The following is a 138,159-nucleotide window of genomic DNA, read 5'->3' as shown; positions in this document are numbered from 1 at the left end:
ATAAAATTATAAGGCCACACTGAGTCTCCCTATTATAAGTTCTACAGTAATCCCTCGCTATATCGCGCTTTGACTTTCGCGGCTTCACTCTATCGCGGATTTTATATGTAAGCATATTTAAATATATATCGCAGATTTTTTGCTGGTTCGCAGATTTCTGTGGACAATGGATCTTTTAATTTCTGGTACATGCTTCCTCAGTTGGTTTGCCCAGTTAATTTCCTACAAGGGACGCTATTGGTAGATGGCTGAGAAGCTACCCAACCAGAGTGCGTATTACGTATTAAATAAAACTCCTCAAATATATTGTGAGCACGGGGGCTGTTCGCACCCCTAGAGGATATGGCCGCTCCTCAAAAAACGCTGAAAGATTACCTTCACATTGCTCTCTTCCTTGCTGGGCTTAAATGTGGCTGCTTTGTCAAGCGATATGCTTCCCGCACTGTGCTTCGTATATTTAAAAGATCAAACAGCATGTATTGATTTTTGATTCTTTGCTTTTCTCTCTCTCTCTTGCTCTGACATTCTCTGCTCCTGACGGAGGGGGTGTGAGCAGGGGGGCTGTTTGCACCCCTAGACGATACCGACGCTCGTCTAAAAATGCTGATTACCTTTACGTTGCTCCCTTCTGTGCAGCTGCTTTATCAAGTGACATGCTTCCTGCACGGTGCTTTGTATACTTAAAAGCTCAAAGGGCACGTATTGATTTTTGATTGTTTGTTTTTCTCTGTCTCTCTCACTCTCTCTGACATTCTCTGCTCCTGACGGAGGGGGTGTGAGCAGAGGGGCTGTTCGCACACTGGCCTAGAGGATACGGATGCTCCTCTAAAAAATGCTGAAAGACTACCTTCACATTGCTCCCTTCCTTGCAGCTGCTTTGTCCGGCGGTGCTTCGCATACTTAAAAGCCAAACAGCCCTATTGATTTTTGTTTGTTTTTCTCTCTCTCTCTGACATTCTCTGCTCCTGACGCGCACTCCTTTGAAGAGGAAGATATGTTTGCATTCTTTTAATTGTGAGACGGAACTGTCATCTCTGTCTTGTCATGGAGCACAGTTTAAACTTTTGAACAAGAGACAAATGTTTGTTTGCAGTGTTTGAATAACGTTCCTGTCTCTCTACAACCTCCTGTGTTTCTGCGCAAATCTGTGACCCAAGCATGACAATATAAAAATAACCATATAAACATATGGTTTCTACTTCGCGGTTTTTCACCTTTCGCGGGGGGGTTCTGGAACGCAACCCCCACGATAGAGGAGGGATTACTGTATTCCTTATCTGTCTTGTTGGGTGGCCTGTACACCTGTCTACCTTAGGAGACCTATTTTAGATGTTCTCTTGCTCATTTTACCTCCCACCCAATCATTGCATGCACGCCCACATCTCTCTTCCTAACTTTACAATTTACACACTACTATGTAAATATTTTTCAACATCAGATTTTAAGCCCCTAACTAAAAACTAATTCAAGAAACAATACCATATTCACATTTTGGACCGGAAATGGCTTTTGGAATTCCTGGGTACATCATCTTACAACTGTATAAATTGGGCCAAGTTGCTACTACAATCCACAGCTCCAGTTCCTGGTTTAGGGGACTCACAATTCCCCCATTTAGCCTGCTAATTTAAGTGTGTACCAAGGAGCTGTCATCTATCAGATTGGGTTAACTTCAACACTGTTCACCTTCCTTCACTGTTCTTTCTCTAAACGTAAGACCCTGGTGTATTTATCTTTTCTGGGTTGTTCCTATCTTTTTTATTGTTCTCTGCTACTTTTGATGCTGGCATCTTCTAATACTTTTTGTATGTATTATAACATGCTTTGTAAGTTGCCTTGGATAGAGGCATGTGCTAAAAAAAATCAAATAAAGGAATGAATGAACGAATGAATTAATAACATCCCAGATCCTCCCTGCATGGAGTTTGTATGTTGTCCACATGTCTGCGTAGGTTTTCTCCCACAGTTCAAAGACATGCAGTTTAGGTTTATTACTGTCACTAAATTGACAGTAGTGTGTGTGTGAGTGAGAGAGAGAGAGTGAGTTCAGCCTGTGGTTCAGCCAGGGATTGATCCTGCCTTTTGCCTTATGCTTGCTAAGATAGGCTCCAGCCTCCTGCAATGCTGCTCAGGATTAAGTGGGCTTAGACAATGGTATGGTAATTAATAACCATCCATCCATCCATTATCCACCGCTTATCCGAGGTCGGGTCGCGGGGGCAGCAGCCTAAGCAGGGAAGTCCAGACCTCCCTCTCCCCGGCCACCTCCTCCAGCTCCTCTGGGAGGACCCTGAGGCGTTCCAAGGCCAGCTGGGAGATATAATCTCTCCAGCGTGTCCTGGGTCTGCCCCGTGGCCTTCTCCCAGTGGGGCATGTCCGGAACACCCCCCCAGAGAGGCGTCCAGGGGGCATCCTAACCAGATGCCCGATCCACCTCAACTGACTCCTCTCAATGCGGAGAGGAGCAGCAACTCTACTCCGAGTCTCTCCCGGATAACTGAACTCCTCACCCTTACTGTAATTAATAACAGTAATAATAATGCCTCCTCATGGTTACATATGCTTCCTTCTAGACCCCTGTGCAAACATAACACTTAACCACCCAAGACACACTCCTGCCTTTCTCTTAACTGTGTCTCGGCTTCTAGCCCTTCTGGGACATCTGGGACATGACAGTATGAATTCCTGTTACCATTTTATACTCGAAAATTTCCCTTGTGTGGCTCTGCTCCTATCCTGCACCAAGAAAACATGGTTGCAGCCACCTGTCTGTCTATCTATCTAAATACTTTCCCTAAGTATCCAACTGTTTGCTATGACATACCCAAAAAGGTTTTGGTCCAAATAGAAGGAAAATTTTGTTTAATAGAGTTTGCCAGTGTTCAATTAATGTCTATGATAAGCCCCAGATTTTAATGAAAACTGCCAGTAAAAAACAACATCATGAAAATGAATTAATATTCGCTGCAAATCTGAAATAAGATTACTGAAAACCACAAATCAGAGAAAGGTAATCAGAAAATTACAAAGGCAATTAAACCTCCCAAAGCACAGTGAAAATACTAAAGTTATTATACAACTGTATGTATGCTTATAAAAGAATGTCCCCCAAAACTGAACATTTAGGCAGAAAGGGCATTAGTGAAGTTTAACATGAAAAGACCTAAGGCAACTTGAAAGGAACAAGACTTTTACAAAGTCTGGATATGCAAAGCTCCTGGAGACTGAAATAAAAGACCCATGAACACAATTTCTGTGCTTCAACCACATACTGAAGGAAAAAGGGTAAATAAGTTTTCAATATACATTTTCTTCATCTGCTTAGAACTATTTTATTGTATAAGGACTTTGACACAATACATAATCAGTAGAAGAAAAAATCTGTCTTCTGAATAAAATGTGAAAATGATCAAGGGGTCAAAACAGTTAATTCCCACCATAAATAGTAGATAGTATTTAATATTGTTCAGCCCAAACAGAATGAGAAATAACTTGCCTTAATGCCTGTATTGTTATGTGCCTTTCATTAGAGCTTCTTGCTTACAAGTACTGTATTCAAATTGTCACTAAGGGGACTATGGTGTCTATGGCACTAGAGATTTTATATATTATTGTCTTCTTTCTCTGCGGAGGGCTGGTGCCCTGCCTGGGATTTGTTTCCTGCCTTGCGCCCTGTGTTGGCTGGGATTGGCTCCAGCAGACCCCCGTGACCATGTAGTTAGGATATAGTGGGTTGGATAATGGATAGATGGATGGATGGATATCTTCTTTCTTATCTTGATGCATTCTGGCTATCATTTCCATAAAATAAAAGGCCTCAGCAAAAAATAAAAATAGCCAAAAGCATAAGTGAGGAAGATGCTGGATATTATCCACACCATTCATATCCTGTCTACTGTACGTGAGGAAGTAAAATGCCACAAATCATCCATTAACCTCTTTTTTGAATCTGCTTACCCCAATTTATGGTTACAGGCAGATGATGCTTATCATTTCATCACAGGGCACATGGCAGGGACCCATTCTAGACAGGGCACAAGTATGAAATAATTTATAGAAAGGATAAACCACTAGGGGATGAGGGCTTTGTATAACAGGAATATGTAATTAAGATCATAGTAATGAGTGATAATTAGTTTTGATCATCAAAATTTGCTGAGGCATTATTCACCAGAAATATGCTGTGTTTGCCAGTGACCTTGTTCACTAAATATTTTCCTAGACATTCACTGTGTAGCTGGCTTAGATTAATGTTTTTCAAAGTATCCCATGATATTTTGTGAGGCCAACATGACATTACAAAGCTGTAACAGTCAATGTTGGAAGGGATATCCCCCCATACCCCTCCAAGTATACAACGCTGATCCCAGTAGTGGACTGAAAATTAGCAGAAAACATTCAAGCACAAAACACACATGCAGAAGTAAAATGGGAATGTGTTGGTGTATGTATATCTTAAAGGTAATGACTTTTTGTATGGAGTTGTATGTGTCTGGTATTGATACTGAGCCTATCCCTTTATTAGTGTTACATAGAGTGCTGTGTAAATGATGCAGACAGAAACCTACATGTTTTAATGTTTAACGGCAGGAAATGAGAAAAAGTGTCAATAGAAGCTTGGTTTGAGAGAGGATATCAAATCTGTCGGGGGCAAGCGCTAGTGAATTCATTCTTTCTGTCTGCCACAGCCAGCAAGAAATGTTTTATTGTTCTGCTATCTAATTTATTTTATCTAGAGGAGGCATGATAGCATAGTGGTTAGCAATGCTGCCTCGCAGCTCAGGTCACATTTTATGCTACAATAATCCATCCACCATATTTGGCAAACACTTCCCTAACCATCAGGGATACTTAAGAGACCATTGCACCATTATAATCTACTTAAAACCAGTTCAGTTTCTCCTTCCTCATTGGCTTCGATGCATTTCACTGAATTCACCAAACATCTCAAGCATTTCCACAATGTCACTAAACTCAAGGCAAACCAAATTTAGAGGGGTTCTCTTATGAGCAGTGACGATCACTATCATCCATTAACTTTAAACGGAGTTTGAGAAATAAAGTTAAATTTAATTCAGTTCAGTTCAAATTTGTTAATATACGGCTCAAAAAAAAAAATATGGGACCATTTATGCTTCAGGAATATTATACTTTCCATTTAGGAACCATAAGTGATTGTGAATCAACTTAATCATGAAGGACTAGAGGAGCAACAGCAAGACAACCACCAAAAAGGGAATGGTTTTATAGGTGGTGACCACAGACAATTGCTCCCTCCTTATCCTTCCTGAATAATTCTTCTCTAGTTTGGCATTGTTTAGGGTCCTTGTCAATACTGGTAGCATGAGGCAGTACCTGTAGCCTATTCAGGACGCACAGGTAGTCTACCTCCTCCAGGATTGCACATCCATACATACTGTTGCAAGAAGGTTCAAGGTGTCTCTCAGCACAGTCTCAAGAGCATGCAGGAGATACCATCAGACAGGCCATTACACGAGGTGAGCTGGACAGGGCTGGAGTAGGGTATCAACCCAGCAGCAGGACCAGTATCTGTTCATTTGTGTGAGGAGGAACCCTACAAAATGACTACCAGCTGGGCTACTGGTGTGTATGTTTTTGACCAAACTGTCAGAAACAGACTCCATGAGGGTAGCATGAGGGCCCAGTATCCTCTAGTGGCACCTGTGCTCAGAGTCCATCACTGTGCAGCTTGATTGGCATTTGCCAGAAGAATACAACAATCGACAGCTCTGCCATTGGCGGCCTGTTCTTTTCACAAATGAGAAAAGGTTCACACTGAGTATACTGTATGTGACAGACAAGAAAGAGTCTGGAGATGCCATGGTGAATGTTATGCAGTCTGCAACATCATTCAGCACAACCGGTTTAGCTGTGGGTCAGTAAAGGTCTGGGGAGGCATATCCTTGGAGGGTCACACAGACTTCCACATGCTAGGCTATTGGACCATGACTGATGTTTGGCACTGGGATGAAATCCTCTGAGCCACTGTCAGACCATAAATGTTTTTCCACTTGAATATTTCATTCATTGAGATCTAATGTGCGATTTAAGAATTTCTTTAATTTTTTTCAGTAGTGTATATTAGTAAACGATCACATAGTACTTTACAAACCAAACAAGAGTATAATTCAGTCAGCATTTGGGCTGATTCCTGGCTTTTCCATATAAGATAAGAAGGTTTGAAAATGGACTGATAACAATTTCTGCTTCAATATAAAAATACCACAAAGATAGGACCTCTACATGCACTGCTCTTAATTCAAGACACCCATTCAATTGTATTCCCTTCATCAGAGATGTCAACAAAAAGTCAGAACTAATCAGAACTAATTAATCCTATGGCCTCTAGATGAAAGACATTCTTCTAGTCCAAAAAATGAGGTTTAACAGCAGCAAGATCTTCCTCAGCCCACTTAAGATACTCACTTGTAATAGGGGTATTAAGACCTGAATGCTGGCACATTACAAGGCACACTGACAAACACACCCATACTGGGATAGTTAATGAAACCTGAATATCTTATGGATATGGATGGAACTGGAGTATCTAGGTACAAGCCATGTGGGGATGGAGTGAAACTACACATCTCATACAGACTGACAGAGTCGGGTCCATGGCATTGAAAAGTAGCAATATGAACCCCTATACCATCAACCTTTCTTACCTGCCTAGTTTCTATCCATCCATCCACTTTCTGGACTGGCTTATTCAAATTCAGGGCCAAGAAGGAAAATCACAGCCCCCCAACTGCTGTCTTCATAATGTTTAAACACTGATCTGAAAACAAATACCTATTACTAATTACACAGCATGTACATTTGCATTTGTGTTAGACGTTGCTGTTGATGTTTTAATTTTTTGATGCACCTCGATGCAGAATATTATTTTTACGACTGATATGGCTGCCTAATCTTTAAAGCTTAATAAACTCAGACCAAAATAAAACGAAAATTAAAGAAGTTAAACTAGCAGGATAAGACAGCATACTTGAAGCAAAATGTACTACTTAAAACCAGAATTCAAATGATATATATTTTTTTCTTTAAAGTTGACACTGGAATAACATTAATGTTACTATTGATGACATTACAGTCTGAAAATAACCATCATGTTCATGACATGAAACCATTACTACATCATGATGGTTGAACGGACATCACAATGGTGTAGTAATTGGTGCTGATTGTCTTATGGATCCAGTAGCCTGGACTTGTATTGTGTGTCCTGCTTCTCTCACCATGTGCACTGGTTTTCCTCCAGAGACTCCTATTTTCTCTCACATCCCTAAAAATGTCTGTTTTAAATGGAGCTAATTATACCACCGGGCACAGAAATGATGTCCTTTCCATTTAATTATTTGTGTATAGTTGCTGTACCGCTATGTATAAATAAAATGACTCTGTAGTTTATCTTAATTTTTCTCATCTTGTGGCGTGCACTGTGACTAGTGATCAGAATAAACCTTCACTCTAATAAATAGTATTCACCTTGCTTCACCTTGTACTCCAGTGTTGAGGCCACTTATTCAAAAAACAAGGTAAAACTTTTTTTTTGGCTCAGATACCACACAGACAGGCCACCTTTTTTAACCAATGAACACTTTCCCAAGCCATGTCATGGAAAATTGTGTGAATCAAGAGAACTTCAACTGATAAACACAAGCTTAATGGAAAAGGAAAAAAAAATTAAAGGATCTCTCATGAGAGGATCAGTAAAATAACTATAAGTCATAATGATCATTGTGATGCATCAAAATTCCAATGTTTTCATTAAGTTTGTGTATCTCAAAGATAAGCATTAAACATGGAGACTTGATTGGATGAGTAGAATTTATTTGATTATCATGAGCAACATGACAACCCAACTGACTCCTATTTTGAAATCTCTGCGGTTCCAGTTGCATTACAGACTATTATGTTAAAGCTGCTAGCTTTTGTGATACATCATGATAAGTGTACAACTTCTTTCTTTACATAAAATGCTAGTCAATATGTCAAAGGTTTATATTGTGACTCTCAGACTCTTTCAACAGGTTGCAATTTGAGGAACAAAGTACTGAAATGGCATTTTAGCTTATTAGACAAAGAGGATTCATCCTCTTTAATAAAATCCCTTTGTGCGTCCAGGTGTCCGTGTGTGTGTGTCTTCTGGTGAAGTGTGCATGCGCGGGGCTTCTGGTGAAGTGCGCATGCGCGGGGCACGGTGTGATGCGCGATATTGCTGTCAGAGAAAGTCAGAGGCGTTTTACGGAAATACAAACCAGTATTACTGCGAGAGGAAATTAAAGGCACACAATACAGTGACGCATATTACAGCCACATACAAGCCAGTATTACTGTCAGAGGAGATTAAAAGCATATTACCGACGAGCACACCTGTATTACCGCCAGAGAAAATTAAAGGTAGGCCTATATTATGGACGTACAAGCCAGCGGACGTACAAGACAGTATTACTGTCACAGAAAATTAAAGACACACAATACACGGCGGCAGCCCATGAAGAACGGTCAGCTCAGCAAGTAAACATCAACAAAAGAAAGGCTGAAAGAAAGAAAAATACGACCAACAAAAAGAATGAGGTCAAAGTCCCTTGCCATTTAATATAGACTGTTCCTACTAATGTTTATGCACTACTGTTCTAGCGCCCGCTATTGTAACGGGCTAAATGACTAGTCTTCAATAATTAATAAATGCCATTATAAATTCTGGTGTCCTAAAGATTGAACCTTTAAAGTTTGGCAGAAGCAGTTTGCATAAGGAAAGCCATAGACGGCTTTGATATGTAGATTATGATTGTCAACATAGATATTATTAATACAACATACTGTACTTTAAGCATCTCCATGATATCCTTATCAAACATTTCAAAAAGATTATCTACAACAGACTGCTCAAGTCTGCCTGGGTGACCTCAATAGTTGACTTCACTTATCAGGGCTGAATCATCTTGAGACCAAAAAAAAGAAAAAAGAAAACACTATGCAACAGCATTTATGTTTTTTTCTCACCTAAAATGGCCACTGGGAGGATGGTCATGAGCTAGATCCACATCTCTATTATATGGACATAGCGCTTTCAGCTGTTTCTGACCTTGGAGTAAAATAGAAGAACACATTATTTCCAATTTGATTACAGCCATGTTGTTCAGCATCTCACAGTTGTTATGAACTTCAGAGTTTTGTCATTCTTCTGGTAAGCTAAATAGTTGCTGTATGAAAAGTGAGATGCTGAGAGCATTCACTATGGTTTATGTAAACTGGATCAGTGACAATAGCTATACTGTATAACTGTCTGTCAACTTAAATTCTCACAAGTACTATTTAATGTCATAACTTATCTTGACAAAGCTGCCTTTTGTAAGTAATGTCTGTTTCCTTGTCACTTTGTGTAACACCTTCTTTGTAGTATGACTTTTCAAATTTCACTGATTTAAGCAGGTGGAAAGGCAATAGTTCTCCCAAAGGGTAACATACATGAGTTTTAAAATGTATTTGTGGCTTTAGTGGCCCTCTGTGCCAATGCTTCCATTTGTGTCATTAGCTCTGGAACTTTCTATTTTCAGTCAGCTCCACTCCAATGGTTTCTATTACTGTTTTGCCTCCCAAGTGACGGGGATACTGAGCTGATCCCCATATTTTATCAGCTATGGATTTGTGATTGATAGAAATTCCCAATAAACCAGGAGAACAGCTGTATTCATTTTAGCAAATTAAATATTGAAATTGTTTACTTAAGATAAGAGGTCTTTACCTGCTCTAAAGCTCACATTCTTTCTCCTCTGGATACTTGGAGGTACCACACAGTTACTGGATTTGTTTTTCTGGTGTACAGGAGAATTTGTAGTTTATGGCAGCCATCTACATTTTTATGGTTGAGGATGGAAGTGAAAGTATTGTATTCTTGACTGCCTAAATGTTCTTTCCTTGATAAACATTCATTTTTCCCTTTGAAAGTGTGGCAGTCTGAATATCAAAAGGAAAAAAAATGAAGGAGAACCAATTGGTCCTATTTTGTATGTCCCCTGAAAGGCAAGTAGAAGTTGGTTGGGTTAAAATATGACACAGAGTAGATAAGTTAACTCAAAACTAAGAATAAATATTGAGGAACGGTCTTAAAACATTCTAACATCTAATTAGAACAAAAAATCAACACCAGAGTTGATTGACAGTAAGAAAGTCCAGAAGTATAAAAGAGACAAATTTAAAATATACAAATAAACGGGTCTACAATTAAAGAATAAAATGAAACGACAGAAATTTCATTCTAAATGTTGGGGCTCATTAAAAGTTTCAAGAAGATATAACGAGTCACAAAAGTCAATGCACTGCTATTGTGAAGAAGGAAAACAAAAAAAAATACTACGTAAATTAAAGGACAATCAGTTCATAAAACTTTGGCAAAAGGCATTTTAAAACTCTTTCACATATTTTAGAGTGAAGAGTGACCATGCCACAGCAGGTAAAGGGCCTAGCATTAGGATTAAAACTTGGTGTTTAACAATTCTTTTAATACACACTTACATTTTCAAGCCTACAATAGTATACATTACGAAAATTTCAGTAACATCACAGAATATGTATGCAAAAATATACATATATTAGCCTTTTTTGAATCCTAAAACATGTTTTTAGTCACAGACTCCATCCAACTGGTGAACGCCCAAGCCCCAGTATGGACGCTTTGCTATCTAATTCGGTAGAGGTGATTAAATTAACAACAACATAGCAAGCAGACAAAAATCATTCAAGGGAATAAGCAGAAGGTCCATTCTTAAATACAACAATGTTCATATTTGAAATAATTACAGCTTACCTTACTACTTAAAACAATTTCTGAAAAGATAGCATGGACTAAAATATACACAACAACATAGAAAGTGTACTAAGGAGCTTTCAGATGTTAAGTTATTTCAGTTATTTGGATTTAGGCATCAAGGGCGTTTGGCCTCTCTGTACTTCTTTGCATCTGAATCTCTTAACCTTAGATTTGAAAATCTGGCAGTAAAGCTTACTAATTTCAATATTTCTTAAATTGACATAAATGAAATATTTAGTAGACCAAGTGACCATTATTTATTAGCATACTTTCAAACTAATTTTTGGTACTAATCAGCTTTGTGGAAAAAAAAAATGGATTTCTTCCAAACTTAATGAAACCTTTGAGTAATTGAACGGTAATGAAGAATCATTTAGTATGTATCTGCATGACAACTAATACATATTGTTATTAATACTTAAACATGCCACTCAAACTAAAGTGTTACAATAGGACTATAAAAAGGTTTCATTTTAATTATGTATTGAAATTTACATATGCTAATTACTCACTGCTTGATGTGGACGGGTACTTAGACCAGACCCTGGTTTCAGATCCTGCAGGGCATAGTGAGCATATGAATGGATATAAAAATGAATAGATGTAATTATAAACAATTATAAAAAATACATGACGGCTCTAAGTCACTCATTACTGACTCTAAAAATGCCTTTAATTTGCTTCTTAGAGGTGAAATTTTCTGCCTGCTCTTTGATCAAATCTGTTATACCGCACACAAACAGAAAAATCAGGCAAGTTGTTAACCTGATGCTGCACTGATCAGCAGTTAATTCTTTGTGTGGCCCTCTCAGTAAAACAGAGCTGCTTGGAGCACAGATATGAAAGACATCATGAAGGGCATGGATACAAATAAAATCTATGCGTACTCTAGCAACTCATGTACAAGAAAAGACATTAAGAAAAATATTTAGCACAAATGGTAAAACAAATTTGCAAAAGTAATCCTAGGTCAATGTCCTCAAGATGTTCAATTCACATGAATTTCTGTGTTCAGCATGTTTTCTGAATACAAAATTATCGTACTTATTGCTCAACAAATTGCTTCTCGAGGATCATTTCCATCAGTCTCATTAGCTATTTATTGCTAAACAGAATCCAACATGTCTTCAAGAGCTTTTCCTTGGCTATAGCCAGCAGCAAATATTACAATCTGCTCTAACAAATTGCATTACTTCCCAGACATAGTCCACTCTACTATATTTATACAATCTCATTGCTGGGCAGGTCAGTGTTGGGGAATGGCTGGCTAATGAGTTAGGCTTGAAATCCTCAAGGCTTACGGGCCAAAGCCCAGTTAGCTACCTGTGCAATCTTGAGTAAGTAAATGAACTGTGAAGGATTATATTAACAAAATATTCACAATACCACCCTTACACCTGGTTCTCCTTTTTGTGTGCATGTGATAGAAGCAGAGTCTTTTATTTTATAGTCCAATGACTTTGTCACTACCTGCATTACCAAAATATTGTGGAAAAAATGTTAGGAAAGGGGGCTCTGGCATTTTCCTTAAAAGAGATAGCTGAAAGGGGGATAGAGATAGCTTAAAAGAGATAACTGAAAGCAGTACATACAAAGCTTGAGGCATTAAAAACAAATTATGATTTTTTTTAGAATATTACTTGTCCATTCTTGGTTATAAAAACGGTTTCCAAAATATTTTGAGATAAGCTTTGTAGTACTAGGGTCTTGGGCAATGTTAAACATTATGAATGTAGTGAAAAGTCAAGCAAAATGACACCTTTTATTGGCTAACTAAAAATATTACAATATGCAAGCTTTCAAGGCAACTAAGACCCCTTCTTCAGGCAAGATGTAATTGCTTGCATATTGTAATCTTTTTAGTTAGCCAATAAAAGGTGTCATTTCACTTGAGAGGAGCTTTAAAATACTAAAAGGCATAGAATTGTATTGGTTAACACTGCTCCTTCGTAAATTCAAAGTTCTGGGTTTGAATGCTGATTTAGGTACAGTCTGTTTATCCATCCATCCATTTTCCAACCTGCTGAATCCAAACACAGGGTCATGGGGGTCTGCTGGAGCCAAACCCAGCCAACACAGGGCACAAGGCAGGGAACCAATCCTGGGCAGGGTGCCAACCCACCGCAGGACACACACAAACACCAAGCACACACTGGGGCCAATTTAGAATCACCAATCCACCTAACCTGCATGTCTTTGGACTGTGGGAGGAAACCGGAGTGCCCGGAGGAAACCCACGCAGACACGGGGAGAACATGCAAACTCCACACAGGGAGGACCCAGGAAGCGAACCCGGGTCTCCTAACTGCGAGGCAGCAGCACTACCACTGCACCACCGTGCCGCCGCAGTCTGTTTAGAGTTTCCATATTCTCTGTGTGTCTGTGCAGGATCAGAAAACATACAGGTTTGGGTAATTAGCAGCTTTAACCTTGTCCTGTGATGTAATAACACCTTGTCCAGGACTGGTTCCTCTGTAGAACCCATTATTTCCAGGACAGGCAGCAGCTCCCTGCAACCATAACTATAAACTAGGTAAAAACATGGATGGATGGGTTTACTTTAAGTGGAGGGTGTTATTTGAAAAGGTATGGGACCTTTGCATGGGGTTAAGTTTGATAGAACAATAACTGTCAGTGTCACAGTGAAACAGACAATGGGTCAAGTTGGAGTTTCCATACAAAAAGAGGGACTTGATTTTTGTCCCAACAAATTTCTGCTTCATATTCTGTGGAAAGAAGAGCAGGTCAGCATTCATAAAGACTTATCTTTATGGTTCATGTCAGCTGCTGACCTCCACTCCCAATCTTTTTGCACCCTCCGGACCATCAAACCACTTTAGGAATATGTAATGAAAGAACTGAAACCCTGAAGCCGAAACGACTCCTCTTAGGGTGAAAGTGAACACAGAATACCAATGGATTAATGGATTTCACTCGGCTCTGCATGAAGTAAAAGACAAATATGCCAGATATAATTGAATCAGAAGCAAATGCTGATTACTTTGTGCCTCAGTGAAAGCAAACAAAAAAATAAAAATCCCTCAACTGTATGGTCTGTATCCAAGAAAGCCTCTTAAAAAAACAAAGATGCACCTTGGGAGTTGTGCGATTCTCTTTTTGACATGACAGAGACATGGTTAGTAATCTTTTTTTACGACCCTTATAAATTACATATATTAGGGCTTATTTCCCAAAGTCATTCTTATACATATGGAGAAACATGCAAAATTCTGGAGAGTTTCTTGAAAATATTTACACAGACTTTAAGTGGCTCATTCCTCTTTCATTGGCGTGCCACCAGAAAGCAACTATTTTAAATAACAAACATGGCAAGACAAATAACTGTTTTATATATTAGATGACAGCTTTAAAGGCTTCCTCTACAGAATATAGGATCATTACTGAACTCCATGACTCAGATTTATACACTGTCTTGCTTTCAATTGGCACATGTAATAAATAAATACTGCACATTTGTATGATTCCTAGCAAGTGACAATAAAATATCCTGCTACAATATACTTCCTGCAGATGACTGCTAACTTAAAATCATTACTCTAACAGACTGTGGCCAGGACCCAATAGAAATGTACTTGAAATACTGAGATGCAGCCTTCTAATCAAATTCCATCTTAAAAAAAAAGTAAGACTTGGTGAAGCCATGTCAGCGTAAGCTGTGTATAGTCAACATTGCTAACAACGGAAGCAAAATTTTGTTACAAATTTTCCATTGTGTGCAGTTGTCCCTGACATATAAATTTAAGAAAGAATAAATAACAGCCTGTGGCAATCTTGAGTGTTTAAGAAACACAGTGCATCCGGAAAGTATTCACAGCGCCTCACTTTTTCCACATTTTGTTACAGCCTTATTCCAAATTGGATTAAATTAATTTTTTTCCTCAGAATTCTACACACAACACCCCATAATGACAACATGAAAAAAGTTTACTTGAGATTTTTGCAAATTAATTAAAAATAAAAAAATTGAGACAGCACATGTACATAAGTATTCACAGCCTTTGCCATGAAGCTCGAAATGAGCTCAGGTGCATCCTGTTTCCCCTGATCATCCTTGAGATGTTTCTGCAGCTTAATTGGAGTCCACCTGTGGTAAATTCAGTTGGTTGGGCATGATTTGGAAAGGCACACGCCTGTCTATATAAGGTCCCACAGTTGACAGTTCATGTCAGAGCACAAACCAAGCATTACGTCAAAGGAATTGTCTGTAGACCTCCGAGACAGGATTATCTCGAGGCACAAATCTGGGGAAGGTTACAGAAAAATTTCTGCTGCTTTGAAGGTCCCAATGAGCACAGTGGCCTCCATCATTCGTAAGTGGAAGAAGTTCAAAACCACCAGGACCCTTCCTAGAGTTGGCCAGCCATCTAAACTGAGCGATCGGGGGAGAAGGGCCTTAGTCAAGGAGGTGACCAAGAACCCGATGGTCACTCTGTCAGAACTCCAGAGGTCCTCTGTGGAGAGAGGAGAACCTTCCAGAAGGACAACCATCTCTGCAGCAATCCACCAATCAGGCCTGTATGGTAGAGTGGCCAGACGGAAGCCACTCCTTAGTAAAAGGCACATGGCGGCCCACCTGGAGTTTGCCAAAAGGCACCTGAAGGACTCTCAGACCATGAGAAAGAAAATTCTCTGGTCTGATGAGACAAAGATTGAACTCTTTGGTGTGAATGCCAGGCGTCATGTTTGGAGGAAACCTGGCACCATCCCTACAGTGAAGCATGGTGGTGGCAGCATCATGCTGTGGGGATGTTTTTCAGCGGCAGGAACTGGGAGACTAGTCAGGATAAAGGGAAAGATGACTGCAGCAATGTACACAGACATCCTGGATGAAAACCTGTTCCAAAGTGCTCTTGACCTCAGACTGGGGCGACGGTTCATCTTTCAGCAGGACAACGACCCTAAGCACACAGCCAAGATATCAAAGGAGTGGCTTCAGGACAACTCTGTGAATGTCCTTGAGTGGCCCAGCCAGAGCCCAGACTTGAATCTGATTGAACATCTCTGGAGAGATCTTAAAATGGCTGTGCACCGACGCTTCCCATCCAACCTGATGGAGCTTGAGAGGTGCTGCAAAGAGGAATGGGCGAAACTGGCCAAGGATAGGTGTGCCAAGCTTGTGGCATCATATTCAAAAAGACTTGAAGCTGTAATTGCTGCCAAAGGTGCATCGACAAAGTATTGAGCAAAGGCTGTGAATACTTATGTACATGTGATTTCTCAGTTTTTTTATTTTCAATAAATTTTCAAAAACCTCAAGTAAACTTTTTTCACGTTGTCATTATGGGGTGTTGTGTGTAGAATTCTGAGGAAAAAAATGAATTTAATCCATTTTGGAATAAGGCTGTAACATAGCAAAATGTGGAAAAAGTGATGCGGTGTGAATACTTTCTGGATGCACTATATCACTGAAGATGAGCATCAAAGCTATGGAGATCATTTTTGTGTATTTTACTCACGTAAATACATCAAATTTGAGAAAAGGGACATAAGCCATCATTAAGTATTTTAACCTGGAGGACGCTGGGCTTGGCAAAACAAGACGTCTAGCTACCTCACACAAATAGCCGATATAGTGCCATTAGAAACTATGCATTCCTCTCCAATTTATGTTACATATCACAGTATGGCAAGGTCAAATTTTAGTACTGATAAGAGATTTATGCCCTAATTAAGATGTGTTCTACTAAGACTACTTCCAAAAGATGTGCATGGCAGGTTAACTGTCAACTTCAAAGCAGCCCTGTTAAGTACAAATGTGTACTTGAAAAGGCACTGTCATGGTTCCATCTTTAGTGTCAAGTGGCCTAGAAGGCTCTGGCTCTGCACTGCACTGCACTTCTTGGTCAAGAAGTATGCTGATAAAATGGATGGATGAGTTTCAAGGTGCAGAGTGAAGTTTATTAGCTGACAAAGGCGGGAAACACACACACACACACAAAGAACTATTCAAGCTCTTCTTATATAGGCTTTGCTGCTAAAATTTTGCATCCTTCCCTACTAAGCTGAAAAAAATAGAGAAGTTGGAAAAAAGTAGATGTTTTCTTTCACAGATCAAAAATCTCTGCAGCCCGTTGCAGATGTAGGGAAGGGAATTAACATGTTGGATTCTTCCTTTTATTTTGAAATAGAAACTTGTTAAGGGCAAATATTGCACAACGATCAGAAAGCATTACTTCACAAATAGAAAAACAGACACACAATAAGTGACCAAGTAGTGTGTAAGACAGTAGTACTTTCAAGAACTTATGTCAGTGGCGTAGCGTAGTGGGGGTGGCACTTTTAGGGGGCGGCAAAATTTCACAATACATAATAATAATATCTTGTAAAAATTTGAACCATACCTAAATAAGGGGGCGGCGGAATTTTCCTCCGCCCCGGGCGGCTGACATCCACGCTACGCTACTGACTTATGTGGACAGGATTGATTAGCTTCTTGGAATGAATGGCTTGTTCTTATTTAGCCACTGAGAGAAAATGACCAGATGAAAAACTAATTAAAACTAAATAAAAGCACTGAACTCTAAACTATAACGTTTCTGGTTCAATTCCTACTGAAATTGTGGCAAATTTAAAAAAAAAAAAAAGTCTAAAAACTTGTAAACAGATACTTTAAAATTAAAAAAAGGAAAACAGCATATGCAGAGTTTGTAACAAGGAATGTGGCCTATTGTGACAAAAGTTAAACCAATTTGGTAAAGCAAAATCTGAACAGTTTCTCCGAACTGAATTACAACTGAAGAAAAGTGAATATTCAGCAATATTAACTTAGTCCTAACATGAAACATTTTAACAATAAAAGCTGGTGTACTTGTCAGGATACAAAAAGCAATGAATAAAAACAAAAACAGGCAAATCTTGAAGGGAACCTTTAGTTTGCTGAAGTCCTCGGATTAGGATGGATTCATTTAACTCAAGCATAATCTAAGTGAACATGCATTGCAGAAGTATAAATAACTGCAAATTACTTTTTACTTCATAATGAATGCAAAATTAGTAATTCTGTTTTTACCCGTGAACCTTTTACAGTACTTTAAACCTGTACTCAGTTACAGTGCATCCGGAAAGTATTCACAGCATACCACTTTTCCACATTTTGTTATGTTACAGCCTTATTCCAAAATGGATTAATTTTTTTTCCTCAGAATTCTACACACAACACCCCATAATGATATGAAAAAAGATTACTTGAGATTTTTGCAAATTTATTAAAAATAAAAAAACTGAGAAATCACATGTACATAAGTATTCACAGCCTTTGCTCAATACTTTGTCGATGCACCTTTGGCAGCAATTACAGCCTCAAGTCTTTTTGAATATGATGCCACAAGCTTGGCACACCTATCCTTGGCCAGTTTCGCCCATTCCTCTTTGCAGCACCTCTCAAGCTCCATCAGGTTGGATGGGAAGTGTCAGTGCACAGCCATTTTAAGATCTCTCCAGAGATGTTCAATCGGATTCAAGTCTGGGCTCTGGCTAGACCACTCAAGAACATTCACAGAGTTGTCCTGAAGCCACTCCTTTGATATCTTGGCTGTGTGCTTAGGGTCGTTGTCCTGCTGAAAGATGAACCGCCGCCCCAGTCTGAGGTCAAGAGCGCTCTGGAGCAGGTTTTCATCCAGGATGTCTCTGTACATTGCTGCAGTCACCTTTCCCTTTATCCTGACTAGTCTCCCAGTCCCTGACGCTGAAAAAACATCCCCACAGCATGATGCCACCACCATGCTTCACTGTAGGGATGGTATTGGCCTGGTGATGAGCGGTGCCTGGTTTCCTCCAAACATGACGCCTGGCATTCACACCAAAGAGTTCAATCTTTGTCTCATCAGACCAGAGAATTTTCTTTCTCATGGTCTGAGAGTCCTTCAGGTGCCTTTTGGCAAACTCCAGGTGGGCTGCCATGTGCCTTTTACTAAGGAGTGGCTTCCGTCTGGCCACTCTACCATACAGGCCTGATTGGTGGATTGCTGCAGAGATGGTTGTCCTTCTGGAAGGTTCTCCTCTCTCCACAGAGGACTTCTGGAGATCTGACAGAGTGGCCATCGGGTTCTTGGTCACCTCCCTGACTAAGGCCCTTCTCCCCTGATCACTCAGTTTAGATGGCCGGCCAGCTCTAGGAAGAGTCCTGGTGGCTTCGAACTTCTTCCACTTACAGATGATGGAGGCCACGGTGCTCATTGGGACCTTCAAAGCAGCAGAAATTTTTCTGTAACCTTCCCCAGATTTGTGCCTCGAGACAATCCTGTCTCAGAGGTCTACAGACAATTCCTTTGACTTCATGCTTGGTTTGTGCTCTGACATGAACTGTCAACTGTGGGACCTTACATAGACAGGTGTGTGCCTTTCCAAATCATGTCCAATCACCTGAATTTACCACAGGTGGACTCCAATTAAGCTGCAGAAACATCTCAAGGATGATCAGGGGAAACAGGATGCACCTGAGCTCATTTCGAGCTTCATGGCAAAGGCTGTGAATACTTATGTACATGTGCTTTCTCTTTTTTATTTTTTAATAAATTTGCAAAAATCTCAAGTAAACTTTTTTCACGTTGTCATTATGGGGTGTTGTGTGTAGAATTCTGAGGAAAAAAATGAATTTAATCCATTTTGGAATAAGGCTGTAACATAACAAAATGTGAAAAAAGTGATGCACTGTGAATACTTTCTGGATGCACTGTATGAGCGCTATACAAAAATATACTGAAATGAAATGGAGGATAACACAACCATGCACACACAAGTCATGTCCATATGCATGGATTTCTATCAATCTTTGGAGACCCTCTAAATATGCCTAAAGTACAAGGCAATCTAATTTTCAAAGAGCTCTCAAGTTTGGAGACACTGACAACAAAACAAGCCCTGCACAGGTTTACCAGTTCCGTGTACAGAACTTGGGACACACACATCCACACTCAATCACGGTGGACAAGTTTACAGTCACAAATCAGAAACGGCCAACTGATTTACAATGTGACAATATTAAAACCAATATAGTTGTAAGGATCACTGAGATAAAAAAAGCCCTCCAACCACGGCAAGATCACAATCCTGATGGGTTAAATCATATTATTATTATTTTATATTAATAATACTTTAATGAGGTCTATTTTCACAATGCCATGAAAGTTAATTCCATAACATAATCTACTGGTTAGTAAGCCAAACACTCTTGGACAACTCTCTGGTGTTTAGAAATCCAACAAATTGTGTGTTTAAACTCAGAAATTACAAAGGCATACCTATGCTGTCTTACAATATTCTTTGTTAACAAATTAATTACAGGCCCCTTCATTTATTTTGATGCAAGACAGTTAACTAATTAAAGTGATTTATTAAGCAAAATTTCAGCAGTCATTTCTACCTAAGACAGCAACACATTTATCTTCTAAATTCAATTTTTTATTAATTTCCTTCAAATAGAGAGAGATGGCAAAGGTTTTCAAAATGATGATTTGATGAAAAGTGAAACTTAAGGAAACCAGATTCTATGCACTATACAGTACATTTAAAAAGTACAACTGAAAGCTTGCTACATTATTGAAATGGTAACAGAAAGAATGTTTAAAAAATTCCAACAGCCGCCAGATTTTATTTATTATGGAGGGTTTGCTTAGAGAAAACTGGAAGAAAAAAAAAAGATTAAAATGACATTTAGCACAACTGTTGGTTTTAATGTTCCTTACTACAATTTTGTTTAGCTGATGAAAACAGAAATAGCTTTCAGTCAGCATTTCTGCAACAAGATGTATAACATTTTATTTACAAATCAAAACTTAATTAGATGTGCACAATTTCCTAACAAATCAATTTGCAAAAGCAGTTTAAAAAGCAGAAGGTGTATGTTTAACCTAAAACGAAGAAAGGAATGAACAGCACATTAAAATAGCCATTCTATGCTTTTTGTAAATAGCAAATAGAAAAAAAAATAAAATCACAATTCAGGCACAAAAAAGATTTTATTATGCAACATTATTTATGTACAATATGCAAATAAAAAAAATTCTGGTAGTGTTAAAAAGAAGAACACAAAGCAGTATTATAAATGCAAACACAAAATACATAATAAATAAAAAATGCCTGACATACAGATCAAAAAGGTTGGATGCTAGCTTCTGAACAAGAATAAGGCAACTTATTGCAGAAAACTTTTCACAGTTTTCTTTATTGAGGTCAAATCCTTAAGGACCTAAAATGGTAGAAAACCACTGAGTATACATTGCCAAAAAACAAACAGTAAAATATTGTTTAGTACAAGCTATGGATGCATAATTTACAATACAGCCTGTGGAACAAAAGGATCCAGGGATTTAGTTTCATCTATCATATAATAAGGTTGAAAGACAAGGCCTATGGAAGATAGCATACATATGTACAGTATTTTCAGAGCTATTTGATATCAAATCCATTCTCACTCCTATTGCGTATAATGACTGTAGCTGTACAAACCTGCCAGGATAGAATGTGTGAGGGCGGCAAAAAAAAAAAAAAAAAAAAAAAAAAAAGGTAATTCTTCCACTTGCACTTGTTAAAAACTTTTTACACTTGAGCAACTGTCTGTTCAAAATTGACTTAATATAGCGTGAAAGAGTACTGCAAAGTAAGGATATTTCCTCCTAACTCACAATTTTGAAATATTTATTAAAATGTAATTAATTTTTAGATGCAATAATTTATACACATATATTATGAGCAATTGCCATAAAGTTATAACTTAATCGAAACTTCTGATATTTTTCGAATCAACTGAAGTAATACAAGCACTCTTTAAAATCATGTTGACTAATGAAAATTAAAAGTGATTTCTATAAACAGAAAAATAAAACCTTATTTGGATATTATTAAGGGAAAACGCTGGCACAGTGGTTAATGCAGCTGTCTCACACTCTCAAAATGCTGAATTAATTTCTCAATACTATTAAATGTTTTTGTAGAATCTGCATGTTCTTCCTTATCTAAATTGTTTACTATTATTTTTTCTCACTTTCTATGGTTGTGCATATTTCTCGAGTAAGGACCAGTATGGCAAAAACATACTGGTGTATGCCCCATCCCAATTCTGCAAGAATTTAGTAGTGCAAAATAAACTAAATATCTTTATTTTTTTTAAATATTAAAATGTTTTTGCTCCCTGCTCAAAAAAGATTCTTTTTCCATTTCCAAGTCATTAATTTTCTGGGGTAAACAAACAAAAATAAGCCATCTGAAATGACAGGTGAAATGCTAACTGAAGAAACGTTTGAAGCTGATACTTTCAAAATTTGTATTCACTCTTTTGGTAACTTGCACATCAAGGCAGTCAAGCTTTAATATGCAGTTTAATCCACTGTTTTGTTTTACTCACAAAATAAAACTTGCTACCTCAGACCAAACTGATGCAGAAGTCTCTCAATTATTTAAGTCTTTTAACCTAAATATGGAGGATATTAAATATGCTTTTTAGTGCTTAAATGATGTTACATAGTTTCCCTAAGGCACATATACTGTTATTACTGAAATACTAACAACTTAATTTATGATAGTAAACGTTTAAGCATTCATACTTCCAACAAGGGATTCAAAACACATTTTTGGTGAAAGACAGCAGTGTACAGAATACCTTTGCTTTAGTTTCACAACCACAAAAATCAAGAAAAAAGAATAAAAAAAATGCAATAACAATTAGTTTCACACCCAAATATATCAAGCAAAAACATAGTCAAAATGTAATAACTATTAATAATAAGAAACAAAATATATAAATAAAAGTAGCCAACTGCTTCAACTATTTGCAAAACAGAAACCAGAGGTTTACTTCATGATTTTGTTAGGGTTACTTGTTATTTTCAAGTGTTATAAAATAACACATCCCACAACTGAATTCACAGGAGGAAACAGGTAACCAAGCATATTTGCCTAATATTATGTCCAACTTTGACACATTCAGCATGGTCTAGATGTTTCACTTACACATTTATATTTTACTCATGGAAAGTCTTGTAAATATGAAATTAGACAGAAAGCCATGCTCAACATCCAATTTCCAGTTAATGTATACATCCATTCTATCTAATAAAATACAGATATGTAATTTAGAAACAAATGTCTTTGTTTCAAATTGGCATCAAATCTGACAAGTGCTTGCCAACATGTCTGCAGATTTCAGCTTGGTACACAGTAAGCAGGTCATTCTTCGTTTGACTTGGTCTGTTAAAGACTGCTTATTCTATGAATCCTCAAAAACATTCACTTGAATTACTCACTCAAGTTCAAGAGTCATTAAAATATGACCCCACATTGAAAGCAATGTGGGAATGATTCTGAGTTTTCATTTTTTTTTTTTTTTTTGCTGCCCAGCATTAGCAATAGCCTATTGTAATTCCTTCAAAATTCTTTAATCACATACTTAACAGCGATTGTATTATTTTTATTATTATTAGCATTACACAAACCCTTTTTACCAGACTTAACACCCATTAAGTAAAATTAAAGGATCCACCCTGCTCAAGCCAGATGCTTTAGAAACATTCACATCTTTGCAAAACAGCAGACGTGCAGATTAATCTACACCAAGAGCCTTTAGCTGTCTCTCAATCTCTTCATCAGAAATCGTAGCAGTTTTAGATGTCGATGCTGTGGGCATGTTTCTGCCTGCTGAAGGGGCATTTGCCATCTGGGAGAATAAAAAAATGCATTTATTACCAGGCAGTAAATGTACATCCATTAATTATTTCCCCTAAGGCTGATGATAGAGACTCACTAAAGAGTACCAAAAGTTTTTCAAGCAGGTTTAGTGGCACAGTACAAATAGCATTTCATTCAAGGAAACTGTAGACACAAATACATTATCTTTTATAGCAGAAGACAATTTCTTGTTCAACTAAGAAAAGTGATATATTCTTCGCTAAAGAGATTCTGTATCTTTTAGTTGTCCGACATGTTATCATCAGTACTACTTACTACATAGTACAGACATCAGTTAACAAAGTTGTAGGTAATTACAGTTAACAAATGGATATCTCTCCTCACATTGTGCCTCCCAAATCCAGGTTAGTTTTCTTATTTCACTTTCTACATTGTTTGTACTGCAGCTATCAATCATTGTTTCAAAACACAAGCATTATTAAATAGAATTGTATGTAAAAAAATCAGAAGCATGAAAGATTATTTTCTGGTTTTGGTCTATGCTTTGGTAATGGCAGACCCCTGAACCTAATGTTTGTAGATTTCAAAGGGGTTTTGGTAGGGATGACTCATATCCAGAATCAGACATTCAGGATCTGGATGTCAAATTAGATAAACAATGCTTACAATGTCTCAATGATGTACCATGACAAACGCTCCCCAGAATTAAGGTAAAACCTTTATCTGCATTATGTGTGTCTATGTGTGTAAATAAAGTATAAAGTATATTTAACGAAAAACAAAAGTCCATAATAATTCACTACCCCACTTTCTAGAGAGGAGTGATCTGAAGCCTCACTGAAAGAACAGTAACTAAAATATAACTTGTCCTCATGTTTGTTTGTATTTTGTAGTTTCTTTCTAAAATCAAAATTGTTCTTAAATGAGAACAAAATCCAAAAAAGCTGTTCTTACTTTTATTTAAGGTTACAATAAATTTGTTTTGCCTACTGTTTCACTAGCCAAGACCGGTCCTATTCATAGGAGTGACATTACAAAGGAGTGAAACCTCAGATATAAATTTCAAAGGAGTGACAACCATCCAACCAACCATCCAAGTGGTAGGTGAGGCAACAACAATTTTTTTGGCGAGCATACTTTCAGTTGTGTTCCTGCTGTCTGTTGAAGCAAGATAATAATGGATGAATATCACTTTGTAAAATCCCAAATGGGTAAAGATAAGCTAGCATTCAGAGGATACATCTACCAACACCAATAATCCCGAAACAACAATCATTATTTCCGGTGCGAGGACAAAAATTGTAATGGTTCTGCAACCCTTTGTGGAGCACCAATTTTCAATTTTTGTTTTTTTTTTAAATAAAATTTTTATCATAATTTGTCACTCCATCGTTAAGTTACTCCAATAAAATGTCACTCCTTTAATACGGTATTTATGTCACTCCTATGAAGTGTCACTCCTTTGATACAGACCCGCCAAGACAACCGAGTGCGGATATTTTGACAAATAAGTTCTTAGGAAAAATAGCAATAATAATAATAATAATTCATTACATTTATACATCGCTTTTCTCAGTACTCAAAGCAATAGCCGGTATCTGAGCTCAAAACTGTTCTGCACTGTTCAGTCTTGAATTTTTACTCTAGCAAAACATTTATGCTTAATAAAAATGTAATTATCCTACCTTTCCAGAAATTTCAATGCCAATCTCATCTAGAACCTGGTTTACAATGTCTTGCGATTCTTCTTCATCCCCAGATTCGTCGAAGATTTCATCCAAAGTATCATTAACTACATTTGAAAGCAGAAAACAAATACAAAATATTCAAACGTTGAGTTTTTATAAAAACATTAGATAAATATCTATACAGATTAAAAAAGTGTGATACACACTCTGGTAGAAACGCACTCTGGTAGAACACCTGTCTTGCATAACTGTATAGGGCAAAGCTCACAACCTAAAAAAAATGACCCCACAAAAAATAAATGCAATATTTTCAGAGGTATGTACATTTCAAGATGAAATATTAACTGTACACACTTGTTAAAATGACTCAGGTGCCGCCGAGAGTGGCAGCCTTTTCAGCAGCTCCGTGCATGACTTTATATTTCTACCTTTTTTTCTCTTTTTTTATTGATCACTCCTATCACTTTCTTTTATGTGGATTCGTTCCCTGGACACTTTTACTTTTATAACGTGGACATGGATTTTTACACACCGAGACTCGTCTATTCAAGTAGTCAACTTCAAGCGTTGAGAACAAATGCCAGTGTCGGTGTGGTTCCCTATTTACCCGACGAGGTAAGAAGGCGGTATCGTGGCAGCAGATCCGGCACTAAGCTAAAAATGAAGCGGCTTGCGAGAAAGTGGCGTTTTAAGCCTTCGATACCTTCTTTGATCCTGGGAAATGTGAACTCAATATCAAATAAGATCGACGAACTGGCTGCGCTGGTGAAAAATGTCGGGACCTACAGAGAATGCAGTTTGTTGTGCTTTTGTAAAACGTGGCTAACTATCACCATCCCAGATGCTAACGTGGAGCTACCCGGGTTTAGCACAGTTAGAGCGGACAGAGATGCAAGTACCTGTGGGAAGCACAAAGCAGGAGGTGTAGCTCTCTATGTCAATACAAGATGGTGCAACTCTGGACATGTTAACGTGAAAATCTCCACTTGCTGCTGGGACATCGAACTGTTGGCCGTAAGTTTGCGTCCCTATTACTTGCCCAGAGAGTTTGGACACGTCATTGTTGTTATTGTTTACAACCCTCCTCGGGCCGACGTGAAGGTAGCGAGTGACATCATCCATTCTGCTGTTGGCAAGTTACAAACGCAGCACCCTGAGGCACTTGAGCTAATCGCTGGAGATTTTAACCATGTGACGCTGGACAAAACATTACCTGCCTTCTCCCAGTATGTGGACTGTAACACCTGGGGAAATAAGACTATTGATTTACTGTATGCAAACATTAAAGACGCATACAGCACCACCCCGCTGCCTGCGATTGGGAAAGCAGATCATAACCTGGTTCTGCTTCAGCCTCACTACACACCAAGAGTGAGAGAGCTACCTACAACCACACACTCATTCCAGAAGTGGTCCCCTCAGGCAGAGCAGGCTCTGAGAGACTGCTTTGAAACTACGGACTGGGATATCCTGCAGGGATCTTATAGTGAGAACATTGAGGAGGTTGTTGACTGCACTACTGACTACATCAACTTCTGTATGGACATTGTAGTTCCAGTAAGAACAGTACGCTGCTATGTTAACAACAAGCCATGGATTAAGTGACATCAAGGGCCTTTTGAACCAGAAGAAAAGGGCCTTTAAAAGCGGTGATCAGCATGAGCTCAAGTGCGTGCAGAAGGAACTCCGAGTCCAGCTCAGGGCAGCGAAGGAGCAGTACAGGAAAAAGCTGGAGCAGAAGTTGCAGAATAACAGCATGAAGGAAGTGTGGGATGGGATGAAGATCATCACTGGCTGCAGCTCAAAGCGGGGTGCCACCATCGAGAGAGACGTGAAGAGAGCAAACCAAAGAAACAACTTCTTTAACAGGTTTGACCACCCTTACCCACTCTCACCTCGGAGTACTGCACCCTCCACCCATCCTTCTGATACCAGCATAGGAGAGACATCCCCACACACAATTATAGAAGCGCAGGTGAGCAGAGAGCGGAGGAAACTTCGTGCCAGCAAAGCAGCGGGTCCAGATGGAGTATCGCCACAACTGCTGAAGGCCTGTGTGCTGGAGCTGAGGAGTCCTCTACAGCGCATCTTCAACCTGAGCCTGGAACAGGGGAGAGTCCCGAGGCTTTGGAAAACATCTTGTATCACTCCAGTCCCAAAGGTATCACGTCCTAGTGAGCTGAACGACTTCCGGCCTGTCGCTCTGACGTCACATGTGATGAAGACCATGGAGCGGCTGCTGCTTCACCACCTGAGGCCACAGGTACGCCACGCCCTCGACCCTCTGTAGTTCGCATACCAGGAGAAGGTGGGAGCGGAGGATGCCATCATCTATATGCTACACCGATCCCTCTCCTACTTGGACAGAGGCAGTGGTGCTGTAAGAATTATGTTTCTGGACTTCTCTAGCGCCTTCAACACCATCCAACCTATGATCCTTAGGGACAAGCTAACAGAGATGGGAGTAGATTCATACCTGGTGGCATGGATCGTGGACTATCTTACAAACAGACCTCAGTATGTGCGTCTCAGGAACTGCAGGTCTGACATTGTGGTCAGCAACACAGGAGCGCCACAGGGGACTGTACTTTCTCCGGTCCTGTTCAGCCTATATACATCGGACTTCCAATACAACTCGGAGTCCTGCCATGTGCAAAAGTTCGCTGATGACACTACTATCGTGGGCTGCATCAGGAGTGGGCAGGAGGAGGAGTATAGGAACCTCATCAAGGACTTTGTTAAATGGTGCGCCTCAAACCACCTACACTTGAACACCAGCAAAACCAAGGAGCTGGTGGTGGATTTTAGGAGGCCTAGACCCCTCCTGGACCCCGTCATCAGAGGTGACTGTGTGCAGAGGGTACAAACCTATAAATACCTGGGAGTGCAGCTGGATGATAAATTGGACTGGACTGCCAATACTGATTCTCTGTGCATGAGAGGACAGAGCCGGTTATACTTCCTTAGAAGACTGGCGTCCTTCAACATCTGCAATAAGATGCTGCAGATGTTCTATCAGATGGTTGTGGCGAGTGCCCACTTCTACGCCGTGGTGTGCTGGGGAGGCAGCATTAAGAAGAAGGACGCCTCACGCCTGGACAAACTGGTGAGGAAAGCAGGCTCTATTGTAGGCATGGAGCTGGACAGTTTGACATCCATGGCAGAGCGACTGGCGCTCAAAAGGCTCCTATCAATTATGAAGAATCCAATGCATCCATTAAACAGTGTCATCTCCAGAGAGAAGAGCAGCTTCAGCGACAGACTGCTGTTACTGTTCTGCTCCACTGACAAGACTGAGGAGATCGTTCCTCCCCCAAACTATGCGACTCTTCAAGTCCACCCAGGGGGTGGGGGGTCAAACGTTAACATTATTCAAAGTTATTGTCTGTTATACCTGCATTTTTATTACTGTTCAATTTAATATTGTTTTTGTATCAGTATACTGCTGCTGGAGTATGTGAATTTCCCCTTGGGATTAATAAAGTATCTATCTATCTATCTATCTAAAATTACAAATTGAGAATAAACTATAGACAATCAATTCAATCAATTCAATTCAATTTTATTTGTCATTTAGCAGAACATCCAAGATGTGCTGCAGAAAGAAAATACGATGCACAAGACATTAATAAAAACACATAGTTAAAATCAGCCTACAATAAAATACTAAAATGCTTCATTTAAAAGACGAACGGCAGTAGGAAAAAAACTGTTTTTAAACCTGGTAGTTCTACATTTCAGGCTGCGGTACCTTCTGCTTGAGGGCATGAGGGAAAAGAGTTCAGAGGCAGGATAAGTAGGGTCTCTAGAAATCCGCACAGCTCTGGCCAGACAGCGTTGTTTTGCCAAATCTTGTACATTAGGCAACGGGGCTCCAATGATCCTCTCCGCAGCCCTCACCACTTTCCTCAGTGCTTTCCAGTCCGAAGCGCTGCAGCTCTCCTGCTACAGAGAGCTGCTGCTGGTTAGCACGCTCTCTATGGTCCCTCTGTAAAAAGTGGTGAGGACTGACTTACTGAGATGGGCCCTCTTTAGCCTCCGCAGAAGGATCAAGCGCTGGTGAGCTTTCTTGATGACGGAGGAGGTGTGCAGGGACCAGGTGAGGTTGTTCGTCACATTAACTCCCAGGAACTTAGTAGACTGCACAATTTCCACAGCAGTGTTCTTAATGTAGACCGGGATGTGTATCAGCTGTTTCTTCCTGAAGTCGATCACCAGTTCTTTTGTTTTTTCGACATTCAGTATCAGATTGTTTTTATCACACCATTCCACAAATGACTTCACCTCCTCTCTGTAATCCCCTTCCCCGTCACCTCGAATGAGACCCACCACTGTTGTGTCGTCCGCATACTTAATAATTTGGTTTGTGCTGGACTTGGCACAACAATCGTGGGTCATGAGCGTGAAGAGGAGGGGACTTAGAACACACCCCTGTGGAGAACCTGTGCTCAAGGAGATGGTATCTGATTTATTCTTTCCTACCCGTACGTACTGTGGCCTATCCATTAGAAAGTCCAATATCCAGTTTTGCAGAGGTATGCCCAGTCCCAATGGGCCCAGTTTGCTGATCAAATTCTGAGGGATGATGGTATTAAAAGCCGAACTAAAATCAACAAACAACATGCGGACCATAGCGTCTCTATTCTCCAGATGTTCCAATGAAAAATGGAGTGCAATAGATATGGCATCCTCTGTGGCACGGTTGGAGCGGTAGGCGAATTGGAGTGGGTCAAAAGAGGAGGGTAGGACAGAAGTAATGTGGTCCTTGATCAGCCTCTCGAAACATTTCATCACTATTGATGTTAAGGCTACAGGGCGATAGTCATTCATGGTTGTGACTATGGGTTTTTTCGGAACTGGGATGATTTCTGAGGTTTTAAAGCAAGATGGCACAACAGCTTGACACAGAGAGATGTTAAATATATCCGTAAGGACATGTGTCAGCTGCTCCGCACATCCTTTGAGTACACAACCTGGTATCTGGTCTGGTCCCGCAGCTTTCCTTGGATTAATTCTCCTCAAAGTCCGTAGAACATCATCCGGTTCCAGACACAGTGCCTTCTCATCAGGATGAGGGGTGGCCTTCACTGGTGATGTATCATTCAATGCTTCAAACCGTCCAAAGTACTTATTTAGGTCATTCAGGAAGTTGAAGCTATCATCACAGGGGTAAGAAACTGTTTCTGGCTTGAACATCACTTATGGAAACAATGAGCTACAGATACCTTTACTTTTTAAGGTGTGCAACTCTGTCTAATAATTATATCCTCAGAGGAAACAGCTGAAGTGTCTAAAATCATAAGCAAACATTCCCAGGATTGTGTGTAATTAATTATTCAAAGATAGACACAAAATCTTGAGGTATCTAAATAAGCACTGACAAGGGACTACTTAATGAATTAGTTTGGCCCAGGAGGTAAACATTCTATGCACTGCACAAACCAAAGTTTCAAGATTAATAATTATTTTATTGGAATGTTAAATGCCACATATCACAAGAAAATTAATTTTAGCCTATCCTACAGATATGGCTACAGAAAGGTATGACCAGTTCATTACATTTCAAATGTGTAATTTTACAAGGTTTTAAAAGTCACAATACTAGAATAAAATTATTTTCATTTTCTCTAAAAAAAACACTCTAATTAGGGCTGGTAATGAAATATATTAGAAGATGAGGTATCCAAATTTTTCAAATATCTTATATCTCAGACATTTTAACAGGCCTCATAACAGAATTTATTTTGTTTTGTGACCAAAAAATCACTAAGATTGAGGAACTTTGCACTAGACATGACACACTTCTTTTATTAACATTGATATTGGAGTACTGTGCTGAGTTAACTGGAAAGCATGTGTACACTAATAAAGGTCTTTTACAACCTTAAAAGACAGAAACCAGTATTTACTTTTCTCTTGAATATCAATGTTAGCCACCTTTTTTAATTCCATGTAATTGAAAGTTTGATGATGGGGTCAAATATTCACTATCAAGTTAAGTTCAGATTCTGATTCTTAAATGTTCAAAAAAGTGTGGAAAATTGAAATTCATTTCCGTGTCTTAAAATTACAATTTTGTCAGAAAATAATACATTTTGTTTTGATGTGCGGAGCTCCAGGATAACCACATCCAAGTAAAGACAGAACATTTCCTTTCAAAGATACCTGCCCTGAGTGTTAAGGCCTATGTATAACAACAACTTCTGAAAAAAATTAACTTCTCTTTTTCAAACAAGCTGCATCATGTCTGCCTTGTTACAGGCACCAGGATTATTGTTTTTTGTTCAATTTAATTCAGTACTTATGTATGCATGCATGGAGGCACATGCACAGATACCCCAAACACACACAAATTGATTAACCCTTTAACCGCCAACTCCCTAAATATTCCCCAAGCCAGGCGAAATCTGAACAATTTTTGTTTTTTTACTTTTTTACATTTTTTTTACATTTTTTACATTTATTCAAGCAGTATTGACCACTAAATGTTGTGCAAGTTGCCAGTGTATACACGAAATCTATAAATGTAACCTGAATTCTCAGCTAAGCAAAACATCTTGATACCAAACCGTGCCCTTTTCAATGGTAGATACTGTCGAAACTGTAAGCGGCCCTTCCACGACAATAAACTTTCATCAACTGCAACTGACGGTCCTGGCATGTAGGGCAACTGAAATGCTTCAAATAAATGATCAATCAAAGGACGTAGCTTGAACAAGTGGTCGCGGTTTGGATCTTTCTTATCTGGCTCATTTCTGTTGTCATTCAAATGAAAGAATTTCAGCAGCAAAGAGAATCGGTTACGTGTCATGACAGCTGCAAAAATAGGTGTTGCATACATAGGATCTGTAGACCAGTACATCTCAATATCTGGTTTTCTGATTATTCCCATCAACATCAAAATCCCAATGAATTTTTTCATTTCGTTTTCATCAGTGTCAAACCAAACACGAACACGGGAATGTGGAGGTAAATTGGGATTTTTCTCAATAAACTGTGCTGCATACAGATTTGTCTGATGAACAAAATGTCTGATCAAATCAGGTGACACAAACAGCTCATAAAACTGCTCAGCAGTGTAATTGTTTACATCAACAATAAAGCCACACGTTCCCTCAAACGAATGCAGAAAAGGTAGTTCACCACGGGCAGCAGCCCAGCTGAGATGCTGGGGATACACCCACTCAGCGCCGTCATCCGATACGTCTTCATTCACAGTATCATGCAGCGCACGTTGCTGCTCATCACTGTCGCTAAAATCTTCTTCAGAACTGCTACAATCATGATCAGAACTGTCCAAAATCGCCTGCAAAGCCTCACTTGAAGTCAGTTTACGTTTCGCCATATTCACAGCTGTTACATGCGAATCACGTCACATGACCGGCCAAAACAACCACAGACTTGTCGAAATACAACGTAGTAATAATACCCACGCCAAACCGTCAGTTATACTACTTGCCAGGCATTCATATAACCACAGGCAAATGTGCCGGATAATTCCGGCAGTATGGCGTTAGCAATAAAACAACGGTGCCGGATATATCCGGCAGAGGGCGGTGAAGGGGTTAAAAAAAATGCATAAATGATGATAGCCGGCAGCTTGTTTGCTCTACCAGAGCACATGCTTGATGATGAAGAGAAAGAAATGAATACTGACACACCTAGATCTGTAAAGGACTCTATATAGACGCACACATTAAGCCTCATGTACCAATCTGTGTATCTATGGAGCTTGATTACCTCAACTGACCCAATGTGTTTAGCTTCAAATTAAATATTTATGTTGCTGATCTGGCTCAGTTTCCTGTTCATTATACTATGCATTTATTTATGTAAAAAATAATATTACACAAGTTAATGTACTTGTTTTTTTCCTATGTATTTTTTTTTATACTAGGGGGCTTTGTCCCCTGCTTGCTTCACTTGCCAACCCCCGGGCTGGCGCTACGTGCTAGCCACTGTGCGTTTCAGCCGCTCAAGTATGGGGATGCGGATGTACGATTTAAACAGATTGTTATTTTCATGGGAACTGTTAGATATACATAATAGAACTAACTATTTTACATTACAGTGAGTAATTAACCATATTAAAAAATAGTAAAACATAATAATTTGAAAGTAAATTATATTTCATGTCGCATTAGAGATATTCGTTTCGTTACATGATTTTGTTCTGTTTGGCTTTGAAATTAACACGCAAATACTTTTTAAACTTACACTTTTACTGTAAAACATTAGTAAAAACAATTTTTTAAATTATATTTTCGTCAATATCACACTGAATTTGGACTTACATTGTGACAATGTAACATATAACTGCACATGAGTGAATTTTGTTTCTCTCTCTAATAAATAAACCGACTTTTTCGAATGTTTGTCTCTGTGATTTGTTAGTTGTCTATGCAAAAGCTATTCTAACAGGAAACGGTTAAGATTTTAATATAAATATCCTATCAAGACCTCCTTTGGTGTCTAATGTTATCTGCGGAAGATGTACTACATTATCTTTCTTAGATACATCCTTCTTTCAACAGTAATTTGGGCGGTGGAAGACTGGACGGTGTTAACTGTTGTAGATATTCTTCAGGATATTGTAAGTTGATGTTTTCATCTTCTGCACGATCACCACCAACTTCTTTCAGCATAGTCTATTGATACACATTTAACCAATTTGCCGTGTAACCGATCGACAATTTTCGCATTAATTTGTTTGACTTCATCAATTCTCTGTGCTAGGATTGCCTGTGTACTCACTTCTTAAAGTTGCTATCCCTTTGGGATGAAATTCTTCAATAAGATTGACATAAGTCTTCTTTATTTGGGACCTTACAGTGAGGAAAACGTAAAAAATTATAAGAGCTGAAAGAGCAGGAACTGTGTCTGTTAAAAGCATTCACATGAATGAGAGGTAACAGGACCGTGTGCGTGGTTGAATATGGTTGAGAGGAGGGTGGGACTGTAAAAAATCTAATGGCAAAAGTCTCATCTCGCGGGACTTGAAAAAATCTCTTGAAAATAGTCTTGTCTCATCTCAGGATTTTCTTTTATAATAGAGAGGTATCACTAAAGTATAATTTACATGGATGTACTATATGGTTCACTCCATAAAGACTTTTTATTATGAATAAAGACTTTTTATTATGAACATATAGTATAGATTACAGGATTACAATACTGTAAGTTTTATATCAATAGAGAGAACCCAAAACACTGTTTTTGACATGGAAACCTTATTTAATAAAACCTTTTTGACCTCTTATCTCTGTGAACATCTTTAGTCCCTAATGTTATCAATGGCAGAAGAAACCTTGGCTGGTAATTATTTCAACACAAACATTATGAAAATTATATAAATATAAACACAGTGAAACATTCAACATTTTAAAATTACAATATGACCATACAATGTGTAAAACAACACAAGTTTACCCTTGGATACGAATTCTACACATTTTGAGATAGCTTCATTTAAAAGGCCAGGATGCCACCCCGGAACCTACTTCTTATATTATTTTAAATCATAAAAACATGCATGATCCAGTATTGAAATACCTGGTGTCACACACGTGTGTTTAGGAGACAACTAAAGGGCTTAAATACATGTGATTCCACGCCACACCAGGGGGTGGCGAAGTGCACTAATTTTCCCTCTTGATCTTTTGCAGACCATTCTAGGGAAATCCCACCCGGCTCTGGGGCAGCCAATGACGTCACGTCCGGTTCCGGTGTTGATGACATCACTTCCTTCGCTGGCCTTTAAAGCCGTCATCTTTTCTCAGGAGAGGCAGTTCTGTTTTGGACTCTGTTGAATAAACATGTCTCTATTTTTGAATCAGTTTTGCAGCCAGGAACTATTAAATGGGTGGCTGCCCCAACCCTTCGCAATGTCTCATGGTCGTTATTGTGACACTGGTTATTCTCAAAAGAGTAACTTTAAGCATTTAACAACCAGTCAGCCTTACTCTGTTCTGTTTAAACACAGCTATTAAGACTTGTTTTAAAACAATATATCCCTGAAAAAATTGAAATAATTGTAATGTCACTTATTAAAAAATGCTACGTTCAAGGCTGCTAACCATTCTACCAATACGTTCAATTAAAAATACACTCAAACACATGAGTCTGCTGTTGCCTTATGGAGTCATTTTTGTGTGAACACAGGGGGAAGACTAACTGATGTACAGTCTCTAACCTACCTTGTAGTTTTGCCCTTAGATTGTGGGAGGATTCCCCTGAAAATAACTCAAATAATTTCTGCTCCACCTTCAAAGTCCCACACCATACTGTAAATGGAAACACCACCACTGGAAGTCAATGTTCAATACGAACCATTTACTAAAGGAATAAAACAACCCTTAAAGAGTCAAAGCTTTGCTTTGCCTTATAGATGTGCCTGTTTGGCAGTTAGTTTTCTATGGAAATTAACACTTAAGTATCTTCATTGTCATTTTGGGCATTCTTCACTGTAGCCAGAGAAACAGGAGGTGAATATGTTGACCACGGCTGGATGTTGGTAATCCACAATCCACAATCTCAGTCTCAAGTAATCCACAATCACAGTCTCAGTCACTCTTGTAGGTGGTGCTGTAGTCCTGTGCTACGGTTCAGTCAACTTGTTATGTGTTGCTTATTATCTTGAGCACCATGGCTCTAAAAAAAAGTTAAAAGAACTGGAAAAGCCTAATAAAGATGGGAAGGCCATTCCTCTCAAAATGAAACTTTAAAGTAATAAAGCGTATGTAAGCAACCTTGTTAAATAATATTTAATAAAGGAAAAATGTGTTATTGGGGTTTGTTTTGATGACTAATTTATTATTAAACTAATTCTACTCAATTAATATGTAGTTTGGTGGTTATTTGACCAAAAAATGGGCCACTGAACACTTATTTTTTTCAGTTAAAACAATGGTAATTATGTGTCTGTGTTATCAAAATTCACCAAATGTGTTTTCAGGAATGGAGTACTTTTGCAAAGAAGGGTAAGTCTGTACTTTCAAGTAAAATGCATCGTTAATCAACTTAAAATGAACTGTGAGTAAGGAGGGTTTAATCAAGCCTGAACCTTAAAGTGGGTTTTACTGCGATGATTTTACGTATAAGCAAACTAGCTGCGGTTTAATTCACATACTGTAGTACAAGTTCATGACATTTGAGTTTTAGAACGTGCTGCCATAATGGACTGATTTGTAATACAAGCAACAGTACATGAAATATCAGACACTGCAAAGATTAGTTAGTAATAGATCAGATGATTCCAATTGCTGATTGCATTAGCAAGCTCTGTACATATCAGGTTCAAAATTATATGATGTTGTTGTACAGCCCATGTTGATAACACACCTCAAAAGATCCATGTAACTGGTCAGTTCAGTGCTAATTTGCTTAGTGGTAGTTAAACAGGAAAAAGCGACAAAGAACAATCTTACTGCTTCACACACAGTACCACCACACGCATGGATAGGAGAGGCTGCTCAACAAATCTGTAGAATTCTATACATACTCTATTATTCACACTCTGATCGCTTTCACTACCACTTGTTCCCTAATCCAAATGATTACATCTGTGGAATGCCAATGATGAAGGTATTTAAATCAGCTGCAGAAGTGTAGGTACAAAAGAAAGACTGAACATTTGAGTTGCATTTTTAAGCTTGTCAACATTGTAAGAAGTGCAATAGTTGTCATAGGGACCACCAAGTTTTAAAATAAAACTCGATTGGTTTTACTTGTGTTTGTTTTAATACTTCAAGGTCTGATCTTTTTGATCACCTGAATATAATAAAGTTACATAATCAACATAAAAATAATAATAAAACAGACAAATTAATGTGATACAATTAGCTTTATGGCACATGCACTACAGAATTTCTTTTTTCTGTAAATGTAGAAAATACTATGGCTAATGAATCAGATGTGGGGCTGGGTGTTGGTATTAAAACAGCCTTTAACTCAGGAACTAATTAACTTTAAATTGAAGTTCCTTGTTTACTTATATTCTGAAGAGGTGAACTATATGTTGAATATCGGCTCAAAACTATCCCAATATGGACAAGTAGGGTCTGCAATGAACTATCAACTGCCAGTGTCTTGTATACAAAGATGTCAAAACATCAATAAGCAACTCTCCACTGAAACAAGAGATTCTACAAAATTGATGGTTGACTACATTAAGTTTGAAAATTGATTAAATGCAGCAAATTTAATATATTTAAAAACACATTTTATAATCTACTTACTCAATTCTTCAGTCATGCCCATCTTCATGTTCTCCTTTTGGAAATTTTGCATTGTCTGTAAAGTCTTTTGTGGGTCCATCTTCTTGTTGACTGCTTGCATTGTCTAACAATATAGAAGAAAATTCAGATATATTTAAACAATAGGACACGTGTTCCGCAATACTTGACTAAAACTGAATAATCAAAACAAGTAGCATCAAAAAAACTTTAATTATATTTACTGTAGAAGTTTTTTTTCTCAGTGGGTAACAGCAACACTTGAATTGCTGCAGATAAAATTGATTGTTAATTATTATCGCCTTGATTGAAACGAAGAATTCTTTATGAGATTATGTGACGCAGAACAGACAATTCCACATCAAAAAAAGGGGTTATTGGTGCACTAAATGACATTCTGGTGAACACTGAAGAAACAGCGCTTCCAGGTACATGATTCTTGTATACTGTACACAAAAAAGGTCTTCAAATAAAACATTAAAAAAACAAAACAAGTGCATCTACCATTTTGTGAAACCCTGTAACATGTTTGTATTATTAAATCATTTGTAACACGTATTCTCCTTATTCTATACACAAATTATTCAGAAAGTATTCAGACCCCTTCACTTTCTGCTCACCTTGGATACATCTGCCATTCAGAACTCAATAATACATAATGACAAAGTGTGAAAACACATTTTCAGGTAGATTGGCAAAATTATTAAAAACCGAAAATGGAAACCTCTCATTTATAAAAGCATTCAGATCCTTAATTCAGTACTTTGTAGAAGACCCTTTGACAGTAAATACAGTATACAAGCTTTGCACCCCTGGATTTGGACAGTTTATCCTATTCTTCCTGGCTTATCCTGTTAAGCTCCAATAGAGTGGATGGGAAGCATATATGAACGGACATCTTCAGGTCTCTTCACACATGTCCTCTGGTTTTTAAGTCTGGGCTCTGGCTGGTACATGCAAGAGGCCTCATGTTCATGCTAGAACATGGCATACTGACAAAAACAGAAATGTATGTATACACAAAAAAAAATCAGATGCATGAAACTGTGCGTACGGCAAGTACCACACACTTTCCCTTTATAAATCCCAATGAATATAAAAAATAACGCACATATACGTACATACAGCCTCACCTCGTCTCCTCCCAGAATTTTGCATATTTTAATATACAAATCAATAAAAATATCACATTCCATTTGGCATTTTGTTAAAAGACAACAGCAAAATAACATGGAAAAAAGAAGAATTTCAGTGAATGCGAAGTGGAGGCAAGAAAAAATTTACTATTTGTTGGGTTAAGCAGTGGTATAAGCAAGAAAAGGAAGTTATGGAGTGATAGAACGTAGCAGAGACACTTGAAAGTTCAAGTTCAGAAAGTCACACAATTCCACATATAAAAAAGAGGTGGTCAGATATCAAAATCGATGTGAAAAGGCAAGTTGTGGCCCACTGTCTGTCTGTTTCAGACAAAATTATAAACACTGACTCTTGTGCCGAAGATGCGACTCCATGAGGTGATGCTGCTGTTGTGCCCAGCACATCTTCAGATGCTGGCTGCACACACACCTCTGCCTCGTAAATCGCTGGGCAACCATCTGGCTGTGTGCTGTTGGACACTGTTCTGGAGTTACAAAATGCAATAGTGGATGTTGTAAGAGATGTGGCCTGTGAACTAAGGAATGTAAGGACTGTACTATGTGATACTGACCACAATTTAAATTAATTCGTTTCAAAAATGAATGTTGCATCTGATTACCTGTTTATACATTCTGCTAATTACATTCAAACGAAGTTGTAATCGTGTCCGATTTGGCTGATCATTTGGTGGGTCAGGGTCAGGTTCATCATAGCACATCTCTTCAGATACAGGGCAAGTCACGATTGTGTGGCACATTATGCAGGATGCTACATGCCTGCACAATGCAACACACTTTTTGTGGTCTATAGAACAGCATATTATTAGAGTGGAAATGCATTCTATTTACATAAGCAAGTTTATTTTCTGAAGGCGTCTTTATAGTCTAGCATCGGCGCAGAGTGACACAACTGATCTCTTTACATGGCTATTTGAGGTGACTCGCTATCTTTAAAAGAACTGCTTGCCTTTTGACGCACTAGTTGGAAAAAGTATCCATGACTGTACGGAGCTGCAGTTTTTATAGGTTTTCCACCTATACAGTAAATGATGTAATGTCAGCTCATTCTTTTGCTGATTCATCCCTGGCTGATGTAACATATTCAGCACTATTGCAACAGCAATGTGTGTGCAACTGACTGCTCCAATTACATTTGGAAAACCAGAAGTTGCTACGAATTGCGCTTTGATGTTTCACAGTTCAACCATAGTGTAAGGAAATCATATATATCTGGATGACAAGTGTATAATGCCGTCCCATACAGCTGGCATGGAGTGACTTGTTGATGTTTGTGAAATAACCGATCGGTCAGCAAGTTCACATTGAAAAGCTCCTGTGGTTAAAAACCCGAGAGTAGACAGAACTTGCAAAGGAGTAGGTAGAGCACAATTCCTCATAGTTTGCCTTAGTAAAGCCGGCGCCACTTCAGCACACAGCTCCAAGAGGAAATCTCTTGGAAATCGACTTAGAAGCCAGTCATCATCATCATCACCTATAAATAAGCATTCTCTTCTAATTCTTCCATTTGTGACGTCTTCTACAATGCTAAAGCAGCTATGGTAGTTGAATGATTACAATCAAGTGAAATAAATTTGTAAATGATTTAATTTCGGTATATCTGATAAATCCTGCGTCATTGATGACAGTATGAAAAAAGGTAAATGACACAGAAAATGTAGCACTGCTTTAACGCTGGGCTACAGTGAAAATGTGCGTGACTTTACGCAAGTTTAATTTTTATAAATCTCAAAGTGTGCGAGGAAACGAGCGTATGCAACATTTTTTTGCATACGCAACATTTACACCAGGTTGGTTGCTGTCAATGCTCAAAAGGTAGGTTTCAGTCCTTGTGATCCTGAATTGGGTTTAAGAATATTCAAAACTGGGTGGATGGATAGACAAAAAATATTTTTCTTCAGCATTCTCATTGTTGTGTTTATATATGGCACCTTCTGGCCTGAAAAGAGTTTGCAGAGAGGCCTCTGCAGAGATGTCAGTTCAACTCCAATTTAAATCTTTATTATCGGATGGGAGTATAGGCTGGACCTGGTACAAAGAGTTCAGTGACTTTGATATGTAAGTGGATGTTTGGTGCGTGGGACAACTGCATCCCTGCTAAATATGCTGAATTAACAGGCCTGGTGTGTCACTAAAACCTAGCAGAATGGGCAATGCCCATTTTGCTATCTTGTTTCTCTATTTCTACTACCTTATTGTAAATTAATATGAGAATCAACTCCTTCAGAAAGACGTTCTGAGGTAAAGGGCTTTTCAGATATTTGCAGTTTCAAATATTCACACTGTGTTATAAGAATATGTACTGGTTCAGCACTCAAAATGTACATACTTTTGTGAAACATTAAAATAAAATGCAGCAGCTCTGATCAAATATATTAATTCAGAAATATTATTGTGTAAGATATTACCATACACAGTCAACATGTAGCAATAATGTGCAGTGCTTTCAACTTTAATCTTTGAAAACACATGTAAGAAATGATACAGCCAAAATCTTCCAGTTTTGGAGTTAGTTACCTGACCTACATTATGTGTTTACAATACACTATGTTGGCAGTAAAAACAAACAGACAACCTTCCCACCCCCATCTCTTTTTAGATGGTACAGTGCCTTTGAACATTAATTCCATAAGGGGGTGTTCTTATTATGCTTTTAGGAACAATCATTTTCTATACACCTTATTTTCCATATCAAATGAAAATGAAACTTAATGATCTGTTCAAATGGTATAAAATTTTAAAAAGCAGTAATTTAAAATACCAATGAGGAAATAAGGTATTAATGTCACTTTTATTCAGATTTTTTTCAAAACAGTACATTCTTATAATGAGCATGCTTTATGATATTCACCTTTTTAGATACATTTTTCATTGAATTTCTTTAGCTGTCTTGGTTCATTACATTTCTATTGAACCAGAAAGTGTTTATTAGAGGTTGAGTTATCTATGTGATAACCAAAGAATGATATAAAATGAGTTCAACCAACAACTGAAATTGTACATTTAAAGGCAGAACACAGCATAATCTTATTGAGTCTTCACAAATTAGTCTTTGCAAAATTTATATAACTGTATGTGTATATATACTCCCTAGTATCCCAGAAAGCTGTTTTAAGTACAAATTTCTTTATACTCTAAGGCCAGGTTTATACTTCACGCGATGCGACGCATGGTCCAGTAGACGCTCCTGCTACGCGTTTTACTGTTTATACTTGCGCACGTACTTTACGTAAATCTGGAAGAATCCACCAGGTGGCAGTGCGAGATATCATCACGGTGAGAAAACGTTTGGCTTTACTGTGTTGTGAATTGCCTGGAACACCCATTAAATTCCGATGACACCTTACTGCAATATCTCTGAAAAGGATGTTTAATGATTAAATCCATCAATCCAGGGATGTGTCCATTCCAGCAAGCATTGGGCACAAGGCAGTAACAATCCCTAGACGGGGCATCAGCTCATTGCAAGGTGAATACAATCACTCACATACACTAGTGTCATTTTAGTGTCACCATATCTGCATATCTTTGGAAGGAAACCGAAGCACACTATGAAAACCCAGAAGGAAAACATGTAACCAGGCAGGGAATACTAGCAACGTGACTCCCTGCGAGACAGCAGTGCAACCGCTCTGCCACCGTGTGATCCCCATGTGTGTAATTATTAACAGTATTCATTATTTAAACGAAATTAACGACTTATCTGTAAAATGTAACATACATACTTTAATGCATTTCATCATGAAAGTGATATTAAGTATAAATTTAAGGATTCTAAATGTGCGGAGAGTTGGAATATCATACATTTAATGTGTTCTGTGTGGTGATCTATTGCTGTTTGCCGCTGCTATTAGATCAGGAGGAAGCCCCAGAAAAAAAAGACAGCACAAAAGATGGTATGTGAGACTTTTAAAATATAACGTGTCATTACGATCGGGAAAATGCAACGCTTGAATATAAAAGCACCATGAATGCATCTGTATGTCAGCATTTTGCTTCACGACATTGAACCATTCATCAAACATCGAAACGCGCACATCGATCCGCATAGAGGCTTTCTGTCACATCTAGATAGTAAACACACTCTGACGTCACATTCCAACTTTTATCACAATGCGCCCCCCGACTTTCTGCTGGTACTGCAACTCGCGCATGAGTCGCATTAATTTCTGAGGTCCTGCTCAGAGGACGAATCAATTGAATGCTGGGAATGCGTGGCAGCCATGATGCGTGTGCGCCTGCGTTCTGAGCGCAAAGTATTAACGAGCCCTAAGTACCTATACTTTTTTTATTTAGGTATTTAGAATTTAAATGAGATGTCACTCATTTATTGATTAATTACTCAAACTCATATCTAAGTTGTACACACTTCTAAATGTCAGTGTTTCAAGTTTATTATTTAACACATAGATTCTGGAACACAAGGTAAGAGGAAACTAGCCTGTTTTGCAGCTCTCTCTTACATTTATGTGAGTATGTGCACTTAGAAAATGGAAGCTTTACATAACCAAGGCAGAATCAGTGTTTAGAAGTTTCATAAATACCACATGATGTGTACTGTATGTCATAGTAGACCTGTTTTTTTTCACTCAATTATTTTTTATATGCAAGAATTAAGACTCAACACAAATAGGTTGATATAAAAAGACAGACAAGTGCACTTATTCTTATGTACTGTACTTGTTGTGTCCAGGAAAATTAATAACTCCACTTTTAAGGCTATATCCTCTGTATGAAAATTTGGACAAAACGGGAAGCACTAATGCAGAGTTAGTGAAGCATGCACTAATTTAAGATGAATGGCTCGGACCTTCTTCAATATATCGTGCACTGTCAAGATCTGCTGTGTCTTTGCCACAGTGCTCCATTTCTGAATGCATGTAATTTAAATAGTGCAGATCTTGTTATAGAAGCCCATTTGAGATTAGGTGTAATTTTCCTCCGAACATGCTAAACATGTCAATAAAATTTAATGTTGTCCCTGAAGATCAATGTTCAGCTCAAAAAGCAGTCAGGTTTAAGTGGAATGATAATGCAAGAAGCCACGGGTCATCCTCTAACTGAGGATAGGCAGCATGTTTAGGCAACTTGAAAATCTTCTTGAGAGGCCTACTGAAACAAACAAGTTACTTAAAAGGGAAAGCTCAGTTATAGGATGCACTCTGGACCCCCTGTAGGTAGTAGAAAAGGAAAGAATTAAAACAAAAGAAGAATATCACCCATCATGAACAATGCTACATGTCCTCTCTCTGACATACTAAGTACATGGAGTACTTTCAGCCAATCATTCATTAGAAGTATGTCAAGAAACGTTACTGGGCCTCCTTTATACCAACATCAATACGTCTGCATGATGCCTCAGTTGAGCTATCTTCCTAGTGTGAAGCAACAAAGCTGCGTGGTCTGTGTTTTTCTTCATGTGTTATACACAAACAAATTAAGAATATGACCTTCATTGCAATGTCTAGTATGTCTTTTATAGTTACATTTTTTCATACAGTGCTTACTGAAGAATTCTGCAATGATAGCGGATTTCAAAGTGCAAAGAACTCTCATTGGTGTGCCAGTAGTTGCAACTGAAACAAGCTTAAAAACTGGCATTTTGGCGTTTAGAAACTCCAAAAAAGTTTAAAAACTATCATTGCTTTGTGTTCCCATTCACAGACAAAGTGGAGTAGTTCCTCTTTTGTGCTCAAGTCTTCAAACACCATACTAATACAAATACACATCTGTGCCATCTCAATCATATTGGTTAATTTATGAAATTGCAGTTAGGTCTTTAATCCTCAAAGGTTACCACCACAGGTTTGCATCATCGTTACTATATCCCTTAACAAATGAATGTCCCTGATGGAAGATACAATGCTTTTTGTTTTTGTAATCTGCGTGCAGCAAATCAGGAACCTCAACAAACCTCTCCATTGCTGAATGAATTTTTGTGTTTAACAATGATGTCACTCGCATAGAACAATGAAATGGTTATTTATTTCCCACTTGTATTACCATTGGCCTCAAAAACTAACTACTGTGCTATTAGATGAGATTTTAACCTTTCAGCTTTTCTTTTCTGTAACTCATTTTAGCAGGGAAAAAAGCAATATCAAAATCTAAAATGGCAGCCATGGTAATTTGGTATTCCATCTTTTTGTGTTAAAATTCATTGTCAACATGCAAAGTCATTCAACACATACATGGGACGAGGTTCTGAATATCACTTACATTGTGCCACTTGATGTGACTCCAGATATTATTTCTCTTTTCTTTATTATCTGCTCTGTGCTTCACTGAAACGTGGCTTAATGACTATATTCCCTACTCTGCATTGGATTTACCAGAATTCATGTTGTACCATATGGACCACGTTGCAACAAAATAAAGGGAGGAGTGTACTTCTACATTAATCAAGTGGTGTAATGATGTGAGTTATTTTAAATCATGATCCCCCAATCAAAAATTGCTTATTATAAACTATTAAGAATGCTTATTGTGCCTTCTCCCATGCCCTCCTTGGTAATTCTGAGCATTCTATGATTCACCTTATTCCTACTTATAAAGAAAAACTGAAAACTGTAAAGCCAGTCAAAAGAACAGTTAAAAATTAGACCAGCAAATTAATAGAGCAGCTTTAGGCCTGCTTTGCCTGTACAAACTGGTGGGCCTTCAAAACTACCACAGCCATCTTACACAAATACATTGATCCTATAACTTCATATATTAGTTTTTGTGACGATGTTCACATTCAAACAAAAACAATAGAGAAGTTTAGCAATGATAAGCCTTGGTTCACTCCAGAGCGCAGACAATTGCACCAGGACAAAGAGTATGCTTTCAGATGTGGCAATCATGAGGAATACAGGAACATCTTGAAGAAAGGAATTAAAGGTGTCAAAAGAAAGTACTCAGGTAAGCTGCAGGAACAATTCACTGCAAATAAAAGCACATCAGTCTGGACAGACCTTAAACAGGTTACTAACTACAAGAAACAAACATCAAACAGATCTACTGATCTCAGTATAGCTCATCAGTTAAATCACTTTTATGGTCACCTTTGAAGACAGCGACATAAATCTACTTGATAGTCTCACTGTTTTCTACTTCTTTCCTCCAATCATCACTACGAGACATCTGCAGCTTATTCCAAAAGCAAAATATTAAAACAAAGCTACAGGCTTGGACCTTATTTCTCCTTCTACACTCAAGCAAAGTGCAGGCCAATTATTTACAGCATTTTGAGACATTTGCAACCAATCTGTGGATCTGTGTATTGTTCCTGCCTGCTTCAAGACCTTCCCCATCATTCCAGTAGCAAAACAATTAAAGGTTACAGGCCTTAATAGCTATAGACTAGTAACTTTAACCTCTGAGGTAATAAAGGCCTTTGAACGCCTTATTCTGAATTACCTCAAGAATAGTTTCTGGACACATTTCAGTTTGCATACAGAGCCAACCGGTCTGTGGATGATGCAGTGAATTTAGTTCTGAGCTTTATTTACCAGCATCTTGATAAGCCAGAGACACATGTGAGGATCTTGTTTGTGAACTTTAGCTCTGCTTTCAATACAATCATCCCAGAGTTCCTAAATAAGAAATACACAGTTCAACCTGCCCAGTTCAATCTACCATTGGATTAGACTTTCTTACAGATAGGAAATAGTATGTGCACACACATGTCTGACTCATTAACCCTTAGTACTGGTGCACCGCAGGGATGTGTCCTTTCTCCAGTACTTTTCTCACTATATACAGTACAAATGACTGTACCTCTAGTGATTTGTCTGTCAAACTTTTTAAATTTGCAGATGACTTCACGATAACGGGCTTCATTTCAACCAATGATGAGTCCATATGCAGACAAGAAGTGGAAAATATGACATTGTAGTGTAGCCAAAATTATTTGGTCCTTAACATTCAAAAAACTCAGGAGATGATCAAAGACTTCAGGAAATAGTCACCTGCTCACCATTTTTTTTTTAAATGGCTCAACTGTTGGAATGGCTGAGCCATTTAAGTTGCTGTCTCAAAACCTTAAGTGGGACAATAACATTACATTTATTATTAAGAAAGCCCATTAGAAAATGTTCTTTTGTGTCATCTGAGGAAATTCAATATTCCTCAAGCAATACTGGTACAGTCCTACACAAACATTATTTAGACCATTCTGACCTCATCTATAACTGTCTAGTTTGGTGCTGCCTCTTTTTAAGCTAAGGCCAATCTACAGTGCATCATCACAGCCTGTGAAAATATCATAAGCTGTAACTTACCTTACATTCAAGTCCTTTCTATAGGAGTCCAGGGTAAGGAAGCAGACTTCAAAGTTCATTGCTGATGTGACTACCCCATGGCATCACCTATTCCAAACTCTTCAAGCAAACGTCTTCATGCAAAAATAACGTCACCTAAACAGTTTTTTTCCCATGTACAGTTATTCTGATTAATCTAATCCATATCTATGTATATCTGGACACTAGACACTCTGGATATTTTAATTCTACTATCTTCTTTATTTTTTGCACTGCCCTTGTGTGTTGTATAAAATTTTATATTTCATCTTCTTATATTTATCTTTTGTATTCTGTGTTGTCCTTGTATGTTGCACTAATACAATCTAGACAAAATCCTAGTGCACATTAGTATACTTGTCCAATTAAGTAAATGCTGACTTTTTGTATGTAATTTTGGAATGTCTTTCTATGTTTCTTTTTCATGTAAATGCTAGGATTGCAGATTACACAAACACAATTTAAATGCATAAATATAAAAAAAAAACAATTGTTCTGCCATTCATTGTGGTAATAGTACGTTTTTAGTCTCTGCTTTATTAATTTTTGCTCAAACAATAGAACTATCATTAGCCAATCAAACTCAAAACTGTTGCTGAATTTGTTGTGGACAGTCTGTTTCACTGCATTTGCACTGTAGTGAATGTAAGTTCTACACTGGAGTAACCTAGGTAGTGTTCTTGAGTAGCACAAAGCTCCACCAACTAGTAACCACGGAATAACGACACACACAACAACAGCAGCTAACTGCATTCTTGCAAAAATGTGTGAGATTGAAGTTTTTCATTTAAAACTGAAACAAGTAGATAAAAGAGCACATATTCTTTCATAATTGATAATTTATTGTCCAATCACTATAATTACCTTCCAAGTACAAGAAATCACTAATTTAAAAAAGTCGGCAAAAACAAATACATCACTAGTGCAGCTTATTGTGAAGCAATATAAATTAAACTATTTTTCCAAAAACCCAAAGGATGTGTCAGATTTCTTTTTTTTTTTTTGGACAGCAGTGAATAAACAAAGAAAAATAAGTGACAGCAGCGGTTTCAGAATCTGTAGTTATAACTGCAAATACTTTCAAGACTATGCATGAATGATAAGGGAGCTAATTTAATCAGTCTGCTCTTTTATGGCACAAATAGCTACTAAAACTAAATAAGACCCTACTTCTAAAGGTGGGGAAATAAAAATAACAGCGAAAAAACAGCATATTCAACCCTTGAACATGAAAATGTATGTAATGAAATGAAGTTATTACATTACTTGTAAGTGGGACTTATTGCTTGTTTGGAAATTTTTAAATTTAAAAAACAATATACTGTATGTTATATACTCTGTCAATGTTTCTCCTTTCCTGTAACATTATACATTTTTTTTTTACCTACTGCAGTGTGATAAAGTAATAGGTAATACAATTATGTAATGTAAGACTTTTTAGACTTAAATATTTGTTTGGTCCTCAGTTCAAGAATATTTTTTTTTCGCTTATAAAGCTGTATAAAGTTTGCCCATGATAACTTTGCTGAAAGAGAAACTAAGTTATGCTTATTTATTAAGTTTCTGGCCTAACATAACTTAATAAAATCAACACATATTAAAAACATTGTTTCCAGTTCTAGACAAACTGAAGCTTTAACTGCAGCAATGCCTGTAGTCATTTTAACTTTTATCTATATACAGTCATCCCTCACCTATCGTGGGGGTTATATTCCTGAGCCCCCTGCGATTGGTGAAAATCCGCAAAGTAGCGACCTTATATTTATTTTATTATTTATATATATTTTAAGGCTTTATAAACCCTTCCCACACTCTTAGAAACCTTACGGCCTTATTACGTCCACTTACAACTCGTTTTGCTCCCTGGTTTAAGGGCACTGCGGCCATAGATCTTATATTCTTTTCCTCCTTTTTAAATAAAAAGAATTGTGGACTCATTGATGCTGTAATGGCATCCTACAGCAATGTAGCTGTTTCCTTCCTTTAACATATCCAAACCTTTTATCTTTCGGCAATCGTTAGCATCTTCCATTGGCGCTTGGGCATGGCCCCTGAAGCAGTAGCAGGAGCAGATCGTTTTGGAGCCATAACGAAGGGCTTGACTATGCACAAAGATAAACACAAAAGAGCACAAAAGTTAACTTTTTATACAGTGAAACACGTTGATGCTGAATGAGCGAGACGAGACTTCCTGGTTAACGCAGCGGAATCGAATTCGGCGCACCGTCGCTGAGCCAATCAGCAAACAGGAACTTAACTGCGTGCTCTGATTGGGTAACTTCTCAGCCATCCGCCAATAGCGTCCCTTGTATGAAATCAACTGGGCAAACCAACTGAGGAAACATGTACCAGAAGTAAAATGACCCATTGTCCGCAGAAACCCGTGAAGCAGCGAAAAATCTGCGTTATATATTTAGATATGCTTACATATAAAATCCGCGATAGAGTGAAGCCGCGAAAGTCGAAACTAGATATAGCGATGGATTACTGTATATATTAAAAGATACATGCATGCTGAAAATTCCAAAGAAAGAAATCACTGTCTTTTAGCTATTGAGCATCCAAAGTCTACAATTACCTAAAAACTATAGTTAAAAAGTTCCTTTGGTCTGAGCACAGTGTAAGATGCTCAAACTCTGAACCATCTCCAAATTTTTAAAATTCTTTTCTGTCTCAAACATTTAAAACAAATCTCAAGAAGGAAGACAAGTGAGACTGCACTTGTGGCAATCTCATATTGCTTTTTAATACAGGTATTACCGAAGTAAATGTTTTTATTGGCCAATAAAAATACCTTAGAACATAAGTGTTGTCAGATATTTTGCGGTCTACTGCACAATGAATGACTGATTATGCTGAAGTTTCTAACATTCCTTTGAGTTTATGTTGCATGTCTCAGCCTTGTTACAGCTGGACATAACTTAGGCTGTTATATAAATGTGCACTTGAAAAGAATAAACTGAACTAAAAAAACAAAAAAAAGTATTTTGGATTAATTTTTCATTCCTGTACATTTTACGTCCTGAAGTCTTCAAACCCTACACGTAATCTTCTATGTTTAGCAGATGTAGCAAAGACAAAATTATTTTCATACTTGGAAAATCAAATATTCATAAGAAAAGTGATTTATTTTTAGTAAAGTAATGTTTACTCTTGTTCTGTAATTTTTTTTAAATTGTAGATATGTTTAATATATGACAATCAATGTTATTTACTCTTCAACTCTTTTAACCAAAATACTTTTAAGTTACGAGAGTAGATGTTTGCAGGATTATTTTAGAAGGTGAAACTTTGCAAAGGTTAATAACCAGAACAAATACAAACTGTGATGGCTGAAAACAGTTTTGAAATTGTTCTTACTTTTTCTTTCACTTATGCGGTTCCAATCCCCAATAATGTGATAGGAAATTTCAAACATTAAATTTGCGTTCAACAAAGCACAGTGAAAAAAATTTAATAATATTAATAATAATAATAATTCTTTACATTTATATAGTACTTTTTTCACTACTTAAAGTGCTCTCCATGCAAAGATGACCTGGGACGTAAACCCATGATCTACTTACTGCAAGGCAGCAGCACTACCATTATTAGGAAGAAATATAATTAATTAAGCCTTCATTGAATTGAAATAGTGTTAAAAAGGGCAGCAAGACAAAAACATGTAGGACAAAATGGCACAATTATAAATGCACACATCTATCTCCTTGGGGTTAGTTTTATTTACTATAAATTAGGGAAATAAGGCAGGAAAAAAAACCCAGGCCATGAGTATCTTTTCATTTGAAACACAATAAAATAAAGGACGTTAGAAATGAAGAACTTCAAAAGGTAGACAAACAAATGGATGTAACACTGCAAGAGCAACTAGTTTTTAAAAGGGGTCACTACCTGAAAAAACACAAAGCTATGTCTCTGCCTTGAATATTAAATTTTACCAATCTAAACTATTTCATAGACTTGAAACTGGCAACTATATTTGGATTACTTTACCTTATAAAAAAAGAAAAAGTAAAAACTGTCAATTAGTTCAATACAAAGTTAGCAGGAGCCACAGTTAATCTTGCCAGCTTTGGAGACAATGTAGGAAACCAATCCTGAAAGGGGCATATGTCCCTCACAATAAGTATAAACTGCACTATATAAAAAACAAACTGAGCTGAATTGAAGATCTTAATTTGCTCTCTTTATCTTTCTTTTTATAAAACATTTATAGTGAATCATGTACAATCAATAATCATAGAGAAAAGCAGAAGGTATCATATTTATGTTAAGTGAAACAGCTATTTACTTATGTTTTAAGTCGCTAGGAACTTAATCTAGAGATGTGCTACAGTGTATGTAAATGCTTACCATGTAAAGACAAAACAGCTGTGAATTCTGTAAAGAGAACAACTGTTGTTATATTTAAATGACCCAAAGGGATCATTAAGGAAAAAATATTTGCTAGTATTCACACAACCAACTGCCTTTGTGATTTTACAGAGGCTAGCAATATGAAGTAATCCAGGTGCTTCTTTACAAAGCTGCACTGTTAATTTTAATAAAATGTAGAAGAACATATATTTTCACAGTCTTCTTTAAATACAGCTGTGATCACAAACTAACTCTCATTTAGGTAGCTTCAGCTACCAGTGATAAATGAGTAAGATTATCTATATAAGAAAGATTATAATTCAGATTGAATTAAATTAATAAAAATGTATAAATCACAGTTATATCACTAACTTCTGCAATGACATGTTTAGTGAAGTTCAAATTGTGCTTTAAAATGAATTTAATTTTACAGTGGATTAAAATGATTATAATGAACGGCTAAAAATTTCAAAAAATTGAAGGGATTCAATATTCAGTACAGTATTTTGTATATATTAGTCTCTCACCTTTGCAGTTGTAGACATGGCTCCCGCCATTTTCATTTGGGAGCTCATAACTTTAGTCTGAGTAGACATTGAGGTAACTTTGGAGCTTACAGCGTAGGTTCTGTTTTTTTGTTTCCGGAGCTGGACAAGTTGTTTAGCTAGAATTTTGCATGCCTCCTTGTTGCCGGTTTTAGCCATTTTCTTAATTTCTAGCTCCTGTAAAAAAAACATACCTGATTAGTAACTTTAGAAACAAGGAAATGGAATGCAGACTGCATCTGTCACCTGTTAATAAAATATTGATTTAGTACACAGTATATTAAATACAAGAACATGAGAAGAATGTCACGTGAGAAGAGATTATTCAATTTGTCTAGCTTTGTAATTAAGATATATTCTTCAAAGCATTAACCTCAAAAGAATAAAAAGCGTACAAAGAAAGTAAACGGGATGTGGAAGAGTCTTGCTAGCAGCACAATCATAGGCTAAACCTAAGATGGAATGTGTACCAATATGTATAAAAATATCGCTAAAATTCAGAGTGTATCAAAGATGTTTCTAGATTATTCTGAAAACGGCTATAAAACTGAACTATTCAACTACTGACTAGAAAGGAAAGCAAGAAATTTACATGAGAAAAGGGTCTCAGACAAATAAGAAAAATGAAAATATATACCTTTTAAAACCTCAAAGTATTAAATTACTAAATAAGTAAACAGAAAAAAACAAAACAAAAAAAAAAAAAAGAACAGAAAAGAGAGTAAGGTAGTTAGAACAATTTAAGGCTTAAATAACTCAACATCAGAAATGCCACAGGTTTCTGTTTCTCTCTGAATCTGAGAAAACAGGTCAGAATATGTTTTTTTGCAAACCAATAAAATATTGTCTTGATCATTTTTTGGAAAAAATACTTGAGGAGACAAGCACCATAAAGAAGGAAACAATATTTATAGTGTGGTTTGTACACTAAAGAACTTCTGTAGAGGACTACCAAAGCGATAGATAGATAGATAGATAGATAGATAGATAGATAGATAGATAGATAGATAGATAGATAGATAGATAGATAGATAGATAGATAGATAGATAGATAGATAGATAGATAGATAGATAGATAGATAGATAGATAGATAGATAGATAGATACTTTATTAATCCCAGGGGGAAATTCACAAATAGATATAGTACATAATAATAATAATAATGATATTAATACATAATAATACATTTTATTTATATAGCGCCATTCCCATGCTCAAGGCGCTTCACAGAGTCTTAGGAAAAAAAAACAGTAGGGTATATGTAACATTGGATACAAATGTTTTCCTGAATAGAACAATGAAACAGATAAAGCATTAAATAGAATAAAGGACAATAAACCAGAGTAAAATACTAAATTCAATACTAAAAGAAAAACCTAACAAATAACCTAATTTGTGATATAACAGACGCACAAATTATCCTGAGCAACTGGACAGAGAAGTAACTGAAAGAAAGGGCAGAATGTTAAGTCTGATGTGCTCACTGTTGCTGGTTCGTATAAGAACTCTTGCAGCAGAGTTTTGAATCAACTGGAGCTGTGATAGAAGATTAGAAAGGGCACCTGCCAGCAGCGAGTTACAATAATCGATGCAGGATGTGATCTCTGTTGACCACCAGAGATTCTTATGTCCCAAGGATTATAGTATTGTTTTTTTACATCGTCTGTAATGGTACAGAAGTACACTAAATTTTGTAATCTGCTATACTTACTTAGCACTATAATAAAATTAGAAAAGTATGTAAAGTAGAGGTGGGCAGTATGACCAAAATTCTATATCACGGTATTTTTCTAAATTCTGCCGGTTTCACGGTATTAGACAGTATTTTTTTCCCCATGCATGAGTGGATGTTAACCACATTTTCCACTGCAATTACTGCAGTAGACTGGCTAAGAATAACCTATTCGACTGTTATGAGAATTAAACATCGTACAAAAAGACATTTTAATGTGCACACAAGTATTAATCCAGGTTTGCATGGCCCCATAAAGTGATAGTTTTCAAGGGGGTGGCACTAATGAAGAGAAGGAATCACATTGCATGACAGATGCAGTCAAAATATAGAACATTTTAATTGAACAAATTTTGCAAAAGCTTAAACTATGATTTTGACAACATATTTTCAACCATCCAAAGAGGCATTTAGACTTAGTAAAATATCCAGAGGTGTTTGTCAAAAGTTGGATTGCACTGAACACGTCATAGAAAAGGAATAAATAGTAAATATTTTTTGTAAACCAACTACACTTTCTGTTAATATTAACAATCTCTGTCCATTGACACGTTAAAGTGCCTTTTTAAACAATTTTACCATCATTAAACTGCATAATATTTAAACAAATAATAACAATAAAATACATAATAGTATTACTGATAGTTGCACCATTACTTCAAGGCTTCAAGCCCAGGTGCATTACACAGTATTCACCAAATTAAAATAAAATAAAATAAAACAAGTGCAACTTGGTGATGACATCTTTACCAACTGTACCATCATTTAGGCAAACTGCATTAATATGGACCTTGCTTCAAGCTAAGCTATATACATAAATAATAAAACTGCAACTTGCATTTATAATGCTGTTTGTGGTATAGCCCTATGGAAGCGCATTAGGGCCACTGTGAAGAAAAAAAAATATGGACATGGAAGAAAAAAACAAACTATATGTCGAGAATAAATTCGACATGTTGACTTTATTCTCGACATTTCCACTTTAATGTTGACACTTATGTCAAGATTAAAGTCGACATTTCCAATTTCCACTTTATTCTCATAGTTTATTTTATAATTAAAGTAGAATGTTGTAAACTAAACTTCATCCTAAAATCAATGTTTAATTTACTAGATTTTCTCAAACCCCGTCATAAGTTAATGCAGCACATCAAATACTTTGTGTTAAGTGTTCCCCGACCCAGTCGTTAATCACTACGCTTCTTAAACTGTCTTCCTCCGCACTAAGAGCAGGCGCCTGCAGCAATCACTGCACAGAATCCATTCACTTCATGATATTCCTGCTCTCTACCAAAACCCCAGTTCCTATCTTTCCTTTTTCTTTCTCCACATTACCAATCACCACACGATAAACGTCTTTGTGAAATTAAAACTAGTTATTAACTTAGCCGACGGAGTGTTCAGAACTTTAAAAATATCTTTGTTATACATGTTTAATTATGCCATCCATTCAGAGTTGCGCCCATTTCTGAACGAGTCGCCAGCACATCGCAGGATGAATACAAGCAAAACATACACTAGCAGTGTCAGTATAGCACAACAAAACCCCACCTCCTACATGACTTTGAAAGGAAACTGAAGCACGCCGAGTAAACCCACCAGAAAAACATGCAAATGCAAGGCAGGCACCCCGCCGTGCCCCGATATGATTAATGCATGCTTTAATGCATTTCACCATGAAAATTATATTAAGTATTTATCTTAGCATTCTAAATGTTCAGAGAGCAGGAAGATCACGAAGTGAATGTATTCTGTGCGGCGATCGCTGCCGGCGCCTCCTCTTAGTGCAAGAAGAAGTCAGTTTAAGAATCACTTAACACAAATCATTTAATGTGCTATATAACTTATGACGGGGTTTGAGAAAATCTAGTAAATTAAATATTCATTTTATGATGAAGTTTAGTTTACGATGTTCTACTTTAATGACAAATTACGAGAATAAAGTCAACATGTCGACTTTAATCTTGACATAAACGGCGAGAATAAAGTAGAAATGTCGAGAATAAAGTCAACATGTCGACTTTATTCTTGTCATAAGCGTCAAGATTAAAGTGGAAATGTCGAGAATAAAGTCACACTATTACACAGTACCCAGGTACATTACACTGTATTGAAAACAAATAAAACAAGTACAACTTGGCTTGCTGTATTATCCAGTATAGAAACAGTATTTACACATCTGACCTTTTCAAACTAAAGTATCTCCAGGCGACGGATGTGACTCATTTTTTTCGGCAAAAGTTCTTCTGTTCATCATGTTCAACTTTATCGTCTGCTTCAGTTTCAGAATGCTCTCTGTCCATTTTTCACATTTCACAGAACTTTAATTTATTTGCACATTTATTTATTTATTTAATTTTGTCCGAAATAGTCCTCCATATACCTATGCCACCGCCCACTATTTGGTGGTGTAGCAGTGAAAAAGAGCCCTAGTGCAACAAATCTGTGTTTAGTGGTGTAGCAGTGAAAAAGGTCCCCACTTGAACAGTTTCCCGCTGTGCCACTTTCCGAACGTCCTTTAGGCAATTTAAACCGGTGTTGCGGTATAAGAAAAATTCATATCATAAAAAAAATAAAAAACGGTTTTCGGTATGAACCGGTATACCACCTAGCACTAATGTAAAGATCATCATTTTCTCTGAAAATGGTAAATAATAAAACTGAAGATTCATCCATCCATCCATTTTCCAACCCGCTGAATCCGAACACAGGGTCACGGGGGTCTGCTGGAGCCAATCCCACCCAACACAGGGCACAAGGCAGGGAACCAATCCTGGGCAGGGTGCCAACCCACCGCAGGACACACACAAACACACCCACACACCAAGCACACCCTAGGGCCAATTTAGAATCGCCAATCCACCTAACCTGCATGTCTTTGGACTGTGGGAGGAAACCGGAGCGCCCGGAGGAAACCCACGCAGACACGGGGAGAACATGCAAACTCCACGCAGGGAGGACCCGGGAATCGAACCCAGGTCCCCAGGTGTCCCAACTGCGAGGCAGCAGCGCTACCCACTGCGCCACCGTGCCGCCCCCTGAAGATTCAGGCGGAAGTAAAATAGAGGCTTTGATAATCAGTTTGTTAATGCTGTGTTTAAGCAATAAATCAAAAATGTAATGTTAGTAAATCTGTGTGTGGGTGATTACGAGAGAAGGACTAAGAGTGTCTGGGGGTATAGTAGGTGGTGACCACATAGTGCCTTTTTCAAAGTAATTAGACAATTGTCTGGCAATAAGCACAAAAAGGACATTATATACAGGCGATATGATTAAGGATTTAGAATTTAAAGTGGATATAGTCAACGGACATTTTTATGTCACACAATAGCTATGGCCTACGGCTCTCCTAACTAGTAAAGAGAAGTTTGAAGAAAAAAAGGTCTATACTAATTACCATTGCTGATTTGGGCAGATTTAAAATTGCATTATGTCATAATTTGTTCTGGCAAATTTTCAGCATCTTCTGCTGTTAAGATCATTCTAGACTCAAAATATCTTAAGTACTATAAATGCTACACATGATGAAATAAGGGTATTATTTTTTATGTGAAATAATTCAGCTGAAAAAACTTTCTTAACGGATACCTTTGATGCTTCTGACATTAGAAAAATTCAGACAAGAATAGGCCATTCAGTCCAACAATCCTCTCTAGTCGTAGTAACTTAAATCCCCCAATAAAACAACACCTTCAGTTTTTGTGCAAATATTACCCTTAATAAGTTTCCAACTGTGTATCCATGTTCTTGTTGAACTTGTTTTAATGCCAATGGTCTGTACTAATTCCTTCCATAATTTAAACACTTTGATCATGTCACCTCTTAATTTTCTTTTGCTTAAATTGAAAATGCTCAGCTATTTTTTATCTTTTCTCATAACTCTACCCTTGCAGTCCTGGAATCAGTCTAGTCGCTCTTCTCTGGACTTTTTCTTTTGCTTCTACATCTTTTTTGTATCAAGGTGATCAAAACTGTACTATACTCCAGATGAGGCCACACCAGTGATTCATAAAGCTTAAGTATAATCTATTTGGACTTGTCATCTACACATCATGCTACATAACCTAACATACTCTCTTATACAAAACCAGGATTAATTTTTGAGTGAAATGCAGATGACATACATGTCCATGTTCACTCAAAGCTATAAGATGAAATTATGTTTTCTGCACTAATCAGTCATCTCTTTGAGAATAAAACTACACTAATGCAGTAAGCCCTAAAACAATTATACAAAACATGATTTGATAAAATCAAAGAACAGATCTCATGTTACGAATCTCTGAACATTATGAAGAATTTCAGGGTGAGTGCAAAACAAGAAGAAAGACTACTAGAGAGGAGAGACAGTAGGAATCATTAGTGATTGTAAAATATAAAAATAAAATTAAGCTACAGATATGAATCATGATAAGCAACAGAACCTAGCACCAAAGCAAAAAACAGAGAGCAACAACCTCAGAATGAATCTTGTCAGCCACTGATCTAAGAAGTAAATGTTTTATATTACTCCAAAACATTATAGAGAAATTGCTTGGTTGGCTCAAGACCATAGCTCTGTGATCTTAAATTACAGACCGTGTGCAATGTCCTTCAAAAAATATACACTAAATGCTACACAAAAAACCTGTAAAGAGGCAACTCAAAAAATGACTTGTAGAACTTAATCAAACAAACTATTAATAAAATCTGTTGCTAAACTACAGTGCTATGAAAAACTATTTTTGGCTTTTCTGATTTAATTTTGTGAAGTTTTAAGTCCAATATTAAAGGAAAAAAGTTAGTTAATAAAAATGTGTTATCTAATAAACAAAAAGTTACCTTACAACAACTGGAACTCACTAGTTAAATCAACCAAATAACCTATGAACCGTCGAAAAAATAATTTAAATCTGTCAAATGAATGCAGCCAGATTTGTTCAATACATACATCACTTAATCTGGTAGCCCTTTTCGAAACTTCTGGTCAGAAGGGATGTCAAACTCGATTACTGTTGAAGCTGATCTTGTCACCAAAGAATGTCAAATTACACAAATAGCTGTCGCAGCATGTGGCAAATTAGACAACTCCATGACAACTTTCTAGCACAATTTCAAATTTTCAGAATATTATGAGCTTGTCCCTTTTTCTCACAGCCAATAATGTGCTGACTGACAAAACAGGTGTGGTACACAAGCTTTCCAGATATTACATGTCCAGCTTTAATTTTTGTCCTTTATCTTTTTTACATTCAGTTTTGGTTAGTGCTGGGAGGTATACCGGTTAATACCGAAAATCGTATTTTATTTTTGTTATAATATGGATTTTTCTTATACCGCAATACCGGTTTAAATAGCCTAAACAATGTTCGGAACGTGGCGCAGTGGGAAACTGTTTAAGGGGGGGGACTTTTTTCACTGCTGGTTTACAAAAAATATTTACTCTTTATTCCTTTTCTAAGATATGTTCAGTGCAATACAACACCTCTGGATATTTTACTAAGTCTAAATGACCTCTTTGGATGGTTGAAAATATGTTGTCAAAATTTAAGTTAGTTTAAGTTGTTTGCAAAATTTGTTCAATAAAATGGTTCCTTCTCTTCATTAGTGCCACCCCCTTGAAAACTATCACTTTATGGGGCCAGGCAAACCTGTATTAATACTTGTGTGCACATTACATTATATACTTGTGCACATTACATACTTGTTTGCCAAGAGGGGGCTGGGCGGACTCATGGTCTGGAACCCCTGCAGATTTTTTTTTCTCCAGCCATCTGGAGTTTTTTTGTTTTTTCTGTCCTCCCTGGCCATCGGACCTTACTTTTATTCTATGTTAATTAGTGTTGTCTTATTTTAATTCTTACTTTTTTTCTCTTTTTCCTCATCATGTAAAGCACTTTGAGCTACATAAATAAATGTTGTTATTAAAATGTTTTCTTGTACAATGTACAATTCTCATGACAGTGGAATTGGTTATTCTTAGCCAGTCTACTGCAGTAATTGCAGTGGAAAATGTGGTTAACACCCACTCATGCATGGGGTAAAAAATACCATTGAACACCAAGAAAACTGGTATTATTTTGAAAAATACTGTGATATACAATTTTGGTCATACCGCCCAGCCCTAGTTGTGGTTAAATACAAGACATAATACAGACTAGGCCTTCTTCTGTTTGCAAGGTCCAAACTCTAAGCGTTCGTTGGCTGTCAGCTTTCGGGATATTCAATGGGGAAGTGAGTTGATTGCTTGTTAATGTACAGGTGAAATCAGATCAACTGTTACTCAATGACACTCCACAGGTCATTAGGCAATGCATCTGTACCCACAAGAGCGTAAAAGTAGCCTGAGTAGGTTAGAGAATAGAATTGAAAAGGTGACCAGGTAGGAGAAGAAAGAGCAAGAGTAAGATGGGAGATAAAGGAAAAGATTTATGTCAGCAAGCAGGCTGGTGCAATAGACAGGAGACTTGGTGGTAGGGAGTTGGCTTGGGGTAGCACCACTCCTGCTGAGCATTCAGGGAGAAGGAGCGACAGAAGGGCTTTTGAGGTACCATCCTACAGATGCTGGAGAGAAGGTGGTAGAATGATGGAGCTGAACTTGGGCATTCCAGTGGTGAACAGCCGATATGGTTGGGACATAAGCCAATTAAAAGGCTGATCGTGGTTGTTGGTTTCTAGGCTCGCACTGAGCAGACCTGATGGGTGATCTAGGGGTGGAGAACTATAAAAGAGGCACTGAAGCTTAGACAACAGAGAGAAGCAACTGATTATTCTGCTTGTATTCCTGTTTTTTTACATTCTTTTGGATTTATTATTTATTGACTGACTTTACTCCCACAAAGAACACTTGATTGTATTGGTTATTTACAGTACTATACTTATCTAATGAAGAACAGCATTTCACTTTATCTATTTAACGAGCACCGGATGCACAATGCACTCTTTTTCACCAACCTTTGCTGTTTTGTGTCTTGATTATCCTAGCCATCACGGACATAACCATCAAGGTCTAGGTTCAAGGAAACGATGCCAAGACTGCAGGCAACCCAGGCATCATAGTTGGATAACCTTGCTCATGTTATCCAAGTTAAGAAGTGTTATTTGCTCACTGTAGTGCAATTTATCCAAAATTACATTTTGGTCAGATTTTTAAAACAGTGTCAAAAACTTTCCAATAACAGAGGAATTAAGGACATGGACAAATCCTTTTTCAGTTAGTCTTGAAATAAAAGTCAGATATTCAACCGCAGGTGCTTGTATTTTGCTACACATAAAAAATCTAAATATAAAACATGGTTCTGTACATTGAAGCATGTTTATTTTTTAGAATTTAGAAGATAAAGTTGCTTTATGACATTAATCAAAGTCTAAATCTTCTCTGTTCATTTACTGAATTTTGGCATAATTATGGAAATACTATTCTGAGCATAGCTGAACATTATACCTGTGTATTACTGTGTTCTCACATCACAAACCAACTCAGTTGCAAATTTGCACTGTGGCAAATTTTCAGTGGTCAGCTGCGAACCTGCAGCATCTGGCTCAGAAGTGGGCAAATAACAAATAACTTCTAGTCTCAGCCATGCAGATAACACTTCTAAACACTGCGAGCAGAAGGCTTCCTGGTGACGTCAGCTAAGCTCTCACTTTGCCCCAACATTTTCTGCACAATATCGCTACTACAACCTGTTTCACAAATTGCAAAATGTTTGGCTATGTTAGTATTTAAAAGATTTTCTATAATAGTTATGTATAAATCATTAAAAGAGCAGATTTTACACTGTTTGAGATGTTAAAATGAGGTATTAACTGAATTGCTGATATATAGGTCTACTCAACCATACCCCTTATTTATGACTGAAGCTTACAACCTTTTATACTACCTACATAGTTTTTTGATATAGTCGCTTTGTTATCTTTTTTACTGGTGTGTAAATAGAAGATTTTTGTAATACTGTATATTTTCAGGAAACATAACATGGTAACCACAATTGTAGGAGGTGTGAAACACGTTAGATCTAATAATTGTTCATTGTGCTTCAAAGCTAATTCTTCCTCTGCTAAATCCATTTTTAGATCACTACATATATGACTTTTTTTGCCCCTGCTAATTACAACTTTAATAACAGAACACTGCAAAATTCAAATTGCAACACCAAATCAAAGTTCACTTGATATTATAAAGAACCGAGACCAATACAGATTGGCTCAAATAGGGTTATTAACTCTCTCTTACAAACTACATATATTGTACATTTTTTCAAAGTAGGTAGTGCAAAAAAGAAAATAGTAATGGTGTAGTATTTCTAAACACAAAAAAACTTGAAAAACAGAGCATAGATGAGGAACAACTAAATAACTAGTTTACTTAATGGCATCTGCTGAAAGCCCTAAAAAGTACAGATGATCCCCGAAATTCACAGGGGTTATGTTCCTAGAGCACCTACGAATTGTGAAAAACTGCAAATTTTGGACATGATCAAAAAAATGCCCCCAAAAAACTTTCATTTAATTTCAAACTCAGCTTAATACATTACCCTAAAGAAAAAGAATGTAAAGGTAAACCCATATACTGTACAGTACTGTACTGCTATGTCTCCCGCAGTGCTAGAATGCAAAATACTGATGTATAATGATGATGATGAATTAGCTGTGCAGTACGATGAAGTTAAGTTAAGGTTGGTCATTAGTTTTGGTTAGCGTGTAGTGTACACGGTTAAGATTAGAGGTAACTTAAGGTTAGGGAAAATGTTAAGTTTAGTAGTTAGTGTGGTTAGTATGTACTTAAACACTGTTAAAAGATTTGGGGTAACACAGGGTTAGAAGTAAGTATTGTTCAGGATAGGGGTTTGTGTGGTTCACAAGTACTATAGACCTGAGTTAGTAAAATCACTTAAAGTCCTGTCACTGCTGGTTTTGACCTGCAGTGACATATGGCTCTGTGGCTCTGCAGTTGGATGCTTCTCAAGCTAACTAAGAAAATACAGGTTAACTTGGTAAAGAAATTTTATGAAGCAAAATGCATCATAACACAATTGTGAAAAAACAAACTTCAAAAATACAGAATTTAGTTTTCAATATACACACATCTTTTGTTTTATTGTTTGTGGGCAGCTATTTTTAAGCTTACGCAAAAGCAGAATATTTTCCCTAGCTAAAGCCCTGATCTCTCTTTTGGTACAGTACATGCACTTAAAGTACATGGCTACTATTTTTTCACTCAATAACCTCATAAAAAAGAGATTTTTCACATACAGAATTACCCTTGCCTATACCTACTATACAGATGCATGAATGCATACGTATTGAAAATTAACTGGCAACCCCTCCTGTTTAAAGCCTGTTCTCAGTAGGCCACTGGACTAAATATTGCTTTATCGGTTTACCAGTTCTGCACAGTTACACTTGCAAATGCATCATCTGTGCTGTGGCTGCATTAACATGTGTGTTCAATTTACAATTTGCACAGTGGTAGAGCAGAGGACTGATTAAGATTTCTCTTCAATCAGCTGCTTGCTGAAAGTTTATTAGTAGAAGCTGTGCAAATGATTGCCACAGCAACACCATTGTGGTCTAGTTCACTGGGTATTGCTATAATTGATCAATATAGCTACGCCTCTTTACTGAATTATAGTTTATTTGGCAGAAATTATAGTATTTTTCCCTGGTAACTAATTTGGACAAAAAAGGTAGTCAAAGCCACAAATAAAACAGAATTCTTTCAAATGTGCTCCATTACAAATACCATATAAAACAAGGTCTAAAAATGCAAAATTAATGTTTTCCTTTTGTAGTTACTATCATCTTATATTAATATGGGACATTTCAGACACAGTTTGGTATTCAGCATTGCTCTTTGTAAACAAAATTATTCTACTTAACACACAAGAAATTGCTTCCTTGAGTATCATTTCCATCAGCCTCATTAACTATTTATTGCAAAACAAAATCAAACATGTCTTCAAGGGATTCTTCTTGGCTACATCTTACTGCAAATATAACCTGCTATAATAAACTATACTACTCACAACCAAGAGGGCCATTAGTTTAAGTGCATACCTTTCATAAATGTATCACACTGTCAATAGATAGCGCAAATTATTAGAACAGTGCAGCTTTGTGGTTTGATAACATATGGACCCGGAGAATGTCAATTAACATGCTAATTCCCAAATACATGAATTAGAAACTAAATGCATTTTATATCCTTTTTGGGGAAAGCACATTCAGATGTATCGCATAAGGCACAACAAAAAGAACTCTTTCCTTCTGTTTGATAACTCAAAGCTGCAAAAAGAGTTTCACCAGTTTTCAGTGCTCTTGTTAATTTTCTCAAGCTTATTAGCACTACAAATTCTGGCATAAGCAACCCAACATATCCTCGGAGGGGCACTGAACATGCTCAAGATAGTTCTGTTTAGGAATTTTGATCACTCAAGATATTGGCAGCAGACTAACCAGGCCACATGATAACAATTCCAAGCACCTTGAGACGAAAAGTCAAGTCTTCTCACAGTAAGCATGTTTGTTTTTTTTTTAATTAAGCAATTGTACAATATAAAATATTGAAATTAAATGCCAACACTCTAAAAATCTTTTAAAAAATGTAAAAAAAATGAATTATGACATTTCAAACAGAGAACAAACAAAAAAAAAAAATGAACAGAAATGAATCAGAATGAGAAATATACAGTACACCTTATAAAAACCCACTATACAGCAATACTGTATAATCCATGGTACAAGTAAAGGTAGTAATTCATTATACTTAAAAGGTTCAGGAAAGTAATTCAGTACAGTCAACCAAGTTATTAATAAAAAAAAAATGCAGCCATTCAGAAAATAAAACAGAAATGGCTGTTTTCTCCTTGAGTGAACAAAATGCTAGCATTCTGTTACAAATGGAATTGAACCAGCAAGTCACAGATCAAGTAACGCAAAATAACCAGGGTGGTTTGGGGGAGATGCACATTTGCTCTATACAAACAACACACATAAAATACAGCTATGTTTGTGGACAATAACTAGTATTTTACTTCAAATAGTTTTTCAGTTGATTGTGCCTTTAAAATGACATTGTGGATAATGTATAGCTTTCAGCTTAAACTGATTGTATTTGTATAAATTATTTGCTCATAGTGACCAAGAACATTTCTATCTTCATCAATAAGATGTAAAAAAACTGCACATTTTACCTGTACAGTAAAAGCATTGTCTTTTACTGAACATAATGTGTAATAACATTAATACAGGAGACCTCCTTCATTCATAGCACCAAAGTACAAACCAACATTATCACAGCTGTTTTTTGCATATGCAAGTAGAAAAGCACCAATGGAAATCATGGAAGCTGATGTCTTGTGCACAAGGGTACATTTGTAGACTGATCTACTCTATGCAAAAACAGCAAAATTTTAGGAGCACCTTCAGTATGCAAATGAGCAATTACAGTATGTAGTTCAAGCTGCAAAAACAAGCATTAGCAATGAGGTATAGAGAACAAGACCAATATTACATATTATTTACAGGTTATTAGAGTGATTTTTACTTAGTATAAAAGTGAGCAAATCAGAATCTTCTCTGTTTGAAAAAGCTTTTGAGAGCTTTTATTGATCATAACATAGACTACTTTTACAACAGCTTTGTTAAATACTGTCCGTATGTTAATCAAAATGCACTGACTGCTTTGGACAATAAACAGTGTAGCCTACCATTCTTAAAGAATCATGAAAATAAATTGTCCATATTAATTATAATAATAAATGTTGTATATGTATAAACTGTAAGAAGAATGTGTTTTATGTGTATAATAAAGAAGATAATAGAGACAAAAACCAATAGTTAATATAAAGTGTGAATGAGTTAAAGGTTGTGTTAAATATATAAGCATTAGTTGTCCAGGACTTCTGTAATCATTACTGAAGCAACGGGACATAAGCTTTCTCAGAAGTAGAAAATGGAAGGTATGAGTGTCTTCACAAATCACAGAAGTACACTATTGGGATGGATAATCTTAGTTATAAGCTAAAAAAAAAAAAAGCTGTTATCCTTTAATGGCCATCAGAATTAGTGAAACCTCTTCTGTTACAGTCTTTATCTTGCTAATGGAATTAAACTCCAATAACTTATCTATGGCCACATGCCTGTTGATTTACAAAAAGACAACCTCTCATTATGTCTGACAAATGGAGATTTTCTGTCACATAAAAAATGATAGTTTTTACTGTTATAACTATGCACACTTATTTACTACAATTTATTTTGTCCTAGTAGCATATTTGATTTAAATGGACTGTTGATGATCACATTTATCTATCTTTGGACAAGCAATCAAAAATGAATAATTTTTGTAAAAGCACTGCTTATTTAATTTCGTGAACTATAAAGGATAAGATAGAATTACATACCTTAAAAGTACATCTAGCCTCTATAACAGAATTGTGTATTTGTCTGTATAATTGTCTGTTATGTCCTGAATGATTAGTTTAAATTGTACCATTAACAACAATGTAATTTATTAAATATCCCACTAGTAAAATTTGACTTGATTATTTTAGCCATAACTGTATACAGTATAGTACTAATTTAGTTAGGTTTAGTGGGGTAAAAAAATAGGAGACGTGCTTAAGATTGTAATGGGTTAATCCACAAAATCTCTGTGCAATATGCAGAAAATATAATAATCAGTATGCCACTGTACTTATGCTTTGAATGGTTATGTAGACATGTTTTACTTGCATATTTAGATACAAATAATGCTAACATTTAGCCGAAGATTATATACAGTATCTATCTATACACATCTATATTGATCAATTCAAACAGAGAAACATTCAACTAAGTAAATTAGGAATACTTATACGTTTATCTAATCAGCCAGTCATATGGCAGAGGCACAATTCATAAAATAATGCACATACAGATCAGGAGCTTCAATTAATATTTACATCAAACACCAGAATGGAGAAAAAAATGTGATCTCAGCGATTTTGACTGTGGCATGATTGTTGGTGCCAGATGGGCTGCTTGGAGTACAGTTATTGCTGATCTTCTGGGTTTTTCCACACTAAACAGTTTCTAGTTTACTCAGAAAAGACTGAAAAACAAAAAAAACCCCAATGAGTGATAGTTCTGAGGACCAAAACTCATTGTCTCCTTGAGAAATGTCAGAAGAGAATAGCCAGACAGGTTTAAACTGACAGAAAAGGTGCAGTAACTCACATAACCACTCTATACAACAACAGTGAGCAGAAAAGCATGTCAGAATGATAAACACGTCAAAGATGGATGGGCTACAATAGCAGAAGACAATGTTGAGTTCCACTCCTGTCAACAAAGAATTGAAAGCTAAGGTTGCATTGGGCACAACCTAAGTCTGGAAAAATGTAGCTTGGTCTGATGAGTCTTGATTTCTGCTGAGGCACACAGGTGGTAGGGTCAGAATTTGGCACCAACAGCATGAAACCATGCACCCAACCTGCCTTGTGTCAAATTCCGGGCAGCTGGTGGTGGAGAAGTGGTGTGAGGAATGTTTTTTTGGCACACTTGAGCCTGTTAACACCACTCAATCATCACTTGAATGCTATGGACTATTTGAGTATTGTTGCTGACCATATGCAACCTTAATGGCCACAATTTACCCATCCTCTCTACTTTCAGCATTATAATGCACCATGTCACAGAGCAAAGAGATCTGAATCCAATAAAACACCTCTAGGATGTAGGAAACCGGGAGATTAATGTGTAGTTGGTAAGTCTACAGAAATTGCGTGATGCAATCATGTTAACATGGATCAGAATCTCAAAAGAATGTTTCCAACATCTTATGGAATATATCCATATTACTAAACGAGAATGGGGGCGGCACGGTGGTGCAGTGGGTAGTGCTGCTGCCTCGCAGTTGGGAGACCTGGGGACCTGGGTTCGCTTCCCGGGTCCTCCCTGCGTGGAGTTTGCATGTTCTCCCCGTGTCTGCGTGGGTTTCCTCCGGGCGCTCCGGTTTCCTCCCACAGTCCAAAGACATGCAGGTTAGGTGGATTGGGGATTCTAAATTGGCCCTAGTGTGTGCTTGGTGTGTGGGTGTGTTTGTGTGTGTCCTGCGGTGGGTTGGCACCCTGCCCAGGATTGGTTCCCTGCCTTGTGCCCTGTGTTGGCTGGGATTGGCTCCAGCAGACCCCCGTGACCCTGTGTTCGGATTCAGTGGGTTGGACAATGGATGGATGGATGGATAAACGAGAATGGTAAACCGGATATGGACGCAGGGTCGTGCCCGTGGACGCAAAAGACATAGTGCGCAAGCGCCACACAAAGCCCCCCCCCCCCATAGTGAAACGGGAGAGACTACGCACGTGCGCAGGCGCCACACAAAGCCCCCAAGCACCCCCCCCCCCCCAAAAAGAGCAAAGCGGGAGAAACTACGAACCGTCAGAGTAGGAAACAAAGTAAAACCTCATAAAGAGGATAAAGAACAGCTACAAACACATGAAGAGCAGGTTACAGAACAAAGCCCCCCTCCCCAGAGTACGACAGAGACTACGAACCGTCTAACATGCTGCAAGCAGGATAAAGCGAGGTCAGAAATAAAACACAGAGTAGGAAACAAAGTAAAACTTCATAAATGGATTAAAGAAACAAAGCACACACACCCCCCCTCCCCCCCGAGTGAAATGGGAGAGACAACACACAAGCCGCCCCCCCAACCCCCCCCCCCCCCCCCCCCCCCGCACCACAGCAAAACGGGACAGACTACGAACCGTCAGAGTAGGAAACAAAGTACAACGTCATAAAGAGGTTAAAGAACAGAGACAGCAGGATAAAGCGAGGTCAGAAATAAAACACACAGTAAGAACGGGGACGAACACATGGAGAGCGGGTTACAGATGATGTAACCTGGAATGCAGCAGCTACAAAAAAACCTAGACACTAAACACATGCACACCGAGATACAGAATATAAAGGCAGAACCAACGACAGTTAAACGTCCACACCACACAGTGGATACGGACCCTGATGGTTCAGGCGCCTACATCGGGCGTCACAAAGCCCAGTACAGTACAAAAGGCAAATGCGCCTACACAGCATGGTTAGAACCGACATAATACGGAATGCGCAGGCGTGGCCGCCATATTGTGAGTGGCACTAATGCGTAGATTTAATGAACATGGACTCCTACAACGCGCGTCTCAAACTGCATAGGCAAAGCAGGCACGGGTTCAACACGACACAGCCCCAGTTACCGAGATACAAACACGCGCCTGCCTGGATATAATTAATGAATGCAAGTGCCTACAACGTGCGTCTGAAATGACGCAAACCAGGCACAGACTCCTCCAAAAAGAAAGAGCTCGACTAAACGATATACGAAGTGAAACGGGAAACACTACAGAGTCCGCAGTGCTCCACAATGCACCGCATAATAGTTCGGAAAGAGCTTCGTATTAACAGTGGAGAGCCCCAGAGTGGCACGGGCGAGCTCTCTGTATTAAACGTGCGTCATCCTCACACGTGGCTACCCAGCGGGCACGGGATCAAAACGCCGGGGGTAGGCGAGCGAAGTGAGCAGGGGGCGGAGCCCCCTTGTGTATGAAGAATTGAGGCTGTTTTGACAGCAAAAGGAGGCCCTACCCAGTATTAGTAAAGTGTGCCTAGTAGTTTGCTCAGTGAGTGTATATACAATTTATGCTCACTAAATGATATGGTACTTTAGAGTTTGAAACACTATATATATATATATATATATATAGTAAGAGTGGCAGCATGGTGCAGTGGTTATCATCATCAAATTCTTCCATGAGAACCCTGAATACAATGAGGACTGATTGAGGTAATTTATGTTAGGAAGAATGGCTAGAGGGGCTGGGCAGTCTCATGGCCTAGAACCCCTGCAGATTTTATTTTTTTCTCCAGCTGTTTGTTTTTTTTTTTTTTTTTCCTGTCCTCCCTGGCCTTTGGACCTTACTTTTATTCAATGTTAATTAGTGTTCCCTAATTTTAATTCTTATTTATTTGGTCTTTTTTCTCTTTCTTCATCATGTAAAGTACTTTGAGCTACATTATTTGTATGAAAATGTGCTACATAAATAAATGTTGTTGTTGTTAGTACTGCTACTAGAAGAATGCAGCATCCAGGATTAAAATCCTGCAATTGTCTGCATACACACTTTTTTCACATCCCAGAAGTGTTAAATTAATTGGTAATTGTTAATTGGCCACATGCAAGTGAAAGTGTTGGTGTGTACATAATTAAGTGCTTCTATGGAATGGCACCCTGTCTACCCTTCCCACCCCAGATATATGCTCTAGCCCCTTTATTCCTTAACTATGACACAACTTTCCTGTTCACACTCAGCAGCATTTAATAAATACCACTTTGGTGTACATACTGTTTGGAAATTTAGACCACAAATTAAGGTTTCAATGAACAGGACTTAAATATATAATTGTAATTGATAGTGTGGCTTCCTCACAACTTTAGGAGCCTAGGACTAATCCTTGGTCTTTCCAATGTTTTGAGTTTAGACTTTAATCACAATCTGCATAGTTTTCTTATGGTAGTTATTTTTAGCGAGTGTGATCTGTGATTGACTACAAATCTTATTAAAGGTGTGTTTCCATTCTGTACCTGATACTCCTGGAACAGACTACATCTCTATAATGCACAATGACAATAGGTCTGTGCATTACTTGATGGATTGTTGTGACATTTCACCCTGTTCCTAACTTTCATCTAAACCTGAAGGAATAGGCTCCAAACACCCATAGCTTGAATTGGAAAATGTGTCATGAGAAAATGGATGTAGAGATGAATGTGCCAATTTCAGCATCCTAAGTAATTAGCTATAAATAAACTATTTCATTACATATATTTCTAGAAGTCACTACTAATCATTAATTTTCTTTTAAGCCAGCCTATTTTTGTATATATTATTTGATGGAGTTGACAGTCATAGCTACATTTAAAATACTCCCATGCCAACATCATGTACGTTTAAAATTTTGTATTATTCCTACTTATTGGTGTCCATCTGAAGATGATGGGAAATTCTTCTGTGTGGAGGTTTAATTTTTGTACTCCTTATTAATTTCGTAATTAATTTTAATGATTCTTGCATTTGTCAGCACTGTGGCAAGTTAAACAGAGAGTGCAGGGAGTCTGATTTAGTGTCAGTGTATATACATATTAACCTAAAAAACTGACAGATTCCTCTGGAACTCATCTTGCATAGCTTACTTGTCAAGACTAAAGAGCTGAACAAGCAAAGTACCCACCAAGGAGCTAATCATGTAACACTTAACGCAGGTGCTGCTTCAACGCTCCACAGATTTGCATGCTAAGCAGAACTATAAATAAAAAAAACAAACAAAATAGCAAAATTAAATCATTTAAACAGGAAAGTTTAACTGATTATTTAAAGATGAAATTAGTAACTAGTAGCAATAATGCAAAGCGGCATCTTAGCCACTTCAAGTTTAACTTCAGGATAAAAGGATATAAGAAGAGAAACGTGACAGCTGATAGGATTAGCATTTATCGAGAAATTGGATTCATGAAATAATACATATCTATGTACAAATTATATATATATATATATATTGTCACAGGTGGCTGGGGGGGCCACCCGGCTGGGATGACCCAGAGGAGGGCTTACGCATCCCCCAGACCACGTGGGGGCGACCGCCCTGGTGGCTATGGGGACCACTGGTACAAAGCTTTTTAGCTCAACCATGTAGGGGCCCGTGGTCACCACCAGGGGGCGCCCCAATGCCTTGGGAGCCCTGGACCTCAGCATTTCTGTCACACCCGGAAGTGCTGGGGGGGAAGAGGATCAGGGACACCCAGAGTGCTTCCGGGTGCGGAGCCGGTACTTCCGCTCATCGGAAGACACCTGGAGCACATCCAGGTGTGGATAAAAGGGGCCACCTCTCTCCATTCAGGGGGTGGAGTCAGGAGTGAAGGAAGGACAAGGTCTGGGAGGAGAGACAAGGAGGCAGCCTGAAGACAGTGAGGCATTGTTTGTTGGCCAGAACTTTGGGGATGTTGGGGGCTGTGGTGCACATTTGAAAATATGGAGTACTGGAATAAATGTGTGTTGGGCGAGTTGAACGTGTCCGCCTGTCTGTGTCATCTTCCACAATATACACACACACACACACACACACATATATATATATATATATACTAGCAAAATACCTGCGCTTCGCAGCAGAGAAGTAGTGTGTTAAAGAGGTTATGTAAACATATATATACATAAACATATATACTTATACAGGGTGGCCCACGAAAAAGTAGCCCGCCTTCCTGCCAGAGTGGCGCGCCGAGTGAATCCTTCCCCGTAGCACCTTGTCAACCCAACCCTTCCACCAAGTTTATTGGGGGACGCCGCGTTGGCGGCTTGCGTCACGCTTCCCCGCCCCCGGGTCCTGTTAGTCTGGGGAAACGGCGACAAAGGAGGCATCATATTGCCGGGTTGAAGGAACAGTAGAGGTGCGAACGTGAGTACGAGCGGAGCGACATGTATCCCATTCCACAAAGAATCGGGTTCCATTAAGGAAACGCGGGACATTTTTGCTGCAAAGTTTCCTGCCGCTGGTGTCCCAGCAAAGCGCGCAATACAGAAGTTTTTTCTTTCTTTACGGAAGGCCGCCAGTAATACTATAGTAATGTGGGCTACTTTTTCGTGGGCCACCCTGTATATACATATCTACATACATATATATATATCTACATATATATATATATATCTACATATATATATATACATATATATATATATATATATATATATATATATATATATATACACACACATATACACATCCACATATATATACATATATCAACATATATATATATATACACATCACATACATACATACACACACATATATTTATATATATATATATACACACACATACAGACACATATATATACATATACATATTTACATATCTACATATATATACACATATATACATATCTACATACATACACATATATCTCTGTCTATCTATATCTCTATCTTAGATAGATAGATAGATAGATAGATAGATAGATAGATAGATAGATAGATAGATAGATAGATAGATAGATCTATATCTATCTATCTATCTATCTATCTATCTATGTATATATAGTGGAACCTCTAGATACGAGTTTAATTCGTTCCAGAACTGAGCTTGTATAGCGAATTTCTCGTATCTAGAACAAACTTCCCCATTGAAAATAATGGAAATCCAGTTAATCCGTTCTGCACCCCAAATATATTAACATAAAAATCAATTTTCCTAACAAATAACACTGATAAATTATATATACTGTAGTCTACCTTTAATAAATAACACTGGTAAATAATATAACTGATTATTAAAAGAATCAAAACAGGTGTCCAAAGTGCAGTAGAGCATTCAATAAATCTTTAAATAAATAATCCTTAAAACAGTTGTGAAGTGGAGGTTTAAAATACACAAGAATAACAATCCTTTAACACGAGGTTAAAACGTCAACAAGAAGCAGTCTTTAAAAACAGATGATAATCCCCGGTGCTTCTTCTCTGTTAGCGTCTCACCTGCTTCTCCCATGTGCGGGCTCTGCAACAGGCGAGACACTCTTAATGCAGCTGACCTTCTCTACACCGTCCTGCTTCAGCTGTTTGGCTCGCCTGTTCAGCTACACGCGAGCCTGCCTTCTCTCTCTCTCTCTCTTTTACTTTTTCTCCCCCTTAACCGGCTCGCGCTTCTCTATATATGCGGGGAGGACATGGCAGCTGCAGCCCATCAGCCACAGGAACAATCATGGATGTGGGCAGTTTCCCACCTGTGCACTTAAGTGAGAAACGCAGACACCGCAGATCGCAACTGCTACCACGCCCCCTTGCTAAGCCGCGAGCTATACCCACAGCCTGGCTCGTGGCTCGTTACGCGAACCAATGCTCGTATTTAGAGCTGAATTTTTCGCTCATACTTTCCTCGTATTTTGAATTTCTCGTATACAGAGGTGCTCGTATCTCGAGGTTCCACTGTATATACATCCCCGTGCTTTGCAGCGGCGAAGTACTGCTTTTAAATTTTTATTAAGAAGAAAACCTTTTTAAATTGAGTGAAAATCTACCAATAACAATTTGTTAAGGATCTGTTTTTTTGTGAAGCTGACTTCACACAGCCTCTCCGCTGTTTTATAAACGAACGTCATATAAGGTCTTCCTTTTTCGTTGCTTTGCCAACGGAAGCAGCCTTTTTATTTAATCCTGTTTTTACGATTGTTCTATTTGTATATCACGTTGTCAGTTCAGCACTCCGGTTGTAATATGACCAAGCAGTGCAAGCACACTCTTGAGAATGCAACGTATAGTTGTACAGGAGAAAAGCAATCTTGCCTGTAATCAATGGCAACCTTTTGTAGGTCTATGAACTTAATTTAAACTTTAGGTTTACACGGTGCTTTCTTTCCGAAGTACCTGCACTCATGAATATGTCTGTATGCGTCAGTCGCTGAAATCCCCGCGGTTCGCACCGGCGAAGTTCTGCTTTTAAATTTTTATTAAGAAGAAAAGAAAACCTTTTAAAATTGAGGAAAAATATAGCAATAACAGTTTGTTAAGGATCTGTTTTTTTTGTGAAGCTGCCTTCACTCGAGTGATCACTTCGAGCTTTAAGCCTGAGAAATCACCCCGTAAATGCACACGTTTAATTGCACATCTGTTAATATGTATGCTTACAAAGTATTAAAAGACACTCAACAATTACACAGTATTAAAAGACACTCAACAATTAATGTAATTTACCTTCGTTCCGCGTGATAAATGGGTTTACATTCATACTGTTTAATTTCCCAATCAGTATATGAGTCTGTATAGTATTGAACGCTGAAGAAAAATCCAAAAATAGTGCTCTGACATATGAACCAGGCTGATCAAGAAAGGTATAGATTTGATGTAAGATAACAAGCAGAGCATCTTCCACACTTCTGTTTGCACAATAAGCAAATTGATTGTTGTCTTGAAAAGACTTTGTCTCTGTCATTAAAATGTTTTTCACCAAGTGTTCAAAGCATTTCATTGGAATAGATGTAAGTGCCACTGGTCTGTAATCATTTAAACAGCTTGGCCTAGAAACCTTAGATACAGGGGTGATGATTGGTTGTTTCCACAGATTTGGTACAATACCACAGGTCAGAGACCAGTTAAAAAGCAAATGAAAAACTGGGGAGAGCTGCTTAGAGTAAGACTTTAAGAGCCGACCTGATATGCCGTCTGGTCCCACTGCACTGTTTGTTTTGGCCTTCCGCAAGCCTTTTTCCACTTCAGTTAAACTGAACCCAATCACAGCAGAATACCTGGTGTTTTTATAAAGCATCTCCTTTATTTCTGTATTTTGGGTGCTGAAATCACTTTTTTCAAATCTGGCATAAAAGTTATTCAGTTCATCAGCTAAAAGCTTGTGGTCTTTGTCAGCTGGAAAATCCACATTCATTTTAGGGCCCAGTCCTGTAATTGTTTTTAGTCCCTTCCAGACCTGCTTTGGATTGTTATCATTGAACCACCTCTTGATTTTTTCCCCATACATCTTTTTATTTTGTTTAATTAACCTGTTAATCCTTTGCTGTAAAATTCGCTTATCTTCTAACTTATTTTCTTGATGTGCATGTTGCTTTTGCAATAGTAATGCTTTAACCTCTTTAGTGATCCATGGCTTACTGTTTGGGTACACCTTGACAGATTTTTTCTTAATGATTATAGACTCACAGAATTGAATATATTCGCTGACAGTATAGGTGGCCTCATTCAGTGACTGTGAGGATGTCAGCAGATCCCAATTTGTACTGGAGAAGCATTCCTGCAGTTCCTCTACACTTTCCTTGCACCAGTTTTGTGTTGTTCATATGGCTGGTTTTTCTTGTTTCAGTTTCTGTTTGTACTTCGGGAGAAGATGAACAACGACGTGGTCAGACACACCCAGGGCTGCTCTGTGATGCGATATGTAGGCATTAGGGACATTTCCATAGCACTTGTCCAGAGTTTTGTCCCCTCTAGTGTTAATATTCACATATTGATGATAATTTGGTAATATTGACTCCAGACTGCATAAATTAAAATCACCCCTCACAAGCTTAAAAGAACCAGGTGATTTGGTTTCTAGTTTATGAGCAGTTTCAAGAATTGATTCAGCTGCAGCTCCCACATCAGCATGCAGCGGAATGTAAACGACTGTCACAAATAACTGATTAAACTCCCGTGGTAGATAGTATGGGCGAAGTCCGACGGTGAGTAATTCAATATTTGGCGTGCAGATGCGCTCTTTTTCAGTGATATTCCTGCACCACCTTTTGCTAATGTAAAGGCAGACCCCACCACCCGTCTGCTTACCAGAAGCTGAATTTCTGTCTTGCCGTACGCAAACAAATCCATCTACTTCGACTGCTGTATCCGAGTCTGTATTCTTAAACCAGGTCTCCGTAAAGCACATCAGACAGCTTTCACGGTACTCGTGGAGGTATTGCGCAGATGCTCTCAGCTCGTCCAGTTTATTTCGCAAGGACTGTGCGTTGCTCATGATGATGGTTGGCAAAGGTGTTTTAAAACTTCTCCGTCTCAGACGTACACATAGTCCACCTCTTTTTCATCGCTTTCTGGGTTTCAAAGATTTTAATTTGTCTGGTATAGTACACGGGGAGTAACCGGTAGCTGGTCTCATAGATAGCAACGCATCCCGGCTGTAAATGAACAGCGCCGGCCACACACCTGGGATTTCCTGCGCAGGTAGTGCGTTAGTGTTCCGTTGGATTCCAAAGGCGATAACGATTAAAAATAAGAAACTTTCGCAAATGTTGTTAAGCATTTTATAGAAATAACTACTTGCAGACTAGTAAAAAGAAAAAGAAAATAAAAAGAAAACAATTTTACACGATTTTAGAACAAAAAAACAGGTACAAAACACGGAGAGATGCACTGAGAGGTCTGCTACAGAGCAGTGACTGGAAACTTAAAAAAAAAAAAAAAAAAAAAAAAAAGTGTTTATTGATGATGTGACACAGGACAGAAGCAGCCGAATGAATTCTGAGGTGTTCAGAGACATACTGTCTGCTCAAATCCAGCTAAATGCAGTCAAATTGATTGGGCGGCGTTTCATGATACAGATGGACAATGACCCAAAACATACAGCCAAAGCAACCCAGGAGTTTGTTAAAGCAAAGAAGTGAAAAATTCTTGAATGGCCAAGTCAGTCACCTGATCTTAACCCAATTGAGCATGCATTTCACTTGTTGAAGACTAAACTTCGGACAGAAAGGCCCACAAACAAAAAACAGCAACTGAAAGCTGCTGCAGTAAAGGCCTGGCAGAGCATTAAAAAGGAGGAAACCCAGCATCTGGTGATGTTTATGAGTTCAAGACTTCAGGCTGTCATTGCCAGCAAAGGGTTTTCAACCAAGTATTACAAATGAACATTTTATTTCCAGTTATTTAATTTGTCCAATTACTTTTGAGCCCCTGAAATGAAGGGATTGTGTTAAAAAAATGCACACACACACACAAATACTCTTTACTAAATTTACCTGTTCAACTGCTTGTTAATGCAAATATCTAATCTGCCAGTCACATGACAGCAACTCAATGCATTTAGGCATGGTGACAACCTGCTGAAGTTCAAACTGAGCATTAGAATGGGGAAGAGAGGTAAATTTAAGGGACTCTGTATCAATGGTTCAGGTTGTTGTTGGTCATGTAATGGCCAGGAGGCTGTAATGGATGGAACGAGCAAGCGGACTCACCGGGAGCAGTTCATTCCCCCACATGACAGGTTAGTTTTTCACAAGGCTGGACCAGTTTAAGACACCCGCAGGGTGGCATGGGAATTGAAGTCCAGAGACCAAGCCCTGTCAGGGTCTTTGTGACGGTGCTGATGGGGGAGGACTGCTATGGTTTCCGCATGATCCAGAAGTGCTTCAGAGTACTTTGACAGGAAACCAAAAGCAGTTCCTGGGTCAACTCTAAATGAGAGCCTGCCGTCTTATTGGAGTCAAGTCAGAGCCAGGAGGCAGCATCTGACACTCTTGGAGGAGGGAGATTTGTGAATCGATTTACTCTTCTGGTATTCTTGTGAAGATGGAGTTTGTGGTAAAAAAAAAAAAAAAAAAATCCTTTGTTTAAACCTGGGTCTGTGTTGGGTATTTCTGTGTCTGTGGTTTGGAACTCAGTGGCACCCCCCTGTGGTTACAATATATATTACTTCATTGTTATTCAGAGACAATGGAGAAAAAGAGCTTACAATATTTGCAAAGAAAACTCTTTGCTGCCAACACTGCCAAATAGTGTTAGTACAATATTAAGTTTATTGTACCTATTTTATTTACTTGTATTTACTGTTTGTATTACTGTTATTTATTCTGAGAGAAAGGAGAAGCACATTTGTTCTTAAGAGCAGCATTTGCTCAGGAATACGCCGTCCTTCTCATGACCCTGGAAATAGAAATGTCAGTGTGCCAAATTTACATTATGTGGAATTAAACCCTGATCGCGGCTCTGTGCAAAAAGAAGCCTCATTAACTAACATTGCACTATTTAACTCGAGGTCTATTAATGGCAAAGCATTGGTGCTGTCAGAACTCATCACTGACACCAAACTTGATATTCTGTGTTTAACGAAGACTTGGCAAAAACCAAACGAATTTGCGTCTCTCACAGAGGCGACTCCAAGTGGTTTCACTTTCCACACAGAGCCTCGCAGTTCAAGACAAGGCGGCGGGCTTGCAGTAATTGTCAGAGATGACTTAAACATTAAACGAATCCCGATTGACTGTCCATTGTCTTTTGAGTGCCTGGCTCTTAAACTAATAATGAAATCAGGTCCTGTCTCACTCATTGTTGTTTATCGTCCCCCAAAATACAATGCATCCTTCTTATCCGATCTGATTGAACTTTTGACTCACCTAAGCTCTTACTCTCAGAGAATTATCCTTCTTGGTGATTTCAACATCCATATTGACATCCCCACATCTAAACTGAGGAATGAATTCCTATCCTTACTGGACTGCTTTGACTTGACACAACATGTTGATTTTCCAACCCACTCTGGCGGTCATATATTGGATCTGATCTGCACTTCTGGACTATCTGTTGCCAACATTTACAGCACTGATTTGGGACTCTCTGACCATAAAGCAGTATTTTTCACTGTTTCACTGCCTTTACCTCCTCTTACCTGTAAACGACAAATTTCTTACAGAAACCTTAAAAATATCTGTCCCTCTATCCTTTCTGGATCCATTTCTGATCTTTTACTGTCTTCACCTATTCACCAACACTAGATAGTCTTGTTGACCACTATAACTCAGCCCTACATTCAGCATTAGATAAAACAGCTCCTTTAAAACATAAGGAGGTTTCCTTTAAACATTCAGCTCCTTGGTATAACTCAGAATTGCGATCTATGAAAGCAGCTGGCCGACGCCTTGAGAGAATGTCACGTAAGACTGGCCTCACATTGCACATCCAGGCTTTCTCTGACCACCAAAGAGCTTACAGAGAAGCACTAACTTCTGCCAAGAACACCCACTATGGCAGAATAATAGAAAGTGGTCACGATAACCCAAGGGTTCTGTTCTCTGTAGTTAATAAACTACTCAAACCCGCATCTGGCCCAACTACCTCTTCTACTGAAGTCTGTGAGGAATTCCTCCACTTTTTCCGTAACAAAATTAACGATCTAAACAATTCAACTAACATAAATACATCATCTGTTTATATCTCTCCCTGTTTTCCCACTCCATCCAGCTCCTTCTCTAAGTTCTCACCAGTCACATCTGCGTCTGTTAATAACCTGCTTTGTAAGATGAGGCCGACTACTTGTGTACTGGACCCCATCCCCACCACACTACTTAAATCCTGCCTTCATGCCATAATCCCGACTGTTACAACAATAATAAACTCATCCCTTGACACTGGCTCTGTGCCGCTCACTTTTAAAATTGCTTCTGTAACCCCAATGTTAAAAAAGTCTGGTCTTGATTCTGACAATCTTAACAATTTCCGGCCTATTTCCCACTTACCTTTCCTGTCAAAAGTTCTTGAGCGTGTTGTAGCTTCCCAACTCACCAATTACCTAACCTCTAATAATTTGATGGAACCCTTTCAGTCTGGTTTCAGGGCGCGGCACAGCTGTGAAACTGCTCTGCTATGGGTAACCAATGATTTGCTTATGGCAGCAGACTCTGGACAAACCAGCATATTAATTCTGTTAGACCTCAGTGCAGCATTTGACACTGTCAGACATGACATCCTACTGTCCAGAATGGAGAACATTCTGGGTATCTCTGGCACTGCCCTCCAGTGGTTCAAGTCCTATCTGACTGATAGGCAAGAGTTTGTTAGTCTTGGCAAGAGCAGATCCAGCTCAGCGCCAGTCACACAAGGAGTCCCTCAAGGCTCTGTCCTCGGTCCTCTGCTTTTCTGTATTTACATGCTTCCCCTTGGCCATATTATCCGTAGCTATGGACTGGGTTATCATTTTTATGCAGATGATACTCAACTCTATTTCAATGTTAAAAGTGGAACTTCATCAGAGCTTTCTCAGCTCACAACCTGCCTTAGTGAAATTAAAACCTGGATGGAGCAGAACTCTTTAAAATTAAATTGCAATAAAACTGAACTCCTGCAAATTGGGACTAAAATGCAACTTAATAAAATGAGCTTCTTCCCAGTCCATTTTGGCAGTGATCTCATCAGACCTGCCTCTACTGTAAAAAATCTTGGTGTCATTTTTGATTCCTCCCTCTCTTATTCCGCCCACATAAATCACATTAAGAAACTTTCTTACTTTCTCCTCCGTAACATATCCCATGTTCGCTCCTTCCTCTCCTTTTCTAACGCTGAGAAACTTGTCCATGCTTTTATCACATCCCGCATCGATTATTGTAATTCCCTACTGGCAGGTGCCCCTTCTAATCTAATATCACAGCTCCAGCTTATTCAAAACTCAGCTGCATGAGTCCTTACTCGAACCAGCAGCAGCGAGCACATCACACCCATCCTGCTCTGTCTCCACTGGTTCCCTGTGTCTTACAGAATTGAATATAAAATCCTACTAATAACTTATAAAGCCTTAAATAACCTCGAGCCAAACTACATCAGTGACCTTCTCCATCACTATGTGCCTGCCCGCCCACTAAGGTCCTCTGATTCTGGCAACCTTGTTGTGCCCCTCACTAATCTACACTCCATGGGTGACAGGGCCTTCAGCTGTATAGCGCCCAGACTCTGGAATGACCTACCAAAATTAATCAGGTCAGCTGACTCCATGAATTCTTTTAAAAAACAACTCAAAACTCATCTGTTCAGGAAGGCTTTTTAGCTCTATTTGACTTTATTACCCTTCTCTCAGTTTACTTCTCTGTCAAGATGCTAATGTAACCTGTGTGTGTGTGCTAGACCATCAATTATGTTGTCTGTTTCTTTTTTTTTCAGAATTCACTGTCTTCATCTTCTTTATTTATTTATCTGGTTTGTACAATGCTATATACTGTATACGCTGCCGTTCTTTATTATATTCTGTAAGTGCCTTGAGCATGGGAAAGGCGCTATATAAATAAAATGTATTATTATTATTAAGAGAGCTTTTTCAGAATACCAGGCATAAGGGTGCTTAGTATTGATTTTTCTGTTATGATTTTGCTTCTATTATTGTATTATATAAATAAAAACACATATTTGTACAGAGCTGAAAGTTGCCTCTGCCATAAAGCAGTCTGATCCAAATAAAGTGGCTATCAAGTGAAGTCAGCTTAATGTTCACAGTAAGAAACAATGAAGTAAAAAAACAAAATTATTTGGCTGTTCACAGAGATATATACAACTGAGTATTATTAAAAAAAAAATGTGATGTAACAACAAGGACAGCCGGGGATTCAAATATTACCCTGACTCTCTTTCCATTCCAAAATAATGTATAAAAATACACAAAGTTTAAACAATGGATAAGCATTTTTAATATCTCAGTATTAATTTACCAAGGAAATTTTCTACCCTGGCTTTCAAAAACAAAGTCATTTCGTACCTTTAAATACACTCTCTTTTTAATTAAGCAGATTATTTTTGCTCTTAATTCCCAGACAAACCAAAAGTAGTTTTGCTCCATGCTCTTAAAAGGTACAAACAACAAAGGCTTTTTGACTCCTCTTTTAAATTTTGGCTGCATCTACTCTTTTTTAATAATGCCTATTTTAAAACAAAAGAGTAATAAAAACAAGCTAATTAAGTTGAAGCAAAAAATTAAAAATAATAGACCAGTTTCTTTTGACTAATGATTTTCATATGCTTGTGTTTATATTTCTAAGATTAGCAAATCACACAGTTCAGTACATTTTCGATTATGTTAGACTGAAAGGAAAACAAAGACATGTATTTAAATAAGGAGTTCAATTATCTGCATTAATCTTTTTCAGAAGAATAGAGATATATCTAAAGACCACACGACACAACACATGTTTACGATTCTTAAGTTGACCAGTTCTACTTCCAAAAGTGGTATACACAAGACCTACATGAAATATCTCAAGTATGGAGGAAAGAATGCAGCTGAATGGATGCACAGAGTGGTCAGGTCGGTGCGGAGGAATGAAGAGATACTGGAAGACTGGAGAAAAATGATACCTGTACCACTGAATAAGAAATGAAGTGGCAAAAGGTGATGATGCAAGAGGTTTAAGTCTGTCAGGTGTTCACAACAGTGATTCTGAATCGAATATTTGAAGAGATAAAAAAAAAAAAAAAAAAAGCTTTACATGTGCTTATTAGATTTTAAACAGGTTTCCGATTCAGTACAGAGAGACTGACAGTGGGTGAAAATGAGAAGGTACAGTATAACAGAGATTGTTAAGATGGTAATCAAACTGTACAAGAACACAAAAGCATGTGTGAAAATTGAAAAAGACAGGTCTCCGTGGTTTGGAATCATGGTAGGAATAAGTAACCAAGTATGTTCAACTTGGCGCTACTCCATGTACTGGAGGAGGTTGGTGAAATATATAACAGTGGCAGACTATAGATAACGGCTGAGCACTGGTGAGACGTCTTGAATATGTGGATGATGCAGCGCTTCTGGAAGTGTGTATGACATTGGTAGAGCTGTTGAGAGTATTTGGGTCAGAATCAGAGGAGCTGGAGTTAGATATAAAAAGGCAAAACAAAATGGATAAAGATTGGTGAACAAGAATATATGAAGAGATTGGGATAAAAAGGTTAAGAACTGGAAATTGTTGAGAGAGTTGAGATATTCACATATTTGGGAAGTGAGCTTGGGGCAAATGACAGCTGTGATGCTGACGTGACGAAGAGATTAGGTTTGGCAGGAGCGGTGTTTGTAACCCAAATGTTAAAAAAGTCTGGCCTTGATGATGATGATCTTAACAATTTTCAGCCTATTTCCCACTTACCTTTTCTGTCAAAAGTTTTTGAGTGTGTTGTAGTGTGGTTCAAGTCCTATCTGACTGATAGGCAAGAGTTTGTTAGTCTTAGCAACAGCAGATCCAGCTCAGCGCCAGTCACACAAGGAGTTCCTCATGGCTCTGTCCTCGGCCCTCTTCTCTTCTGTATTTATATGCTTCCCCTTGGCCATATTATTCGTAGCTATGGACTGGGTTGTCATTTTTAAGCAGATAATACTCAACTCTATTTCAAAGTTAAAAGTGGAACTTCATCAGAGCTCTCTCAGCTCACAACCTGCCTCAGTGAAATTAATACCTGGATGGAGCAGAACTCTTTAAAATTAGATTGCAATAAAACTGAACACCTGCAAATTGGGACTAAAGTGCAACTTAATAAAATGAGCTCTTTCCTAGTCCATCTTGGCGGTGATCTCATCAGACCTACCTCTACTGCAAAAAATCTTGGTGTCATTTTTGATTCCTCCCTTTCTTATTCTGCCCACATAAATCACATTAAGAAACTTTCTTACTTTCACCTCCGTAACATATCCCGTGTTCGCTCCTTCCTCTCCTTTTCTAATGCTGAGAAACTCGTCCATGCTTTTATCACATCACGCATCGATTATTGTAATTCCCTACTGGCAGGTTCCCCTTCTAATCTTATATCACACCTCCAGCTTATTCAAAACTCGACTGCAAGAATCCTTACTAGAACCAGCAGCAGTGAGCACATAACACCCATCCTGCTCTGCCTTCACTGGCTCCCTGTGTCTTACAGAATCAAATATAAAATCCTACTAATAACCTACAAAGCCGTAAACGACCTTGCGCCAAACTACATCAGTGACCTTCTCCATCACCATGTGCCAGTCTGCCCACTAAGGTTCTCTGATTCTGGAAATCTTGTTGTGCCCCACACTAATCTACACTCCATGAGTGACTGGGCCTTTAGCTGTATAGAGCCCATACTCTGGAATGACTACCAAAATCAATCAGGTCAGCTGGCTCCATGAATTCTTTTAAAAAACAACTCAAAACTCATCTGTTCAGGAAGGCTTTTAGATCTACTTGACTTTACTACCCTTCTCTCAGTTTACCTCTATGTCAAGATGCTCATGTAACCTGTATGTGTGTGTGCTATACCATCAATTATGCTGTCTGTTAGGTGTTTCCTCTGAATTTACTGTCTTAATCTTCTTTATTTATTTATCTGGTTTGTACAATGCTATATACTGTATACCCTGCCATTCTTTCTTAAATTCTGTGAAGTGCCTTGAGCATAGGAAAGGCACTATATAAATAAAATGTATTATTATTATCTATTATTTGTTAAGTTAAAAAGAGAAGGAGACATCAAACTGTGGATAAAATTACGAGTCTATAAAGCATTAGTAGTGCCTGTATCCTGATATACGGAACTGAAAGCTGAACATTTAACAAAGCAATAAAAAGACTGGACATGTTTGACCAAAGATGATTGAGATGATTATGGGAATAAGCAGGTCAACAACAAAATTAGTAAAAAAAAAAAAGATTTGAGAGAAAAGACTGGTCAGATGGAACTCAGTGAAATAGGCGTTTCAAGAATGATAAGATGGATGGGACATGTATGGCACTCGGATGACTCAAGGACAGCAAGAAACACAGAAATATGGATTGCAGTAAGAAGGAGAAAAGCATGATGGCCAAGAAAGATGTGAAAAGATAATGAGACAGAAGAAGCAAGAGGAAGTGGCACAGGAAAAAGTGGATGAAGCTCTATAACAGGCAGGGCCACAGAGTTGAAAACGACGATAGCATAGCTAATTAAATATGACCATCACAACTTTACTCCAGTGCTATCTAGACAGCTGTTCAAAAGAAAAAAAAACAAAAAAACAAACAAAAACAAATCATACCAATCCCCAAGTCCTTCCGTTATGAATACATAAAATGACAAAAAAAAAAGAAAAAAATCATCCCTCTCTCTTTGGACAGAGCATTACCAATCTTGGTTCTTTTCCTTTAATTTTGAATCTGCAGTAGTTAAATGAAACTTAAAGTTACCGTGTTACCTCAGTCTGCTCCATGTATGAGCACTTCACATACATTACATACTATCAAGGAATGCACAAGCTTAATCTGATAAAAAAAAATTGAAAGGGTTGAAAATGCATTAATAACCTTTAGTATACATCAACAAAACTGAATACTTATGATATTAAAATTTCAAAGGTGCATAAAAGTAAAACAAACATATGTGCCATACATAAACCATTACTCAAACTACTGATATAAATTCTACAGTTAAATCTAGTGACCCTAACATGGCCAAGCAAATCAAAAGTTCTTTGTAAATGTGTAGCTGCATAATTACAATGTATTCCATACATAATTCCATGTATGAATAGCCATATCAGACAACTTTCCAATTTATAACTTATATAGTACATACTTTAGACTAAAGACTTTAGTCCTGAAGTTATTCACTGATTCAACTAAACACTGTGCAGCAGAATTTCCAAAGCAGAAGACTTTCCAAAATAGCTTTCAAAATGGACAGATCTTCAAAGAAATGTATGCAAGTAAAAGAAATATGAATGACTGTACATATGGATATGCATGAAGTAATTTCTATAAAATTTCTACAAAGGATTTGAAACAGTAAGTGTTTTGGCCATTGTAACTCAACTTGCAGAAAAGTATAATCTTCAATAAGTAATACACTAGAAAGGCAGTGGTGAAGCGGTCTATATAATTCAGCAAAATAATTTGTATTATCTGAGCTGACAGCAGTTGGAAGTTAAGTATATAGCGAATAGCAGCATAAGTTATTTTAAAATAACTTGTCATGGTCAAACATAATGCAGAGGCCAAACTGTTCTTAGCAATTAATAGCTCAACTAAAATAGTTTAAAATATCTACTATAAACTATATTATATAATTAATCCCATTAAGTCATTTATTTTTAATAGTTGTGTAGTTGCTTTTTATGTTTTGTGCATGAATAAGATTTTAAATTTGTATAAATACAGCGATATGCTGGCACAGTATTTGCACTTCAGATGCTTGGATCTAGCATTCTTCTAGCATGTGGCTACAGTGTGAAGGCATTTCCTTGTTAACAAAGGCTTTGATGCAACTGACTGACCCACATGTTCCATCAGACCTAAATCTAAACAAGAACCTCTGGGACATTATGTATTGGTGCATCTGACACGACCAAGTAGTTCCACAGACTGTCCAGGACGCCAGCTGCCATCTCATCAGGAGCATGCCCAGACATTGTTTGGGAATGCATACAGGCACATGGGCGTCATGCACAATACTGAGTCACATTATGTGTTTCCGTGATGATATTCACACAAGTTGAATCAGCTTGTGATGTCAACATTTGACTTTGATTTTTCAGTGTAAAGTTGAATCCAGTCCTCAGTAGGTTGGCAATTTTGGTTTCCACTAACCGTTTGTTACAACGGCTGCACGATATTGGAAAAAAACTGACATTGCAATATTTTTTTTCCGTGATATATATTGCAATATTAAACAATCCAGGAATTTTCACCAGATGATCTGAATAGCTCCATTTTCAAAGAATAAATCATTCTAGAATGTTTAGGGTGATTTTGGAAGGTGAGTGCATCTGCTGTATAGAAAATAAAATTTAAAAACTGAAAAATGACTCTTAAAACCATTTGTGTGTGTGTGACCTTCATGTCTTTTGGTCTAATTCTATATAACCAGTATACTTTGTGGAGTCAGAAAACACAACACATGCTTCATGAAGCTTCATTTGCCCATCACTACACTACTATAAATGCAGCAGGAAGTTGTCTAGAAGGGATATATCTATACTTCTGGTTAAAACAGAGCATTAAACTAGAGAGTAATGAAGCTTCACTTTCACATAGCGAATTACCATTTCATTTTTGGTAAACAGCAAATTAGTAAACATATTTTAAACAAAAATACAATAGCAGCTATACACCAGTCCCCTGAGTGGTTTTCAAAAAAACGACTTAAAATAAATATAATTTATAAAACAGACAACTTTTTAAACTGAAGTAATAAATAAATGCATCAATTTATAATAAATAAACATCAACACAGAACTATTTTGTTACACAAAATGTTTTTAAACTTAACTTCTCTTAGCAATCGTGCCACAGTAAAACAAAGTATTAGTCATCATGGCTAAACAAGATGAAATCAAACTTCTCAATTGTATAACATCTGGTTTGTTTCTTAATAGACTACTTAGCTTAGAAGTTTCTAACCAAGAATACTAGTCTATCTACCGTTGCTGGCTTAAGACAAGTACATTGGCAAATGATAATGTTGCTACTTGCTGACTTGCACTGAAAATCCTCTCTGATGGGGAGCTTTTAACCGGAACACATACATACTTGCGGGGAAGCTTGGCAAATTGTGGAAAGTTCACCTTGTGTGATTTCCACCATGAAAGTGGACCTTCTTCTTTGTCTATGGAAGGTGTTAGCCTGTAGCTGTTTAATTCAGCTTCCATAGCTTCCCTAACAGTCTCAGGGAGGAATCACCCTTTGCTGCAGCTCCACTTTGTTTAAAGAAACTTCCCAAGGACATCTTGGCTTTTTTTGCCTGGGACGTGTCAGCAGCTGTGGGCTCAACTTCAGAGCTACAGCTTGAGGTTTCTTGGTAATCAATCATTTCTGATGACACTCTGCCCTTGACTTTGACCTTGCTATATGCACTGATGAAGTCCATTTTGAACCAGGGTCCCAAACAACATGCCATATCTAGCATCTCCTGTGTAGCTTTATCTTTATATTTCTCATTACAGTAGACCAACATCTCACTCTTCAACTTCTTGGTCAGATCTGTGTCTTCCTCTTGCATTAGTAACACTGAAGTGTTAAAGAGGTGAAAAACTGGCTTCACATAGGTGACACTAACACAATCTTCTCCTGAAAGTGCATCGGTGAGGTCCAGCAGTGGACTTGTTGATAGCCTCCAAGACATCTATATCTTGCCAGGTTGGAATCAGATGTCGCATCTTCTTGTCTGCAGACAGGACATACGTTAAAGCTTTCTGATACTCTAGTGTCCTCCTGATGATCAACTGTCTAGAACCCCATCTTGCTTGGCATTCTCATGAGGAAATGAAATGGTAGGCCTGAGTTCCTTTGGGACTTTTTCCAAAGAACTTCTAGATCCCAAGCAGCCAATGCTTCTCTCAAAACTGTTGCAATATTCTCGCCTGTATGATCCTGCTGTAAAAATGTTGTTTACAAACAGCGATTATTAGTTGGAAATCCTCATTAATAAAGTGGACGGTCAGATTATGTATGGCTCCTTTGTCTGGCTGGACCACAAAACCTCTGTTGCAGCAAAACATTCCACTTTAGATGCTAATTGGTACCATGTCTTTCGTGAGGTGGAATGTTATTGCATCAGTAATTTCTCTGGCATTTGGAACCCCTCTGGTATGGTGTAGCACTGGCAAATGTATCTGAAATAGTTTTTCTTTGCTTTGGACAGCATTCAGATCTGGCTTTGCATTCTTCATACAGAGTTTTGTGAGGCCGATTTAAATTATCGAACAAATTAGTCGTGTTGCCTCATGTTGTGGTAACAACTGCAAGGCATGTTGAGAAAATACCTATTTTTGGTCTCCATAATCCTTTCTGAAATCAAAATAATTCCATGTCTGACGTTGCATTTTTTTTTACAACCAAATCTTCCCTTACGGTGTTTTTCTCCTCTTCATTGCTAATTCTCAGGTCCATTGTGAACTGTGATCAGTGGCTAGCAGGGCCTGCTTTGTTTATTCGAGAATGAATTTGATGAAAAGGTCCTTACTGTGGGACGTGGAATGGGGTGGAGATGGAGGGCTCAGAGAGGTGTGGACATACAGGGGCAGGGTTACACAGTATTATTCAGTAAAGATTTTGCATTTGAATATTTTGTTAATCGAGATCCGATGTGCGATTTAGATCCGATGTGCGATTTAAGTGTTCCCTTAATTTTTCTGAGCGATGTATAATGGATATCGCTCTCTGGGGCAAGTCAAATTGTGTAACTTTATTACTTTGTTGAGTGTTAGGTCCTGCTAAGCACAATATCTTGCATAGTTTCAGAAACAGGCAAGAATTAATTTCATTTTAGGCAATCTATAAGAAAAACCTAGGTAAGGAATCTAACAGCTCTGAACTCTAATCGCCCAACCCCCACCAATCCCACCAAAAAGAAAACTAAATAATTAAATGCAAATGGTGGAAAGGATAGTCATCTACAAAATACATTACAAGTGATGAAAAAATGATAAGCAGTAGATCCTCCTAAAAAAACTAACTCATTAGTATATAATTAATACTTAAGTACCTTTTAATGTATTATCTTGAACTGTTAGCAGCACTCCTCAAATTATGTTTCTCTCTTGCATTATGGGTTTGCTGCTTCAGTGACTCTACACAATTGTTGGAACAACTCAAACTAAACAATAAGAGCAAAATAAATTATATCAAATATATGATACATTTTCAATCTGGCTTTCATTAACATTAGCTCAAAAGCAATATCTTACCACTGTTTTCAGATATGTACAACTGAAACTGAGGTAGACCCAGAGATGACATAATCTAGATAGTAAAGGTACTTTCATGATTAACAACAAATTAGGTTTGCTAAGAGGTTTCTTATGATTTATCTCTCATAAATGTTATAAACAAAAAAATGCCAGTTAGACAAAAATATTAATTTTGGCAGTAGTTCATTGTGGCTTTACTTAATTTAAATATCTTGCATTCATACATCTCAATATAGTTGTGGCTGTTCAATGCATAGAGAAATACTGAATCATGTTAGGATAATGCAGTTGTGAGGTTGTTTTGAGTGTAATATGGATACTGAGTGTGTATTTGTTCACTCTATGCTTATATATCATACATTCATTCTTATATAAGTTACATTTTCTTTTTTTTTTTCATGGTTAACTTATTTCTAACAGCAGGAGAATTGAGTTAGTATATCAAAGGTGTAGCTCAAACATGCATGTCTCTCCCGGGGTTTCACTAACTTGCCATCCAGTGTGGTCATCAGACAAGTAAAACTGGAAAATACACCAAACATACAAGTTGAAGTAACCTCTTATTCATTGAAGAATAAGTGCCAAAATTTCAACAAAATTTGTCCAATGAAAGTTGCTTCATGTAGATAGACAGAGGTAGCAACAATAGGTGATTTTTTTGATCCTAAAAAACACTTTTTCCACACTAAAGACCAAAGAAATTCCAACCAAGTCCTTTACTGGTACTACATATTCATTCTTATTTAGTCAACCAAGCAAATTCCCCAGTGATAATATTTATTATTTAATGTCTTATCCCAGGTAAGACAGAGGTGATTCTAAAAACCTGGGAATTTCTTTACATTCTCCACAACTAAGCTCGGCTACCACCAGACAAGGCCCACATAAAGATAGATATACTGCTGCCTGACTACTGTCTTTGAGCAATGGTTCTAAAGCATACAACACAAGACCACATCTGCTTGCAACCCTTCTTACTTTTTAGACACTTTTCACATAATTAAGCTCACAGAAAATAAATAAAATGACCATTATAGTCAGAATGAAGCTTACAAGAGAACTTCACTTGAAAATATCAAACATAGATTTTAGGCTAGCATAGTGATAAATACTTGAAATTCATACCTATTTATAAATAAACTCAAATGTTCTACTAGTATTGACATGAGGATTTTATTGTTTTGAGCTCTAATGTTTTGCATATATTTAGAAGAAAAGCCTAAAAACATACAGTTGTGCTTGAAAGTTTGTGAACCCTTTAGAATTTTCTATATTTCTGCATAAATATGACCTAAAACATCATCAGATTTTCACTCAAGTCCTAAAAGTAGACAAAGAGAAACCAGTTAAACAAATGAGACAAAAATATTATACTTGGTCATTTATTTATTAAGGAAAATGATCCAATATTACATATTTGTGAGTGTATGTGAACCTTTGCTTTCAGTATCTGGTGTGACCCCCCATTGCAGCAATAACTGCAACTAAAAGTTTCCGGTAACTGTTGATCAGTCCTGCACACTGGCTTGGAGGAATTTTAGCCCATTCCTCCGTACAGAACAGCTTCAGCTCTGGGATGTTGGTGGGTTTCCTCACATTAACTACTCGCTTCAGGTCCTTCCACAACATTTCAATTGGATTAAGGTCAGGACTTTTCACTTGGCCATTCCAAAACATTAACTTTATTCTTCTTTAACCATTCTTTGGTAGAACAACTTGTGTGCTTAGGGTCATTGTCTTGCTGCATGACCCACCTTCTCTTGAGATTCAGTTCATGGACAGATGTCCTGACATATTCCTTTAGAATTCTCTGATATAATTCAGAATTCATTGTTCCATCGATGAAGGCAAGTCGTCCTGGCCCAGATGCAGCAAAACAGGCCTAAACCATGATACTACCACCACCATGTTTCACAGATGGGATATGGTTCTTATGCTGGAATGCAGTGTTTTCCTTTCTCTAAACATCACGCTTTTCATTTAAACCAAAAAGTTCTATTTTGGTCTCATCCGTCCATAAAACATTCTTCCAATAGCCTTCTGGTTTGTCCATGTGATCTTTAGCAAACTGCAGATGAGCAGCAATGTTTTTTTTTGGAGAGCAGTGGCTTTCTCCTTGCAACCCTGCCATGCACACCATTGTTGTTCAGTGTTCTCCTGATGGTGGACTCATGAACATGAACATTAGCCAATGTGAGAGAGGCCTTCAGTTGCTTAGAAGTTACCCTGGGGTCCTTTGTGACCTCGCCGACTATTTCACGCCTTGCTCTTGGAGTGATCTTTGTTGGTCGACCACTCTTGGGGAGGGTAACAATGGTCTTGAATTTCCTCCATTTGTACACAATCTGTCTGATTGGTAGAGTCCAAACTCTTTAGAGATGGTTTTGTAATCTTTTCCAACCTGATGAGCATCAACAACTCTTTCTGAGGTCCTCAGAAATCTCCTTTGTTCGTGCCATGATACACTTCCACAAACATGTGTTGTGAAGAGCAGACATTGATAGATCCCTGTTCTTTAAATAACACAGGGTGCCCACTCACACCTGATTGTCATCCCATTGATTGAAAACACCAGACTCTAATTTCACCTTCAAACTAACTGCTAATCCTAGAGGTTCACATACTTTTGCCACTCATAAATATGTAATATTCAATCATTTTCCTCAATAAATAAATGACCAAGTATAATATTTTTGTCTCATTTGTTTAACTGGGTTCTCTTTATCTACTTTTAGGACTTGAGTGAAAATCTGATGATGTTTTAGGTCATATTTATGCAGAAATATAGAAAATTCTAAATGGTTCACAAACTTTAAAGCACAACTGTAGGCTGGAGCCACCAAAAGCATACTTCCAGCCCATTACAGCTACTTCATGAATCTGTAAAACAGTTGACCTCTGAGAGAGATGAAAATTTACTATGTTTACTATGAAAGATTAATTAATGAAACTAATGTAAATTTTATCCATCACAAATACTGAAGCCTAGAAAAGAATGCTCCTCTAATGGTAATCTTGTGTACAAAATTAGCAATTCTTGATTTTTTTTCTGTTTTATTTGCAGTGTTTAACATGATTTGTGCTGTAGTTTTTATTCATATGTTATATTAGTAAAGAAATCTGATATTGATGCACAATAAATCTAAGAACATGAACTCTTGGAAGTTGCATTATATTGTTAATAAAATGTACTTTGATAGAGAATTTGTTAAAGACAAGCCAAAAAATACAGATCTATTATGAAATCACCAATGACCTACATATGATCTTCACAAAAGCAGAATGCTATTGTTACATTCAAACATATTAAATAAAGAATATCAGACAGTTAATGATTTAAAAAGTTTAAATAGGCCATATTTTACATATTCACATGATAATTTTAATATATATATAGGTCGTTTTTTTAAACAGACATCTTTGATTTTAAACAGTCAAACAGAAGATGACTAGATTAATTAGAAGAGGGATTAATTAGGGGAAAAAAACAGAATGCCCAAGAGAGTTAATTATGTGAGCAACTGATTTATTCATGTATATTTGTTTATTTTAAAAGATTATATTTACAGATATTATCCTTAGAGATGTAACATCTCAAATTGTAAGAAGTAACTACGTTCTTTTTGTTCTAATACAGCAAATGGCTTCTGATTTTATGCTTCAAACAACTCCAGTTGATAAGCACTGTTGCTCCATAATCACTTTACCAAGCCACTTAGATGTACAATACACATTAGAACTATAGTGCATGATAGCATGATAACTTAGTATGTTTAACTAGTATCTCACTTCCCTGAAGGCTTTCATAAAAGTGTAGTGATCACAGTGACAGTAGCTGGTTACCAAATCTGTGAAATGCAAGGTAAGATCCTACTGTCAAGGGAAGCATTCGCAATAGGTAACTATGCTTTATCAGAACAATCACTATTCATTCACATGTAGTAAATTTAGGAGGCGCAAACTCTAAATAAAATCAAATGTTTTACACTGTTGTTTTTAAAGTAACAGTTTTGAATACAGCAGAATAGTAAAAATAACTGCAAATTAAACATTGGATAGTACATTCAAAGAAGGTGTGCATCTTATGAATTCACTGTCCTTATTGGAGTATAAGCATTACTAATTTATGGAGGATAAAAAGTAGAGCAAATGCAGAGATTTAACAATGGGGAGCTGCACATGCACTTTTAGATTTTTGCTGTACTCTTTGAAATTAACTATACAGTAGGAATAAACAACCTGAGCAAAAAATTACTCCAGGCAATTTTCAAGGTTGTTTAAAAAAAAAAAAAAAAATCAGTCATAATGGTTTCACCTCACTAAAGTAGTTCAATAACGACAGAACAGGAGAAAAAAAAAATCATGTGTTTTTAATTAATATACATGTGGTGAATGTCACTAGCCCTACAAATTAACATTCACATTTCAGAAATAGTGATAAGCAAACAGAAAAACTAATAGCACCAACTCAAAGGGACTATGTTTTATATGTAGTACATATTTCAAAAAGGAATACTGTTGGAAGATCTTTAAATGTACTAAAAATGGTTTGATAAGAATGATGCAAACTATCTAAGAAAAAATTCTCACATTTATCTATAGCAATCTGCTCCTAATTGACTAAGCTACGGACAAATGCAAAGTTTTTGGCTATTTGCAGGCAACCTAAAAAAAAAAAAGTTTTCACTAATGGACTGATCTCATGGACATGAGACCTAGAAAAACCCATCCTCACTGAAAAGTTAAATAAATGGTGAAAACATTCAGAAAAAAAAATACATAAACAAACAGTGATACAGTATTTTACATTAAATGGTGGGAAAGGGTGATCTTAGTACCGTTTTAAGACAGGAGTGGAATAGCACCAATGGGTCCTGCTTGTATTCTTTATTTAATCAGTCTTATTGATGATTAATATGAAAAAAAATTACACAAAAGAATAATTATCAATGCTACATAGGCAATGACACAATTTACTGGTTGAATCGTCTATCCATTTACTGGTGTACATTAGGTTTTTTTTTTTTTCTTCTACCCACTAATATTCTTCACAAATAATTAATATATAAAGCTTTAAAAACTATACAGAATTCCAACAAAACTCTATTAAACTTATGTATTAAATAAAACTATTCCTTATTGACTGCGATGGGCGGGCACCCTGCTCGGGTTTGTTTCCTGCCTTGCGCCCTGTGTTGGCTGGGATTGGCTCCAGCAGACCCCTGTGACCCTGTGATGGATGGATATTCCTTATTGTGCAACTCATTAGATTATTATATTATTTAAAGAAATATAATAAAAAACACACAACACAAAAGCTTAATGTTTCAATCCAAGTACACAATAACTTATCATTTTCTTATGTATTAAGATGTACATTTAGTAATTTATCAACTGGAAAAAGAATATCCTTTTCTCCCCTGAATTTTCCCTTGCTGTCTTTTGTACTCAGAAACTTGCAGTAAAATTCACAAGTGTGTTATAGTCAATAGTATAAAAGGTGCACATACGACAAAAAAAATGACACAATCGTATTCTACATATGAGGATGAAAGTGAGGAATTTAAAATGAGTTAAAGCTTTTTTAATTTCTATTACCAGAGCAAAACCCAAAATAAAATTTCTCATAAAAGAATGTTTTTCAAGATAAGACTGGAATCATGAGGTTACTTTTTTCCCCCCAAAGACTGTACAAAAAGTGTAAATTCAAAATCACCAACTACATTCCCTCTAATCCAAATCATATTAACTTTCCCTATTGATAGTGTGTTCACTCTAGTTGATTAACCATTTTTGATACCTTAAATGGTGGAAATCATCTTTAAGCAAATGAACATTAAAAAGTGATTTGAGAACAAACATAACCTTTGAACAGTCTCTGGTTCTATTAGCTTGTCCAACAGTATATAATAATTTCTGCAAAATAACATAGTACGAGATTACAATGCATACCATATAAACTTTATTTGCATCCTTAAGGTAGTTAAGTACAGTGTATTCAACATACCATTTGCTTTTCCTGTTTCTCCAGTGAAGCTCGATCTCTTGCAATTTGCCTCTGTGTTCCTCTTAGCTCTCTGTTCTGTTCTTTTATTATATCTAAAGAATAAGAAAGTAAACTTGAGTTTGTTTTATTTTCAGATTTCAAACCTGTGAAAATTAACCATTTTTAAAATAATGCAATTTTTTTATTTTATTTCAAAACTATGTAATTACTTCAACAAAGGAACAGATTACTACTTTAATAAACTAACACAATAAACGGGTTGCTATTACTGTATATCATTCTGTGTTCACCACTGTTATACTGCACTTAAACAATGTGGAAGATGATACAAAGTGCACGTAAAGGTTTGCAGAGTGTGAAACATCCCCATACAAAACTTAAAAAAAAATAATGTGAAATTTCTACTACAGAAAACAGAACAAGAACAGAAAGGTTGGTCATTTATAATTAGTTTCCAGGAATCTACTTTGAATTAAAATTTGTATTGTCAAAGCCAGAAGTTGTATTCCTTGCTTCAAGGAAATTCTTATTAAAAGAGACAACTGAAAACGTACGGTGACTCTGTGCCAATTCTGAGGAACAATGTTTTGATTAATTAAAAAGAACCAAATAACTTTATGCTGCTAAAAAAATATCATCTACTTAAAAAAAACTGACAGTCTCTTTTAAAGTCACCCTAGCATTCATTGGCTACAGATTGACTGCAGATGAAGCGATTTTCCTGCTAAAATACCAGGGCTTGAAATTCTTTAAAATAGTAGATACAGTTAGCAGATAGTCATTCAAATAATGTGTTATTTCTGTTATTTTAATTCTTTAACTTTGTATGTATAGATATCCATTCATGTTTTGGCCAGATTTTTTTAGTTTTTAACCCATACCCTACTGTTTTTCTTGTTAAGAGTATAATATTTGCAGTTTTAAAACAATAGAGCAGTCAACTTAAGGTTGAAAGTGTGAACACTTAATTTAAGAATCTTCAGATATTCAGTTAAAATATAATCAACAAATTCTAAGCTTAGGTGGCAGAGTAGTGCAGACTTATTAGCACTCCCACTTTACTGATCCAGCTTATTACGTTCAAATCTAGCACCTTATTGTTTGTGTGTAATTTGTATATTCTCCTTGTGCCTCTGGTTTTTTTTCTTCTTCTGAATTGGAGTAAGAAGATTTGAGACCGACAATAACTATTATTAGTTTCCCAGTAAACGTTGTTGCTTTCAGATTATCATGAACTGTTGCCAAAACTAAACATTTCTAGAAGACTGTAAAAGAATGAAAAGTGGAATTATTAAGTACTTCTTGTCAAGAGTTAGAGAGGTGGCAACCTTCAAAAGGCATTTTTTATAATGCTAACGTTATCCTTGAACATTGTTTGTATTCTGTTTCTGTGTGTCACTGACTTTTACTTTTCAGATTCAGGTTTATAACCACTCACTCCAATAAAAAACATTTTAAAGAACTGGGTAATTCCATATCACATCATCACACATTTTAACGAAACTTAGTCATAAGAGTAACCCATGGAACTGAAATTGCATGTGTCATGGATCAGTATTAAGGGAGAATTAAACTAACAAAGTTTAAACTTATTGGATGGGGGTTGTGACTTTGACTGGCTATATCTGTCTATTATAAAAGCAAATCTTGAGACAAGACTTTTTCCAAGAGATTTTTTCAAGTCCCATGAGACGAGACTTTTGCCAAGAGATTTTGTCAAGTCTCGCCCTCCTCTCAACCATTTACAACTATGTCCACGGTCCCCTCACCTCTCATTTGTGTGAATGCTTTTGTCAGACACAGTTTGAGTTCTCAGCTCTTATAAATATTTACGTTTTCCTCACTTTAAGTTCCCAATAAAAGAAGACTTATGTCAAAATCTTATTGATGAATTTCATCCTAAAGGGTTATCAACAGAAGAAATGAGTACACGGGCAATCCTAGCACCAAGAAACAATGAAGACAAACAAATTTATGCAAAAACTGTTGATCGGTTACACAGCAATGACATGTAAAAATTTAACAGGTGACAGGAAAGGTAATGTGGTGCATCTTCCGTGGATAACATTAGACACCAAAGGAGATCTTGATATGCCATTCGTATTAAAACATTTACAGTTTCCCGTTAGAATAGCTTTTGCTCTGACAATTACCAAATCACAGGGACAAACATTTGAAAAAGTTGGTTTATTTATTAGAGAGAAAGAAACAAGATTTACTCATGGGCAGTTATACATTGGATTGTCACGATGTAAATCCAAACACTGAATCAAAATTCAATATGGCTGCATTGAAAAAGGCCCATTAGTGATATGAAACAAATGTCATGTCAACTATAAATAAAGAAAACTCAGCAACGACTCAAAAAGAGAGTCATGGAGATGTTCATGACATTATAAAGCTAGCTTTAGTAAAATTTGACCATTTTTAAAATATAGGATTTTTTCGCTATTTGATTTTTAATATTATAATCACTTAAAACATGGTCCTTTTTCATTTTGGGGATAGCATAGTATTCACATAAAATAGTATTCACATAAATATATGAGCTGGAAAAGAGCTTTAAAACAATATGAGAACCATTTCTGTGCAACTTATATTTAGGAAGATATAGCTGGTCAAAATCATAATCCCTCCCACAATAAATTCAAACTTTGTTATCTTAAATCTCCCTAAATATTGATCCAAGCCTCTATGATCATGTTAGCATTCCAAATTTCGTTAAAAACTGACAAGGTCTAAAAGTGTAATGATTTGACATGGAACTGCACAACTGATGATAGTGTGCTTCCTTAAATTTGTGAACACAGTCCCGAATGAGCAGCTGTCTTTATATCAAATAAAGAATGAACCTGAATACGAATTCACTAAACAATCCAAATCAGTTTCCTAAATGTCAGTATTAGTGGAGTAGAAAAATATACTTCAGCGTGTTTTTAGCCTTCAATTTAACAAAGCTGAGTTTCATATGAAGCTCATTTTAAACAAAGGGCACCATTAGCTCTGTGCCCTTGACTCCTGCTACAAACTTAGGCAACTCCTCTGAACAGTTGACTGCAGTATTCCAACTCTGCACCTTCCAGTCAAGAGCAATGGCAACAGGAAGCTGACATCCTAATGAATGTGACCCTATAAAATGTAAACAATGAAAAAAATCAATTCTCAAGTAATATATTTGGGATAATTACAAAACAGTGATTGAAAAAATGACATTGACTGTTCTTGTAACAAGAAAGAGTGCTTACCAAATAAATGTATGTGCAGGAAACTTGTGCATAAAAACTAGAATTTGTGAGAATTACTAACTTTGTACAGGATACACACACAATCCAGTGCTGAATTTCAAGCCCTGAATACCTACTGTATACACTGCAGGCAAGCTAAAATCCCAAAACATATGAGGAAGTTGGATTACTTAGCTCAGCACACCTCATCAACTCTTGTTGGACACAACGAGTTGCCATTACAGCCTATTATCCATCCATCCATCCATTTTCCAGCCCGCTGAATCCGAACACAGGGTCACGGGGGTCTGCTGGAGCCAATCCCAGCCAACACAGGGCACAAGGCAGGAACCAATCCTGGGCAGGGTGCCAATCCACCGCAGGACACACACAAACACACCCACACTTCAAGCACACACTAGGAACAATTTAGAATCGCCAATCCACCTAACCTGCATGTCTTTGGACTGTGGGAGGAAACCGGAGCACCCGGAGGAAACCCACGCAGACACGGGGAGAACATGCAAACTCCACGCAGGGAGGACCCGGGAAGTGAACCCAGGTCCCCAGGTCTCCCAACTGCGAGGCAGCAGTGCTACCCACTGCGCCACCATGCCACCCACAGCCTATTATAACAAACTTTTTTCTTGTTCTGCATGAAAATACAACATTAAAAAGTTTTCTCATCCATCACTACAAACTATGTGGGGTTAGTAAAACATTAAAAAAACATCACTCTTGGTGGAGTATTCCTTTAACCTCAATAACCCCTAAAATCTGTATCATCTTTAGCGCCAAGACAAAATAAATTATAAAAGAACCAGTAATGCTGCATTGCAGAATAATGTGTAGTGAATACACTTGACTTGAGCATTCATAGTTTTCATACTCTTTCTCTGTACGTTTAGCACTCGTTTTCTCAGAGGCTGATGCGCTTACTGCTCTTCTTTTCTCCACCCTAGCAGCCTGCTTCTTCTCTTCTTTCGTCGGCATCTTTTCGCGTTAAAACTGATTAAGTCAGTGTTTGTGTTTCAATTACTTAGTATGTTTTCCTCAATTTTTCACTTAAACTGCCACTTAAGTCTACAATCTGCCTCAAGAATGATTTAGGATAGAGATAGGGGAAGTGACAGCGAAGGTGGTAGGGATGAGAACAGCGCCGGCTGTTGCCGAGAGTTAATTCTACAATAAAAATAAAAATAAAAAAAGGAATAACCTTGGAGGTCAATCATCACCCTGAATGCGGATAGGAGACGTCACGTAGTATATGTGTACCAAATTTCATATCAATAGGTCAAACGGTTTGCGAGCCACAGGTGATTTAAAATCCAGGACAGACAAACGAACAGCCACGGTAGCGTATTACATATAAAGATAATGGTGTATAATTCATCACTCATCAATTGGAATGGGACTATTTTCTACATTATTATAATTCAATGAACTCATAAGTTAAAAAAAAATCACTATTGTGGTGGTTTGAATTTTAAAGAGCACAGCATGGAGGTATGGGAATGCTCTTCTGGATAGACATACTTATTTAGGAACGCATATGTTAAGGTTTGCTAAACTGTGTCAAAAAAAGTATTGATTTATTAGAGCTAAGGATAACCTAAATACAACTGTGTACTCCTGAAACACAGGAAATGAGTTCATTATCAACAAAGTCACTGGCATTGAGGATTTGATACTGCAGTGTTGAGCAACAAGCAAATGGTTTTTAAAAGTAATTTTGTTTAAGTGTAGAGGAGAAGGAAAAGGATGCCCAAGAGTATATTTCTCTGATTAATGCATAGTTAGGTTCCAAACTCATACTCATTAATTGGCTTATGTATAACTTACAGAAATGTGGACATGTTTACGGTTCAAATCTTAAAGGTGAGAAGGTAAGCAAAATTACACTTTTTATTGGCTAACTCGAAAGATTACAATATACAAGCTTTTTTAAGGCAAGTCAGGCAAGATGCAATCACCACATCCATAATAGCTAACATGGTATAACACCCTAGTACTACTAGTCCAAATCTTACAATTCTAATTGAAATGATTAATCAAGAAATGTAATCCTCCTGCAAAGCCAGCGTTACTTGGCTATGGCACAATCAAATTTGACATTGTGTAGGAGTTCTCTTAAAATAAATATGGAAAATATAAACCCCTTTTCTCAAAAACAATATGTAGACTTGTGTTGAAGTACTAAAACCCTCTAAATCATAGATACTATACAGTAGTGCTGGGCGGTATACCGGTTCATACCAAAAACCATTTTTTATTCTTATTATGATATGGATTTTTCTTATACCGCAACACCGGTTTAAATTGCCTAAACGACGTTTGGAACGTGGCACAGTGGGAAACTGTTCAAGTGGGGACCTTTTTCACTGCTACACTGCTAAACACAGAGATGTTGCACTGGGGATCTTTTTCACTGCTACACTGCTAAATAAGTAGTGGTAGTGTAGGTATTCCATCCATCCATTTTCCAACCCGCTGAATCCGAACACAGGGTCACGGGGGTCTGCTGGAGCCAATCCCAGCCAACACAGGGCACAAGGCAGGAACCAATCCTGGGCAGGGTGCCAACCCACCGCAGAGTGTAGGTATTGCATGGTGAAAATGGACAGAGAACATTCCGAAACTGAAGCTGACGATAAAGTTGAACATGATGACACGGAAGAACTTTTGCAGAAAAAAAGGAGTCACGTCTGTTGCCTGGTTCAGAGCTTCCGTAGCCTGGAGATACTTTGGTTTTAAAAAGTCGGATGTGAACCATTATGTTCAAATGTGTAAATGCTGTTTCTATACTACTGGATAATACTGCAAGCCAAGTTGTACTTGTTTTATTTGTTTTCAATACAGTGTAATGTACCTAGGTACTGTGTAATAGTGTGACGACATGTTGATTTATTCTCATAATTTGTCATTAAAGTAGAACATCGTAAACTAAACTTCATCGTAAAATGAATATTTAATTTACTAGATTTTCTAAAACCCCGTCATAAGTTATATAGCACATTAAATACTTTGTGTTAAGTGTTCCCCGAGCCATGTTAAATTGGTACGTGCTTCTTAAACTGACTTCCTCTTGTACTGAGGAGGCGCTGGCAGCGATCGCCACACAGAATACATTTACTTCATGATATCCCTGCTCTCTGAACATTTAGAATGCTAAGATAAATACTTGATATAATTTTCATGATGAAATGCATTTAAGTATGTATTAATCATGTGGGGGCACAGTGGCGTGGAGGTTGCACTGCTGCCTCGCAGCAAGGGTGTCTCGGGTGTACCCTGCCTTGTATTTGCATGTTTTTCTGGTGGGTTTACTCGGCGTGCTTCAGTTTCTTTTCAAATTCATGTAGGATGTGGGGTTTTGCTATGCTATATTGACCCTGCTCGTGTATGTTCTGCTCGTATTCACCCTGCGATGTGCTGGCGACTCGTTCAGGGATGGGCATAACCCTGAATGGATGGCATAATTAAACATGTATAACGAAGATATTTTTAAAGTTCTGAACACTCCGTGGGCTAAGATTATAACTAGTTATAATTTCACAAAGACGTTTATCGTGTGGTTATTGGTTATGTGGAGAAAGAAAAAGGAAGGATAGGAACTGGGGTTTTGGTACGTCAGATAGAGACGGCACGCGTGCAATAAAGAAAGCCCGCTCAGATGAACATCCATTTAATTCTGTGTTTGTGTCTCCGACCATCAGATCACAAACCCAACATTTACAAAATATTTAAGCTAAACCTGTGCGATAACCATTCATACATCCAGTTTTTTGGAGCCTCGTCACACCTGCCATAAAGTTCTCTACACTGAACATACACCTGGGGACCCCTTACTGCGAGGGAGCAGCACTACCGCCTCACTACCGTGCATGTTTAATACCTGCTTTAAGGCATTTCATCATGAAAATGATATCAAGTATTTATCTTAGCATTCTAAATTTCCAGAGAGCAGGAATATCATGAAGTGAATGGATTCTGTGCGGTGATCGCTGTCTCTTGTTAGTGCAGAGGAAGTCAGTTTAAGAAGCGTAATGAATAACAACTGGGTCAGGGAACACTTAACACAAAGCATTTAATGTGCTGCATTAACTTATGACGGGGTTTGAGAAAATCTAGTAAATTAAACATTGATTTTAGGATGAAGTTTAGTTTATGACATTCTACTTTAATTATGAAATAAACTATGAGAGTAAAGTGGAAATGTCGATTTTATTCTCGACACATAATTTGTTTTTTTCTTCCCTGTGTCAGTATTTTTTTTTCTTCACCATGGCCCTAATACGATTCCGTAGGGCTATACCACAAATAGCATTATAAATGTAAGTTACAGTTTTATTATTTATGCATATAGCTTAGCTTGAAGCAAGTCCATGTTAATGCAGTTTGCCTAAAGGATGGTTCAGTTGGTAAAGATGTCATCACCAAGTTGCACTTGTTTTATTTTGTTTTAATTTGGTGAATACTGTGTAATGCACCTGGGCTTGAAGCATTGAAGTAACAGTGCAACTATCAGTAATAATACTATTATTTATTTTATTATTATTTATTAGTTTAAATATTATGGAGTTTAATGATGGTAAAGTTGTTTAAAAAGTCACTTTAACGTGTCAGTGTACAGAGATTGATAACATTAACAGAAAGTGTAGTTGGTTTACAAAAAAATATTTACTATTTATTCCTTTTCTAAGACATGTTCAGTACAATATAACTTTTGACAAGCACCTCTGGATATTTTACTAAGTCTAAATGCCTCTTTGGATGGTTGAAAATATGTTGTCAAAATTATAGTTTAAGTTTTTGCAAAATTTGTTCAATAAAAAGGTTCTATATTTTGACTGCATCTGTCATGCAATGTGATTCCTTCTCTTCATTAGTGCCACCCCCTTGAAAACTATCACTTTATGGGGCCATACAAACCTGTATTAATACTTGTGTGCACATTAAAATGTTGTTTTTCTACAATGTACAATGCTCTTGACAGTGGAATAGGTTATTCTTAGCCAGTAATTGCAGTGGAAAATGTGGTTAACATCCACTCATGCATGGGAAAAAAATACCGTTGAATACCGTGAAACCGGGATAATTTAGAAAAATACCATGATATAGAATTTTGGTCATACCACCCACCCCTACTACACAGTGTCATTAATGAACCTAAAACAGATATTGTTATGACATAGGAAGAAAACTGGAGAACTTAGAGAAAAATCTATAGAGATACAATGAAAACATGCAAACTCCAAACAACATTGGCTAAGATAGGATTTGAACCAAGGACTTGGAACTGTGGCAGCACTTTTAACTACTGTACCAAAATACCATACACTGAGTAAAAAAGGACAGTGCTCTTGGTGTTTGAGTAATGATCATTAAACCCCTAAATATTATTAACAAGCCCATACTGGTAAATACGCTGTAAACTGATGTCACTTTTGTTGTGTTTTTGCACGCTGATGCAGTACTATAGTATCTGTGCTATGGATCTTGATAATCTTCACAATTTCTGCATTCACAAATGATTGATATTTAAAACAAAGAAATGGTCTGCTTTAAAAATCATATATTTGCATACTTTTTAAACTGTAAATAATATTACATTTTTTATATTGCCAAAAATTTCCGAATTTAAGTTTACTAAATACTGGTAAGTTTATGTTTTCTTTAAATGACTTATATCGCAGAAAAAATAACCTCTTACATTTTATTAAATTTTTTCACCTCATATAGTCTAAAAATGTTGAGTCTAGTTAGATTTCTGAACCTGAAAGAAAGGGATTTTCAAATTCAAGAGGAAGGAAATTATAGCTCAATATATAATAGACAAAACATTCTTCGATCAAATTTTTTAATCCAATTTCTGTTTTATGGTTGTGTGGTACCATAATCCATTCTGGCAGGACATTGTGTGTAGCAGGAACAAAACCTTGAAAGGGTGCTAGAACATTCCAGGGCATATTGATATACTTAACCACATTCACTTATACCAGTACAAAACACCTGGATTAAAATGGTTTATGTTGAGAGTAGAATGGTGATGCTGTCATTAGCAATGTTGATTTAAAGATCCAAGATCTGGAAAATCACCATGTGAACATTCGTTCCAAGTCTGTGTGGATATTATTTTCAGATACACCGATTTTCCTCCCAGATTATAAAGATGTGAGTGTTAGGTAAATCTGCAATTCTAAAAAGGCCTTGTATTGATCATAGTTGTGGGCACGAGTGGGAATTGCAATTAACGTAGTAAACCTTATAAGCACTGTCTCCAGCCTTCTTCCTTAGTGCAATTTACACCCCTGATTTGGATTAAGTGGATTAAAGAATGTAATGTTAGATTTTTTACAGTGGTAGATCCTAAAGAGAAATTGACTATATAAAATGAGAACAATTTTACTTTTCTCACCTGAAAGTAAAAATTCAAAATATTTTCTTCCAATTTAGCTATAAATAGAAATAGCATCACAATATAAAGTGTCAAACGTGAACACAAAAGGCTTGCCTACAACTGGTAGAAAAGATAAAAGCAATCTTGGAAATTATTCACAAGCTGCACAAAATGCAATCATGCTTTCTTAAAGCATTTGATGTTGCTCAACAAGAACACTAAATTTTAAAACAATCTGAATTACCTTAAAAAAAAAAAAAACTAATCAATCTAAAACATGGTTTACCCTGTTAAAAAAGGTCCACCCTTCCACAGCACATACACACAGACAAAATACATTCAGATGCCTCTTAAGCAATTAGTTGATCAAAACAGTACCAATATATAACTTAGAAAATAATCTCAATGGTCAAACCACTCACTCATTAAAAATTTAAATTAGCCACATGGTTAAGGAAGATGGTCAACACCCCTAACAGGATTTCTAAATAGGAATAATGTTGCCTCTTCTTGCCATTGCTGGGGTTTATTGTTAAAAAAAATAATTACAAAAACAGCAACATTAACCACTTGAATCAAATATGCAAAAAACAAGAAGGAAATTTGAATGATGCAAATACTGTACAAATTAAAGATGTCTCAACTTTTTTAATTCTTAGGAAGGCAAAAAAACTCTTTGAAAATATAATAATGATTTTAGACAACGGAAATCTGCTTTACGTTTTCTTAATCTATCAAATAATCAAACTATGCAAGAATTGTTTTACTGTACTATTGCAGTCACTACTAAAACAGATTAAACAAAATGAGTTTACCCATCAAGCACAAAGGCAATACAAAGGCCCTTGTGACAAAACTCTAATAACACTACTCAGAATTAATCTAGCAAGAGATCAGTTTGGAAAGAATTCATTAACACTTTCTACTTCTTGAAAGCCCCAATTCCCTTTCCTGTTATCATTCACACAAAGGAATAAAAGGATTCCCCTCTCAGCAGCTTTGAAATGTATGTAGATGCCCAAAGCATAAACAGGAATGCCTGGAAATTGAGTCAAGGTCATGGCAATACCACACCATTGCTTACGGCACTTTACAATTACCTGAAATGTATTAAACATGACACTATTTTGCATCATCAACAATTGCAAATTTATCTTAATGGTCAAAAGAACAGCAAAGTAGAACAGCATACCGGACAGTCTCCTCTGGGATACTACCAAACATTACACCAATCATACGCCTGTTTGCTTAGCTCAAGGATATATATACTAATGACCAAGCCTTTTGGGAGAATAGGGCTATTAAAAATAAATGTGACTGGTACATCAAGGGGATCTAGTATTTAAAGTGTCTATATTAAACTAGATGATACATAATTTAATTTTTTATGTAAAGTTTCAAAGAAGTGACTAAACAAAATACTTCAAATGAAAGTGAAACTTCAGTTATATAGAGAAGTTCTGATCTTTTAATATTTGCAAAAGGACTGATTGTCGCATTATGAAAGAGGAGGTTTCAAATTTGTTATGATAATATAGTGCTCCCAGAACAGAAGGAATTTTCACATGATTGTAATTTCACAACAAATTCAGGAATGCTCACATCCCTCTCATGTTCCTCCAAAGCTAAAAGTGTCAAATATTCAAAAACTTAAAAAAGAAATATTAGAAAAATAGATCAAATGCACATTAATAGTTATTCTATGTTACTTCTGGCTACTGATATCTACTTTAATCATAAAATAAATAATAATAATGTTAAATACAGACAGCAGTAAGCCTTCAAAAAATAGTGTCAGGAGTATCCCATGCAAACTCTGAGATGGGATAACAAGATTTCAAAAGTTCTATGCATACTTTGGAACACTATGAATTTTGAAAGTTTGTAAATTCTTCTTATAGAACCAGCATAGAGCAATACTGTACTGTGGCACCAATAAAAACAAACCAAGTTCAGATGAGGTATAAATTGATGACAAACAATTTGTCCACACAATCTTTGATCCAAATGAAGTGCAATAAGCACAGAAGGTCTAATATAATGACTTCTACAAAATGTGCTATATTTTGATTGTACGTGTGTGTGTGTGCGTGTGTGTGTGTGCGCATAATGTGATCTAGCAAAATATAAATGGTTAAAAGAAATGTAATTTAGCTCTTCAAACACTAGTTTTATCCTAGCACTCTGGCCTTCTCCCTTAGATTTCTTTCTAATATAGCAATTACCCAAAAGCTCAAGGTAATGTTTATTTTTACCATCCATATTTCTAACCGAAGGTTGTAAACCGGATATGGACGCAGGGCGCCGGGCACATCGAGGTGCACGCGCACTGCTGCACTGCACAGAAAACACAGAAACGAGAAGGTTGTAAACCGGATGTCACGTGCACTGCAATGAGCCCGCCACAGAGCAAAAAAATAAAAACGAGCCCGCCACAGAGCACACGAGCCCGCCACTGAGCACAAAAATAGCGCAGGGTGCATTGAAGCACATGCGCACTAACGCACTGCAACGAGCCCGCCACAGAGCAAAAAAATAAACGAGAGGATTCGAAGGTTGTATTACAGTATGGAAACCCCAGAGGTCCACACTACACAGCATATTTCAATCACATTACAGTATTACAGTACGGAATCCCCAAAGGTCCACACTACACAGCATATTGGACTCACATTACAGTATTACAGTAATACATTATTAACAGTCCAGCCACAGAAAACACAGAAACACCACCAGATGGAAAGAAACAATACACGAGCGCTCCGTATTAAACGTAAGTGCGATTACAATTCTTAACAGTAGACGCCGTATAGCTAACGGAGTCACGGCTCCAAAAACAAACAACTCAACTAAAGTAAATACAAAAACGAGCCCACATGGATACACACGATGAATGCAGGCGCCTACAACGTGTTTCTAAAACAGCGGAGGCAAAACAGTCACGTCTCCAAAACGAAACAGCTCAACTAATGGAAATACAAAAACGAGCCCGCATGGATAGACACAATGAACGAAGGCGTCTAATGAATAATAATATTCCATTTGGAGGAAAAGTACTTTTATTAGGAGGAGACTTCCAACAGTGCCTGGCTATTGTTCCGCATGCCGTGCGTTCAGCGATTGTTCAGCCCAGTTTAAAATACGCAGACAATTCCCATTACTTTGAGAAACTACACTTAGTACAAAACATGCGTTGTACAGATCCAGAATATACCAATTGGTTGTTTCAACTAGGAGATGGAAACCTTACCAATACATATGAACTTCACCCAGATATTATTCAGATCCCTCAAGCCTTTATTGTGACGAATTAGTAACAGAGGTGTTTGGTCAAGCAATCTCATTAGACGAAATGCCACTTTTAACGCACCGAGCTATATTATGTCCAAAGAATATTGACGTTGATCAGATAAATAACCAAGTCATTGGACTGCTTCCTGGAGAAAGCCACCTCTTTCTAAGTACTGACAATGTTGATTCTGAAGACGAAACTGAGCATATTAATTTCCCATTAGAATATTTAAACACTATTAACCCGGCCGGGTTACCACAACACAGTTGTAACCTTAAAATGGGGACAATAGTCATGCTATTAAGAAACCTTAATACTAAACAAGGTTTATGCAACGGTACACGATTATGGATGTCACGCGCACTGCCGCACTGCAAGAGCCCGCCACCTGTAAACTAGACTTGCTCTAATCCACTGTGCCAGTAATGTTGATCACATAGCGGTCATTCAGTTTGGCGCCCGCCCCAGAGTCCAGAGTCAAACGCAGCGGCGTCCTGCCCAAACAACACAACCTGTGAGCTACACTTGCTCTAATCCACTGTGATAGTAATATAGATCACATGACGGTCACAGACTCTAACCCAGCAGCTTCCCAGACTCAGTGTCTGGCACACGAACACCGCAACCTGTAAACTGAACTTGCTGTGCTCCACTCTGCCAGCAGTCGGTGTCAGCAAAGGCAACGGAATCACGTCAACACAAAACGAGACCATTTTACTACAGATATGCTTATGTAATTAAATGACATTCCCCCAGACGCACCCACCCTCCACGATATGTCATCCATCCAGATATCGGACAGAACAGAAACTGATTGCCATTCTTGGATTTCTGATTCGCTGGTGAATCGCGGGCTTACTGGTATTCCTATAGAAGCATTATCAAGTATATAATAAATGATAACAAGAGTGCATTGAATAAAAGATGTCTGCTGTGTTTCAGTACATCAATATTGGTTGTTTGTATTAGGACAAGGCCCATAAATAGTGCCGTTACTGGTCTTTCATTTTTCCTAACTGTTTCCTTTCCTATTGTTGTCTCCTATTTGTGTTAGTCCTGAAAATCTAGAGCAAGGTTACGAAAACATATTACCTGTTTTACCTTTCACTACACATTCAATATTTCCTGCAGTTAAAAAAAATGCAGTAGAGTTCACTGATGTCCTCATATGATTTTATGTTTGATCATATAAAGGAGGAATTCTACACAGCATTCTAGATGCACATGCAATGTTAGCTAAAATTGCTCATTCTTACACCTAACAGTAGCATGGACAGATGGCACATACTGTACCTGAGGTAAGAAATCAAGTATTTATAGAATTACGTACACATACACTCATTGGCCACTTTACTAAGTACACGTGTTCAACTGCTTGTTAACACAAACATCTAATCACCTTATCACATGGCAGGCACTTGATTAATTTAGGCATGTAGACATTGTCAAGACAACCTGCTGAAGTTCAAACCGAGCATCAGAATAGGGAAGAAAGGTGGTTAAAGTGATTTTGAATGTTGCATGGTTGTTTGTGTCAGATGGGCTGGTCCGAGTATTTCAGAAACTACTGATCTACCAGGATTTTCACACACAACCATCTGAAGCGTTTACAGAGAATGGTGCAAAAAAGGTAAAATATCCAGTGAGCGGCAGTTCTCTGGGCGAAAATGCTTTGTTGATGCCAGAGGTCAGAGAAGAATAGACAGACTGGGTCAAGCAACAGTAACTTAAATAACCACTTGTTACAACTAAGGTGTGCAAAAGAGCATCACTGCATGCACAACATGTCGAACCTTGTAGCAGATGGGCAACAGTAGGAGGAGACCATATCGGGTGCAACTCTTGTCGGCTAAGAATAGGCAACTGAGTCTACGGTTTGCATGGGCTCACTAAAATTGGATAACAGAAGATTTGAAAAATGTTACCTAGTCTGATGAATCTTGACTTCTGCTGCAACATTTGGATGGTAGGATCAGAATTTGGTGTCAGTAACATGAAAGCATGGATCCATCTTGCCTTGTATCACCATTTCAAACTGGTGGTGGTGGTGGCGGTGGTGGTAGTATAATGGTGTAGGAGATATTTTCTTGGCACATTTTGGGCCTCTTATCACCAACTGAGTGTCATTTAAATGCCACAGCCTACCTGAGTAATGTTGCTGACCATGCAGGATAACGTGCCATGTCACAAAGCTACAATCATCACAAACTTGTTTCTTGAATATGACAGTGAGTTCACTGTACTCAAATGGCCTCCACAGTCACCAGATCTCAATCCAACAGAGCACCTTTGGTATGTGGTGGAACGGAAGATTCACATCACAGATGCGCGGTCAACAAATCTGCAGCAACGGAATGATGCTATCATGTCAATCTGGACCAAAATCTCTGAGAAATGCTTCCAACACCTTGTTAAATCTATGCCATGAAGAATACAGCAGTTCTGAAGGCAAAAGAGGGTCCAACTCAATACTAGCAATGTGTACCTAATAAAGTGTCCAGCGAGTCCACATGCAAAGACACTGACCTTCAAGTTTGAATATAAGGAAGAAATCAAGCAGGTGTGGTCAGAACTCAGAAAGCAGAAGGAGAAAGTCCAGTACAGAGACTAACTTAAGCCAAAGTTACAGCAGAACAACGTTAAGGAAGTGTATGGAACAGGATGATGGCTATTACTGGCTACAAGCAGGCTGTAAAATATTCAGAGGAAGGGAACAAGAACAGAGCTAATGAACTGAACCAGTTCTTCAATAAGTTTGAGTCATTCTTGTCAGTCCAGCCCATTCCCAACAGTGGGAAGTCTCTGAGTGCAAGCCGAGGAAATTCTGGAATCCTAACTGCCATCTTTACCCTGCATGACCTTCTCCTATATTGACATCACACCTGTGGTCTCCAACACCCTTCCACTTCCTAGACTGTCTGTCTCTGCTGATTAAGTAGGGAGAGTGCTAAGGATACTCTGCAGAAACAAGGCCGTAGGGTGGGGTGGGATGGAATTGGCCCAAAATTTCTGAAAACGTGTCAATGAGCTCTGTGGTGTCCTTCAGCTCTTATTCACCCTTTCCCTGAGTTAAAATAAATTAGCAGAAGGTTCTCCAGCTGTGGAGAACATCCTTTGTAGTCCCAGTTGCAAAGAAAGGGCACTCCAGTGACCCCAAATACTTTAGACCAGTCGCTCTAACTTCATACACCGTGAGTACTTTTGAGAGGCTGGTCCTGAAATGACTCCGAATTTGAACATCTGAATCCTCTACATCTATAAACTCCACACAACTTATTTCCACTTCAACAAAGTTGGCACCACAGTCGTGATAATGTTATTTGATTTTTACCAATGACTTTAACAACATTATCCCTCATCGACTTGGGAAAAAAGCTCAAGGTTATGCATCTTGATGTCCACACAATCTCCTGCATCATGGAGTGAGTAGTGAGGCTCGGGGACTGTGTGTAAGAAATTGTAGTGTGTAATATTGGAGCACCACAGGGAACTATCCTGTCTCCCTTCCTTTTTACCCTCTACACAATGGACCTCCAGTACAATAGCAGCGCTTGCCATTTACAGAAGCTCTCAGACAATTGTTCCATCATAGGCTGCATTAATAATGGAGACAAGTTGGAGTACAGGAGGCTTGAGGAAGACTTTGTTTTGTGGTGCAGGAAGAACCACCTGCAACTCAACATCTGCAAAACAAGAGAGTTGGTGGTAGAACTCCTGGCATGCCGATGAGCCACCGAGACCACTCACCATTTAAAGGGAGGACATGGATGTGGTACAGAGCTACAAGTACCAGGGGGTTCACACAAATAGCAAATTGGACTTGTCTCACAACATAGTGGTGCCATACAAGAAGGGCCAGAGCTGACAGTATTTTATCAGGTTTTGATGTATGCAGCAAGCTGCTGGGAATGTTCTAACAGTCTGAAGGAGTAAGTGCATTGTTTTACACTGTAACCTCCTTGGGAAGCAAATTCAGTTCAAAATACACACAGAGTCTGAACAGACTTATCAAGAAAGTTTATTTTCATTACTGGGCTATCCCTGGACACACTGAACACGTTTTTGGAGAAGAGGATGTGGCAAAATTGGATGCCATCACTGAAATCCCCTCCATCCCATCCAGGAGGAGATCCCTTGGAGCACTTTTATCCACAGGTTCACTGCCCAACTGTGGCATAAAAAGCACCACAGGGGATCTTTATGCCCGGAGGTATTATACTCTAAGTTCATTTTGCAATTTCTGTGCATTAAACTGTACATTTACTATTACCTATTGATTGATTGTATTATTTGTCTTGCGAGTCTGTATTTTTGTTGTATATGCCTCCGATACTACATGCATCTAAATTTTCCTTTGGGATTAATAAAGTCTATCTAAACTAATTTAAACCAAAGCATTTTTAACATGCCCCAGAAATATATTAAGTGCACAGTGATCACATTAAAACACTAGGTAAACATACTGTACAAAATTAGTTTATGAGCTAAGTACAGGCTCTGGTTAGGGATGATTATGAGTAACCAAGTAAAGGAAGAAACACACATTTTAACTTTAGTTTATAAGGATATCCAGAGGAACACGGTGGATGTGTTTATAAGGCATACAGCATGGTTTCAGCATTTTTGAACTTGCTTCTCTGGGGTAACAGAGCAGGAAGTGATTAGACTAAACTTCTTAAAGTATAACGTTTGAATCAGGTATGGATAGGCATATTAATACCAACTCCATTAAGTGGCATTATGAACCAGTTTGCTGAGATGGGCTCCAGCTTCTCCAAAACCTCTTATTCTAAGAGCTGCCGAGATATACATCAACAGCGACAGATATGCTTGATTTCCTCCTTCACAGAAAAAGTGAGGAGTTTGAGGCTTGAAAGAGTTAATCATTTGTTATTAGATTTTATTATTTTTATTAGATTTTTTTGATGACATTAGCTTCAAAACATTCACAGTTAAGTAGACCAGCAGAGCAGAAAAATCTGTTCATTGAGAACATATCTGTTGACTTATATTATTGAGAGTAAACTTTTGCTCAGTTGTTGTCTGAAGGAGGTTTAACGTTTAATAGGATCTGGGTGCCACAGACTCAACCCTTAAAAGGCCCTATTATTCTAGGTAGAATTTAATGTACATTTCTACTTCATTACAGCATTTCTGACACTGCCACATACAGAAATGGAGGCTTTTTGCTGTGAAAATACTGCATTTGGTGCATACATTCATACCAAAAATGGTGCTTTCCTTGACGAGCACAATTAACTTCAAGCATTTCTTTATATTTTATCACTTCTTCCAGATGTATTACATTTGTAGCATTGATTTCACGATAAATTAAGAAACTAAAGAAAAAAGTTACTTAGGCAACTTTTATATCCTATGATTTTTATTTTTTTAATCAATTATTTAGCCACACACTTTCTAAACCTATCCATCTATCAGTTCAGTCCTGCATTTGTTCCCTATTTTACAAATATCAATGTCAAAAGCAAAAAGATTTTATTAAAAAAAATATGATGTAAACAAAACAGCAGACAGACAATTATGAAAGATCTCATGAAATCACGGCAATTTTGCTTCAGAAATCTACATGTCCTGAAAATAGTTTTTGTAGTGTAAAACAGGAGTAGTGGTCAGTGCCAGATTTCAATTAGGGAAAATGTCACAACATAAGAAGGTGGTATATCTCTTTCTCATTTACGGTCTTCTTTCCACCATTCGCACACAGAAAATCTAATTTCACAAGTAGGAAATACACTTTTAAAGGAAATTTTTAAATGAAAGTTAACTAGTATGAAACATGTCAGTCCCAAGCTTCAAACCCTCAAAAGCAGCCCAAAATCCATGAAGTACATTTTCAATGTCCCCAAAAGAGTATTTTTTTAATGTGAAGGTGCAAATTTATTTTCATAACCAACAGCTACAGTTGACACCCTGATTTATTAAAGTTATTAAAGAAAGTAACTTTGATTAACAAAAAAGACAAAACAAGGATAAAATTACTACAAATGTTTCTGTTAATTAAGTTTAATGTTAAGTGAAAACACACCACAAACTGTATGTTTGCATTACCAAAATGTGTTTTATGCATTTTTTTGCAATAGTAACAATATGAATGTACTCTAGTGTTAGTCAGATATGCAGCCTCTTGACTTTCACATTGCCAGCTGAGAAGTTCTCAGCTGATGGTACAGACGTTGCAAGCATGATCAGGGGGCTCTTGTCATAGTTAGGATATTTTTAATCCACTGCTCACTGATTTTCCATTTTTTGAAAGGAAACATGCTACCAAGCCATAGGTTATGGGTAATCAGTGAATGTTTAGTATGTTATAATAAAAAACATATGACCACTGTGCCTATGATTTCCCTAACATTTAGCTCATCGGCAAGGCTATCAGCCAGACGTCTGTCTACCACATACTTCATCTTGTAGTCTACATCTATATGGTGGCATGTTATTGTGATTCAACTCACAACTGATAATGTAGTCCAAAACTATGGGCATGACCTTATTGGCTGTACCTGCCTGATTTTCTTGTATCTTCTTCACAAAAAGTTTTTGTAAATAGCCGTTGACAGTGCACCTAGAAAGAATGTAGTAATATAAGCCTTAATATAACCATTAGCTGCCAAGATGCTTTGCTAATACCCACATTGGTAATGTCCATTTCTGCAATTGAATAACCCCAAATCAGAAAAGATGGGATGGTATGGAAAAAATGCAAAAAAACAGTGATTTGTAAATTCAATTTGAATTTTACTTTGTTGCAGAGAGTATGAACCCAAGATATTTCATGTTTTGTCTGGTCAACTGCTTATAATATATATTTTTTTTTATATATATATATACACATATTCTCCATAGCATCCCAACTTTTTTCTGATTTGGAGTTGTACATACCCTCTGTATGATTTCCTCTGACTGCCATTAGTTTACCGTTTATAATGCTGCTGGAATTTGGCCATGCATGCAGCAGTGTGTTGCATGTACTAATATGCTGAGAAAGTGTTGATTTTGCATTTCAGCACAACATATTACACATATTGGTCAAAATGCTTATGAAATTAGTTACATTTAGCATGCTTAATTTTCTCCGAAAATCTCAACTCTGCTACAAGATGTAAAAAGATCTGACATGCACAGTTGCTTAAATGCTGTCCTGATAATTTCTATTTAAAGAACAATATGGCTTAAAATAAGTCTATGTCACCTAACACTAATGCAACAAGCCAAATAAAGTTCCTGCTGCAAAATTAACTGTACAGATATGATAAAGTTTCACCTTTGTCAGATTAAAAGTTTATCATTCAAAATTACTAACAGGAAGAATTATTTCTATTGTCTTAATTTATATTAAATTATGAAATTACTTGAAAAGCTCATTCCTAATTCAGCCAAATTGAGTAATACTAACTCTCAAAATTCTTTTCATTTTTAAAAGCAATAAAATAAGGATGAATATGAAAGTGAATTTTCAACTAAACAGTCCAGATGTCTGAAATGGTTAAATGTGTACCATGTGTAAAGTATTAGATCTTCTAACGTGAAATACTCTGTTCCCATTATTTTATTGCTCTCTTTTATTACCCTTTGTAAAGCCATTGATCAGCAATAAACATTCATTTCCTGTGGTAATACAAGAAGCTGCTGACTTATCCTTTTAGAAATGCAAGTTCGATGGCATACCAAGACATGTCCACTTCATTTAATTATGCTATTGGTATACACAAGAAAATGCTTCGTAGCTCATCATTCAAGTCAGACAGACTTGACTGTAGCACTCCAGAGAACTTTATCGTCCCCCAGGGAATCCCTACCACTTCTGATCTCCCATGCATCCCTGCAAGTGTCCTAACTGGGACTCTATATGAGGGATGATGCCACCTAGTAGAATGGGGGATGAAATGCTCCCTTTTGCCCTCTCTTGCCATTTCCAGTAGCCTTTGGGCATCCCAATCAGGACGGGAATTGTAAGGTGTCCTAGCTGGGTATTGCCCCTATTTATTCCATCTTTCCATCATGGCAACCCAATTGGGTAAAGAAGTCACCTCCATCCTGGGTGGGATGCCATTCCATCCTCTGGGGGAAATCTACTATATATATTTTTTCCATTTTAAATTTTGCTATTCTCAATTCACATTGTATTCAATAACAAAATGTCTACAATTTCCAGAGATATACAACTGTCATGGTTTGCTCTATTACAGCAAATATGACACATGACAGTTGGCATAATAATGCAGTGGTTAGCATGCTGCCTCACTGACACAGGACCTTGGGTTTAAAAACCATGTATATTCATTGTCTGCAAGGAGTCTGCAAAGGTTTTTTTCTGGGTGGTCCAGTTTTCTTCCCATGTCACCAAAAATGTGAAAATTATGTTAAATGGTTTCATATTGGCCCTGCCTGGAAGTGTTTGTCAGAGATTCTTGCCACGGACTGTTGCCCTGCCTAGGGCTGTTTTCTGCCATGACATGGACTGGGCTGCTGTAACCAAAATTGGAATACGCGACTTTGAGACTATGCAATTGTTCAAAAACGCATTTTTTTGTTTCTAATGTAAATGCCAACAGTACTTCATAGAAATAGTTTAAAGGATGTTTGTTTATTTAAAATCCTATAGTTAACTACCACTCTATAAAAGGTTTGCCATGCAATAAACCAGATTAAATTAAAAAAATAAAAAAACTGTCAGTACAGTTAAAGAACATATGTGGTACAGAAAAAAATGTGCTCAAAGTAAACTCCATAAAGCAGGAAAAGTACCTACTGTATACACCTCATATACTAGCATGAAATGGTGAACAGCTTTTCCTGGATCATTGCATTATCCCTCAGTCATAAAAGAGCACTGCTCAACTGGAAATGATTATTTGCCACCCGGGCTATAAGTCCACTGTATTTCTACAGTAGTAACCAAAATGAAATAATCTAAATTAGCAATATTTGCTTAAACTGTCTAATCAGCTGCCAGAAAAAAATATATCAGAAACCTGTTGTCACTTTCTACATAATGTCACAGACATTAGGTTAGGTTAATGTTGATATTGAAAAGGTGCATATGATCTACAGCTCAGTAACTCTAAAAGCTGTTAAACCCTTTGAAACACGGGTTAATGGAAAAAAATGCATGCTATACATCGTATTACAGCAATTCAATTCAAAAGCAGCTCTTAGATTTTAGGAAAGCTTCAGTAACAGTTTTAGCATTAAGAAATCCAAACACACACACACAAATAAATAACAAAAGACACTGCAGAAGTAGTCTACAAGGCAGTTTTAGGAAGAAGCCTTACATTAAATCAAGGAGACAAGCTACTTTTGACCAATAAACAACAAATATTGAAAGGTGTATATAATCTTAATGTCTTCTCCTTTAATGTTACATGACAGGCAAAATGTAGTTAAAAAAAATGACTTTTAAATAAAATAATTTTTCTTATCACTGATATGCCTATAATAAAAACACTACTGACGTTTACTTTCCTAAGCCTATCAGAAAATGACACGATATAAACGTGGCACACGGATGAGAAAAGCATGACACGTTGCGATGCCGAGATTTGCATGCTTCTTTTTTTTTTTTACACGTAAAAGCTCCTCCCACATATCCCTTTGGGTTCGACACAAAATTCGGGATTCTATACTTACAGTTGATCGGATGAAGAGATCCAGTCACGGAGACAAGACAGTGCAACTGTGGCAACCTGAGGTAATACATTTATTTACTTAATGTTTTTGTTAAAGATACTTTACAAAAATTGGTCTCTCTTAGTGTGCAACACAGTGGGTTCCTTAACTTAAAGATGTAAATGCGACAGGCTAAGGCTCTTGAGAGCACATTGGGAAAATTATTCGTTAAATTATTGACAAACACAAAAAAGCTAAGAATTTCAGTCAGATTCTCAAACACACATTGAATAAAGCAAGTTTGACAGCAATAGCAGGACTGATCAACAGAAAGACTTCTGTTAACGAAGAGTGCAGTTCAAGGAACAATGCAGCTTCTAAAGACATGCAGTCAAAATGCCACAGGAAAAATGAAGCAGGATGCCAAAAAGATGTACTATAGTAGAAAGTGATATATTTGCTAAGTGATATATTTGCTGAGTGATATATAGTGATATAAGTGTGTGTGCATATCTTATTTATATATAGACACAAAATATATTTTTTGTGTACATATATACAAACAAAATATTAGAAATCATGGCTTTCAGCTGAGATCTAAATACATAATACCAGTGAATGTTACAATAACCCATTACATCTGAAAGATTTTAAAGCATCTTGAAATGGAACTAATGTTGTGAGGAGAATAAAAAAAAAAAAAAACAGATTCTGAAAATCTAAAAATATCTTTGACAGCTTTGAATTGCTATACAGACATCTGTGAAAGGTGTTGTACAACAGAAGTGATGACAGCGTATGGACAGGTCAAGAAAATATATAGACAGAAGACTGACAAATAAAAGTCTACAAAAAACAACTGTGAAAGAATTTTGAAAGCGACGACAGGATTAGTCAAAAAAAGAATTCTCACTAAAGCATCTTGAAATGGAACAAATGTTGTGAGGAGAATTAAAAAAAAAACAGATTCTGAAAATCTAAAAATATCTTTGACAGCTTTGAATTGCTATACAGACATCTGTGAAAGGTGTTGTACAACAGAAGTGATGACAGCATATGGACAGGTCAAGAAAATATATAGACAGAAGACTGACAAATAAAAGTCTACAAAAAACAACTGTGAAAGAATTTTGAAAGCAACGACAGGATTAGTCAAAAAAAGGATTCTCACTAAAGCATCTTGAAATGGAACAAATGTTGTGAGGAGAATTAAAAAAAAACAGATTCTGAAAATCTAAAAATATCTTTGACAGCTTTGAATTGCTATACAGACATCTGTGAAAGGTGTTGTACAACAGAAGTGATGACAGCGTATGGACAGGTCAAGAAAATATATAGACAGAAGACTGACAAATAAAAGTCTACAAAAAACAACTGTGAAAGAATTTTGAAAGCAACGACAGGATTAGTCAAAAAAAGGATTCTCACTAAAGCATCTTGAAATGGAACAAATGTTGTGAGGAGAATTAAAAAAAAACAGATTCTGAAAATCTAAAAATATCTTTGACAGCTTTGAATTGCTATACAGACATCTGTGAAAGGTGTTGTACAACAGAAGTAATGACAGCGTATGGACAGGTCAAGAAAATGTATAGAATGAAGACTGACAAATAAAAGTCTACAAAAAACAACTGTGAAAGAATTTTGAAAGCAACGACAGGATTAGTCAAAAAAAGGATTCTCACTACAAAGCCTTGTATTGGTTTCAGAGACCTTTAAAGATTTGCCTTGCATTTATCAACAACTACAGTACAGTATAAGAATTACAAATAAATAAATTCACCCAATGCTTCTTCCCAGTTTAGGATTTACTAAAAAGCTTCCTGGGTTAAAATTAAATTTGCAACCCATCTAAACAAAAAGAAAAAAAATTCACATTGCAGAGCACAGAGCCAATAGCACATCATATAGGTAAATGCTTTCTGAAGACAATATACTATGCAATTCACTTCAGAATTTGTGTAAATAATGAAATGCTCCACACAAACTTCAATTGTTCCAGTATACTATGGCTTACCAAAATAGCAGTATCAGAAACAAAAACTAAAGGTGATATGTAATCGATACAAGTACAAATCTCCAAGATCTTAATAAGCTGATTGTGGGGTTTTTTTTTTACTTCAAATTAAACATTTAATTTTTGTAGGACAACTATCTAAACGTCTGAAAAAGAAGCATGAAGAAGAAAAAAGACTGGATTGTTTCCTTATACTGGAAGATAACACTACATATAAAGAACACTACTGGATTAAATATTAATAATAACGATTTTCCTTTTGAAATCATCAGCTCTTTTCAAGAGAGTCCATGCTCCTGATTTGATGAGACAGAATAATACAAATATGCCCCTTTTGTCTTATTTATGATGATGTGTATAAATTATTACTACTGGCAAAGACAGGCGAAATTAAGTGTGATTAGTTACGTGCAACAATCAGTCGCAACCCATCAAAAGTATCGCGCACCAACTATTTTTAGGTAGAGCACGATTTGAAAACTATTCTACCTCCGCCGATCTCCCCAGAATTGCTTATTCATACATTGTAGTGACATCTCGACTTCTGCTGCGGTTTAATAATTTGACTTTGTCACCGATGGGACCTCTGAAGTCTTGTGTAACCCAGACCAAGTCACAACAATCACAACTAGTTGCAAGTGTGACTCAGTTTGAGGTTTTAAATTGGATTATCATTGTGATCAATTAAATACATTTTGTTACACGTGGAAAGGTAGGGTGCCGATCTAAGGGGTATTCTGCCTTTCAAATTTGCAAGATGACTTTTACCAGAGACTCGGTCACCTAATTCAGCTAAACCAGGCACTGAATATTTCCCATGTAAGAAGTAAAAACGAATCCCGAGGTGTACAAATAAGGCTGGCCGTAACTCCGCCGAAGGAAACGAATAGCTGTATTATGGCTGCAGTGTTTGGCAATGATCCTTAACATTCGGCAGATTGAACTTCCACACGAGAAATGTTCATCCTCGAACCACAAGCGAACTTGAGCACACTTTCAAACACTTGGAACGTGCATGCGAGGCCTCCCTCCGAAAACAAGTTTTAAACTCACCATCTACAGTCTTCTTCTTCAGTAAGGATGCCATGGCGAGCGGAGGAAGGCCCCGACCTTTAAGAAACCAAATTCAGAAAGTGACGTCAAACGCTTCTTTTCTCTTTATTTTCTCTTAATATTTAAAGAAAACACTCTTCCACCGCAGCTCTTGTTTACACACGTTGATTTCCTGGTTGAACAAGTCTACCGGTTAACATCGCACCGGCTTTGCCTCACATGACAACATGAGTCACAGCGAAACCGTGACGTCATGTAGGCCAAGCTCCGCCTTAAGCGCGCGACACCAGCAGTAATATCCAAGTGGATGCTACTCGACACCAGCGTTCACGTCTGTAGAAGCTGTGTCGGCTGCGCGCTCTTCACGCGCTCCCGGGCTAAATAAGTTGCTATTGTTCATTCATTCATTTTATAAATTTGTACTTTTCTTTTAAATGGTGGAGGGCTGCCAGATCCTTTGCTAGCAGCGTCGGTTGCAAGGCAGAAACCAACAGTAGACAGCTTCCCAGTTCATTGCCGGTAACACCTATGAAAAATAGAGAGGTATTTATCTTAATAGCTAGAACAAATACGAACGTTGTCGGGAAAATGCTAAGGGAATTGTCCTGTTTTTTACAAGTTTGTTATTAATAATATGAGAATAACGTGTTCGTGAAATGCCTCCGTCCATCATGAAATTGCATCTGACGCTGTGAGGGAAACAACTCTGGACAGACATACGTATACTGTACTCGTTCATTAAAAAAAAACAAAAAACTACCAAGATCATCAAAATGAAATAAATATGAACGATATGTTAGGTTTATTTAATTCCATTAAATTATTTTTTCACTAGATTTATTTTTAAAAGTAATTGGTCCATTGACTTTTGAACCCACTTCACCCAACATTGCAGATCGTCGGAGTTTATTCTCTTAGTATAGCTGAATCAATGAAGGTGGATTCGAACGTAAAAGCGAGTGATTCAGAAATTGTCCGTGTGGTGGAAAGCGACTGTGACTCGCAACAGAATGCTCGCAGCTCTGGAATGGGTTCAGGCTTACTGCAAATCACCTAATGAAAAAAGCGCATTTGGGAAACGGATGAATGCATAGGCTGATTTGCTGTCCCTGCTACGTCAACCAACATCAGTTTAATTTCAGTAACTTTTATATGGTCGCTCGCTTGGTAAATAATATATTTTTGTAATATCCAACTCCTCACAAAATTAAAGCGATTAAGACTAAAACAGATATACCTATCCTTTTTTTCCTAAAAGGATTTTTGTGACCGTTTTCAGTTCTGAAAGTCTGTTATCAACAAATGTTATTTCAGAGATCTAATTCTTTCACTCTGTTAAAGGAATTATACAAAATGCAGATTTCTTGATTTGCTTACTTAGCCAAGAACATTCAGAAAAGTAATGCAGTAATACTGTTGGCACTGCAATGCAGATGGCACAATAAATCAATTTTTATTTTATATACCATAACTAGGTCTTATCTCTTAGAAATCTTCAGAAAAATATGTAAATATATACATAAAAAATTAATATAAAATAGTAATCTTACCCCCCATTGTTTAGGGTTTTATGGATGCCAATGTGTATGTTTTGGGCTTTTGCCGTCCTTCTCGCTTTTTGGATATTATTTGGATACATTTTCCCACATATGTGAATTTGACTATCAACCTGAGGTTTGGATGTCTTATTTGGAATGACACTCAGATGTTTTCTAGTGTTGGGGAAGTTTGTGCGTTATCCCTTTGTGGTGTTCTTCCAAGTTGCTCTGTTTTCCTTGGCATACTAAAGATGTGCAGGTTATATTAAATAGTGACTCTGGACTGGCTTATTGTGAGTGAGTGTAATGAACTGCCATAGAAGTAGGTTTTTTTGCCAGTGTTGGTGGGATAACCACTGGCTACTTGGAAGGTATTTGGGTCAGAGTTTAGAACAGTTTAAGACATTTAGATGAAATGAGGAGTTTTTTTGAGTTCAGCATAATTCTTAGCACTAAGGCTTGATGGAGAGTTATGCTTTTATGCAAATTGCTGTATTTTATTAATTAAAATTTTGTAGTGGAAAATAATCAGAATAAATATGGTGAATGATGTATCCAGCATAAACTACTGAAGTAGACTTAATTTCAAATCCACAGGTGAACTACATACTCTTGTCTTAATGCTCAAAGTAATAAATATTGCTGGATAGTGGATATGGCAGTAAGTGAAGCAAGCAGTTCTTACATTTGAGCCAATAAACCTGCATCGTTATGTCTTTGATACCATCTGTTTTACATCACTACACATATCAAAAATGTGGTGTAGTTTCTTCTTTACAGAGGCATCAGTCAGTTAATCTATATTTTATATATTTATATCTTATATGGCCCTCTTCATACAGTAAACCATCACAAGGTACTTTACTTCTCACAAGGTGTAGGCACTGAGAATGTAACGTAACAAATTTTATGGAAACAGGAGTAAGCTAATTTATGTTTTCTATTAAATAAAATGAAGTTATGTTTTTTTAATTCATTCTTGCTTATTGTGGCACCAAAGGGTTGCGACATATTGGACTTGTAAATAAGAGTTTCACTGTAGTCTGTACACTTGATAATACTATACTGCTACTACTGCTGCTGAATGAATTATTGTAAAAAAAATGCCTGGCCTGCATGAGTTTGGATCCAGCTTTAAGCTTGAATTGTATCCATCCAACTAACTGTTTGGTCATGGGTAGCTGAACCCTGTTTTCAAAAGCACTGAGTTTAAGGCAGGAATAAAATGCTGGACAGGACTCCAGTCCTTCACTGGGCTAAACCACTCACAATAAAACCAGAGCATTATAAAGTCACCAAATCAATTCCCAATGTACCATGCTTGGTCTTTACTGTTGTGGTAAGTATAATCCATACATAAAGTAGAAGGACTATCCTTTCCAGGGTTTATTTCTGCTTTGATTTATATGCAAGGGGGATAGACTTTACCCTCACCTGTGCAAAACTTAATTCCATTAAGTGTGTTTGAAAAGGTATGGCTAGAATTTTTAACAGATTTTCCTCCATTTACTCAGTACTCTCTAGTATTCTCATTCCAACACAAAGTATCATAAAGCTGTAATTGTCAAAAGAATGTGACAAACTCATACATATCCAATGTTTCTGTAAGAAGCAGGGAAGGATAAAGGCATAAAGTTTACAATATCAAGGGCACATAATTTAGAGCAAGTGCTTTGCTGAAGGAAATGCAGACTATTCATCATGACAATTCCAAAATATTATACCTTTTTGAAAACCTTTATAATTTTTCAAGTAATTCCAATCATACTAGGAATGTAATTAACACAGCTCCCTCCTTTTCTCTTACCCCTTCATTATATACTGTACTTAGCTCAGCATACCCCCAACAGATCCCAAATTAATAATACTTTTGAATTTGCCCCCACTAGATATTGCATTCATTTCCAAGGAGTGCTCTTATGATACATAAACAAGCATAGTAATATTTTTGTAATTTATTAATCACAAAGGAACAATGCACCATGTGGTTTGTACAGAGGTACGAGATTCAGGGTACCAGAAAGATCCTATGGTATTGGGGTCTGCATTTGTATGCATTTAATGACATGTGCCTAGTCTGGCAAATGCCATCAAAGAACCACACTCTCACCCCCCAATAAGAAAAGGAAGGTTGGGGAAAAATCCAGAGAGTAGTAAGCATTTTTGTGCATGGCTGTTGGAAGTTGCCAGATGCAAAATAATCTGCATCTTGAGAGACTTTTTATCTGTTGAAAATCTGAATGTGTACATGTGGGGAGCCATACGCCTGGGTAGAGTAGCATGATTTGCATTTCCCCATAACAGATAGAAGCTGCTACTCCGGTAGGTTGATATATAAAATAAACATATAGCGCTTGCGTATTAGCTCTCAGAGAAGTACTTTTTCTTTTGCCTGTAAGCTCAAGAGAGACTTAATGTTCCCTGTGATATGGTAGCAAGAAAGGACATAAGCAAATTAACAAAATGAAAGGAGTCCACAAAACCCCTTTATTTTGTTCAATAAGTTAATAGCTGTGATTCTTACTATTTCATCCAAACATTTTTAAAAATTGTGTGGATATCTGCTTAACTACATGACTCTAACATCATCTTAAAATTATTGAAACTAAATAATTCAATTCAGGGTCACAGGAAGCTGGAGCCTATCCAAGTAACATTTAGTAAAAGACAGAAACCAACCCTGTATTGGGTGTCAGTCCATCACAGAACTTGCTCACACTTGACCACTGTAGTCACCATTTGACCTAACACACATGTTTAGGTTATGGAAGGAATATTAGAAATCACTGAAAAAACAAGTTAGAAAATGTATGCATGACATAACATTCAGGTGCCTTCAAAGTCTGTATAAGCACTGTTGCCCTCAAGAAACTGAATTGTTTAGGATATTGAATTTTCTGAATCCATTTCAGTGTTACATGGGCCAAAGACTATCTCTCCAGGATTGAATAAAAGGCTGAAAACAGGCCTGGACAGGCTAGTCCATCACAAGGACCACTCTCACTCACACGCACACATAAGCACACACACACAACCCATACTTACATACTGTGACAATTTATATTTGCCAATTAAGAACATGTCTGACCATTGTAATTTTCATTAAATAGAACTTGCAGAGCTATTCAATTATGACAAATGTTAGGGAATAACAGAAGTGAAAGGCAATCTTTATTGTAGTGACTGACCATTAATGGATATCATGTGAATATGGCACTGAGAAGGTAAATTATAGGGTGACCAGATTTTCAAAGTCTCAAACTAGGAAACCTCTATAGCATGTATGCCCAAGCCAAAGTAGGTCCTAATTAGTTTGATGCATGCACTCATTATCATCAGAGAGGGGGCATGGAAAAAAAACACTTTTACATATTCGCATATAATGATTCCACACGGTGCTTGAGGAAATAAATAAATGGCAATACTGTCTGTTTTTGTCTACTTTTTCGTCACCCTCGCAATGCAGTTCAAATTTAACACAACTTAATAATTCAAGCTTTTCAAAAGATTGTTTCTATTGAGCAGTATTGGCCATGTTGTATTTATATTTTTTTTCTCTGTGTGTAGAATTTTGAACTTTTTCTAATTTAATTGCTTTTTCTACAGTATTTGTCCAATTAAGATCTCTTGAAATTTCTTTTGCTGCCATCTCTGTTTGTGCTATCCTTCCAAATTTGTATCATCAACAAACCATTCAGAGTTTATGTCTATAGTATAAACAGACAGAGTAACATTCCAAGGAGAGGCCGCCAATAGTCTTCAATGTTGACCTCACTTCATGTGGAGTGTTCTTCTCTTATCTGTATTACTCTAAATTACTTTCTAATGAAAAAGGTGTTCAGCTTCCCATTCCACCTCTGCAGCAGAACTATGTAAAGTTTTTTTTTTTCAAACTTCTAAGTAATCCAGGTCTATGCTTTGCATTTTTCTATTTTTCCAGATGCCTGTTTAAAAAATCTAGCTATATCGCCAGGCTTTCACCTTTGAAAGCCATTTCATTTTTGTTTTTTGTTAGTACAAGTAGGACTGTAGCAGCATTGTAGTGTAGCGGTTAGCCTTGCTGTCTTATACCTTTAGAGTCATGCAACCCTTTCCTGGTCTGGTTACTTTGTGTGTGGTGTTTACTTAATTCTTACTTTGTCTTCATATTTTTCTCTATGAGTACTCCGAATTTAATCCGTTATCCCAAAAATATTTTATGTTAATTGTAAAATCTTAACTGACTCAGTGTCAGTGAAGGTTTATAAATGCGCTGGCCCTGATTACTTCCTGCTTTGTGCTCAGTTCCAGTCCTCTCAAATGGATGAATGGTATAGTAAATACAAAGAGAAGGGATGAAGAAGTTAAAGGAAAACAATGAAATCATCACTTCACGCACAATATGGGGAAGCTTCTTGAATGAAATGACAAATCAGCTGTCCAGTTTATTCTCTTCTTCACCTGCAAGAGTGCAGAGAACCCATATGAAATGTGAGTGGTGAATATAAGGTTCAATGGGACCGAGAAAGTTGGTCAGTTGGTGTTTACGGTGTTGCTGAATTGTAAATGAAGAAATTGTTAATTCCCCACTAATGAGATAGAATGTGATTTTAAATAACTCTCATACCCTTTTAGTGTTCTCATTAAAGATGTACACAACCAAAATGTATTACCAGTAAAGTGTGGTGGGAGTGCATACATTATGGAAAGGATCTATGTAATGTAACATTAAGAGGCTCACGACAGAGTGAGCAAATAGCAGGTACTGCTTGCTTATGCCTAAGACACTAGTCTGTATGATGGCTGGTTAAATTCCAACCTTAGGCTTACAACTGTAAATATATATATATATATATATATATATATATATATATGCAAATAGTTTTACTAAATCTGTAAAGTTATATTAAGGAACATTCATTAAAGAAATGAAGATATACGGTATATATATATATATATATATATATATATATATACAGTGCATCCGGAAAGTTTTCACAGCGCACCACTTTTTCCACATTTTTTTATGTTACAGCCTTATTCCAAAATGGATTAAATTCATTTTTTTCCTCAGAATTCTACACACAACACCCAATAATGACAACGTGAAAAAAGTTTACTTGAGGTTTTTGCAAATTTATTAAAAATAAAAAAACTGAGAAAGCACATGTACATAAGTATTCACAGCCTTTGCTCAATACTTTGTCGATGCACCTTTGGCAGCAATTACAGCCTCAAGTCTTTTTGAATATGATGCCACAAGCTTGGCACACCTATCCTTGGCCAGTTTCGCCCATTCCTCTTTGCAGCACCTCTCAAGCTCCATCAGGTTGGATGGGAAGCGTCGGTGCACAGCCATTTTAAGATCTCTCCAGAGATGTTCAATCAGATTCAAGTCTGGGCTCTGGCTGGGCCACTCAAGGACATTCACAGAGTTGTCCTGAAGCCACTCCTTTGATATCTTGGCTGTGTGCTTAGGGTCGTTGTCCTGATGAAAGATGAACCATCGCCACAGTCTGAGGTCAAGAGCGCTCTGGAGCAGGTTTTCATCCAGGATGTCTCTGTACATTGCTGCAGTCATCTTTCCCTTTATCCTGACTAGTCTCCCAGTTCCTACTGCTGAAAAACATCCCCACAGCATGATGCTGCCACCACCATGCTTCACTGTAGGGATGGTGCCAGGTTTCCTCCAAATGTGACGCCTGGCATTCACACCAAAGAGTTCAATCTTTGTCTCATCAGACCAGAGAATTTTCTTTCTCATGGTCTGAGAGTCCTTCAGGTGCCCTTTGGCAAACTCCAGGTGGGCTGCCATGTTCCTTTTACTAAGGAGTGGCTTCCGTCTGGCCACTCTACCATACAGGCCTGATTGGTGGATTGCTGCAGAGATGGTTGTCCTTCTGGAAGGTTCTCCTCTCTCCACAGAGGACCTCTGGAGCTCTGACAGAGTGACCATCGGGGTCTTGGTCACCTCCTTGACTAAGGCCCTTCTCCCCCGATCGCTCAGTTTAGATGGCCGTCCAGCTCTAGGAAGAGTCCTGGTGGTTTCGAACTTCTTCCACTTACAGATGATGGAGGCCACTGTGCTCATTGGGACCTTCAAAGCAGCATAAATTTTTCTGTAACCTTCCCCAGATATGTGCCTCAAGACAATCCTGTCTCGGAGGTCTACAGACAATTCCTTTGACTTCATGCTTGGTTTGTGCTCTGACATGAACTGTCAGCTGTGGGACCTTATATAGACAGGTGTGTGCCTTTCCAAATCATGTCCAACCAACTGAATTTACCACAGGTGGACTCCAATTATGCAGCAGAAACATCTCAAGGATGATCAGGGGAAACAGGATGCACCTGAGCTCAATTTTGAGCTTCATGGCAAAGGCTGTGAATACTTACGTACATGTGCTTTCTCAGTAATTTTATTTTTAATAAATTTGCAAAAATCTCAAGTAAACTTTTTTCACGTTGTCATTATGGGGTGTTGTGTGTAGAATTCTGAGGAAAAAATGAATTTAATGCATTTTGGAATAAGGCTGTAACATAACAAAATGTGGAAAAAGTGATGCGCTGTGAATACTTTCCGGATGCACTGTATATACTGTATATATATATACTGTACAGTTAGGTCCATAAATATTTGGACAGAGACAACTTTTTTCTAATTTTGGTTCTGTACATTACCACAATGAATTTTAAATGAAACAACTCAGATGCAGTTGAAGTGCAGACTTTCAGTTTTAATTCAGTGGGGTGAACAAAACAATTGCATAAAAATGTGAGGCAACAAAAGCATTTTTTTAACACAATCCCTTCATTTCAGGGGCTCAAAAGTAATTGGACAATTGACTCAAAGGCTATTTCATGGGCAGGTGTGGGCAAGTCCGTCGTTATGTCATTATCAATTAAGCAGATAAAAGGCCTGGATTTGATTTGAGGTGTGGTGCTTGCATGTGGAAGATTTTGCTGTGAACAGACAACATGCAGTCAAAGGAGCTCTCCATGCATGTGAAAGAAGCCATCCTTGAGCTGCGAAAATAGAAAAAACCCATCTGAGAAATTGCTACAATATTACGAGTGACAAAATCTACAGTTTGGTACATCCTGAGAAAAAAAGCAAGCACTGCTGAACTCAGCAACGCAAAAAGACCTGGACGTCCACGGAAGACAACAGTGGTGGATGATCGCAGAATCATTTCTATGGTGAAGAGAAACCCCTTCACAACAGCCAACCAAGTGAACAACACTCTCCAGGGGGTAGGCGTATCGATATCCAAGTCTACCATAAAGAGAAGACTGCATGAAAGTAAATACAGAGGGTGCACTGCAAGGTGCAAGCCACTCATAAGCCTCACAAATAGAAAGGCTAGATTAGACTTGGCTAAAGAACATCTAAAAAAGCCAGAAACGGTTCTGGAAAAACATTCTTTGGACAGATGAAACCAAGGTCAACCTCTACCAGAATGATGGCAAGAAAGAAGTATGGAGAAGGCGTGGAACAGCTCATTATCCAAAGCATACCACATCATCTGTAAAACACGGTGGAGGCAGTGTGATGGCTTGGGTGTGCATGGCTGCCAGTGGCACTGGGACACTAGTGTTTATTGATGATGTGACACAGGACAGAAGCAGCCAAATGAATTCTGAGGTGTTCAGAGACATACTGTCTGCTCAAATCCAGCTAAATGCAGTCAAATTGATTGGGAGACGTTCCGTGATACAGATGGACAGTGGCCCAAAACATACAGCCAAAGCAACCCAGGAGTTTATTAAAGCAAAGAAGTGGAAAATTCTTGAATGGTCAAGTCAGTCACCTGATCTTAACCCAATTGAGCATGCATTTCACTTGTTGAAGACTAAACTTCAGACAGAAACGCCCACAAACGAACAGCAACTGAAAGCCGCTGCAGTAAAGGCCTGGCAGAGCATTAAAAAGGAGGAAACCCGTCAACCTGTCATTGCCAGCAAAGGGTTTTCAACCAAATATTAGAAATGAAAATTTTATTTCCAGTTATTTAATTTGTCCAATTACTTTTGAGCCCCTGAAATGAAGGGATTGTGTTAAAAAAATGGTTTAGTTGCCTCACATTTTTATGCAATCGTTTTGTTCACCCTACTGAATTAAAGCTGAAAGTCTGCACTTCAATTGCATCTGAGTTGTTTCATTTAAAATTCATTGTGGTAATGTACAGAACCAAAATTAGGAAAAAGTTGCCTCTGTCCAAATATTTATGGACCTAATTGTATATATATGTGTGTGTGTGTATAATATGGAGTTAGTTAGCAGAGTCTGAGTTCAGTTTATTTCCATCCCAATAATGGAAACATATTTACTCCTTTCATACATCTAATTGTAAGCAGTAAGACATTCGAAGATGCTATTAATACTTTTACAAGCTTCCTGGAATGCTGGAAAGATCTTCAAAGTCCGAAGTTCTTTAAAATCAAATATTCAACCTTCTACTAAAGACTCATTTGGAATGCTGGAAAAGATCTTCAAAGTCCAAGGTTCTTTAAAATCAAATATCCAACCTTCTACTAAAGACTCTTACCTAGGTCAGTGCCTTGGGTCCCTAGTGGGCCTGTCTCACTCCCTCATGCACATATATACAATTCACGGTACGTTTCCCACAATCCCTTTCATCACCATCTCCATTTCCTGCAAAACCCTTGGCATCTCAATCCAATTTATTTTCCTGACTGCTCATATTGCAGGTCAGAATGAGTATACTGACCTCCTTGTTCATTCTCCATACATTTAGAAAGTTTACTAGACAGACATATCAAGGGACAGATGAACCACCCTTTCCCCCTGTGCCACAGGTACACTGCAAATACACAATTAACAATCTTTCTGATGTTCTTCACCTCTGAAAGGTAACTGGTCATTGCTGTGCAGTACCAAGGATAATTACACACAGTAATGGAAACTACCTTGTATGCCGCTAGTGCTTCAACATGATATGTCTATGCAAAGGTTTCATCATAATTCTAACCTGAGCAGGAGCAGTTTGTATTGAGGTTCTAATATGCATGCTAGAAGAATATACTGTAAAATTAGTGTTAGTTGTTTCCATTGCCATTGTCAGTTTTTCATATAGGTCAGATGGTTAATATGATGCTGCTTACACAGCCATTTTTATGCAGTTTGCTGCATTTCCATACTTTACATATAGCTCTTTTTTTTATTGATAAAAATGCATTGTGTTTACTTGAACTTGGTTTTAACAGTGCACCACAAACATTGTTGTGCTACATTCAGCATAACAAAAATGTTTTTAGGATATGGGAGGGTGGCGAGAATATAACTGCATTAACTACCCTGACTGCTAGGATATTAATCATCTAATAATATCAAATGATAAGAGCCTGAGTGCCAGTATAACACATAGCATGGAAACTACCATTCTAGTGTATGATATAACCACCAAAAATAGCTATAATACCTGGGAGCACATTCTGAAGTCTTATGTCTGAAGCCATATGACCGGAATTGTGAGATGCTAGAACATCCTAGCTTCACTGCATGTAGTTGGAGACTTCGAGTAGTTGGAGTCTAGACTTTGAATATGCATTGGACACTGACTTTTCTTAAGATTAGAGAGAGAATTGAGGGCAATCGCCCTAGGTGTCACTAGGTAGGTGGTAGCACTGCCTGGTGGTCACAATATGTTCAGATCCAAGATGTTTAAGAAAATTCCAGTGGAGACCATGAAGTGTTAATAAATCTCTGTTCATTACTCAGAATGTAGGAACTCAGAACAGGTGGCAAAAGTGATCAACTTTTTGACAGGAAGAATTTTAAAAAATGATATAGTTTGCTTCAAAACCAGTTAATATATAGTTTAATAAATTACCACTGGAAAAAAACAAAAAAAAATAAACTACTGCAGTTATGGCTTACTGCTATGAGCATAAATGTAATGACTAATGAATAAGTGAAGAGAGAGTTTTCAGTTCCAATGCTTGATGCCATTTGAACATGTTTTACTGTTGTGGACATACAAGGGTTTTTTGGAAATCGTTTGTTTAACAATATTTTGTCCAAAATATCTGTGTTCAGGATATTGTGAGTATATAACTGAATACCTGACGTGGATTATGTGACACATGAGTAATCTGAAAATTTTTCATGGATGATGTAGGGCTCCTCTTAAGCTTATTGATTCAGAATTTTTTTTGTTTTCATTTTCTGTGAAAACATGAGATTAAAAGATTTTCTCACAACTAACATTGCAAGATAAAGAATAGTGTGATACAAAAACGGATAAAAAATTATCAGTGGTAAGTGGAGCATTCTTTTAAGGATTGTTTATTAAGGGTGAATTGAGACAGACTGACATCTTCTCTTGTTTAGTTCTTCCCATCTTGAATAACTAATTCTAATTGTGTCGAATGTTTATATGCTGGTATTGCTAATTTTATAGCAATTATGTTAATCCAAAATCTTCATTATAATGAATAGTGCAGAGAACATGTTATATTATTTATCATGATTTAGTTGGTGGGCAGTGTGGTGTAGTGGTTAAGGCTTTGGGTTTCAAACCTTGAGGTTGTTCGTTGAAATCCCACTACTGATGTTGTGACCATGAGAAAGTCATTTGATCTGCCTGTGGTGCAACTGGGAAAGCAAAAAACTGTAACCAATTGCTTCTCAAATAAGAAAATGTAAACGATTTAAGGACAGAAGAAATAAATTGATGTCAGTTGTGACAATACCATTAGAAGAAAGATTATCTGAGATTGGACAATCTATAAAGAAAACATCCATGGCCATTTCCTGAGGTCACAGAGTCAGCTACAGTTTCAAAGTTGCAATTAATATTTGTTAGATATAGCATGTTTTACTGCAATCACCATCACGAAAAGTGCTTTTCAAATATAAAGGCAATATGATGTCATGTAACAAGGCATTTAAAAAATAACAAGTATGTTGTCCTTAAAACAACAAAATAATTTAAATGGTTGCACTATAAGTTTGGAAAGTGGAATGAGTGACACTCCTCCAGCCTGTTAAACATGACCTTGCAAGTATCTTTTCATTCACTTGCACAAAGTGTAATAATAACACTAGTTGTGAACCCTCAAAGTTATGAATTACATGCTTGACAGCTTCTGTGTATGTTGCTGGTCCTCATTTGACCCCAAACTGCTTTTCTCAATTCACACATATTTTTACAAAAAAGCAGTGGTGCGCTGTGGCCACATATCTGCTGTGAAGTGTTGACCTGTGTTCAATTTTGTGTTGGCTTTAAGATTTCCCCTATGGTCAGCTGCCAGTGGCTAACTTCATGATCTGGCTAGATGAATTACATAGCGCTGACCAAAAAGTCAGTCTGTTGCTTATGTGTGGGGATGAGAGAGGTGGTGGTAAAAATAACGAGTGATTAAATCAGCAAAAGTAACAGTAATTAAAGTAAAAAAAAAAAAAAAAAGATTGACAGCGTAGCCCAGTGGATAAACCACTAAGGTATAAGGTTTCTGGTTCAATCAGCAACCCTAACTCAATATGTAACCCTGAAGAAAAACCTACCACTGCACAAATATACACAATTGCATTTGTTTTATCATTTGGATAAAATCCAGCCTTTTTATTAATCAATTTTAGGTCAGATATGCAGGAAGCCATAATCTATTATGACAGCAATAGGCACCAAGACTGAAACCAACCCTGACTGAAATAGCAATTCATTAAACAGCACACTAACACAAATTATTCAGTAATTTCCAGCCAGCTATGGTTTGCCAAACAACATAGCATGCATAGGAGGAAACTTCAAATAAGTCTTAAGGTAAAAAGTTCAAAATAATAATATGCATTGGTCAGGGCTAGATTAAGGCCAACTGATTGGTGGCCACGCAGGCCTTCCATTGCTTAACTGCTATGGATATTAAGACTCAAGTGCTGAAAGTGAAATGACAGATTAAACCTTATGTTGCTGACATAAAATATCAGTAAAACAAATAAAATAAAGAGTTTAAGGGTCCATCACATAAATCAGCTGATGTGTTAAAACTTCCATTGGATGGAAGTGAAACTCCTATTAGATGGAAACAAATGTGATATCTGATGACACCTTCAGACCAAACGTTTAAGCTTTACTCACTCACAGTGCCAAAGAGGAAATTTTTTTAACACTGCAAGTTAAAGTTGAACATGGCAGATGACCATTGTTAAAAAATGAATAAAATTGATTGGAGTCAAGTGTGGCAGTGAAAAAGTTAAGGATATTAGATTTTGGGGGTGTCTCTGTGGTGCCTCCCTTATGTCCTAAGCACCTTCTCTTTTTTGCTTAGTGGTTAAATCTGGGCTGACTTTTGTATAAATGTCAATGATTTAATAATTTACCTTGTTAACGTTACATGGGATGTTTTACTGATAATTGCAAATCTATGGTCTATCTATGGTCTATCTATCTTAAAAAACATACCTGTTGGAAATGTGGTACACGAATGGGATACAACAGTTTGTGATATTTCACTGCTCTTTTCCTGGGGCTTTTCACCATGTAACATCTACAATGTGACCCAGGCATTATATTAATATGCTCAACTAGTTTCACAACCTTGCATAATATTATTGATTTTTGTGCAAAATTCAGTGTTCTATATACGGTACTATACAAATACTATGATTTCTTTTAAAACTGGCAGACTATTCTAAGAAAAATTACGTGGCCTTAGGGATAACGTGTAAATTGCACACATACAGTACATGCAATGTCAGTTATCCATCCATCCATTTTCCAACCCTCTGAATCCGAACACAGGGTCACGGGAGCCAATCCCAGCCAACACTATGCACAAGGCAGGAAACAATCTCGGGCAGGGTGCCAACCCACCGCAGGACACACACAAACACCAAGCACACTAGGGCCAATTTAGAATCGCCAATCCACCTAACCTGCATGTCTTTGGACTGTGGGAGGAAACCGGAGCGCCCGGAGGAAACCCATGCAGACACGGGGAGAACATGCAAACTCCACGCAGGGAGGACCCGGGAAGCGAACCCAGGTCTCCCAACTGCGAGGCAGTTTTCTACATATCGCTCCGCTGCCTCTTGGTTTCAAAATCGAAAATTATTCATATTAATAAAAAATACATGTATTTTACATGTATAACTTCTACAATATCCTGAGAATTATTAAATAAGAATTTAAATATCAAAATTTGATTGTCTCTTGTGCATAGCATTTACCGTATAAATGAAGCCTGCACGCTTCTCATATACAGTGCAGAATTCGCTCCTTTTCACAATGCTCGTTGCAGCTAGCTGAGCAATATAACTTTTTTTTTGCAACAAAGTAAAACTATTATTTATTCTATAGTGATAAATCTATAAAGAGAAATTGCGAGTGTAATAATTTGTCTATTTCCCAGTCATTGTTGAACAAACCAAAGCCAATTTAGCTAGGCGAGAAACAAAGTTTAAACAAAATTAATCTGAAAATTTCAGCACTGTTAGGCCGTCCAGTTATAATTAAACTACATAACAATATATGGAATTGAACTTCATCCACTCGTGTAAGGATTTTTCCTGGATTGTACTTCCGTATCCATGTTTATTCTTCTACGCGATCCGCCTCTTTCATGAAATCAATTAATCAATCGGGTCAGAAGTTCGATCAACCAGTAATCTATGGCTCACGATTTAAGGGTCAAGTATTTGGCGAGACCAGTGTGGTTCCCTAATGGTTCCTCATGGGAGTAGTTCCTGAACACGTCTATTCGAGCATAATTGATTTTGGGTGAGTGTAAGTGCAGACTGATGCCCACTCAAGGGCTGAGTCCTGTCATGTATCCGATAATGTCATTTTCATAATGTTAACCGCTTATCCTGGCAGGAGTCAAAGTGGGATCTATGTATTTTATGTAATGCCCACAAAGCATTAAGTCAAATAACAGATAAAAACATCGTAAAGCAAAAAAGACTAACTCAACAAACCAAGACAACTGAAATGGAGTAAAATCCAATTAAAATGTCCCGTTACTGTCAAGAGCCTAAATAACTAGCCAGTGCTGGAGTTAGAGCTGACAGCGCAGACAAGTAGAGCTGGCATCGATACGGAGGAGTTATAGAACACGATGAACTTAGATGGAGCTGTTAAAAATGCAATACGGTAGATGATAACTAGTCTTTCAAACACAAATTGAAAGGTAATATTTGGGTGACACCCTAATGGACCCTATAGAGATCGAAAGCTAAATGAGCGTTCACTGATCCCAAGTTGTACACCTTCCATTACCAGAGGGTACGGGGACAGCAAGCTGTCTTCTCTGCTAGCGTCCATAATGAGTTTGACTCCCAGCGGTAGCTTTTTTTTTTGGCTAGGCTAACGCAACAATATTCAGAACTTAAAACATGCGACTTATAGCTGTAGCGCTTAAGCTGACGACTTTAACTCAAAAATAATGATCTTTGTCACTAAAAATGTATACGTACATTATATATATATATATATATATATATATATATATATATATATATACATAGACACACAAAATCTGTAATACAGTAATCTCTTGTTTTTCATTATGTGTCCTTACTTGGCCCATAAGCTAGTGGTGATAACCTTGCTTTTCTCTGTACATTTCCACGTTTTTCTTAAATCTTAATTGAAGTTTGTTCTGTAGTGGTTTGTAGACTGATCCCATATAAACTGTCTCGGGCTGGCTTCTTGATGTTCACAGTTTATGGGAAGATTTTTACAGGTGCCGTGTGATTTAAATTGTACTGCTGCGAACCTAGGATAAAGGCCGGGGACGAAAATCTGCAGTCTGAAGGCGAGACAGCCAGGGGTTTGCGAAGAACTTAGAGCTTTATAAGTGTGATTGCTCTGTGCCGTCTGGTGGGAGCCGCGATAAAAAGAGCGTTTGCAGTGAAACAATAAACACGCCAGTTCATACTTCAGCTTAATTGATACCCCTGTGCAGACCGGGGACTGTCTCTCATCTCGCTGCAAGTACATTTTCTCCAGGACTGCCTGGTCTCCTTCCATCAACTAAAATATGCGGCGTTAAATGGCACGGTGAATGTGATTTTGTGTCCATTCGGAGCTGGTTACACTTTTGAACCCAGTGCTTCTGTGAGAGATATCAGCTTCCCACAATACCGAAAGCTCTTTAGAAAAATGGACTGGCAGTCAATTGAAATGGCAAATCTGACCTGGAATAGGTGGTTTTGAAGATGAACTGATAGACAGTTGTCCTTTCTCCATTAGCCAGTGATTGTTTTGAATTTGCCCTTGTAACATTAATTAAGACTTCTCTCAGATCACCTTTTTGGTATTATCAGGAACACATCATTCATTTGTTATATTTGCTTTTGTTTCTACACTCTTAAAAATAATGGTTCTTTACTGGGTTGTGGTTCCTCATAGTACAGTACTATTGTTTGAGCAAGCACCATTTCATTCAGAGAAGAATTCTTTGTATGTGAAGTTGGTCTTTCATACTTTGAAAAACTTTCTAATATGTGGGGGAAAAGGAAATCTCTAATATATGGTAGGCTGCCTAGTAGGATATTAACAGATTCAGGCAACCCGGACTTGGCCCATGTTATTGTATGCAGCAAAAGCATTTTTAAAATTATGGCCCATTGGTATTTTACAAAT

General features: G+C 37.4%; 1 protein-coding gene across 1 annotated transcript; it reads right to left on the bottom strand.

The window, feature by feature from the left end:
* Window positions 1-20,795: 20,795 nt before the first annotated feature.
* Window positions 20,796-121,274, bottom strand: chmp2ba (charged multivesicular body protein 2Ba). The gene is made up of 6 exons (XM_028799850.2): window positions 121,032-121,274; window positions 95,416-95,507; window positions 51,720-51,914; window positions 37,404-37,506; window positions 25,165-25,271; window positions 20,796-23,507 (listed from the first exon to the last, which is right to left on the bottom strand). Exons 1-6 carry the CDS (start codon window positions 121,063-121,065, stop codon window positions 23,394-23,396), a joined length of 645 nt encoding a protein of 214 aa, XP_028655683.1. The 5' UTR covers window positions 121,066-121,274; the 3' UTR covers window positions 20,796-23,393.
* Between the last annotated feature and the right edge of the window lie 16,885 nt (window positions 121,275-138,159).

This window comes from Erpetoichthys calabaricus, chromosome 4, assembly GCF_900747795.2.
Source record: "Erpetoichthys calabaricus chromosome 4, fErpCal1.3, whole genome shotgun sequence".
Lineage (NCBI taxonomy): Eukaryota > Metazoa > Chordata > Cladistia > Polypteriformes > Polypteridae > Erpetoichthys > Erpetoichthys calabaricus.
This window is presented reverse-complemented; position numbering and strand designations above follow the sequence as displayed.

Excerpts from the sequence above, each read along its gene's own strand:
- chmp2ba (XM_028799850.2), bottom strand. The coding sequence starts at position 121,065 with ATGGCATCCTTACTGAAGAAGAAGACTGTAGATG. Across the intron at positions 95,508-121,031 it reads GAAGAAGAAGACTGTAGATG|ATATAATAAAAGAACAGAAC; the intron begins GTGAGTTTAAAA and ends CTTATTCTTTAG. Across the intron at positions 25,272-37,403 it reads GGGCATGACTGAAGAATTGA|TTAATGATACTTTGGATGAA; the intron begins GTAAGTAGATTA and ends TTTCAAATGTAG.